Below are 121,204 nucleotides of genomic sequence, written 5' to 3'. Positions count from 1 at the left end.
GGGATCAAATATTTAGGTGCTTTAGGACTGGGGTCACTTACTATATAACTGAAGTAGTATTAGAGAGGAGCAGCATTAGAGAAGCCAATTTGTTAAATATAATCTTGAATTTATAATTTCAGAGGATTCGATGTTTGTGGATAAGCAGTAACATCTTTGTTCTCACATAAATTAAAATTGCAACAATTTAGAAATGAACTATTTTAACAACACAGCTAAGCTAGTAGCATGGGGAAATTATGCAAGCCCAGAATCGTTATGAAGGCCAGAAAAGCACCACAAATGCTACTGGCGTAAATCATCCTTGAACATCCACTATAGAAACTTATAATCCAGCCCTGCAACACATAGGATTTTTTTTCTAATTATTTGAAATGTGAACAGTATTTATAGAACAAGGGAAACATTTATTAAAAATATTTAACTGTCTAGTACATTATACTTTAACCCATATTTATAGTAAAGGATTCTTACAAGGAAGAATAAACGGCTTTATGATACAATTAGTATAAGAAATATCCACATGGGGGACTTCTTTGTAGTGTAAAAACACCATACATCTGAAATGACCATTTGCATATAAAAGCTACCAATGATGCTTCTGTGCACAATGATTAAAAAATTCAACACAAACAGAATCCAAAATATACAATTAATGCAAGCTATCCACAGCTAGCCCAATAATCAATGATGAGGAAACACTGGAGCAGGCTTAGTTCCACTTTGTCTGAAGTTACATATAGTAAGATTGACTTGTATCAATGGCTCTGAGATGGCTTTTATGAAGTCAGTACATAAAAGCTATTCTCTCCTTATCCAGTAAGCTTCACAGACTGTAAAACTCCACCAGTAATGCACTTTGATACTATAGCTGTTGCCAAAGCAACATGTAGTGTTTACAGCGGCCATGGCAAGTCACTAAAGTCAACAGGGCCACCCAGTCCAGCATCTGCTTCCAAGAGGCTCATGATGACAGCCATTGCTGCCTCATCATTACTGGGACTACTTGATCCTTGGTCGTTGTCAATCATGTCTATACCTATGTGGGGGTTCTCACCTGTGGGAGGAGATAAAGACTGGTCAGTGATTTCTTTTTTAAAGCATCTTCAGATTAAGTAAGCAATTCCTAAGCACATTTTTAATAAAGTTACATTTAATGGTAGGGTGAGATGCTGCTTTTTGGGCTGCATGGCTATCTTTTTTTATATTGCTGTTTTTCAGAGGAAATAACCCATTTTTTAAAAATACGTAAGAAATAAGTGGGGTTACGTTGTGAAGAGACACAGCTCTAAGGAATCAAATGATCATTTTAGAAATAAGTACAAAGTGCTTAAAATTTAGTAAATGTTAAAAATATTTGAGTCGAGCTTATTTTAATAATCTGATGTAACCAGTTAAGAGGAGTTACAAAAAGAAAGGCAAATAGGAAGGGAGAGTTTAGGAAAAAAACAGATCTAGAAAGCCAAGTGGAGAAAAAGATGGATGTGATGGGAAAAGCAAACTCTTCACTTAATGACTTTTAATACCTTCTGATATGCTTACTAATCACCCTTCTAGGCATTATCTCTGAACCTTCATTAGCCTTCTCTCTGAAGAGATTATGCCCCACATGGGAGAAAGCCTATGTCTAGGTAGCTGTAGCCTCCTCTTGAGTTCCAGGCACAAACTTGGACCTCCACCAAAACTCAAATACTGGTCAACTTTTTAGAGATTTAAACAAATTTTAAACTTTTATTCTGTTCCTATCAAATTTATCTAGGATTAGCTTGTTTCACACAGTTCAGTTCTTAAAATTGACTTTATGTAAGATGTTTTGCAAGCTCATTGCAATGGAAACGAATAATGATGCCACTTACCAAGAATAGAAGAACTATCAGAATATGGATAACCTGGGTTCTCCTGAGCCTGGCCTGATAGTAGGCCACTGGAAGGAATGTCTGGAGTCCCTCCATTTAAAATCTACAAACAAAAGGAGGGAAGTGTGAAGTTTGAATCAGTATTATGAGCAATGCCAAAAGGAAAATGAAGCGTGGGGTGGGGAGAAGCTTCAAATGGCTTCAGTTTTCTATTGGATGATTTCAAACAAGGAACTGTTAAACAGACATGGTCAGAGTAAGAAAAAACCTCTCCCCCAAACTATTCTTTTCTCTTCATTTTAGTGAGCCCACAGAGGCAACTTAAAGGCTGAATAAAATCCCAAGAGCATTCAACTGCCTGGAATCATGATGCCCACATATTTCTTTAGGACCAATGCCTAAACTTCAATGAGCCCAGCTAGACATTTCCCCTATAAGGGAATAAAACATCTTATAGTGACAGATATTTCTGAAGAAGAAAAAGTGGAGTTAACAAGCTGTGAAGAGACACAGCTCTAAGGAGTCAAATGAAGAAAACAGTTAGAAGTAAATCTCTTATACTACAGGTGCCAACTTCAGTAACCTGTGGTTCAAGTTAAGACAGGCTACTGGGGAGGATTATTACTACTACTCAGTAAGAGAACTCTGTCTCAAAATCTCCCCCACTCACCCCAGCTGCCTTCCCCTGGCTGAGTCTCAAAGAAGAGCATTCTTTGAGACCTATCTGGATATACGTGAGGAAACAGTTTGGTAGCTGCTGCTTTCAGGAGCAGCAGTGATTTCAGGCCTTGCCAGCAGGTGGCATTATAACTTACTTTATTTCCACAGCAACGTTTTGGTCTAGGGACCCTTTTACGCTCTTAAAAAAATCATTGAGGACTCCAAAGAACTTTTGCTTATGTAGGCTGTATTTATCAATATTTACTGTATTTGAAATTAATAGATTTCTTAAATGTAATAAACCCGCTACATGTTAACATAAATAATGAATAGTATTTTAATGAAAAATAACTATTTTCTAAAACAGTAACAAAAAATTACCAGGCAGAGTATTATCTTACATTTTTGCAAATCTAATGTCTGGCTTAATAATTTTCAACTGGATTCTCATATATGTTTTTCCATTCAGTCTATTTAGATACGTCTTGTGATTCAAGTATATGAAGGAAATCCAACCTCCCACAGATAAGTAGTTGGAAAAGGGAGGCATATTTTAATAGACTTTTCAAATAATTGTATTTTTTGATACCACTTCAAAACTTGACACGTAAAAGTTTCTTAAAGGAGAGTTGCAATGTGGAATCTGAAACTATATCAATGAATGTTTTGTACTCTTTATATCTTGGCACTTAGGATGGATCTTTTACCCTTACATGATTTTGAAATACCTTGCATTGTTTAGTTACAAAATACTGGTTCACTGAGTTACGCAGATCTTCTATATATTGACACATTTCATTATAGAGCATCAAAATATCACTATTATTAATACTCCCTATCTCATCAACAACATTTTTTAAGTTTTAGGAAGATCTCAAGGTCAAAGTAGCAGAGACAAGTTTTCTAAAAATTCCAATTTTTGCTTGAAAGCTCAGATTTTATCATTGGCAACAAATGTCAGTCATTTTCCTTAAAGTGACAGGTTCACTTCATTCATTTCCAAAAAAAAAGTATTCTAAATACCCAAAACCAAATGACCATACACAATAAAAATGGTGTCCAATGAAAATAGTAGCTAGTTCAACTCACAACTTAATCACACAAGTAGTTTTTGAGACAAACATCATACTTTGGTATGCAGCACAAGTTCTGTGTACTTCTCATTTTGTCACAGAGCATTAAAAAGATGTGTGCTTGAGAATTTTATAAAAGTAATGATGGACATTTTCCCTCCCTCCCTCCCTTCCTTCCTTTCCTCCTTCCCTCCTTGATAGGGTCTCACTCTGGTTGCCCAGGCTGGAGTACAGTGGCACAATCTCACCTCACTGCAGCCTCAACCTCCTGGGCTCAGGTGATTCTCCCACCTCAGTCCCCGGAGTAGCTGGGATTACAGGTACACCACCACACCTGGATAATTTTTTTTTGTATTTTTCAGTAGAGATGGGATTTCTCTATGTTGCCCAGACTTGCCTGGAACTGCTGGACTCAAGCAGTTTGCCTGCCTCAGCTTCCCAGAGTGCTGAGATTACAGGGGTGAGCCACTGCACCTAGCCATGATGGACAATCTTAAATGAAACTGGCTTTAAACTATTTTTTTACTGTGAGTGTGTGGTGGTGAAGAATACAATCACTACTAGTATAGTTTGGTGCCACTTGTCTGATTTTTGTAAAATGCCAGCAATTTTACCCAACGGTGCTTTTAGTATGAATAGTGCACATTATCAATACAGGGAAAAAATTAACGTTTTAATGTTTTTAAGAAAATAGCTTTAACCTTGCAGACCCTTAAAAGGATCTTGTGCCCCCTCTCTTTCTGGAAAAAGACTGCAGATGACATTTGTAGAACTGCTGCTTTATCTGAATTTTCCTTAATGCTTCTGGATGTCTGTACTCTCCTGCGACCTATGGAGGCTCACTTAGGCTTCCTTTTTAGCTTGATCCTGACAAACAACTGCAGGCTAAATGGTTCATTTTTGGACCTTCCAAATTTGAAAGTGACTGGAAAGGGCTGGGTATGGTGCACCATTTAATACTGCTGTCAGTTTTAACTATCTTGTTTAAGCTGCTTTTCTTATAAGTCCTGCTGCCCAGGACTCATCTCGTGAGAACACATCCAAATTTCTTCTCACAGATCCATTTTATAATCCATTCTTCTCAAAGAAAAGGGAGAATTTTCATAAGTGCCTCAAAAATAGCTGGGGCTTTATGATGCAGAGCACAGCTTTTGATTTCTGGTAGTTGTTGATGTGAAAAGAATTGGAAGCCATGAGCCCAGGATCGTAGCCTGGGGGCCATACTTATAAAACGAACGCTGAGGAGCCTGGATCTTGTCACTATAATGTTGTGAAGGTGAGATGAGACAATGTATATGAAAGTTCTTTGAATAATATTTAAGCCTATACTGGACTGATAACCTTTCAAAACCAAGAAGTGGAATCCTTGGTAATACCAGGAGTCAAGTCAAGTGCCTAAAAGTTAACTTAAGAAGCAGAGACTGGAAGACCACCCTAAGAAGATGGTGGATCCAATATGCAGGAAGGACCTGGAGGTATAACAGAAGAACAGCTAAGAAGACAGCTGGCAAGCAGTGTGTGTGTTGTGGGCAGGGGGGCAGGGGCACAGGACACCAAGCTCAGACTTCATCTGTCAGTGGTATTTTGGGCCAAGCACTTTCACATATATTATCTCACAGTAGGACCTCATGTGCAAAGATGCTGGCTACCCTAACCAGTATTAGCTCCATTATAAAGAAAACTAGGGCTTGAAAGTTGTACAAGTTCACATAACTAGCACATGGCAAGGCCAAGCTTCGAACCCAGGTCTTTCTTACTTTGTAGTCTTACCCATTAATTTGTTAACTTTCAACCTTTTTTTGGGGGAGCAAAACGCTTTTTCAAATAGAAATGTTTGCAGAAGATTCCTATATAAAAAAGAAGTATTGCTGCCCTTGTAGAAGCAGGATTTCTGCTCTTACCCTCTTCTCCTTAGCAACTATCCCCACGCCCATCCCACCTGGTAACACCACAGCTCTTGGTAACCTGAACAAACCTCCGAGGAGCTCAGTTTTGAAAATCCTTGCCCTGCTTTTGATGGTTTGTGCCCTAGGAGTCCTGCCTGTGGAAATTCCTAATATTCTCTCTCTCTGTTTTAGGAGATGGGGAAAGGAAGCCATTGTGTCCAAAATCATGGCCTTTAAACTGTCCTAAGCTCTACTGGCATCAGGCAATATAAACAGATTTATAATTTACGATTAAGATGGGCCTAGGCTTATAAGTTCTCCGGCAAAGATGAAAACAAATGACTGGTTCCTAAACCTATTTAAAGTGTAGTCTTATAGCAAGCTCTTCATGAGGGCTGGTGATTGATCCACTGCTTGGATCCAATGCTGTCACACCAAAGGAACCCCCAGGCAGCAGATCCCCAAGTATCCTGCAGCTATAAAGCATGGCTTGATTTCCAAAGCACTGCTGGTGGCATTGCTGTTTCCATTGCCTGCCCTAGACAATATTTTCTCCCTTGAAAACTCCTGGCAGAGAATGAGAAACTTTTCTATGTGAGGTACTCAATAATCTTTCCCTCATGGGAACTCTTGAATTGCTCCCTCAATTAAATGAACTGACAGTTCCCCATTCCTTATTCTTTCTCCCTTCTTCCACTCACATGGAAGAAAGCCTCTGAGGATGTCAGCAAGCCTCCCTAGCCCTACCAGTATGCTTTGTATCCAGCCTCACACAGATGCATTTACTTCAAGGAGGAAGTAGTCCAAATTGTTTCAGCAATCGCAGTTGCAATTCCATACTCCCACCCCCAACATTTCAGATCTTGGGCAAGAGGTTCTCTAGCTTAGGCTAAGAATCATCAGTCTTACCTTCTTGCCTCCTGGAGAAGAGGCATCAGGGGGAGGCGTACTCGTGATGTTCAATGGGCTGGAGCCACAGCTAGAAGGCGATGACCCTCTTATCCTGTCAGAAAAGAGAATTACACTGCCTTTTCTTTTTTCAGTGGAGTGTATGTGCTTTGTTAAGGGGTAAAGGTGAGAAAGGGGATGAAGATCTAGATTAGGGTTTGGCAAGCTTTTTCTGTAAGGGCCAGATAGTAGGCTCTCTAGGCCATATGGTGTCTGTCACAAATGCTCAACTCTGCCTCCGCAGCTTGAAAGCAGCCACAGATACGAATCAGTGTGGCTGTGTTCCAATAAAACTTTATTTACAAAAACAGATGACAAGCTGGATTTGTTCTACAGGCACCTGATCTAGAATGCAGTCCCTAGAGTCAAGCATCTCACTGACAAAGCCCTTGGATTGGAGTTTGCATTCAGTTGGTGAATTTCAAGTAAGTGGCCAGTTTTATTTCCTCACAGAATCCAGGTGAATTGGAGGAGAACTTCTAAGATCAACCTCCATCTTTGATCCACAGAAAACAATTTGTCCCCTTCTCCACAAACACTGTTTAGCTAGTGAATACTCTTAGGACATGGAGGGCACCAGGGTCTAAAAGGTAGCCTAGTAGTAGTGACAGTAAAAGCAGCCTTCGAAGGCAGTGGTTGATGAAAAATGGGTCCAGGCCTTTCTTATCTAGCATCTCTCTCAGAAGATTTATAGAAGGGAAGACTTAGAACTGTAAATCCACCTAAATACTTGTCAGGCTGAAGGACCTCAGGAAAGAATCCATCACTTGGCATTGCAGCTACAGTTTAGGGAGAGTGTGATGGCAGTTGTGTAACCACAGGACTCTCAGCTCCTACATGGATGAATGTAGCTTTTGGGTGACCCAGAGACCACTCCTCCACCACCCAGAAGTCTTTTGGTTCTTGTACTGCCTAGTTCTCTAGATTTGTGAGTGAACAAGTTTTCTTTCTGGATTATAAGCTTCTTAACGGCAGTTTACAACTACATATCATGTATTCTCAGCATGCACAAACGGCTGCTAATTGCTTACGGAAAAATTGCTGAGTGTCCCCCACCTTTCTCTACTTATGTCTATGAAACCACTATTTTCCCAGGTTTCTCATCTTGGAATTGATGTTTCATCATTCCTGATTTCATCTTCAAACGCTAGACCTTAGATGATTGATTTCTCTTTTGGCAGTGTCATCTCTGTAGGTTAAGGCCTCATTCCTGAGCTGTCAAACATGCCCACCTTCATCTCTCCCTATTCCAATGCAACTTCCACAAAGCGTAACACAAGACTTTGGATGCTTGTTCAGCATCCTACAACAAATGGGGTCTTACAGGTTTCTTCCAAACTGCACAATATCATTTCTTGTGTTTCTTACTCGCCTATCATAGCTCTGTGTCTCCTTCCTACACAAAGCCTGCCCAGTTAGGTAGCTTGTTTCTTGACCCTGAATTTGCCACTCACATGCCCACTCAAGAATAGCCCTGGCTTTTCTAGAGGGAACATCCACTCTCATTGCAAACCCTGGCTAAGGCCAAGTTCAAATCTTTCCTCCTTTGCTTGCTTTGGCCCATGCACCCTCCCTTTTTCCTGTTATCATAAAGAAAATAGACTTATAAAAGATTTTAAAATTCTTGAGGTCAAGGACTGTTTGATACTGTTCTTGGATGGTCTCAAGCAAAATACAGGGTATGCAAATGCAAAGTATAGGGTTTGAACCTGATTACACTGCACACTACCCTCATGTCTCCTTCCTGATGCAGAAGTCACACCCACTAATCCTGTGGGGTTGGAAAGAGCTGTGTTACCTATAGGGGGATAACAGCCCCTTTATGGCCAATTGGAAAACAGGCCAGCCTCTAATTCTCCTGAGAGAATCCAGTGGCAGCAGTGTTTTCTTCCTTTTCTTATGTTACATTAAGTTTCGTTCTGAAGAATCTGGTTACCACCTTCTCTATTCCCCAAATTTGGACAGACTTATGATAACTGCTTCCCTCTCAACTGCTCTTAAAGACAGATTTAATTAATTTTTAAGCACTCACTATATGTCAGGCTGTGTTCCTGGAACTTTCCTGAGTGCCCTCACAATCCTAACACAATTCTTGGGAAATAGTGCTTTCTTTTTATGGTTTAAATCAACAGAGAGCAAGAGGTTAAGTAAGTCTCAGCATAGCCAGGTAGAGAGGCCCAGGACTCAGACCCAGGTGGACTGCTTCTAAGCTCCTCTTTCATATGGAAAGGAAGTCTCTCCCAAGACAGCTAGTAATAACTAGCTGATCTACCTGGTTTCTAGTACTAATCCTGGGCAGCTCTTTGATTGAAAAAAAGTGAATGTTTTGTTAAGGTCCAGATCACTCTGATAGTTCACATCTCTACTCCTGCATTCCTGTAAAGTAAAGGTACATCTATCCGCACTGAGAAGCTCCTTGAGCCATAAGAAAGTTAAGTCTTCTCAAGAATTCTCTTTAGCTCTGGGCTATTTTGGTTTAGCTTCTTTATTTAAGGCAGGATTTCTTAATCTAGGCACTACTGACATTTTGGATTGGATAATTCTTTGTTGGGTGGGGAGGGGGGAACTGTCCTGTTTACTGTAGGATGTTTAACAAGCAGCATCCCTGGTCTCTATCCACAGGATGTTTAAGTAGCAACCTCCCACCCAGTTGTGAAGACCAAAAATGTCTCCTGACATTGCAAAATATTGCCTGGGGGAAAAAATTTCCCTGGGTTGAGAACCACTGGTTTAACAGAGGAACTAGAAGGTGTTACTTGCCTGTGGATTTCCATGATTTCCTCAGCAATCATTCGGCCTATTTTTCCTGCCCCAGCCCGGGTTCCCCCTGGAATCCCTGGAACAGTGGGATGGGTCCTCTTTGGGCCACCTACAACAAAGGAATCTGAGAGTAGGAAAGGGGAAAACTGAGGAAGAAATACTATTATGTATTAAAGTAAAACCAGTTTATCCCATGATCCACTTGCAGTTCAACATCAGAGTTGTGCCTTGAGGGACTTTAGGGCTACAGCTTGTCAGGAAAAGGCATTCCAGCAGGGAAAGGCTCAAGTTTCCTTCTAGGATCTGAGGCCAGTTTTTCCCCTTCATACAGCATCTAATTCTTTCCCTTCATGCACTGAAAAAAAACGTTTATTGAAGACCACTGTATGTGCCAGGGTTACAGAGACAAGTCCCTGCCCTCAAGGAGCTCACAGTTTAACAGGAAAACCAACAAGATGAACAATGGCTAAAGCAAAATGTTGTAAGTTTGACAGGCAAGCACGAGGCAACCAACTCATCTGGGGCCAGGTGCAGCTTCTGGAGCAAGTTAACCCCGAGCTGAGTCTTGAGAGATGAATATGAATTAGCTTGGCAGAGAGGTAAGGAGGAGAAAGCATTCCAGGCACAGCAACCAACACGTGCAGGAGCACTGAGGCAGGTTAAAACTTGGGAGACTCCTCCAAGGAATTCATCATAAATGATGATGAGAGCATGATAGATGAAACTGGGGCAGCAGGTACCAATCCGATCATGAGGGGCCTCTTGGATGCCGTACTAACGAATTTGGACAGTTTCCACAAGGGAATGAGGAGTACCAAAGGACGATACACAGAAAAGGCACAAATGAGAACTGGGTTATTAGAAAGTCCATGGCAGGGAGAATGAACTACAATGGAGGATGGGGTAGGGAGAGGGGGACTAGAGTTGCGAAGTGATTTGCAATAATCCAGGCAGCAGATGAGGAGGGTGAAATAGCAATAGTGGTGACGAAGTTTAAGAGATAGAAGGTTCAGGACTCCGTGTTTAGATATAATGGGGGAGAGACAACAGCCAGGTTTCTGGCTTAAACAACCAATCAGGTAGGGGAGTGCAGAAAATCAGCTTAGGATATTCTGAATTTCAGGTGCCTCTGAGACTCCAGGTGGTTCTGTCTATGAGGCATTTGGAGAGACAGATCTGGAGCTCGGGAGAGAGACTGGGCCAGGAGATGTGGATGTGGGAGTCATCGATGGGGGCTGCAGCCATGCATGTGGGGATGGTCCCAGGAAGGATGAGTCCAGCGTGGACAGCAGGGGCAGGGCCAAGGCTGAGCCTGAGAAGGGAGCCCAGTGGGTATGGTACACACCCTGGTGCCGAAAGACACCTTCCTGCCAACCACAGGAGTCAGTGACAGTCACGAAAGAGCACTTCACATCATGGCCACTAGCCAACACAGGAGGAAAGCACAAGGGGAGTAGGGAGTTTGCGAGCTCAAGGGCTTCCAGGGGCCAGCAGCTTTGGGAAGTGCAGCAGTGAGCTCCTAGTATTCCGGCTCAACAGAGAAAGTGACATGACAGTGTCCTCTGCATTCATGGGGAAATCCGCACATCATCCCCTCGAGGCCTCCCTTGTTCCACAGAATATGAATGGAGGGGACCCTGAATACTTTAGGGGAGGATATTTGACCACAAGCACCTTCCCACGGGCAAGCCCCAGGGCCCCAGCAGCACATAGTTACCTTCTCCAGAGGGCAGCATGCTGTCCATGCTGTGGGGGGATGCTGTGAGCTGTGGGAAGGTTGGGTCCCCGCCTTCCAGGACGTTGGCTCTGTGAACATCCCAGCAATAAGGAAACGTGAGTCAGGCCTGCTCAGAACTGTGCACCTTTCAACTTGGCCAAGGTGTCCGGTGTCCACTCTGGACCTGGACAGGCCAGAAAATGAAGTGTCTGTCTGAGTGGGTAAACAGGTCTCACTGTTTGATAATATAATGGATAGCATCCTGGCCTTTGGCCCCACTGCCTGCTTAGGCCTTCCTAATATGTGTGGGACACAGTTCAGCAGAGGTGGTGGCTGCAGTAACCTACTGCCATCACTACAGCACCTCCTCCTGTCAGCCTGCAGTGCACCTAGCCCCGGCCCCTCACACAGCTCTTACCATAGGTGGGGTTTTGGACACTATGGGGAAGGAAAAGTGGGGAGCAGGCCTGGCCAAAGAGAGGCTCCTTCACCTCCCTCTGCTCATCTAGCAGGTAGCAGCCTTTTGAGATGGCATTCCAGCTGCCAGTGCTTGGGCCCCCTGCCTGACAGGTATGGAGACCTCCCCATCCTCAGCCAAGGCCAGTGTGAGCTAGTGCCTGAATAAGCCTTTCATAGATTGCCAACCCCTTCCTCCACAGCAGCACAAGTGGATGCCTAGGGTGCAGGGCCTGTGGAATTCAAAGGTTAGCTGCTTTATCTGGAAGGAAATGTTGCTATTTCCTGGAGCAGTTTCATAAACCAGGGCCTGCATGGTACAAGTCCTGAAGCTTGTCCTTTGTTAACAATCCTTTCTAGCTTCTGCCAGTCCTGAGGCTTCACAGGTATTAGCAAGATGGCATTAAAGGATGTGATACTGGATGTTGCCTGCACCCCATTTCCCAGATGAGGAACCCTAGGCATCTCTTTGAAGCAAGGGGAGCTTCAGATATAGGAAAAGTACTTACAAAACAACAGTGTTAGTTGAGACAATATATTCTACTTCCTTGGTCCAAGGGTTCATGAAACTGAACCATCGACTCCGTAGTGTGATAAAAGAACCATCTTTGATTTTAAATTTATAGCAATTAGTTGTAATTTTTTCTCTTGTCTGTAAAACTGAAAATGTAAAGAAAACATGGACATTGTTGTTTTCTCAGACCAGAGTATTAAACAGGACATCCAATACAAAATATTAAAGGTACTTGAGCTCCAACGACATCGCTCTTTAGTAAGCCAAGGAAACTGCAGTGGTCAACACTCAGGAAATAGGTTGTTTCTGAGGGTCTAACTCAGAGCCTTTCAATTCATTTGTGAAGCTGTCACAATTTTCCATAGTCTGTAAAATTGAGGCTCTAGGGAATTACTGACTGCATGTTATACATCTAACTGGAATCAGCTCTAACATGACCACCAGCAAATGAGAAGGCACTGTCCAAAATGTCATGCTTTATCTCAATCACAAAGCCCAAGGGCAATATAGAACTTATTTCATTTCTAAGAACATCCAAATCAACGGAGGCTACTCACCTATTCAACCTCATTCTTTCATGTAACATGTAATGAGCCCTTCTCATGTGCCAGGCACTGGAGATACAAGAGGAGACAGGCTCTTGTATCCTGCCCTCAAGAAGAGTAGTGAGGGAAGGCTATACAGGGAGAAGAGATCAGAGCCTTGAGGGATGAACACGAGTTTGCCAAGAGAAGGAGGGAGGGAAGAACCCAGCAGTGCCTGAGGAGCAGCAGGGTCTGGTTGGGGAGGGGCCAGTGAGGTCAGTGTGCCTGGAGCACAGGCCTCTGCAGGCAGGGATGGGGACTGAAACTGAGGAGGTGGGCTGGGGCCAGAAGGTGGAAGGTCTCACATTTGATTGCCTGTCAAAAGCATTTGGGCTTGAGTCTAAAGCAGGAGGTTTTTAAGCAGGCTGATGTTATCAGGCTCAATCTATCTGGGGATAAATGGGATAACTATGGAAGATGAACTGGGGGTGAGAGGGATCAGAGAAACCCTGAGAAGTCTATCACAGGTCTCTAAGTAGGCACGAGGGCCTGAACCAGGGTGATGGCAGAGGTGGTAAAAAGTAGACTTTTGGAAATGCATGTCTGAGGTGAATGAACAGGATCTGGTGGAGACACAGTGAAAGAAGGGGTCAGTGTTGGTCTCTCTCAGGAGGCTGCACATGAAGCCACAGCATTAGTCAAGACAGAAAACACAGGAGGTAGTGCAGGCTTGAATGGAAAAGAGAATCAGATCAGTCTGGGCCATACTAAATCTTTACAGGGTCTGGGAAAACCCTCTGAACAAGAGATGTCTTTCAGAAACTGCCATGCAGTCAGCACAGGGCAACTACAAGGGGGATAAACAGTGCCTGCAGGTATCAGCTTCCTCTTCACACAGATGTTCTGACCTGAAGAGTCCTAGGCTGGCTAACTCTACATCCTCAGTGGACAGATTTCCCTGGAAGGTCATGTTGACTAGTCTAGAAGCAAGGAGACACTTTAAACTTAAGATCTTTCATACATCCTAGCTTACCTTGCCTATGACATTCTGCAAGATGTCCTATGTCATCTTGGTGAAAATATTCATAACACGATGTGCCTAGAAGTTCTTGTGGTAAATATGCCAAAATAGCTGTTGCCCTAAAAGGGAATAAAGGAATATTTAAAGAAGAAAAAGCCATTCAGATGATTAATTGCAACTTTGCAATGGATAAACCCTGCTACAGCCTATGAGAGCAAGGTCAAAGCTGCAGGCAAAAGAGCTGGATGGATTTTCAGAGGGCTCACTGTGTGGATCTTTCTCTCTTTTTTTCAGGCATCTGAATTTAATCAAGGCTATAAAAATAGAGGGAAACAGAGCAAAGCCTTTGTAAAGGGACTATTATCACAAGAAATCAAATCTGAGGGGGCTTTAAAAATTGCAACCAGTCGGGCATGGTGGTTCATGCCTGTCATCCCAGCACTTTGGGAGGCCGAGTTGGGCAGATTGTCTGAGCTCAGGAGTTCAAGATTAGCTTGGGCAACATGGTGAAACCCTGTCTTTACCATGCCTGTCATCCCAGCACTTTGGGAGGCCGAGTTGGGCAGATTGTCTGAGTTCAGGAGTTCAAGATTAGCTTGGGCAACATGGTGAAACCCTGTCTTTACCAAAAACACAGAAAAATGAGCTGGGTATGGTGGCACACGCCTATGGTCACAGCTACCTGGGAGGCTGAGGTGGGAGGACTGCTTGAGCCCGGGAGGTCAAGGCTGCAGTAAGCCAAGATCTCGCCACTGCACTCTAGCCTAGGTGACAGACTGAGATCTGTCTTTAAAAAAGGAACCACATTAATTAGATTAAAATGTGGTATAAATCTAAACCTCAGTGCAAGGCTTCTAGTTTTTGCTGCCTCCTTTTTATCAGGACAACCAAATGCCAGAAGCTGCAGCAGCTGAGGCCACAAGACAGCTGAGGCTCTTTTTCCAGCATGTTGTGGCTGTCTCTAGTAGCCAGAAAAATTATTAGCCTGTGCATATTCTGACGGAAAGCAGTAGGCAGCAGTAAATTTGGGACACCTGGGTCCTTGGTCCAGGTCTATTACCAATTAGTTGTGAATCCTACAGGAGACCAGTCCCCAGGCTAGCCTCTGTTCTTCATCCATAAAATAAGGAGGTTGGATTAGATCAACACTGTCCAACAAGACTTTCTGTGATGATGGAAATGTTCTGTCTGTGCCGTTAGCCACATGGGAGGCTACCATGGCCAACGAGTATTTTATTGGACAGCTCAGGACTAAATAATTGCTTCCAAGTCCTAGATTCAAAAGAATTTCAATCACAATAATGGTTCTGGAACATTCCATAGATTCAGACAGCATGCTATCCCTACTGTTTTTCTTTTAGCCATGGACATCAAGGCACCCCACTTAATTGTCTCTATATGCCAAAGAATGACAGAAAAATCTCTGTATTTATGATGATATCCTATTGAATCTCATTTTTTAACAGAGACTCTCATCACTTGTCTCTTTTTTTTTTTTTTGAAACAGGGTCTCACTCTGTTGCCCAGGCGGAAGTGCAGTGGTGCAATCACAGCTCACTGCAGCCTTGACCTCCCGAGGCTCAGCTGATCCTCCTGCCTCAGCCTCCAGAGTAGATGGGACTACAGGTATGTGTCACCATGCCTGGCTAATTTTTGTATTTTTAGTTGAGACAGGGTTTTGCCACGTTGCCCAGGCTAGTCTCAAACTCCTGGGCTCAAGTGATCCACCCACCTTGGCCTCAAAAAGTGCTGGGATTTGAGGTGTGAGCCACTGCACCCAGCTTTTTCTTTCTTTCTTCATTCTTAGAAAAGCCAGCTGATGGCCCAGTCTTCTCTGCTTTTTAGATCAGGGTTGAAAATCCTCTACCATCATTGCTCAAGGGTAGTATGTAGACTCTTACCTCTGGTCTACAAAAACAAACTTTCCATCTATCGCGTGCCGAGAAACATATTCCATAGATTTCACCCTGATTTCCCCGTTCACTGGTTGTGGAACTACATGAGAATGCAGTCGTCCAATTGCGACGAGGCAGCTGAGGTTACACCCCTCATTGTCTGGTTCGTTGTCTTCATCCAGCCCCATCTTTGTGGGTGGCCAGCTTTTCAAATAGCCTGTGCTGTGGATTGTGCAGAAGCTTTTTCGATCTGCTAGAAAGCAAAGTTCGTGGTTAGTGTCAGCACTAGGTTTGGGCCATGGAGGTGTACACAGCCGATGGTGGGGTGGGATGTAGGTAGGGAGTCAAAAAATAAAAAAAAATCAAGGCTTCACTCTCCAGAAGTGAGCATCTAATGAAAGGGGCAGACGGAAAGAGAAACAAACTGTCATCCAGTGTCAGAATGCTTAAGTAGGGCCAGTTATACCATGGACATTCATTACATACACCAAGGAAGGAATATCTAACTCTTCCTAGGGAGAGGAAGGCTCCCCCAAAAAACCAGTAGAGGAGGTGGATCAAGAAGGATGAGCAGTGGCTGAGGGACTAGAATGTATAAAGGCTGACGACGTACAAAGGCACAGAGGCACAGCCTATATAGGAACTGGCCAAGAGCTCTGTGTGGTTGAAGTGAAATCGGAGGTACTGGGAGTGAGGGGCAAATTGGAAAGGCAGGTTGGAGGAAGATTAAAAGGGCCTTGGATTACTTTCTAACCAATGTTGGTCTGTCTTTTTAAGGCAGGAAATGGAGAGCATCTACAGGTATTTAAGTGCAGAAACAGCAAAATCAAATTGTGGTTTGGATGCTGTAGGAGCAGAGTGACGTATGAACTGGAAGACAGTAGAAAACAGAAGTAGGAAGGCTGATTCAGGGGCCAGTGGCTATAATACAGCAAGAGATTAGGAGGACTGAACTATGGCAGTGCAGTGAAGATGAGAGGGAGCAGAGAAAGGAAGCAGGAGAAATTTCTGAGATCAAACTGTTGGGATTTGCTATGAATATCAGGCTTAAGGGAAAGAAACAAATGAAGATGACTCCAACTTTTCTGGATTGGGTGGTTGCTGGTGTCATTCACTGACTCAGAGAAGAAAGAAAACAGACTAGAAGAGAGAGAGAGAGAAAAAATAGTTCGATTTGGGACACATTAAATGTGGAGCACCTATAGACCTCACCAACAAGCAAACCACTATGGAGTGTCTGCCAAGCGTGGAGTCTGTGCTGGTTACTGGAATAGAGTGAAACACAAATCAGACATGCCCTTGTGGAGTTTACAGCCTAGTGGGGGAGACAGACTTTAAGCAAATAATCGCACAAATAACTATATAACAGCAAGTATAAGAAAGCACTAGAAAGCAAACCAGCAGGGTGCTATAAGACATAAGGCAGTCTGAAGTTGGAGAGAGCCATGTGAAGGGAGTTCATGGGGAGAGGGAAGAAATTCCAACCAGGAAGCGACAGCATGTGCAGAAGCATTGCCCAGAAGGGGCTTGAGGCATATCAAAGGAAGTCGACATGGCTCACATGTGCTTAGTGGCAGGGTCGGGGGCTGCATGGTCACGTTAAATATTTTGAGCTTTTCTTCAAGAACAATAGGGAACACTGAAGGGTTTTTAAAAGGGGACTGATAAAAAGATCATCCTGGCTGCTGTGTTGGGGGTGGGGAGCATGTGGGTCTACACTTGATGAGACCTGGTGAGAGTTGGGGGCAGCCTGGAGCTGAGTGAAAGTAGGCAGCATGGAAAGGGACAAACATTTCAGAGAACTTTTGCAGATGGGACTCATTGTGGCAGGACTTCATAACTAACGGGATTGAAGAGTGGGGTGGTGAAGCAGAAGTGAGGGCACTTCCCCGGCTTCTAGCATGAGCAGCCAGCTGGATGGCAGTGCCATTTATGCTGGAGGAGAGGCTCAGGTGATTACTTCGGCACGTATCCTGTTGGAGACTCCCCTGAGATATCCAAGCAGGTTGATTTAGTAAGCAGTATATTTATGAATCTGGAGTTCAAAAGACAAGTCTAGGCTGGAAATATGAATGTGGAAGTTGTTGGCATTTAAAGCTGAGGGAGTAGATGACATGACCAACAGAGAGAGACTGCAGACAGAGATGCAGCCCAGGACAGAGAGGGGCAGCCAGCAAAGGGGCCAGCAAGAGAGCCTGTAGCAGCAGGGGGTCGGGGAGGAGGAAGAAGAATGTGGTTTCATGGAATCCAGGAGAAGAGAACACTTCAAGAAGGAAGACAAAGGAAAAATGTTCATCGCATTTAACAACATGAAGGTCACTGGTGAGCTCAGAGTAATTTTGGTGGACTGGTGGGTGTTCATAAGGCAGTTAGGATTGTGGCTGACAGTATTCTTCCTCAATCATGTTAAAAGAAACACAATTTAAACAGAGGAGGCCTCTCCACAAATCTCTGCCATCAGGCTTTTCAGCTCTCTCCTCTGCTCCCAACTGCCCTACACATAGGGAGGACTGCAGGGTCCTGTCTGCAGTCCTGGGACCTGCCACTCTGGCCAGCCAGAAACCATGGAACCAATGCCCAGCCGAGAGCTCCGCTGCAGAAAGCACGCTTCACCTGTCACAGGGTTTTAATGGACTGTTAAATTGTTACCTTTTTTCTTTGAGCAGGTAGAGGGGAAGTCCTTGTCTTCAACCTTTACTGAAGGCCTGTTACACTTCATCCTACAGAAGAAAGAACGTCGTGCTCCAGAACATAATCGAGATGGCCCAGGGGTTATATCTGTTTTAACTGGAAGTCCAGCTGCAAATCAATACACAAAATGTGATAAACTGAGAGCAGTGTTGTCTGTCAGGAGGGGGAGTGTGACCTTGAGCCTTTTCTTGCCTGCCTCACTGTTTTATAATGATGACATGAGATAAATATCTCCCAAGTTTAGGCTTTAACAGATGCAGCATGGACAGGTGTGTTGTCAGTCTGGAAATGTTTATAAATCACATAGAGTGTGCTACTAAATAAATGGATTAGGTACTCTGGGGATGAAAAGAAATATAGTATGGGGTTCTTGCCCAATAGACGCTTATGGCTAACAAAGGGCAAATGGAGGTGCACCAAGAAAAGATTAATAATAGGACAGGGTGATGTATGATTAGTGCCAAATAAATGGCAAAGACAACCTGTGCTTCCCAGAGAAGGAACTTGGGCTGGCACTGAAGGATGGGTAGGATATGGATATTGGGAAGGCAAGGTGGGAGCCGAACTGCCTTAAGTTCTCAACCTGGCTTGTAGGCCAGAATCCCCTGGATGCATGATCAACCTACAGATTCCTGGACCCCATTCTAGATCTGTGCTGTCCAATGCATTAGCCACTAGCTGCATGCAGCTACTGAGCACTTGAAATGTGGCTTTTCTGAATTGAAATGTGCTGTAAGTGTGAAATACACACAGGATTTCAAAGACAGTACAGAAAAATAAAAGAATGTGAACGAACTTATTAGTTGTTTATAATTATTACATGCTGAAATATTTTGGAGTTAATTTTACATTTATTTTTATTTTTTAAAGTCTGGCTACCAGAAAACATGAAATTATATATGTGGCTCATGTTTGTGGTTTGCATTATGTTTTTATTGGACTGTGCTGTCTGGAAAAACCAAAATAGAATCTCTGGGGGTGGAGCATGACTATGTTGAAAAGCTCTCAGGTGATTCTGAGGTGCACAGCTCCTTACCAAACACTGGCTAGCTGTCAGTACAGAAGCCGAGGGAAAACACACCCACGGCCATCACGCGAGCAAGTGTGCCGAGGAATGGCCACTGCCCAGGGCTCCTTCTGGGCTTCCTCCCATCCCATCTACCTCCCACATTGCCAGCTCTGCGACCTCCCCTAGAATGCCAATCCGAGCCTGCCCCACCCAACTCAGAGCTCTTCACTGTGTCCCCACAGAACAAATGGTCTTCATGGTTCAGCCCTTCCCCTCCGTGCACATTTGGTCCAATAGCACCAAGCAAGCCATGTGGCTCCACACCCCTGCACCTGCGCACAGATTGTTTCCCCTTCTCTCTTCCTCCCTTCATTACCTGGCAAACATTAATTCATCTTTTCAAACCCACCTCGGTTGTCATCTACTCAGTGATGCCTGTCCTTGCGCCCACATGGGAATTAATCATCCGTTCTCTATGCCTGGCACTATTTCTATGGCTGTACCTATTACTATGCAGGGTGCTGTCTGTCTCATTTCTCTGACTATATGCTAAGAGCCTCAAAGGCAAGGCCCAAATGCCATTCGTATTTTTCTCCTAAGGTCACTAAAAAAAAGCCAAGGCTAGACTATAAAGAACAACAGATACCAAAGTCTGCATTTTACTTTTAGGAACAAGCGGTGTGCTGTAATGAAAGAGATGACTTGAAGGAGATTACTCTGGTGGTGTTTTTTTCCAGGGATTAACGTGGACAGCTTGGGAGCAAGACATTAGTTAGGCCACACTGATACTGTTCTTACTATGTGCTAGGAACTGTTCTGCCTGCTTTATATACATTAACACTTTCAATCCTCACAACAACCCAAAGAAATAGGTACTCTTCCATAAATGAGAAAACTGAGACAGAGAGAGGTTAAGTAACTTGCTCAAGGTCACACAGCTAGTGAATGGTGGAGCCGGAATGAGCCCAGTAATCTCCCTTGTGTTCTCATTCCTTTTTTTTTTTTTTTTTTTTTTTTTTTCTGAGACAGAGTCTTGCTCTGTTACCCAGGCTGGAGTGCAGTCAGTGGTACAATCTCAGCTTACTGCAACCCCCACCTCCTGGATTCAAGAAACTCTCCTGCCTCAGCCTCCCAAGTAGCTGGGATTACAGGCACGCACCACCACACCTGTCTAATTTTTGTATTATTAGTAGAGACGGGGTTTTGCCATGTTGGCCAGGTTGGTTGCAAACCCCCGACCTCAAGAGATCCACCTGCCTCAGCCTCCCAAAGTGCTGGGATTACAGATGTGAGCCACTGCGCCCAGCCAGAGTCCTCATTCTCTCATTCTTAACTGTAGGAGTGCACAGCCTCCCACAGGACTAAAGTAGATGACAGCTACTGGGGCCTTGCACAGAAGTGTGTGCAGTAGCAGGAAGCTGGGGGCAGAGGGGGCGATGTGAATGGTGGTTCCACTACTGCAAGAAGAAAGCCAGGTGGGGGAGCCAACCTAAGGAGGAACACTTTGGTTGAAGAAACACCATATTTATAGTTGACGTTTTCTTACTTTTATGAGGCTGCCTGTGTGCAACTCAGGTAAATAGAGCCCATTTGTTCTGGGAGAACAAATCAAACTTAGCCCTTTAAACTCAGGAGCATACAACTGGGATTTTCTAGATTCTGAAAGAAAAAAGAAAAGTCTAAAAATCAGAAAGAATCCAGTCTAAATAGCTCTTTTCAATAAATTTGGACATTGAGATTTTTTTCTTCTTTTTATGTAAAAGAAACCCAAAAGAACATAAATAATTCCATTTAGCCAAAGATAGCTCTGGTGCCCCAGAAAGAGGACAGAGAAGTAGGACTGGAAAGGCTGAGCCCATCACACACACCCGCCCTCTGCTCACTCAGGGTTGGCTGCCTGTGAGTGGGCTGCTGAGGAAATGCGAGGCCTCTCTGGTACTCACTCTTTGCATCTATGAGCCGCTCCCGGGGTGCGGTGTCAGAGGAGGAGAGCTGCTCCTTGACTTTGGCGATATCTTTAGGATGCAGGTAGTCAAACAAACTCTGACCGATCAGATCATTCTGGGGAGATGAAATGTTAAACATGACAAGTCAATTGCATGCAGAAAATCAATTATGCAACAAGTAAGCATGCACAGTCTGCATGTTGCCTTTGTGTTTTTGTGCATGAGACCTCAAACTTTTCCTATGTGAACCTGTACATATGTCCAACCACTTTGCCTAGACACCAGGAAGGAGGCATCTGGAGGTTGGTTTTGATAACATGACGGGAAAACCCTCAATTATATAAATAGTTTATGCTCTTCTAAGGCAATAATCTTGGAATTCCCCTGTAAGACCTCAGAAGGCAGAAGATAGGGGTGGGCTCTGATTCCAGCTCTGCTGTTCAGCCTCTCTGTTCTCAAGCAAGTCACGCGTATCATATGCTTCAGTCACCTTGTCTATTAACAGAGATAACAGCAACTTCCTCCATAACTTTGCTCTGAGACTAAAAAGAGCAGAAATCTTTGGAAAAATTAAATTTACATTAATTCTAATTTACATAAATGTCATTTTGATTCTTCAAGTCTTCTGCCTACCAAGCTTCCATGCAAATACCAGTGTGTGAGTGAATGAATAAATGAATAAAAACTCTGGGGGACATAATAGGTGAAAAGTTCTGTTCTAGAAGCGTTTATAAATGTTACTCTTATTTGATCCTATAAGTTATCATCAATTTTTAGAGTAAACTGAGGTTCAATAGAGCTAAGAAGTGACACAGCACTGCAAACACAGTATGGAGTGGATTTCCAAGTGACGTATTCTCTGGTATTGTGTTAACCTGCCTACCTTTCTCCCTTGTCAGATAGCCTCTTACCCTCTGTCCTTGCCACATATTGTGGGATATTTATTTTGCAGCAATCGAAGAAAGCCATAATGCTATTGATCAGATCAGAGTCAGATCTTTTAATGGGGGGAATACGGAACATATTACAAGATTGTTCTAAGTCTAAATTAATTTATCTGTTAAGAAGTTAAGAATTTTCTGGAAGAAGTTCACATGTGACTTGTATACTATAATTATTCTGACAAAATTGAGTGACACTTCTGACTTCTGACTGCTGTGAGGCTGCCCACCATCAACAGGAGCATGAACAATACCTGGCTGTAGTTGAGGATCTTGAAGACAGACTCTGAGACAAAGAGTATCTTCCCTCGGTCACATCCTACGACAAACAAAAATCCATCTGCTGCCTAATCAGGAGAAATGGATAATCAATTTCTCATACTGTAGGAAACATAATTTGTAATCACCCTGATAACAAATAGAGGATGTGCTTTCTAAGCATCCAAAGCACAGGAACACTAACAGTTTCAGTGATATCCTGAGTGCAGGATGCTGAAAACAAACGTCTCTGAAGAACTGTAAGATTGTGTGTGTGTGTGTGTGTGTGTGTGTGTGTGTGTTTCTGCATATCATCTAATTATTATAGGAAGAAAGTCCAATTAAAGTAAGTTATATTTCAAAGCAGAATTCAGCTTGCACATGTTCTTTTGAAGGTATCATGGTCCAGAGAATCATATTTCATTGCTCTAATTATAACAACTCTATGGAGAGTCAGAGAATCTGAGATTTGGAAGGACTCTTCAAGAATCCCCTCTCCAACATCTCAGCCATCATCTGCCTTCAACTTGAAAACCTCCATGTACAGGGAGCTCTCTAAAACAGTGGTTCTCAACATTCGGAGCAGTGTTTTCTGTTTTTGTTTTTATGCTGATGGTCTGGCATGGGGCTGATCACTGGGGTATTTTTAAACCCATCCCACTTCCACGTTAATGTGATTCTAATGTACACAGGGCTGAGAACTACTACTCTCAAATGTTATCCCTCCATCCAGGGCCGGACTATTTGCATTCCAAGTGAGACAAGAAAAGCAAAACTCCCCGCTTAGATTCTTCTTACCCCTTCTTCAGTTTAAATACAGGAAAAAATCTAAATGTTCCAATAAAGCCAGCCATTAAGACAGGACAACATTTGGTAAAGAGACTGAAGCAGGTAAATACCCAAGCTATAGTGCCTGAGAGCTTGGGCTGTGTGAATCCCACCCACTGCCTTCCAGACATACAACCACTCAACTCCTGCTGGGGTCTTCCGGTGACAAGGAGGGTGTGCCCCACTCTGTCATGCCCTTGCTCTTATGACTCAGCCCTCCCTCGTTCTAATACACAGTGGACTAGTTTCTCACCTTATTCACTGGTCCTTAATCTGCTCTTTGGAAAAATACAGAGAAACTGTTCTCTTTTTCCACAAAAGGGCCTTCATGATGTGGTTTAATTCAAAGAACTAGGAAATGAATTAATGTGCCAGAAGGTAAAAGAATGGTGCATGTACTTGTGCTGGGACAGAAGAAATGAGTGAGAGGGGAACAGAATCACTGTTGCTTAAGACCCTGGCAGGCTACTCAGCCAGAAGGAAGCTGGGATCCTTTCCTAAGTTAGGTCCCTAAGCTGGCCCAGGGGCAAGGGATGACAGTGAGGGGGAAGTAACTTTCCAAGCACCATCTGCTGGAAGTCTCATTCTGTCAACAAATAGGGTATTAAAAACTTCCTCGTTTGCCTTGCAGATAATCTTGTATCTCATAGAAGTGTTTTTGAGGCTTTTCATTGATGTGGCAATGTGGCTTGAAAGGTACCTGGACAGAAGGGAACTGTGACACCTGGAGGTAATGCTGGGCAGGGTCAGGCCTGAACCGACAACACAGGTAAAGCTATTTCAGTACTCCAGAGGAAAGCCAGCAGGTTCCAAAGCAGTGAATGCATCAGCGAGGGGAGGCTCTGGACATTCCAACTCCATAGCACCCTGGCCAGCAGACCATCTGTGAAGGAGCCGGGCCCGAAGGACAGCTAAGGAGCAGAAGCTGTGAGAACACTACCAGCACCGCAGAGCCACAGGGCCAGCCAGTGGCAGGGTCACTCTTGGGAAGACGGTGCTGGTTAATAAATGACACAGAGGCCTTGGTACGGTCTGCCTAGTTTTCAAAACATGGGGAAGTAGACTAACGTAGACATTGTAAACTGATACAGTTGACTGATCCCTGACATACACTTTATTAAAGATATTTTGAAAGCACTTAGTAAAGAAAGCAGTTTGTCCATTTTGCATTGCTGAGGAAAAGCAGAAGTCCAGCTCCTGCAGCCAAACTGTCTGAACATCATCTGAGTAGACCTGGCTTTCTGTTGAAACAAGTCCCTGGAACTGGGACCCTGGAAGTGATAAGGGATTGGACAGTATTTCACAGCCACTGACACATGCTAGAGAGGTGACAAAACCTTCATCAGGCAAGAGAGATCACTCTTGAGTGCTGCATAAAACAAGGGAGTAGAAAAGACAAGCCCAACATGAAGTATTTAGCTGAGATAGCATGATAATCCTTGTTCCATACCCTGGTAAGTATGGGTATCTGATAGAAAATTATTAAGAAAAGCAGCAACAAGAAAACGATCAAGCATGTGCCATTGCAAAAGGAGCTTGTTTTATTTATTTTTAAATTTGTCCATCCACAGGACTCTGCTTGATAATTATTTTACATATATATATATATATATATATATATATATATGAAATAAAGACATAGATTCTTTTTCTTAAAATAATCAAGCCTGTACCCCAGCCTAAAATGTCATTGATTTGGATGTTCCTAGAACAATGCCAAGCCTCTAGTAAGTACACAAAAGGGTTTGTTGAATTCATGAATACGCAAGAATGAAAGACATAGAGGCAGGCCTATCACATCTACAGCTGCAGATCTGTTACCAGTATGGGAATCAGGACCAGTTACATAATTTGTGGGGCCCAGTACAAAATGAAAATGCAGGGATCCTTGTTCAAAAATTACGTTTTCAAGATGGTGACAGGGCATTAAACCAAGCATGGGGCCTTGTGAAACTGCAGAGGTCACATGCCCATGAAGCTGGCACCGACGGCAGCTCTCGAGATGCTACAGGCATCGGTCATATTTTAACCTCAGCAAATCCTCTCTGAGAACACGGACATCTTTATGAAAAGGATGGAGAGGTGGGCAAAGTTGGGTGTTTGAATAACTGTGTCCTGAGAGTGGTAGCCAAAAGACTATCACTCACTTGATCGGGAGCCTGGTCCCACCCTAAAGTGTTTATCATTGATTTGGATGTTCCTAGAACAATGCCATGCATCTAGTAAGTAAACAAAAATGTTTGTTGAATTTATGAATAAACAAGGATGAAAGGCACAGAGGCATGTATTGGATCTACAAGTCACACAAAGATTCCAAGGGTCACTAATGACAAGCTGGACTGTGGGGCCATTCAACAAACAGGTTTTGACAGAAATGAAAGAGAAGTCCTATCTTAAGTTCAAAAAAGCACCTATACAAGATGTAAAAAACCTGACCTAACAATAATTCATATTCAGGAGAGAAGGGGGAGGAGGCAGTACTGCAGCTGCTCCAAATGATACAGTACTAATCAGATGGCTTTTTTGGCAAGGAAGGCACTAGTCCCATTCAACCTCAGGCCAATCAGACCACAGTTGAAGCACTATATTGGGTTGTGGGAGTCACTTCTGGAAGGAATCGAGCAAATGCATGTGGCTCTGGAAAGTGTGTGTGGCAAACACTGTTGGGGAAGCCAATTCCCAACACCATTCCCAGGCCCCTTCTCTCTTGCCTGTCTCCACCAGGGACGCTGGAAAATCTATAAACACTTGTTTCTGCACCCTGCCCTGCAGCTAGGCATGACCAAGTGACACACTTTTGAATAAGCTGAAGTCCACTATTGAGTTTTCAGGAAGGTGTATCCTTTCTTGATAAAAAGGACAGCCAGACTAGAGCTTCATTTACCCCTGTTTTTACAGTGGGTCTGGCTACTTAGACCTGGCAGAGGTACCTGGCTACATTAAGGAAACAAGCTAGCATGCTAGCTTGGTGTGGCTGAGTGCAAAGACAAAGAACCTGGTTCCTATTGACCTCACTGAACCACTGCAGCAACCCAACATAACCTACTCCAGACCAGTTATACTTGAGAAATTAAACTCTATTTATTCATCAGGTCTTCTGGTCCTTGCAGGTGAATGCTTTCCAATTTGAGATAGCACGTCATGAGGAGATAAATAGAGAATGCTGGAGTGAGCAGACAGGCCAGGCTTATAGAGAGCTGAAAATGGATAGTGATGATGCAAAATTCCAGATGGACTACCCTCTACTCTAGAGCTTTGCAAACTTCTGCTCAAAGATGGGTAGGAAGATTCTGTTGGCTGTGCAGGTAAGGTCAGCCCTGACTTTGTGGGAGGTGGAAGCGGGTATCCTTCCTTTTAGTTACGTTTTTCTATTCATCTGTTTACAATCTACAAGAACACGTTTCTGAATCCAGTTTCTTTCCCTTCAATTCCCAAGTTAATCTCACTTTACCTAGTAACACAACTTAGAGCTTTGTGCCGACCTAATTCTTCATGGAAGACAACAGGTTCCCATAGTGCCACCTGAACCATCTCCCAGCAGAGATTTAGCAAGACAGAGAGAGCACTCAAGTCAAGCAGGTGAAAGCATATATCTCTTGCATTTATTTTTCTTTTTTGGACCACTAGTCTTTGTAAGTTTGTTTGTTTTTTGAGACAGAGTCTCACTCTGTTGCCCAAGCTGGAGTGCAGTGGAGTGATCTCAGCTTACTGCAACCTCCACCTCCCAGGTTCAAGCAATTCTCATGTCTCAGCCTCCCAAGAAGGCATCTGCCACCACACCCAGCTAATTTTTATATATTTAGTAGAGACAGGGTTTCAACATGTTGGCCATGCTGGTCTCAAACTCGACCTCAGGTGATCTGCCTGTCTTAGCCTCTCAAAGTGCTGGGATTATAGGCGTGAGCCACAGTTTTGTTATTTTGATGAGATTTTGGTGTAAAGATTTAGGTGGACTTTTTTGTGCTAGTGGTTAAATCAGGTGAAGAGAAATTCTCAATTGTTGTTGGTTTCAGTCCCTTCCTAAAATCTTCATGCAGAAATGTGATTCTTAAATCCCTCTTATTTTTAACAAATCCTTACTCTTCTGATTTTAAATTGCGGTGGCATAGACCTTCCATTTTTGTCTAGACGAGGTTAAAAGAGGAGGAGAATGGTTTTGTGGAAGAAATGTGAAGCCTGTCCAAACAATAAGATAAAGGGAGGGACCTGAGAGAGGCAGCAGGCCTAAAAAAAAAGCTCAGTGTTGAAACATCAAATCCCCACATGCTGGTACTTACTTGAAAATTTATAAAAACAAACGTTGTAAAACAATCCCATAATTGAACATACCCTGAGAATGAGGTGTTTCAATTCATCGTCTGATAGAAAAGTTGGTTTGTAGTTTGCTTCTGTGTATGGATTGGTGGCACCTTAGGGGCAAAAAGAGAAAGAATTGGTATACTTGATATTCAGAAAATGTCTCATTCTAACTTGCTGCCTCAAACCTTCTGTAAGTGGCCTAGTCTCTATGACCTGGTATTTAAATTTTATTGTTTAGGCCTTAACTGAGATGAGCCTAGATCTGGCTTTGGACAGAATCCTGTAAGCCAAAGAGAATTCCATGGAAAAGAGAACACTGTTACCCACAGGAGACCTAACAAGCCTGTTTTTCTCATTACAGGGAAAACCAAGAGATAATAGAAGGAAGTTTAACAACCTGCTTCTAAGAAAGAAGGCAGCTCTGGAAGTAAACTGGTAGAGGCTCCTCAGAGAGTTCCCTCCTCCTAAGATCTATATTAAATGGGTTGTCTGGTAGTCCTTCAAATTACCACTCTAAATGTTCTTGGGAAACCATTCAGTCTTCCAGGCCCTGAGTAAATATATTGTGGAAGGCATTTAATGTGAGTTCCTCTTCATCAGGGGTGAGTTAAACGAGCGTGGCAATGTGGAGGAATGCATTGCTTCAGTCAATGCAGCTCTCACTCCCAGGACTGAAAGGGGACAAGACTTAGGTTTAAAAGGCTGTCAATCTGGCATTTTTCAGGAGAACAATCACTTAACAGAGAAAAATGCCAGCAGTAAATGATTTGGAGTCTGTAGAATAGCGAGTAGAATAGTGAAGGAATAAAAGGAAATGGATCTGTAACAATTCAAAGTACCATGGGGAGGGAAGGAGACAGGATGTGTTGCAACCATCCTATTGATCCCTATCCCTGCTCTTTACTGTAACTTGAGATTTGCCACTTTTTTCCAATTTAATAGAAATTAATTTATAATAATTTAACCCATGTTATCTTTGCTAGTATGAATTTTTAAATGCCATTCTTCCAGCACAGGATACAACATTTATATTTTTGGGTAATGATCTAAAGTCAGACAAAACCAGCTACTTCCTATTTCTGGTGGCCTTGTGCAAATATAAAAAGACGCAATTCTTCTACCACGCAGGTCAGAGATCTGACTGAGCGCCCACTTTCCAATTTCCTCCAAAAGTCCAAGACTAGCTATGGAAAATTCCAGGAACAGCATTCACTAAAATGCCTGATATATTTCAGATTTCTCTTGTGGTTTGGATAAGTCACTTCCACTTTTCTGCCTATGTTTTCTCACCCTCCCCACACTCAGAAAAGAAGGAAAATACTGCCTCCCTCACAAAGAGTGGATCTGGTTCGGGAAAATTCCAGGAAGATGAAAATATCTTCAGTGTTCATTCCTGACAACAAAATGTCGCGAGAACCCGCAACCCATGACTCACTTTTCAAAGGAACCATGATGAATTTTCATCTTTGAACTGACTTTTCTGTGTCACTGTGTGCACCTACATTTCTGCGTGTTATAATTGTAAGGATGGGATCCAGGCACAAACATAGGCAAGATGTGAGACATCAGAGCAGTATCATCTCTGATAGGCACATAGCCTGATTACATGCATATACAGAGACGTGCAAAGCACAGTTTCTATGCTCTGAGAATGTGTGACTGCAAAATTGCATGTCAAAACCCACATAAGCTCAATAATCACTTCATTTGGCATCACGGCTGTTGCTGAAGAGTAAAGGCATACTACTGAAGGCTACATAATTGCAAGTAATAAACATCTGCCTTAGGGATAGGAACATTCTAAGCAAGGGTGGTAACATTTGTGGGCAAGGACATAAAGGACAGTAGAGCCCAGGGTCTCACCTCTTAACGTTTTCATGTGCTGAACAGCCATCCTTAGCACAGTAAGTTTATCTAATTTCCTGGACATTGCGTTGCATGTTGGTACCAAAGAAGCCAATTCATCTATAAAACTGTTCATTTTATCCCGACGCCGCTTTTCAATCTGACTGTGAGCTTCCCTGAACAACAATATGAAAAACGATTTCTTATAAAATGTAACCAAGCATCAAGAAAAGATGACAAAAATAAATGAGTTGTAACTGTTTTCAATGTTCATCTGACAAGGCAAATTTAGAATTTGCAAAATGTTTAAAATTAGACTTTTCTACTAAAGTCTCCAAGAAAATGGTCTCACTGCCAGGTCAGTATTAGTTTTTTTATGTTTACCTCATCTTTAGAATTCAGGAGAAAAGCTACAAAAATTGTCTCTTCAGAGTAAACTGAATTGTTCATTTCTCCTCGTTTCTTTTCCTCTCAGCCTTTGTCAAATTGGATTTTGAAATGGGGGTGAAAGGAAAGAGAAGGGAGGTGGTGGCTTCATAGCACAGAGCATCCAGAGCCCCGTGGGCTGTCCCTGAGGTCTGTGAGGAGCCCGCTGTGTGGCCGTGTGACCTGGGCAGGGCACCAATTCTTTCCAGTCATAGCCTCACTGACTAGGGCACCCAGTAACCAACGCCGTCATCTTTGGATCAAAACCAGGTCCCCACCTAGGTGCAGCAGATGCTACATCTGTCCCCAGGAGCCTCCTCTGAGGAATGTCACACTCCTCCCGCTGAGGCAGGGTGACACTGACTGATGTGCACCTGCCATTGGTGATGGTCCTCCTAAGGAGGTGCAGCAACGATGGAAATGTAGTTTGCTGCAGCTGCCGCAGATACAGAGCCATGGGAGCTCCTGCTAAGGCTGGCTTCCGAGGGAAGAGCTTGAAGCCTTAGGGCAGCCAATTTCTGCAGCCCCCTGTATCAGTCTGTCATGACGCAGCCTCAGAACACAGCCTGGTACTAACGGCAAAGAACTGAGGACGCAATGGGAAGAGGTCAGCAAGTGTGGCTGGAGGCAGGACGGACCCAGGCAGAGAATCTACTCGAGACACCGAGCATGCCCCATGTGGTGCATTCAGTTGCAACTCGCAGTGCAATAGGGGCCCCTGACAGAGGCAAGTCCCAGCCCAGGAACCAAATCACTGAGCCATGTCTCCTGCGGAGGGCGCTCCAGTCAGGAAGACGTTCTCTGCTGAAGACTGGGGAAAAACTTGAGCCTTGATTGATTTCTGCTACCTTCAAATCCACTTCAGGTTAAAGGGGCTTAGACAGCAAAGAGTAAAGGCCAGCCAGTATGGAGAGCATGGAGGGCAGAAGGCCACCTTGGCCAAGGCCCACTACCTGCCTATTCCCTAAGGAGGTGACAGTGCCCAACAGAACTCTTAGACAGACAGGACCAAACATGCAGAGCCTCCTCAGCTGCTCTCTAAGCAACCAGAACTAGGATGCTTTGTAGACAAAATAAGGTCCAAGCTTACCTTGCATTTTTTATCCTTCCTTGGTGTTCTGTATATTCTAACCTGGGGGGAGGAAAAAGCAAAAGATAAAAACATAATTCTCTGGAGATGAATGGCAAAGTTACACATTGCTGTTTTCTTCTGCCTGATCCTGTCATCTCTCTGCAGACACACAAAGGGACTGGGGGTTGGAGGGACACAGTGAGCGCCCACAGGCTCACGGCCTCCTTGCTCATCTCCAGTTGAGGACATGGGTGCTGCCCCAAGTAATAGAATGTGTAACAGTGCAAAGAAAATGGCTATAAGGATGCTGAAGTTCAAATTACTAGGTTCATGGTACCTTCCATGAGGGTCATCTTTGTCTGTGTCCATGCTTTCTCTGAAAAAACAAGAGAGAATGTGACTGCATGTTAATAAAGACATACAGAAGAGCTTCTTATCATAAGACAGAAGGCTCTCATTTATCCAGAAACCAAACAATCATAAAGCTCGAACAGCCACAGTGTCAATTAATGATGTATAATAAGGGTAAAACAAACGAAAATTAACTTGAACTTACTATAAAACCTGGACCAGCTTCTCAGGTTATCAAACAAAAGTTATCATCTCAAAAGAGTTTGTGTGTTAACATATATTTTACCATATTCTGATTGTTTGAAAATTGGGAATATGTAGTGTTTATAAAAATGCTTAGTTAACCATAGGATTGAAATATCTATATAACCTCTCATTCTCCCCCCATCATTCTGGATAAATGAAGCTTATTCTGTTTGCAAAACATATTGAGTATCAAAGATAAATGTGCATACATATCTATTTGGCAGGGAAGGGATGAAGTGAGGAGGGTGGAATTAAAGTACCAACAAAGTACTGAGCAGAGCCCCAGGCAGCTTTTCAAAGGCACTACTGCCAAATATTCTGCTTCTCAGGTAGGTGGGAACCCCTAGATTTTAGGAATTGGGATGGAGGGGCGTAGTGGGGCTGAGGGCCACAGAGGTCCTGGGGTCACAGCAAGGATCTCCCTCCCTTTCACAGACTTCAGAAAACCAAGTTTCGTTGCATCCTGTGGTTCAGTAGAAGAAAACAGACTGAAATCCCCAGAGGAAGGAGTTCCAAATCCCCCTCACCGCCTTCTCCAATCCATACATTTATCAGGAGGGCATGGACTGCCAGCTGGGCCTCTCTCCTTTTTCCTTTATCCCACAGGAAAGGAGAGAGCATGGCCCTTCAAACAATGTAATCCCAAGGGCAAAAATAGCTGTTTCTAGGAGCACTGGATCATATCGTGGGCATTCTAGAACAGTGTTCCCAATTAGACGCCCTGGGGTTCCTCACAGGCAGAGAGTTTCCCCAGCTAGTTCTAAAGTTCAGAGATCACACAGGCCGCACGGAAGGACAAAAACTCCCCTCTCCCTTTTGTCTAGAATTCTATCTGTTCCTTGAGGCCAGGTGATAATCTCAGGTGAGAAAAAGCTCTGCCTGACAGTCACAGATGACTTCAGTTACATTAAAATGATAGTGAAAGGGATTAAGGTTGCTTAATTAATTGAGTCTCCATGAATTACAGAAGATTAGCAAACCAGAGTCCACAAGGGAAATCTTGGGTGGTGACCAGGCTGGAACCCACAGGTCCAGATGACAGAGGCCTTAGAACACATCAGTGGCTCCCTTAGCGCTTGCTCAAGACAAAGGGTTTGTGGCCAACATCTCGCAGTCTTTCTGCTGGGGAGTTACTGCTATGGAAGAACGCCCTTACAGCCCTCATACCCACTCTCCAGCCCCTGGGTGTTGGCTGTCTTAATCATCTGGGATAACTTACATATTAATCATAGCATCTCCTAGTGGGCATCTGACCTCCAGCCATTGTGCTCCCCAAATTCGACCTGTGAACTTCAGCAGAAAGGACATCTGCTGTAGGGGGTATACCTCCTTGGAGATTTTCCCTCATTAAACAAAAGAAAACCTCTTAAATGGACATTTGGGTAAGATTCCACGCAGGTGCTTCGGCAAAACAAAATGTGCCTTTGAATATTCTACACTGCCTTATTCCCTAGGTGTTTGTACATATATAGAAGGGATGACTGTAAGTGTGAAAATTTACTTACTCAAACGAAAAGTCATCAAGTCTAAAAATAAACAAAAATACTATTTAATATAACAAGTTCATACTAATTTAAATAATGTTTAAGGACAACATCAATGTTCCTAAATTGTTTTCAGAGAGGACCTCCACTCATTCCTTCCATAAACATTCATTAAGCACCTGACACTTGCTGTCTTCCTCAGTGAGGCCCTCAGGCAAAGCTCTCTTTGAACCCCCTGAGATGACACCCATAGACTTAACCCTCTTGCTCAAAGGAGCAAAGAAAGAAGAGGAAGAAAGGGGTAAAAGACAGAACTTGGCCTTAAGGCTGTTCTTTTTCTCTGGGTGTAGAACATTTTGGGGACAGGAAGTGGAAGTTAAATGCCTCAGCACTGCTGAAGGCTCCTTCTTGCTTACAAACTAGGGGAAGGTTAAAGCCAAAAACCAACTGTGTCGCCACCTAGAGTTGGGTTTTTTATTCCCATCCCCTTTTCCAGGATGAAACAGTAGCTGGCTGCTAGATGTTCCATGCCCGAGAACTGACACCAAGTTTAACAAGAGGAAGACATGCCCCAAAGGCCTTACTGGTAGTCAGTGGAGCTGCCTTTCCGTTTGCGGTTGCAATCCACACCACTGGTACCAAGAGAGCTGGAAAGCAGGTCGGTGGGGCCCGGGGACATGAAATCACTGATGGTTGAAGAAATGTCCATTCTCTGGTCTGCCATTGGATGATCTGGAATTGTTACAAGAGGCACAAAGGCGTGTTTATTTCAATGAGCTCTCAAAAGTGGTGGAGAACCCAGGTTGGTGCTTGGGGGTTTGGCGGTGGGGGGCGGAGGGGGAGACCCGGGGCTGGTTTACAGCAGCACTAATGCATCTCTCACACCCCCGGACCCAGAACAGGCATGTGATAGAATGGAAAGAGCATCATATTTATTTTAAGAATTTTTGTAGGAAATTTAAGCCCACCCGCTCATTTTTCTGGTGAAGACATAAAAGCCTAGAGAAGCTGAGCAGCTTCTCGGTCCCTGTGCTGTGGCGTGGAAAAACTAAACCAGAACCAGAAACTCTAGGAGTGAAAACCCAGGGCAGTTCCCACGGAGGGGACCAAATAACCCAGATGTTCTCTGACAATGCTAATTATTTTTCCTCCCTTTTCTCCACACACAAAGCTAATTTTATTTTATTTTTATTTTTTATTTGTTTTGAGACAAAGTCTCACTCTGTCACCCAGGCTGGAGTGCAGTGGTGCAATCTCAGCTCACTACCACCTCCACCTCCCAGGTTCAAGTGACTCTCGTGCCTCAGCCATCCAAAACGCTGGGAAGCTGGGACTAAAGGCATACACCACCACGGCTGGCTAATATTTGTATTTTTAGTAGAGATGGAGTTTCACCATGTTGGCCAGGCTGGTCTTGAACTCTGGACCTCAAGAGATCTGCCCGTCTCAGCCTCCCAAAGTGCTGAGATTACAAGTGTGAGCCACCACGGCTGGCTGCTAATTTTATTGTCTTCTAATCAATAAACATATGATCAAGGAAACAAATAAATGCAAGTTCCTTATTATCTTTGTACTCCTGTTATGACTTTTGAGAGCTTGTTTGGGGGTCCCTAGCAGAAGATTGCAGCTACTCATATACCCTTGACCAAAGACCGGTCCTCCTCTATCGGGGATGGTCATCCTTTCTGAGCATACAGCTTTGGGAGGGACGCACATGGAGTGGTGAGGGAGGAATGGGACACCCGCCTAACCAGCCAGATCAGCCCAATCAACTCTGGCGACCAATGGGGTGACAGATGTTGCAGCCAGATAGTCCTCACATCCTGTTATGACTTTTGTAAACACTGTAAGAAAGCAGAAAATATCCTTTCTTCCACTGTAAGTCTTACTTGGGAATCAGGAAAATATGGTCCCCTCTATCACGGCCAGGCAGTCGGCCTGTTTTCCCGCACTGTCAGCATCCTTTGCAAGGAAAGCCATGAGATGAAATGAAGACATTGTAAACAAATTTGCAAAACATTTTGAGAACTCGTATTTTAAAAGCATTAAGCAAACCGGCCCTTGAAAAGAGCTTGACAAGTGCCTTGCAAGGGACTCTGACTCCAAGCCCAGTTGAAGAGGTTGGGCAGGGTGCCTGCCTACAGCCAGGAGGTCTGAGCTCCGTGGAGTAGGACTGGAGCTGTCACTACCCCTCTCTGGACCCAACTTCCCTCATCTGCAAAACAGGAGGGTGAGTGTGAGCTACTGTTTCCCACTATCACTGTTAGGCCGACAGAGAAGTGAACCAGTTGCCTCCTGTTTAGATGACTGCCATTTTTTCACTTTGATAAGCACTGCTGGGGTGAACATCTTTGTGCATATATTTCCTTGCAATTGAGCGATTATTTCTTAGAATAAATTTCTAAAGGTGGGACTGACAGGTCAAAACGGGACACACGTTGTATTCTGGAACATACTGTAACACTGTGCTCCAGAAAAGCGACAATAATTTCTATCCCCAACAAGAGCTCTTGCCAGTCTAAAGAGGAAAAAAAGAAAACCTCATTGTTTTTCCTTGTATTCTTCAGCTATTACTGATGTTGCTTTTCTCTTTACAGGCGTTTCTCTGTCTTACCTTGTGTCTGCTCATGTCCTGTTTTTCTACCACAATGGCCTCCTACCCCGTGTTCACCTGTGTAACAGGACATGGCTGGAGAAACATACCCCTTAGAGGCCTGCATGCCGCCCAGCAATCCTTCATTCCCCTGGCCATTTATTTTCTCATTCTGCTATGAAGGACTTCATACTTTGCCCTCTCTCCTCAAACTTCCATCATCTCCTTAGTCTCCATTCTCCGCTGAGGACTCTGCTTCTTAGTGAACTGAGAAAAGAGGCAGGTGCACACCTACCACCTCCTTAGATGCTCCTACTTAGGATCCCTTCCCCAGCTCATGCCTGGATTCTACCTCTCCCACCTCCTCGAGACCACCATTTCAGAACCCTCACCCCAGCCCAATCCTGCACCATCCACTCTCCCCACGCTACTGAATCATTTCCACTTGGGTGAAAACAAGAGTTATGTAACTCCCATCTTGGGAAAAATAAACTTACTTGAATACCATCCTCCTCCAGCTATTGTCCCATTTCTCTGTCTCCAGTTTTTTTCCTCTTATTCTCAATAATCCAACTCCAAACAGATTCTCTCCCCATCATTCCCATAAAACAGCCCTTGTTGGGTTGACCAGTGACCTCCTCACTGCTAGATCCAATGGCCAGTTCTCTCCTTGACCATCAGCACATCCAGAGGAGAGCTGACCTCGCCCTTCTCACTGTCTCTTGGCTTGGGAGATCCCCCTTCTCACGGGACTCCTTCCATTTCAATGGTCACTCCTTTTTGCTCTCTTTAGCTGGCTCCATCTCCCTCAACTCTAAGGGAGGGTCCCATGGATGTCCTGGGCCCTCTTCTGTATCTACACACACTCTCCAGGGGCTCTAGCTAGTGTCATTCTTTCAAATACTATCAACACTGCAACAATTCCCAAATTTATATCTCCAGCCTAGATGTCACCCTGAATTACAGATTTTTATGGCCGACCACCTCCCTGACATCCTCACTTGAATATACAAGAGAGATGTTAAACTGAAACATCCATAACCAAAACTCTAATTATCTCCAAGCCAAGCCTCTCAGTCATTCCTATGTCAATCCTTCCGGTTGCCAGGCCCCAAACCTAGAAGCCACCCTGACTCCTTTCTTTCACAACCCGCATTCAATCCATCAGCAAATCCTATGAGCTCGACATTCCAAAAACAGCAAATGTGCTATCAGCTCGACATTCAATGACTTTCCCTTTTTCTTCACATGTCATTCCATCAGTGAAGCCCCCTTGAATATCCACATAATGCAAACCCTGCCAAGCCTCCCTAGCCCAGCCACCTACGTAATGTTTTGTCCTTAGCCCTTATCAAAATGTGACCTACAATAATCTACCATAGTCACTGGCAGTCCTCTCCATCAGGGTCTAAGTACCAGGAGAACAGGAACATTATTTACTGCTTGTGCCCTTAGTGCCCAGAATACTTTCTAGTACATACTAAGTGCTCAATAAATATTGAATGAACGAATAAATTTGTATACTAAGAATATTAATTCTTTGTTCATCATTGATGTTGTAAACACTTTTTCCACTCTTTTGCTTTTTAACTTTGTTTACGATATTTGTATGTGGCACCAAAAGTGACATGTTTTAAGTCTTTTCTTACCCAAAATAATATAAATATTCTTTTTTCTAAGATTTTAATGATTTTTTTAATTTAATGCTATTTGGAAATTATTTTGATATACTACCTAAGCTTAGGAATTTCTTATTTCCCTCTAATGGATAGGAGATTTTTTCTAACACCGTTTGCTAGCCCATGCATCCCATTGCCACTAACTTGAAATACACCTTTATTGATTTATCACCTATTTCTGGACTCTCTACTCTGTTCCTCTGATCTAGTTATTTCCATCACAGTACTATACTGTTTTTATGACTGTGCTTTAGAATACATTTTAATAGCTAGCAGAACAAATACTCTCTTACTGCTCTTTATTTTTGGAAATTTCCTAGCTATTCTCTCTGATTTATCCTTCAAGAAGTATTTCATGATTATTTAATCATATTAAAGACCCTGTTGGGTGGGTGACATTGTTATTTTGTCATTAACATTTACAGAAGCAGGGCCAGGAATGAGTACAGAGCCCTGCCCTCAGGGTCTTGGTGATTTATGGAGCCCTGGCCCCCTTGGGCCATGCAGCAGACATGAAGTACCTCCAGAATCCCCCACTCCCTTTTTTGACCAGCCAAACAACCGCATGAGGTGGAATACCCCAAGTTTCAGAGTTCCTGGAAGAAACTACACTTCCTAAAGGAAGAACTGCCATGCAAGCTACCAAGAATCATGAGTTCACAGAGGGGCAGGGAGGGGATACTACTTTGTTACCTGAAGTTACAGTTCTTACACCCCAGATCCAGCTTGGGAGGAGTTAGGGGCCTCTGGACTTGGTCACCTCAAAGCGATTTTCATGTTTTATAATTTCTTTTCAGGCGGTCAGCTTCTTCCAAAAACCTACAGTGGGGGCCACAAGAAAAGAAAACCCAGACAGGTCACTTTGAGGTAAGTAAATGTAAAAATCTCTTATTAGCTAAGGGAGATGGTTCATGACTCCTAATTACAGGGAGGAAGGCTGGGCGAGCTCGTCACACTCTACCGGCACTCACCACCCCTTGCTGCCTGGCCGTCCTTCAGCTCCTTGTTAAAGCTAAGCTGCAAACACATGAAAAAATCTGGCAGGAGATATTTTCGGTGAAAAACAATGCCTTCAAAGTTACTAAAACTGGATTCTTGGGCATGTCCTTAGAAGGAAGTTAGTTGTGTTTTTTATTTCTCCTACTGGGTCAAGTAATCATAATTGTGAAAACTTGTTGAGTGTGATTTTGTGTCAGGCTCTATCCTTATTGTTTTATGTAGATTAACTCATTGAAATCTGAAAGTAACTCCATGAGGGAGATACTCCTGTGTTCTCCGTTTTACAGAAGAGACTGAGGCACAGAGAGGTGGAGAAACTAGCCAAAGTCACACAGCAAGAGAGTGGTGGCCTTCAGAAGCTACCTCACTGCTGAAGGCACCACTCAGCTCTTGCTAGGTTGAAGGTAGTGGCCTGAAGCCAGACAACAAGAACAATGAAAAACAACAGAAAACAAGTCTTCAGAAAACATTAAGCCGAAGCATAATGCCAGCAGAGCCAACACCTGAAACTAACTTCTGAAGCGAGCTCCTCAGTCTAAAGAAAACATCAGTGAATCTCAAGTGCACCTGGGCACACACGAAGTTAAGAAAGAAATTCTGAAACAGGGTTCATGGTAGCCACCTGGCGGTACTGCCCTCCCACCTTACTGAAAGGACTGAGGGGTCTCCTCTCCACCCTATGACTCATGTGGAGGATTCCTGTGTCTGGCAGAAACTGGCTCTGAAAGGAAGAAAAGGGTCACCCCATATCCTCCTAATCCATCCCTGCACTGCCTTGAGATGGCAAAATTTAGATTTTAAACGGGGCTTTCCTGACCTTTCTGAAGCAAAAATTTTGGCATTTCAAATTCCACTGGCTAATTCTTGCAGTCTTTGGGGTATCTTTGCCTCGATCACTATAGAGATCTCCAAATGAATATCTGTGAATACAACTGCTTCCAACCTCCCAAGGCATTCATTCCCCATTGCAGTCTGATTCAGGAACGCTCACTGTCCGATTCTGTTAACCCCAGTCTGGGCACATGCAAATAATGTGACCAGAAATTTTGTGCTTCTCATTCTTGAGCCTCAACTGGTAAAGCAGCAGCAAATGGATGTGAAATCCCCAGGCTTAATAAATAGGTAATTCCATCTAAATCTGATTCTCTGTTTAGGTCACACGCTATCCTCCCAGCCCCCAAATTAGCAACCCAGAACCTACCCTGGGCTTCCTTCCTCTCTTCCTCCCACACCCCACAGCCCCCACACAGTCCTCTAAGAGATGGGCCCAGCCACTTCCCTCCAGATCCTTGTCACTGCCTCTGTTCAGTCTGCTGTCGTCTCCAGCCCCATGCCCTCTCCACTGTGGTCAGAGGCGGGATACCCCCTTGCTCAGACCACTGCAATAGCTTCACTGTTCCCCCTAAGTCTTCCAAACAAAGTTCAAACCCACCCAGCAGGAAACACTGCTTAGTCTTCAGCCCAACCCTCCCATCTGCTACCCAAAGCCCCCCGACAGACTAAAAGACAAGAGTTCCCAAAACCACCCTGCCTCTGCTGGGCCCACGTTTCTTGCAGGTGTGGTTCCTTTCAACCACCCAGTCACCTGATAAACTCCTGCTTTCCTTTCCTGTGCCCGTGGGCACACCTCCTGGAGAAGCCTTCAGAGCTGTATCCTCTCTCCCTGGCTCTCCTGCAGCAGCTCCTGCCCAGGCTCCTTCACGCCCTGTGGCCATTCTCTGCTTGTAGGCGTGTCTCCTCCACCTCCCATAAGCTTCAGGCAGGTAGGGCCTTATTTATAGGCGTCTCCTGTGCCTGAGCTCGTGCCTCACTCCAGGTGGTACTCAACAAATGCTAAATAAATGAACAATTTCATGTCCTTTCTCGTTCTCTGAGTTCCCTGAAATTTTCTTACTTATTTAATTATTTTTTGAGACAGTCTTGCTCTGTCACCCAGGCTGGAGTGCAATGGCATTATCTCGGCTCACTGCAATCTCCATCTCCTGGGCTCAAACTATCCTCCTGCCTCAGTTCGTCCTGTAGCTGGGACTACAGGTATGCACCACTACCATGTCTGGCTAGTTTTTATATTTTTTGTAGAGAGGAGGCTTTGCATTGTTGCCCAGGCTGGTCTCAAAGTCCTGGGCTCAAGCAATCCGCCCATCTCGGCCTCTCAAAATGCTGAGATTACAGGTGTGAGCCACCCTGCCCAGCCCTGACTTCCCTGAAATTTAGATGATGGATCCAAATTTCAAGTACTAAACTCCATATGAAATTTCTCATTTTGATCAATTTTCCCAATACTCAAATTTACTTTATAGAAATAAAAATAACAAATGCTAATATAGATTTTGGTACTTCTGCAAAACAAAAATCAAAAAGCCTTTTTTATTTTTTTTGAGACAGGGTCTCACTCTGTTGCCCAGGTTAGGGTGCAGTGGTGTGATCATAGCTCACTGCAACCTAGAACTCCTGGCCTCAAGTGATCTTCCCACCTCAGCCTCCCAAGTAGCTGGGACTACAGGCATGTGCCACCATACGTAGCTAATTTTTTATTTTTAGAAGAGACAAGGTCTCACTATGCTGCCCAGACTCCTGGACTCAAGCAATCCCTCCATCTCGGCCTCCCAAAGTATTGGGATTATGGGCATGAGCCACCACGCCCAGCCTCAAAAGCCTCTCTTATATGCTTAGACAAGGTAAGGGAGCTAAACCAGTTGTGACACTTACTTAACATTATTTCTGGAAAACTGTTTTCTGACCAAGAAGGTGTTCTTAGATGCAAGAATAATAAATAAAACAACAAAAGATAAGAAAAAAGAAAGCCTCTTTCTGGGCTACTTCCAAAAGGGATTTGAGCCAACAGAGGTGCCTTTGAGAGGGTATCCTTGCCGAGGGTGGGCTCTGATGGCCATCCTGACCTGGCCATCCACATGGTGTGTGGTGAGGATGCTTTGGGGAGAGCCTAGCCTGTGGTCCTGGAGTCAGGGGCTGCAGGTGTGCCCACTTCCAAGCTAGAGAGTCCCAAAGGTGAGATGGAGGCATGCTGGACCGCCAGAGAAAGCAGGGCATGGAAGGACTTGCGCAAGATGCCTTGGAAGAATGTGAGGGCACCCTCCATTCCACCCAGGAGCATGGGGAAAGGATCTCAGGGGCTCCACAGGAAGGAGCAAGGAGGGTGGAAGAGAAGTCACAGCCCAGCCTGCCCTGTCAAGAGAGGCCTTGGCAGCTGAGAAAGGCGAGGGCATCAACCACTGTAAGGCGTCCAAAGGAGACACAGCTGCTCCTCTGAGCAGAGCAGGGTGAAGCTGAACACTGCCCCTTCAGAAACCCATACCGACCATCTACAGGAAGATGATCACATCCAAGACCCCCAATTCAGACCAAGTGACTCTCTCCTTTCCCTGGTCCCTGCTCCATCACCCTAAAATGCAAAAGAAGAGAAAGGTGAGCCTGGCAGAGTGGATCAGTGTTCCAGGCTGAGCTGTCCCACCCAGTGGGAAGGTTCTGCACAGCCTGGTGGCAGGCCTGGCCATGTGACTGACCCCGACCAGTGAATGAGGGCAGAAGTGACAGCCACAACTTTCTAAAGGACCTTTAACATGTGTTCCTCTGTCTGTGCCCATGACTGTCAATTTCCTGGGATAGAGGCTCCTCCTTTAGCCAAGGCCCTGGATGGACAGTAGCACAACGAAGAAATAAACCTTTGCTACAGTAAGCCACTGAGATGTTGAGGTTGTTTATTACCAGGGTGACCAACTCATCCATTTGCCTGGGACCTTCCCATTCAGCACTGAAAGTCCTGCATCCCAGGAAACCCCTCCGTCCCAGACAAACCAGGATGGTTGGTCCCCTAGTCACTACTATTGTACAACTCATCATATGCTGACAGACACAGGCAGGAAGAAGGAAATTAAGACTAGGATTCTACAGCCACAGATCAAGCCTGATCCAAGAGCAGGAACAGGAAACAATGCATTTACAATAAACAAGTTTAATTTTCACAATAACCTATCCATTCATTATGATCATTATCCCAATTTTCAAGGTGAGGAACCGAGTACTGAAGAGGCAACTTATCTTACTTAAAATGACACAGCTAGCAAGTGGGGATGAAACCCAGGTGTGTCCAGCTTTACTGCTGGTGCTTCTAACTACCATGCTGCTGCCAATCCTGCCTCCAAAAACCACCCCCCAAAGTATAATACAGAGACAAAAGCAACATAAACAAACAAAACATAAAAAGCAAGCATTCCTGGAAAAGGAACAAGGAGAATTTATAAGAAAAAGAAATCCTGGGTCAGGAAAGCTACAGGAACTGAGCAAACAAGTTATCTCTGAGCTTCCTGGCAGCCAGGGCAGAGAGGGAAATGCTCAGCTCTCACTCTTTTAAGACCTGGAAGAATATCAGGGAGTTCATCAGGACAGGCCTGAGCAAGGAGAGCTATCTGTTGGAAGGTTCTCTCTATGGGACCTAAGTAATACTATGCTGAATGGCTTGGGGTAAACAAGTGTTGTAAAAGAACAGAGGACTTCCCCCTTTTTAAAATGGGACCCCAGGGAAGGCCTGCCTCTCCTTCTGGCCCACTGTGTTACCCCTAGTGTGACAGCTGGGTGGAGCTCTGTTAAAACACTTGGTGAAGCCCAAGAATGTCACTTGGGTAGCAGCCTTCCATGATGTGGCAAGCTTAGGAAAATAGGGACAATAGTGAATCAACATCCTTGACGACCCTATCTGGTATCCATGTGCTTACTGATCTACTTCTCCACAAAACTCTGAATCCCCAGCAGGGGTGCTTGAGTTGCCACCTCTGCATTCCCACAACCTACCTACAGGGAGCTGGCCCTGAGCACAGCACATGCTCCAGGAAGTACTGCTCTCCTTCCCCAGCCCAAACAGCCATGGCAGATGGCCCCTGGCCCCACTCTCCACTACATGGTGCCTGTCCTGATGTCTGTAGAGGGAATGAATGCTGAATTGCTCTGACCTGTTTATGCTCTGATCTGTTCAGAGGGTGGTGCCTCTGAGCAGAGGTGAGAGGCTGATGGGGCTCTGTCCCCACTGCAAGTCCTGTCCGACCTCCATGGTTACTCTGACAGCCTGTGGCGAGCCTTGCTTTGCAACAGACAGATTTAGAAAACCTTCACTGAATGACAGCAGATGCCCTGAACCTAAGGTAACAGGTGTTTGCACAAGGATCATTCAATAAGCATTTCTCTAGCCCCTAGCAGAAGCCACAATGGGGATGAAGACAGAAATCAGCAGTCCTTACGTTCAAGATGTCCTCAGTCCAGCTAGAAAGACAAGTGTTTTAATAAGTACATGACAGCATGACCAATTCAACAGGCAGGCCATGTTTACAGCTGTACAAGCAATGCACTGCCCTACTCCAGAGGTGCCTGGGGATTTAGAAGTGGCAGATATTTGTTGAGCCATGATGACAACTCTCCAGCAGGTGGCAGTCAAGTGTCTTGAGGAAGGCGTGCTTTTTTTGTATCAGTGGGGCATAGGTAAGGTACAAGAGCAAAACAGATGAAAAAATGATTTGCTTGTGGGCTTGGGTGTGTGTGGAGGGGTGCTGAGGAGGTGTTAATAAAAGGAGATGAGACCAGCGAAGAGGTCTTATGAGGTGTTGCAGGGGTCTGCCGGGTGGCCTGGCTGGTAGCGAGAATGCCCTGAGCAGAGGACAGCACTATATGCAGTGGCACTTCAGTCTCAAAGGTGCTGGTTGTCAGGGGTCAGGGTGTGAGGGGGGCCCATTTGTGGCCCTTGGGTACCCAAATTCAACTGGTAGCTCTAGATGCTTGTGGATCCCCAAATTAAACATCAATCAAGGAGACGGCATTTGGAGCTATGGGGCTTGATCAGTTGAGAGGATCCTGCAAGGGGTAAGATTTGTAAATCTGAGGCACTTTGTCAATCAAAACCAGGCTGGTCTTTGTGGAAAAGACCCCCAATATCGTTGATAGAGGAGAGTCCACAGAATCCCAGTCTCCCAGACAGCTACTTAGGGTTGGTAGAGGGATTCAGAGGTCTAACTAAGTCACCAAACAGTGCTAGTTCCCCCAGGGCATGCATCTAGCTCAGTAAAGGCACTCAGTTTGCTGCATGATAAAAGGGATGTCTTCTTAACCCTTTGTCAAGTCCATCACTGAGGTGTAGAAAGAGAACAAGCTACCAACTCACTGGGCATCCTGGGGGGACTCTTGGTCCTGGAAGTGGAGGCACAGGCCACAGATGAGATGGCTGTGGAAAGTGGCCCGACTCCACCTGAACGCTGAGCAGCCGCCCAAATTGAAGTGGACCAGGATGAGGCAGCAGAGCAAACAAAATGGTCACAATGGGAGCATCTGAGTGGGCAAGCAGATCAAGGAGATTACTCTTTCAACAGGGCTGATTTTAATGACTGCAGAATGACTTGGAGTCCCAGGAACCATCAATCCCCCTAACATATCCACGAACCATCTGAAAAGGGAACTGATACCAATTAGTGCTTTTACTGCTCTAGACCCTTTAGAACATACTGATTCAGAGCATGTTCTCTGATGGGAGATGACGGTCAAGTTTCAAATCCTGACCCCATCATGTATGAGTGCCTAGGGTTCAAATCTTAGGTCCCACATTTACCAGCCGTGTGACGTTGGGCACAACATTTAGCCTGTATGTGTCATTGGTCTCCTGACCTGACCTGTAGGATAAGGATAACATTACCTGCCTCACAGTTGTGGTGAAAAGTAAGTGAGATATATAAAGTGCTCAGAATGGTGTCTGGAGCATAACAAGCCCTCTGTAAGTGTCATTATTATCTTCCCATTAACCATCACAACAGCCTCATAAGACAACTAGCTAATGTTTCATCCCCCGTCTCACAGATAAGGAAACTAAGTTTGAGAGACTAAGTAACTTGATCGAGATCAGAGATTTTGTATAATGGGAAAGCAGATTTAAACACAGGCCAGTCCCATCTAAAGCCCATACTCCTTCCACTGTACAGCACAGCCTCCACGCAATCTAAGAAATGGGCACAGTCCAGAGGGTGCAGGGATTTACAAATTCTTCAGAAAACACTTCCCAAAGTTCTGCCATGGAACACTAATCCCATAGGATTGTAATGATGTTATCTGGGGGAAAAAATCAGGGGCCAAATACGTATAGGGAATGCTGGTTCAATAGTTAGGTTTTTCTTCTGCAGGGCTTCTTGGACCTTTAAACGCAGCCCTGTGGAGGGTGAAAGTCTAAGGGCAGCGGAGTCTGAGTCCCAAGTGTATGCATCCACACACCATTTATCACCTCACATCTAACAGCCAAGGGTTCCATGGGGCACACTAGGGGAACCATGCTCTGCAAGGCCATTCAGGATTAAAAGTCCCCTCCTGTATGACCCTCCCCTCCCCCTGCTGATTTCCTCACCAGAAGATGCTTATTTCCCAGCCTCTTGGCTCCTCTGAAAGCAGCCCAGGCTCTGAGGTTCATGTCCCACTTTTTCTTATGAGTGGTCTCTGGCCACTTCCTTTGCCCAGTGCGTGCTCACTGGCCTGGCACTGTCCTCTGCCCCTCATGCAGACCCCATGCATTCTGTCCCAGAACCAGGAATTTTTTGCAAGAGTTTTCCCCCAGCCTAGACCCCAGAGATGCTCTGCTTTACCTGGAGGACCACATGGGATCTGAAGCCACAAAGATCTCCCAGGTGCTGCCTCTCCCCAGGCAGGGTCCAGGCCTTGTTCCCCTCTGCACTCCGGCACCCAGCACTCAACATCTGGGGGCAAGGCTGGGGGCGATATGTGCTCTGTCTGCCACACCCCTCCTGCCCTGCCACTTCCACTCTGGGGACCAGGCTGGCGAGGCCAAAGCTCTCTTCCTGACCCTTGGCCTTGACATGCCCCTGCATTCAAAGAGGGCACAGGGTGCAATCCCTGATGGAAGCAAGAAGGATCAACGGGTCATGCTCAAGGACCAGCTAAATGAAGGTGCATCAGCCTGGCTCCTGTTTCTTTTCATTGTTTTCTTGCCTGTCTTTGTCTTTAATTGCTACAGAATAAGAGGAGAGAGCCTGGTTCTACAGACTCAGGGAGTAACACTCCTTTCACCAAAAAACTTACTGCCTGAAGTTGAAGAAAATTCTGGAAAACATCTGCATCTTGTTCTAAAGGAAACAAAAGAATGCACTGCTATTATCTGGTGGCAAAGGGAGAGAGGCCAGTGTGAGGGAGGGTGGAGTTAGGATGGAGCACCTGAAAGGTGCTTGTGTTTCTGGCTAGGGCTTAGGGGATGCCAACAAGACAGGCTGGGCCAGGCAGCAGGGGCTGGACTCAGGGCAGGCCGAGACGCAGTGAAGAAAGCCACATGCCTTCTTTGAGAATGTGGGGGGAATGGGAAGAACATTCAACAGCAGAGAAAAGGAATATTATAGGATCTTGGATGGAATGGCCTGCACCTTTCACCACAGTAAAGAGCAAGGCCAACTACAAAGTGGGGTGGTGGGACCCCAGGACAGGCAGGAAGGTATCCGTGGGACAGGAAGCCTGCAGAGCATCAGAACCTCCTGGCAAGGCCAGGCAGTGGGCATGTCTCCAGAGCAGGCTGGCCAGGCGTGGGACCTTCCTGGCAGAAGACGAAGCAAGTGGCAGCAGAAGAAGAGGCTGAGGGTTCTCCCCCAGGTACCAGACAGGCAGGACAAGGTGGGTTTTGACAATAGAGTGAGGGGATTCTGGGTGCCTGAGGAGAGGCAGGGCAGGATGGTGGTCAGGGCGGGGCCTCTTGGGTTCCAATCCCAGCCCTGCCACTTACTAGCTGCATGTCCTAGGCAAGTTAGGTGACTTCCAGGAGCTAGAGATGCCTCATCTGTGAAAGGGGTGGATTCCCCGCACTGGGTTGTTGTGCAGACCACATGAGTTAAATAGAAGAAAACACCTAGCATGCTCAGTGGCGTCCACTATGGCCATGGAAGTGGATGGCCTCGTGCTGGCTGAAAAGGGAGAAGGCTGGGAAAAGTGATGTCAGGAGATGCAAACTCAGGTTGAAATCCTGGGGATGCAAGAACTCAGAGATGGTGAGAGCAGGGGTGGCAAGAGGACAGGAAGGAACTTAAAGCTGGAGAGATCCAGGACAGTGACCCCTGGGAACGAGGAGGGAGTTGAGGAGAGTGGCTGCAGGGAAGGCTACAGGTATCCTGGGGGTGGGTCTGGAAGGCATTCCAGAGCGCAGCATTTCATAGCAGGAAGCATTGAGGACTCCAAAGAATCTGAAAAGTGAATAGAGTTTTAAGAGTCCAACCGCTTTGTTTTAATATAAAACAGAGAGACAACTCCTCCTGTGAGAAGCTTGGACTAGGACAATGAGAAAGGTCAGTGGGATATGAATAACAGAATTTTGGAGCTGCTCAGGGAGATAAGATGTAGAAAGCAAGGACAATGATTTCCTTAGGGAGACGAAGCCCACAGGAGGAAAAGCGGAACCCAGCAGGGTGACAGCTGCTGCTGAGGGGTGGGCTGCCCCAGGGATGCTGGGGTGACATAATAGCATCAGCTAAGGATGCTGGGGGCATCTCTGATGTCCCACCCAGCACAGGGTTTGGCTGACTGGCAAGGAGGCCTCAGACGGCTACCACTGCCCCAAAGCCTTGAGGCAATCCAACACAGTTTATTGAGAACCCACATAAGCCAGGTAATTTCTTCAGTGAAAGAATTGGTAATTTGAGTAAATTTCCACCACAAACTGCTTGTAGTAGCCAAGTTTCAATTCGGGACAATTTTGTAATAACGAAGACACTGTTGGCATGCTGGCCCACGATCACTTATTAATCTCTCAACAAATATTTACTGAGGGCATCCAAGTGCCAGGCACTGTTCTCCATGGCAGTGTTGCAGATGGGGGTAGGGATATAAAAATCCTTGTCCTCATCTGGTACACCTCCTGGTGAGGAAGGCAAGCAAACGAAACAAGTAAGTTATGTTGGGTGCTGGATGGCAGTAAGTGCTCGGGAGGAAAGTCAGAGATGGGGAGGAGGCAGACCACAGGAGGGAGGCAGTTAGAAAGGCCCCAAGGAGGCTGGACAGGAGGAGGTGAGAGGTGACAGATGTGTTCCAGGCAGAGGACAGCTAGTGAACAGGGCGGCAGGGAGCTGCCCAGTGCTAGGGGACCAGCGACCTGGGGCATGCTAGGGAGAGGAGACAGCTAAGGAAGGTAGGGGTGCAGTCAGAGGGCCAGGTGTGGGGGCCTGCAGACCCCAGGAAGGATCTTGGCCTTGACTCTGAGTAAAATGGGGAACGACATGATCCCTCTTAGGTTTTAAGTCTGGCTGCAGTGGTGAGAAGATACCGTGTGTGTGTGTGTGTGTGTGTGTGTGTGTGTGTGTAAAAGCAGGGCAGGAAGCTGAGTTAGGAGACAGCTACAACAGTCCGGGGAAGAGATGCTATGACTCAGCCCTCGGTATTAGGTGTGGGGGTGATGAGAAGCAGCTGGATTCTAGACATATTTCCAGGGGCTGTGCTGATCAATGGGATGTGAGGTGTAAGAGGAGTCAGTCTGAGTGGCCATGGCGGGGTAACAAAAAGTCAACTCTTGCTATGTTCTGAGAAGTTGATTCTTGGTATGCTCTAAAGGAACAGCCAATGGGTTTCCTGACGGTCTAGACATGGGGGTGACTCCCAGTCCATGAACTGCACAAAGGCCCCCAGCCAAGGGGGCAACTAGGGCTTCAAAGCCACTTGCCAGGTACATGCCCCGTGTGACAGCTGGAGGAAGAGGTCCCTGTACACCATCCACCCATCCAGGGAGGAGCTGCTGGTTTGGGACATGTTCAGTGTGGGATGCCTATGAGATGTCTAGGTGACACCACAGGCCCTGTTGCTGTGAATGGAGGTGAAACAGAGCAGTCACCTGCCTGCCACCCCCACAACTCTGAACACTGACCACGTCCCGTTTACTGAGCATCAAACACGTGCCTAGGATGGTTCCTGCCCTGACGTGTCTCCTTTGGTCCTCATAACGACCTTTTGGGGGAGGCATCGACATCACATAGAAGATGACACTGAGGCTCAGAGAGGTAAGGCAACTTGTCCAAGATCACACGGCTGAGAAGGGCTAGAGCAGGGACTGGAACCCAGATATGCCCACCTCCAGGCTGGGACTCTGCACATGCTCTATTGCTTCAGTGACTCAGCAAATAAAAGCAACAGCTCTGTCCCAAGTAGGAGAAAGAGGGCAGGGCAGGCTCATACCCATCCCTCCTCCCACCTACGGGGCAAGGATGTCAAAAACCAGTAACAAGGACATGAATAACCAATGGGCTGGGGGAATGGCACATCTGTTCAATGGGTTAACTAAAAGTTAGCCAGGTGATCCTTTCTGTTTAAACGTGAACAACTGAAAACCTTTCTAAAATGCACTTGTCCATTTGCCTGGCAAGCGCACTTGGAGGAAGATGATGTAATCTATAACGAGTCTCGGGATCTTCCCAGCCCTAGATCTAAAATGTTCGTCTGAATGTATCCTGCCTGACCCCAGAAATAACTCTACAAATTCCTCTTAATGAAAATGAAATCGGCTTGTTTTTTTTCCTTCATTTATCTCCTTCTGGCAAGAAGAATTTTAAAAAAACCCCACAAACTTCAGTGATTTCAGTTTCATTTTTCTGAGCTTTGGATATAGTGAGTATCATGTGTCTGTGGGTCTGAATAGGCATGAGTCGTACAGCTCAAGGTCATTTTTCTGAGAAAATACTCAGTGCAGGAATCACAACAAAAATAACAACACAAAAACTATTGGCAGAAACCACACACCAGGCTTTTTTTTCATGCTAGTCAGTGTTGTTTCGTTTAGTTCTCAAAGAAGAACTAATTAATTCCGAGAGGGGTCAGATAAATTGCCTGAAATCCCTCAGCTCACAAGTAGGAAAGCCAGGGTTCAAACCCAGCTCTGTCTGACTCCAAAGCTCTGTGACAACTGAAGCAATACTACCTTTTCTGAGTTAAAACAAAACAAAATCTCCTATAAATCAATAAAAAGGCAAATACCTCAGTGGAAAACTAAGCAGAGAATATGAATAGGAAACCCCAAAAGATGAAACACAAAGACCAGTAAGTATACAAAAACATGCTCAATCTCATAACCGTCAAAATTTAATAGATAATATGCCACTTTCACTGCTCATATTAGCAAAGATTCTATTTAAAGATAATACCAGTATTAGTGAAGATGTGGTAAATGGGCAGGTCAGTACACTGTATATCTGAATATAAACTGATATATCTTTTGACAAAGTAATTTCATGCCTAAATTAAATTTTATGTTTAAGAACATCATCTCTTACATAGTACTCTTTTAATAGATATGCACTGGTATCTGTTAATATATCAATAGATATAAATAGATATACATTTAATAAATTTTCATTTAATTAGTATTCATTAGTGAACTGATATACATTGATATACATTGGTGAAAAAGGATACAAACGTATATACACAATATTTCCCAATCTTCTTATGTGTCTATAGAAAAAAGACAAGAAAAAAATTCACCAGAATATTAAGACATCTCCAACTGGTGAGATGGGTCATTTTTGTTTTAACATTATAATTTCTCAATTTTCCATCTTTTTCTATATTGGACATGAATTATTTATATAATAAAATTTCATAAACACAGAAAGGACTGAAAGGAAATAAACCAAAATGCTGATAGTAGCTGTCTTTGTGGGCTGAGATAATGGGTAGTGATTTTCATCTTTCAATTTCTCTACCTGTTTCAAACTTTCTCTTATGAGGTTGTGTTACTTTGAACTAAGCAGAACTATAAAACTTAGTAGTAAGTATTCAGATTTTCTGTAACTATATCAATATCATAGAAAAGACTTCAACTAGTTTCCAGATAGGAGTAACAAAGGACAGGGAAATCACACACCAGCTACCCTAGATGAAAGCCTTGGGAAATTCCAACACAGCGAGTGTTAAGGGACCAAAAGCTTACTGTCAGCCCACACATGACCACCAAGGCAGCATCTGACACTGGCACATTCACAGTTCGTGTTTGCCTTTTAGGTGTCGTGTTCAGTTCTGAACGCCTGGCTATCCATGGCATCAACCCAACAGGCACACAACACTGCTGCTCAGTACAGTCAGTGCTGGGCAGCATATTCCCTAGTGACGGTTGCTCTCTCCTGGGGATCCTCCTGGATGTCAGACCCTCGTGGTCCAACTGGAGAGCCCTCAGGTTTCAGGACAGGTAGAGGCCCAGGCTCGAGGCAGGAAGCTTCTGGTAGACTGACTTCACCCACCCAACTTGGCCTACAAGTTGCCCCCACGAGAAGCCTCATTACCTCCTTGACTTTCCCTTGGACCTGCCCACAGCTCCCAGAGTCAGTCTGACTCAGGCCGAGGTGCAGGCAGAGGCCACAAAACAATCAAAACAAACTTAGTAAAGAGTGGGGAGCCTGGCTGGCTTTTCTTTCTTTAAAAGTCTATATGGGGACGCTTTTAAATATATATATGCACAGGTGGGAGGAGTGAAAAAAACAGAGATTGCAAAAATGAAAAAATATGACAATGGAAACTGTTTCAGGCTCTTTTAGGATCATATACTTTCTAAAAGGGACGGGGAAACATCAAAACACCTCATTTCTCTGACAATGAATGCAGTTAAAAATTTGGACTTCTACTACATATCCTTATGTAAAAGGACATTTCTAGGAGATATGAAACCACTTCTTTTCATTTAAAGTCTGTCTTAGGATTTTTCTAGCTAATTTGTAAGCATGTGCATGCATGCACGCACACTCTCTCTTGCTCTTTCATATTGTCAAAAATGCAATAAAAATATTTTAAATATGTCTTTAGCTCTCTTGAAATCTGTAAATAATACAACCTTACAACACTTATAATTCCAAAAATAATCAATATAATGCCCTAACTGTAATACAAAGAAGAAAGGAAATATAGTTAAAAATAAGACAACATGTAAATCAATATGTAAGTATTGGGGCACCGCTACACCAGAAAACATCATGAAAGATATATGAAATGCTTGCACCTATTCATAACAAATAGGTAAATATTATATACTTGGTAGCTGTGTTCGCAGAAAATTCAGTATATATTAAAAACATGCAAAAATTATTTGTGTTTATGTGTTAATTGGAGTCAGATTCTAGGCCCAGATAATTTTAAGCAGGGTTTTGCCCACAAGAATGCACTGAGCATTAGGCAGCTATGCAGATGTTGGGCAATCTTTTGTTCCCCAAGCATTATATCTAGCACCCCTGCCTTCCCCTCTTCCCCCAGTAAAAGCCTCGTCTGGGTCACTGTGACATCCAGATCACCCACACACATTCCCACGATGTCCTATAGGGGGCGCGAAGTACCCATTCAGAACCAGTAGCATTTCTACAGACAAAAAGAGGCAGAGAGGTTAGCTATTTACCCAAAACAACAGATAAAACCCAACAGCAGACAGGACTAGAATAAGAGAAGGAATAGACAGCGGAGGAAGAAGGAAGTTATTATTTTCATATTTATGTTTCTTCACTGCTAGACATCATGCCAAGGACTGTTATGTCCATGCAGAATCTCATCTAATCCTCCTGTCAATCTTCCAGGTTAGTAGTATTATCATCCCCATTTTTCAGATAAAGATATTACCTTTCAGGGAGGTGAGGTAACTCTCATAGCCCTATTTTTGGTGGAACCAGATTTTATCCAGTGCTTTTTACATTGCTTCAAGCTGCTCCCCTCCAGGTCTCTGAGTCGATGCCCGAGGGTCCCTCACTTTGCTGCTTAAATCTCTGGAAAATAGTGACCAGAATGTATGCTATCTGGAAAGCAACTCACAAAGAGAAAGATGGTTCAATCCCAGCATCTCAGCCCTTCTGGCCCTGTCAGTGTATGGCTGTGGCCAGAAAAGCCCAGGCATCCCAGAGCACAGGAAGCAAAGACTCTGGATGAAGTCATGGGCCATCTTTCTCTAGACTCCTGGAAGAGCCTGGCTAGAGGCACCAGGGATCATTTCAGGAGAATGTGTATTTGGCACCTACATCCCAGTTTGGGATGGTAGGTGGTCATCACATCCTTCCACCCCCGTAACTGCTGGAGTTGTTCTCTGAGACTGAATATTGGATTAGGCACTTGAAGAGATGACCCAGTTTTGCAATTCTTAGGTACCTCTCTCCTTCTACTTTCTGGCCATAAAACCATGACTAAGCACTTTAAACAAGAAACCTATTGCTCAGGCACCATGTTCAGGAAAAAAAAAAAAAAACATCAAGAGCCCTGTATTTGTCACCTTGATCTAAAGCTACCATTTCATGAACCCTGTGGGGCCTGGCAGAGCTACAGGATGAACCCATTTGTTGGGGACAGTGCAGATGCCTCTGCCCTGCAGTCTGTTCTGTCAAAACAAACTCTGAAGGTTTCATAGAAAATGGTTCAACTAAGGCTCCTGTCTAATGATTTCTTGCAAAATAAGTTAAAGCAGGGCCAGCCCAAGTCTAGTGCACCATGGGCTTATTTTTGGCACTATGCAGGAAAGGCTGTAAGATAGTCTTGCACCACAACTAAGAGCACGGGCTCTGGAGTCACACTGCCTAGCCCCAAATCTCTGCTCTGCTGCTTGACTGCATGGCTCGGGACAAGATGTGAGCCCTTGTTCCTTAGTTGCCTCGTTGGTAAAATGAGGATGATGACAGGGCTCACCTCATATGGTGATTTTGAGTCATAAATAAGACAATTCACGTATGGAGCTTAGAACAGTGCCTGGCCCATGGCAAGCACTCTCTGGATACATGTTACCTTTACTGGGGTTAATACTGACTGCCATGCCACAGAAAGAATGGCTGAAGGCACTGGAGAACATAAGCCTTGTGGAGGGAGATAGAGTGGGTGGAGAGGGAAAGGATGTGGGTCCATGAGCACTACCTTCAAACTTCTAAGCTGGAATTGTGCCATGCCTACCGACCTTTGTTCTGTGTTGCTACAAAAAGCAGAACTAGGTCACTAAGGAAACACTGCCAAAAGGCAGATCTGGGGTCAGAATAAAAGAGGATTTTTAAGAGCCAAAGATGTCCATAAAGCAGGAGCAGGATGCCTGGTGCGGAGATGTCCGACTGGGGCTAGGGAACTGCCTGTCATGGGCAGCCACTGCGCAGATGGGATCCTCCTGCACTGGTGGGTGGTTAGAGGAAGTGACCCCTTATGCCCCTGCCCACTGGACCATTCTGTCACTTTGAAAATGAGTAAATAAGTGCTGATAGCCAGGGTGTGGCTGATCAGCCTGAAGGAAGGAGGATGGACTTTGCACCAGTCTTAACATACACAACCTTCAAAACTTTTACTTAATGCTCTCAGAACCACATCTGGTGGTGGCAGTGGTGACAGGAATGACCAGTAATGGCTCAAAGAACCAAAAGTGTTTCTGGAACACCTGCTGGTGCCAGACAATAATTCAGGGAATGTGTAAAATGACACGGCTGTGACAACAAGCTATCAACATTTTCTTACTTTGGACGATTTAAAGACAGTATTGGCTGGGCGCAGTGGATCACGCCTGTAATCCCAGCACTTTGGGAGGCCGAGGTGAGCAGATCACCCGAGGTCAGGAGGTCGAGACCAGCCAGGCCAACACGGCAAAACCCCGTCTCTACTAAAAATCCAAAAATTAGCTGGGTGTGGTGGCATGTACCTGTAATCCCCAGCTACTTGGGAGACTGAGGCAGGAGAATCACTTGAACCCAGCAGGCAGAGGTTGCAATAAGCTGAGATCACGCCACTGCACTCCAGCCTGGGCGACAGACTGAGACTCTCTCTCTCAAAGAAAAAAAAAAAAAAAAGACAGTATCGATGACTAATGCCATTATCTGGGGGCACACAATATAGAGTGATCAAGTCTGCCAACTCCATGGGCTATGACCGTGACAGGAAGCCTGGGGTCATTCCAGTTCACAGGCTACTTCCCAGCCTCCTCTCAGGCAAAGGTTTTAGTGTTCTTCAGCACCTCCTTACCACCGACCCACCCACACAACCCCTTGACCTGGATCTTACTCAAGTCAGTCTCCTGGCCGAGTCACACACAGGAAAAGTTGCTAGAACACAGTGAAATGTTCAAGAGCAAGAAGTAAGAGAGAGAAAGAGGAGAATCTGCCTTTTGAAAATTGGTTCAGAGCTGGGGCAGCCTCCATCATGAAATAGTGTTACCTTTATTAACTATAGAAATAATTTTAAAACTAGAAACTATTTTACCAACAAGAAAAATTGCTAGCTTGTACTGAAATTATAATCCAGATCCAAGAAAAAAATGAAATTTCCAAACTAAAGCTCATCAGCCATTTTCCAAGTATTTCCTGTGCACTTGTTACTGCAAATTTATATGTTCTCAACTCTGAGAACTCGAAAGCAGGTAAGTGGCTGTAGGTATCAAAGATTAGGAAAAACAAATATGTGTAGGTGACCTTGGGGACATTCTGTGTACACATTAATTGTTTGCTATCTGACAACACCTGGCACCATGTTTGAGAACCACTGTCCAGTCTGGCTAGGAACTCCCTGGGCAGGAAGATCAACCATCTCTTCTCAGAAAGAATGGATTCAATAACCCAAGGGCTTCAGCTTTGGATCCCAGCTGCTGGATCTGCCCACAGCCCTGATTCCTCCCTCCCCACCTCTGACCTTCTCTGTAGTAGGTGGTTCACATCCTAGCATGTCACTGTCTTTTACTCTCTGGTTGGTTGTCTGTCTGTAGCCAAATCCTAGTACGTCTTCCTCATCTGTAATCACTCCCCGTCGCTTGTTCCTCTCCATGCTAGCTGCTACAACCTTAGTTTAGGCCCAGACCAACCCCGCCTGGCCTCTTCGCATCCTCTAAAACCCCTGGCCTTTGGTATCCCAACAGGTGACTTCTCCAGAGGCTTTCACAGTTTGCCCTCCCTAGCAAAGTTTTCCCTACGTCCCTCTGCCCCTTCCAGCCTCAGAAAGAGAAGTAACTCCCCAAAGCCCACTCTGGCTTAGGCACTGTGCCTGACATGCAGCCCAGGGCAAGAAAGAGATAGAGGTTCACCACACAGGCTGGCACCAGTCCACTGATATTGGCTACCAGAATGCTACTCAAAGATACAGAGGCTCAGAAAAAACCCAGAATAATGATCAGTTATTATTCTTCTACCAGGGGTGGGGCCAGAGCATTGGGAACATAGCACTCATGCCACCCACTTGCTTTCCCAGAAAAGGGCAGGGTACTCCAGGGAACTTGGGATTGCCTGTCTCTGGCCTGTGCCCTGGTCCTATGCTCCCTTTGGTATTCCTATGAAATCACCTCAACAATCCATTCCCAGGGCTCCTCCAAAGTTGCAATACTTATCTTCACTGCCTCCTACCACCCACCACTGCATCGTACTTACCTTCCCACTAACACATGGCAAATGTACTGCACCTTTTTCCATTAGAAAACTTTATAGCGTCTCTATAAGCTTTTCCCAAGTGGGTCAGAGAGCAACTGACGTTACCCTTACTTTGCTATCCAAATAGATTCCAAAATTCCCCACTCTCATTTTCTCTACCACTCAACAAATCTGTTATATACACATATCTTGGTCTGCTTATGCATGGGCTAATTGTTTGGCCATCTTCATGCCTGTGTCTTCTAAGACTGTGAACCCCTGAAGGGTATCTGTTTAATACAGTAGCTCCAGTGAGCACAGCAGGGCACTGTCAAGAGAAGCACAGAGACTGCCGCCCCAGCCCACCTCTGCCATGACTCTTAATGGGACCCTAGGCAAGTCACTCCCTTGCCTAGGCCTCTGCTTCCCCACCTACAATGAGATATACTTAAAACTAGTGTCTCTCTGAAGGCCTATCTTGTAGCTCTAGTACACTACAACGACACAGGCAAAAAAGCACTGGGTTTATGTCTCTTCATGACTACGTGAGCAATAATCACTCAGGGTTAGGCTCAGCAAGATATCACAATACTGTGCCTTTGAGTGGCACAGAACTGCCATTGCAATGTGTGAAAACTCTAAAGTGGCTATTTAGTGCAATGGGATGGATGTTTGTGCAGCTAAGTATAATGGACAATGAAGAATGATTTTATCTCCTTTTGAGAACATAAGTATACTATTCTATATTTATCCCTCCCATCTCCTAATTTAGACAGGGAAGAACTTTTTCTGATCAGCACCCACTTGCCAATAATTTCGCTCTACATCTAAATGGAGAACAGGAGTCATATAAGTTCACAGATTGAATGGATGGTTGATTTACGAAGCCCTTGAAATGTGGCTGCAGGCCGATGCTGGCAACCCCATAATTAGATATGGCATGCTCTGCAATGATGTATTTTTTAACTGTTTTTTAATAACTCAGTTCTCCTTCTGGGATGAGGAGAAAAATGGAATTTGTTAAAAATAAATCGAGATTTTAGTGGCTTTTCAGCCTTCTGCTGCTTGTTGCTCAAAATATTCTATAAATAAGAGAAGCCCTGCCCTATAGTGCACTGTAAACACCCACAGACACTCACAGCCAAATTCTTCCAATTATGACCCTGTGCCTGTTGCCAAGCTACTGCAAGGACCTACTTGAAAGGCGGCCATCTAGGCCATTTCCTGATTAAGCTGCCCTGTAGCAAGGAATCAAGGCCTGCTGCTTTGGCATTGTATCTAGTCTCAAATAATTACTCCGTGTTCCTGAAATTAAGCCCTTTCCTTGTGATAGAATTACAATTCAGAGGTAAGTGAAAGGCTAACCACTCACCCATCTGTCCGTCTGCCTAAGTCGTGTGTGCATTTAAGACCCTGAGCTGTCACATGTTAGACTTTATTTAAATCAGGTAGCAGAAGTGCACTCACAACAGCATCTTTAATTGCACTGAGCAAATCAAGGTCAAACAAAAGGAGGTCAACTATCGACATGACAGGTGAGTCAGATGCAGCCTGCCTTTCTGTTCAGTGGCTTCCTGACTCATCAGTTTGGATCACCGTTGCCCAGCCCAGCAGGCTGAAATGGTCATTTAAAAATCCATACCGTACCCCAAGAAGGCAATGCAGTTATGTCAGGTGTAGGGCTTACTGCTCTGCCGTTCAAATGCCAGTGTGTGAGTTGGAACTGCCCCGACCTCTGGGCTTCCACGCAGCCTCAACAAGCCATTGAAGAACTGCATGCAGAGAATCAGGAGATGACAGTGTGCCACATTCTCGCTGAGAGAAACTACTTCCAGCTCCTTAGAAACCAGAATGTTCAAAGCAGCAATGGAGCAAAATGGGCTCTGGCTGGAAACTAATCACCCCCCACCTCCCACCATGAGGTTTTCATGTCAGCCCAACTGGGTGAGTGTTCAAGAGAAGTGTCGTCCATATTGGCCCTGAGACCTTCAAAAGGTCCTGTGACATGGCTCCTGTCCCAGGAACTCACTCTCTAAATGGGAAGCCCATTAATGAACAAGAGAACTAATATGTGGTCAGATTTTCCAAACTCAAAATTGAGACCTATATACTTGGAGGGGCAGTGTTTTTAAAAGTAGGAGTCCTGGAAAACTTGGGACCGGGGGCGTCACAAAGCATTGAGCTCTTCAGGGAGGGTTCTGCTGGCCATCCGACGTGAAGGGGTCCTTCCTGTGACTCTCATGCTACCCCTGGGTTCTAATTTCTTAATAACTGAAGTGATCTTGTGTTCTTGTGCCTCCTCTGATTAGAATGTGAGCACCATGAGAGCGGAGACCCTCTCTGTCTTGCTCTTGACTGGTTCCATATCAACTAGAACAGTGACCGGCTCTTAGTAGGTGCTCAATTCATATTAACTGAAAAAAAGCAAATACACACCAGACTCTCAGAAAACCATTATTTATACCAATCTCCTTCAATCCCTACAGCAGTATTATGAGGTAAAATAATTAGATCTCCCATTCAATGAGAAAAATCAAGGCTCAGAGAGGGCGTGTGTTTTGCCCAGGGCTGCATCTAATAAGTGACAGAAGTGGAATTCAAAACCAGGTATGGAGCATTATGATCCTCCCTTTGTAATGAGTGTCTATTATTTTGTATAATTTAGAAAAAGCAAAAATGAAAACTCTGGAGGAAAAACTGCTCATCAGAAACAGCTTTATATCAACTAATCTTATCTGTGATGAATTCAGTTCTGGCACCCAAAATCCAAGTTCCATTTCCATCTACAGAGGACACTGGCAGCATAGCTACAGCAGGAGAAAGGATTCTGGGGCCTTCCTTATGAAAGGATTCTGTTCCTTTCTTTCTGCGGGGCCTCAAAAGCCAGGCAGGGAGTGGAGGGGCCATCGGCACCAGTGATCATCATGCCTACGGCTGCTGGATATGGCAGGCTTGCTCCACGGTTCACTGGAAATGTTCCAAAGAGAGGCTCATAAGCAAGTCTGAGGTCGAAGAGTTAAAGTGTTTGGAATCTGCCTTCTCCCAAACCCATACCTTAAAACTTGGAAGGAAAAAAAAAAAAGCATTTTTTTAAAGACTGAAATTTCAAAAATGTTTAAAATGAAAAGTAGAGATTTACACTTACCTGAATTGAGAATATTAAACCCTGCTGAAGCTAAGTTTATCCCCCTTTTTAGTCTATAACTCATAATAAAATTCCTACTAGTCTGATGTTTTGGGCCAAAAAAAGCCTCTCCAGTCGATCCTCTAGATGCAGGCCATGGCTTGAGTTTATGTGCAAATCAGCAGGTACATCTCATCAAAATGGCCAGGCCAGTTCTCATGTGTGAATACATATCTCGAATATGGGAAATAAATGCAAATAGCACATAGTATCAATGAAACAGGTATAGTGTTGCCAAATTGCCCAACAACCCTTAAATACGAACATCCTGCAGAAACATTACACCCTTCATGGCTGTGAATGAGGAGCAGCACAATGACAAAAGAGCACATAGCCTGCCAGATCAGAAATTGTTAACTGGGATCCCTGGGTGGACTTCAGGGAAAACGTCTCATGAAAAATGCTGGGCTTGTATTTGTCTTGTCATTTATTTTTTTGAGAGAGTCTATAAATTTCTTCAGACTCACAAAGTGATCTGTGACCCCAAAAGACTAGGACTGCTCACCAACCCTTTCTGTTGCCACTCTTGTTTCATTTAGACAATGCTGCTAACACAAACAACTATACAGGAAGCCCTTTCACAGTAAACACAATGATGGTAACAATCAGAAAAAATTGTCCAAGCTCTTACACAGACGATCCAGCCACCGGAAACTGTTCAGTCAATGACAGAAAAGAGGTCAGTAGCTCAAAGGGACTGGAAAACTGCTGTGCCTTAGCTTGAGCCCACTGCCCAGACAGGGACAAATGGCACAACCAGAAAAGCGCAAGGAAGCAAACTTAGGGGCTAGAAAGTTTGGGACAGGTGAACTTGGGAGCAACAGGAGAAAAAAACACAATCTTTAGAGCCAGGCAGGGCCTCACCTACAGACTCAATCTGTGGCTTTGGGATGATGATGATGATAACAGCATCTGCGATGAGCTATTATCTGCTGACAGCACAATGTCCGGCGCATAGTAGGCACGTACTTAATGTACTTAGGAAATTACATGTTATTTCATTTAATTTTTATTTTTCTTAATTTTTTTTCATAAAAGAGAAGTGGTCTTGCTATGTTGCCCAGGCTGGCCTTGAATTCCTGGCCTCAAGTGACCTCCCACCTCAGCCTCTCAAAGTGCTGGGATTACATGAGTGAACCGCTATGGGCTGGGCGCAGTGGCTCACACCTGTAATCCCTGCATTTTGGGAGGCTGAGGCGGGTGGATCACGAGGTCAGGAGATTGAGACCATCCTGGCTAACACGGTGAAACCCCGTCTCTACTAAAAATACAACAAAATTAGCCGGGCGTGGTGGCGGGCGCCTGTAGTCCCAGCTACTCGGGAGGCTGAGGCAGGAGACTGGCGTGAACCCGGGAAGCAGAGCTTGCAGTGAGCCGAGATTGCACCACTGCACTCCAGCCTGGGCGACAGAGCGAGACTCTGTCTCAAAAAAACAAAACAAAACAAAACAACAGTGAGCCACTATGTCTGGTCATTTCATTTAATTTTTATCACAACTCTGTATTATCTTCATAATATAGAAGATATATATATATATAATACCTATATAATCTTCTATATTATCTCTCTCTATATTATCTTTATCTTCTAAATGTGGAAAAAGGTTAAAAAATTAAGTAGCAGGCCCAAGGTCCCCAGCTAGTTGAGAATCAATCCAGGGTCTGTTTGGCTGTAAGCCCATACTCTTAACTACTAAGCAGTGGCAAGCTTCAGCTTCCTCATCTGTAAAAGAAGATTATAATCCTTACATCCCCGAAGTGGTAAGGATTAGAGAGAATGCATGTGAAGTGCTTACCACAGTGCCCGGCACACAGGAAGCCCTCTAGCGTAGATTCCTATGACATCGGAACCTTTGGAAGGGAGAGGAGAGGTAGGAGGTGAGCATCCAGCTATACAGATGGTACAGCATTTCACTTTGAAGGGCCTGACAAGCAGGATTAGGGATTAGGAATTCTGGACCAGGCTTAAAAGACTGGGATGAGGCTGGTCCGAAGGTAGTGAGTTATCTCCATTGATAGTTCAGTCTGTAACAGATCAAACTCCTTGTTCTACTCTTTTTTTTTTTTTTAGACAGAGTCTTGCTCTGTTGCCAGGCTGGAGTGCTGTGGCATGATATCGGCTCAACTGCAACCTCTGCCTCCCGGGTTCAAACAATTCTCCTGCCTCAGCCTCCCGAGTGGCTGGGACTACAGGCGTGTGCCACCATGCCCAGCTAATTTTTGTATTTTTAGTAGACACAGGGTTTCACCATGTTGGCCAGGATGGTATCAATCTCCTGACCTCATGATCCACCCACCTCAGCCTCCCACAGTGCTGGGATTACAGACGTGACCCACCACGCCCGGCCCCTTGTTCTACTCTTTCCCCGCTTCTCACTACTGCACTTGACTAGTATGAAAAAATAAAAAATAAAAAAATACAATAAAATTTAAAAGGCTGGGATGACATACTCTCAGGGACACAGAGGGGACACACCTCATCAAGATGGGAAATAATGTGCTTACTCAGAGATGAAAAGGTTTTCATCAAAATTTGGAGAGGGTTGAATTTTTGAAAGAAGGAATCATTCAGGCCCACACACACACACACACACACACACACACACACACACACAAAAGGTCTCAAAAGGCAGCACCAGACAGCATGGCTACGCCTGGGCCAGGAATGTGTGCCTGCTGCCGGTCTGCCTCCCTGAGACCCAAGGACGGCAAAGCCTCCTGTTCGTGTTTGTAAGAAGGGAGATGCTGGAACCCCAGTTATCTGTAAACCCCACCTGGAACTTGAGCACAGTCTAGGTATTCTTTAAACAAACAAAAAAAAAAAAAAAAAGAAAAGAAAAAAAAGCAGCATTTGTCAGATCAGAATCAAATAAGGTGAAATGTACCCACTGCGAGAAAAGAACCAATGACTTAGTGTGGCTTGGAGTATGCAAAGATCAATGGATCCATCTGCATGAAGAAGACTCCCACTCACTGACACCACCATCTTGACTATTCTCTTATTAAAAAATGGAACAGGGGAGGCTGCGGAGCAGCAGAGTCACTCCCCAGAGAGCCAATGCCACTACAGAGAACATGCATCCCAGGGCTTAGGTTTGCTTGGTGAGAAAAACACCACAGAGTGTCAACAGTCTCTCCCTGGACCAGCTCGTCCCCTCCTGCTTTTCTTATAAAGGAATCACTATACCAAGTTATCCCAATAGAAATCAAAGACACTCAAAGATCTTCAGGTCCTGTCATCTGTCCCCTCTTCTCCATCCCCACAGCTCTAGCACAACACTCAGCATCAATTTCCTGGACGATTTTAACAGCCGCTAAAGTAATTCTGCTGCCTCCCTCCTACAGTCCAGCCCCCACACTGCCACCAGCTGGCTTTCTAAAATAAAAGTGCTGACCACGTCACTCACCTCCTGAAAGATGTCTACTAGATTTGCACTGCCTAAGAAATAAACTCCAAAGTCTTCGCTTGCATTCAGGCATGCATTAACTCAGTCATTTGTCCATCCACCCACCTCGTGTTTCAGGATCACCCACTGTGTGCCAGGCTCTGTTTTAGGCCCTAGAGTGCTGAATGCAATAGATAAGACCAGGTCCCATCTTCATGGATTTATATTCTTGTGGGGTAAGACAGACACTAAATAAGAAGACAAACAAACATATCATATAAAGTCAGGGAGTGATGAGTGCTAATGAGAGAAACCACAGCAAGGTAGGACAGAATGGTTGAAGCAGCGGGGAGCGGGGGCGGAACGGTGCTCTTTCAGACAGGTGGGAGAACACTTGAATAGAGGCCAGCGTGGAGTGAAGGTGAGACAGGCGGTGTCTGGGGAAGAGCAGCTCAGGCTGAGGACAGCAAGTGCAAAGCCCATGAGGCAACAAGGGGAACAGTAAGAAAGATGCAGCAGCTAAAATGGAGTGAGCAGAGAGTGCCAAGTGATGAGACCAGAGAAGATGAGCAGGAGGGGCTGGCAGGCCAAGGCGAGATGTTTAGATTCCATTCCAAAGACGCCAGAAAGCCGCTGGAGAGTTTAGAGCAAGGAAATGACACAAATTTGCTTTTTAAAAGATCTCTTTGCCTATGTAGCAAACTGACAGAGACCTGCTGAAAGACAGTGGAGGTTTGAACGAGGGTAGAGCAGTGGTCTGGCCTGCTTGGTTGATAAAGAAACAAACTAATAATAATAAGGAGCAGTGGTGGCTTCCAGGACATACAGTAAGAGTTGTCAAGAATTGCAATGTTTGAAATGACAGATATGTTAATTATTCTGATCTGGTTACTACAGATTATATGTATTGAAACATCACTATGTACCCCATAAATATGTACAATTATTATGTGTTAATTAAAAAGAAATAAATTGGCCAGGTGCAGTGGCTCATGCCTATAATCCCAGCACTTTGGGAGGCCAAGGCGGGTGGATCACTTGAGGTCAGGAGTTCGAGACCAGCCTGGCCAACATGGTGATACCCCATCTCTACTGAAAATACAAAAATTAGCCAGGAGTGGTAGCGCACGACTGTAATCCCAGCTACTCGGGAGGCTGAGGCACGAGAATTTCTCAAACCCGGGAGGCGGAGATTGCAGTGAGCCGAGATCATACCATTGCACTCCAGCCTGGATGACAAAGCAAGACTCAGTCTCAATAAATAAATAATTTTTAAAACCAGTAAAACAAACGAAAAAAGAATTGCAAACAGATGATGTGAAGAACACAGGAGGAAGCAGAATCAAAGATGATGCCCACATTTTAGGCCTGGGTAGCCAGGTAAAAATGATGGGACCTCATAACATGGGGAAGACTGAGGAGGAGCAAGGCTAGTTTTTTGTTTGTTTTTGTAGGAACAAATCAAGACTTCTATTTAGTTATGTTGGGTCTGGGAAGACCACTACACTTCAACATGCAGCTAGCTGCTGAATGGGCAGTGGGTATGGGAGTTGGGGGCTCAGGAAGACAATCTGGGCTGGTTACAAAGATTTGGGGCTTGCCAATATATGGGTGACTGCCAAGATGTAGCCACTTAGGTCCTCCACCTCTTGGCTCCAGCTCCAGACATGCACCCAGTGTGTCACCTCCTACCAGGGCTCTAGCCTCTGCCCTGTGCTCCTTCTGCCTGGGACCTTCCTACTTCTATAGCTGACAGACTCCTTCCTACTCATCTTTTAAGACTTGCTCACAACGGCTGGGTGCAGTGGCTCATGTCTATAATCCCAGCACTTTAGGAGGCCAAGGTGGGAGGATCACTGGAGGCCAGGAGTTCAAGATCAGCCTGGGCAACATGGCTAGACGCTGTCTCTACAAAAAATTAAAAAAAAAAAAATCAGACAGGCAAGTGGCACATACCTGTAGTTCCAGCTACTTGGGAGGCGGAAGCAGGAAGATCCCTTGAAGCCCAAGATTTCAAAGTTGCAGTGAGCTAGGAGATCATGCCACTACACTCCAGCCTGGGTGACAGAGCAAGACCCTCTCTCAAAAAAAAAAAAAAAAAAAAAAAAAAAGACTTGCTCACAAGTCACCTCTTCTCTATGAGGTCTTCCAAGAGAGAACCTGTGTCATCCTCTCTTCTCCCACAGCATCTACTGCATACCTTGGTGACAGGACAAACCCATGTGTCACTTTATGTATTTACACCTTTCCTCCCTGTAAGCTTCTTGAGGTCAGTGACTCTATTTCTCTCCAAATCCCTTCACCTAACATAAGGCCTGGGCATGACGGACATTTGCTAAATGAATGGAGTTTTCCTCTTTGCAAAGAAATGCAAAAGAAATTATATAAATGCAAACTGATTCACACTGCAGCTTCTGTCTGCAAGGGGGAAAAAAGTGAAAAAATAAGGTGCTGTCATTGAAGCACTAATAAAGCTCAATGGGGTAGAAGAGTATCTTCCTTTGAGGAGTTTCTTAACAAAAAAGAGCTTCAAGAAATCTAAGAGTTGAGTATCTCAGGGTGTTGCGAGGTATAATGAACATTGTACCTAATGAAGGTGTTTTGGTTTCAACTGCAGAAACACCCAGTTAGTCTAAAACCAGTGCACTCAGGAGTTGGAGACAGAAGGAAGGAAGCCGACGTTCCTTCTCATTCAATCTGGACAGTGATCCTGGGAAGCAGGTCCTCTTAGCCCTCCTTCGTAGACAAGGACAAGCATCAGGGAGTCAGGTGATTAGCCCGAGGTCACAGAGCTGGGAAGTACAGGAGCCAGGATGCTCACTCAGGCCTGCCCAACACCAACGCTGAGATCCTTCCAGCCTCACATGGTGATAACAGGTTCATGCAGTAGGCAGGGTCCCTAGGACCACCCGAACCCCAGACTGCACCAAGGACACAATCTAGTAGTTCTGGAGAGGGAATATTATTTACCCATAATGACTGAGGAGTTACCAGCAGAACCGAAGCTGGAATCTAAGTTTCTGATTCCCAGGCCAGGCTCTCAGGGCACTGTGTATTCTTTCACATAGTCTTTAAAGGAGAGAGACAAAGCAAAAAATGAAAAGTTAACAATCTAATCTATCTGCTTACAAGTACCTTAGAAATAAAAGTTGAGAGGAAAGGGAAATTGTGTTTTTTGTCAATTATGACTGATGTGTGACCCTGGGGCCCCACTAATAGGTAGGAAAGTAACTGAGCAGCTGTCATTGCCCCATGTGGGTTACAAAACCAGTAGCACAAATCAAACTGACCGGCACGTGGCAGGCAGTGTTCTCATATGTTCAGACAAACATCTGCTGTCCACCTACTATGAGCAGGACCCCAAGCAAGGCAGCAAAGAGGGAGAAAAAGACCCTGGAGGTGAACTGTGGCTTTCCCACTCACTACATGTATAATATTCAGTATATTAACCTACCTAAGCCTCAGTTTCTTCATCCATAAGAAAGAACGGGCAGCCCATTTCACAAAGCTGCTCTGACATTCTGGGGACTAAGTGAAATGGCACATGTGCTTGGTATACAGGAGTCACGCAGTAAACATCAAATGGTTGGTAGTTTGTTCATTGATGGGCAACCCAAAAGAACTTATATCTATCATAGAAAAAGGAATGCAAAAAAAACCCCAGCTACACCAAAGTTCTTGTAAAATCTCAGTAGGGTGAACTGGTATCCTCTGAGGACTTACTAAAGTACAAAGAAATTCTTTAAGAAATTTTCAGTGGCTGAGTATTTCAAGGCAGGGCTGGAGGAAAGGCAGAGTGAAGGGAAAAGGGAAGAGAAAAAGAGAGGAGCTGAATTTGAATATATCAGTGCATTGGCAAGGCCAAAAGAAGTCAACATGTACATAAAAAACAATGTAACTTTATCTCTAGTGGATACAGCCGTATATTTATTATTTATGGTCTATCTTCTCTGTCGAACTCCCGTTGAACCTTCAATACCCCACCTACTTTTCCACCCCACCCACCTAGAAGGTTAATTAATCTTTCCTCTATTAATCAGTTCCTATTACTGGACACACTATTTGCTTGTTAGGCTCCCATATCAAATACTAAGCTCCTGAGAATACACATTGTTCATGATTCATCTCTGGGTTTACATGGTAGCCTTCCTCTTACTCCAGGATCCTCAGCCAGTAGCCACCAACTTGGAGCATCCCCAATGAACTTTCTCTCTACAGCAGGAAGATAAGAGAGGACTCATATTTATACACTGTTTATTTTGTGCTGAACATCTGAGAGGCACCTGACAAATATTAATTCGTATGTCCTTCAAAATACCCCTGGGAAAGAATTTCTGTCCCTACTTTGTAGAAGGAGACACTGATGCTCAAAGAGGTGAGGTCATCAGCCAAAGGGTCACACTGTTAGTAAATGTGATGATGTCAGGATTTGAACCCAGGTCTGTCTGGCTCCAAGTGCCTCTTTCCACTATGCCAGACTGCCCAGCATGGGTCTGATGAAGCTGAGGGCACCCTCAAAGGATAAATGGCCTGGGTATCAAGTCTACTCAGACTCATAAAAGTGAGGTTAGTGCTAAGAAGTCAACAAAGGGTAAACTGTTTGCAAATGCCAGACACCAGCTCAGAGCCAGAGAGGAGAGCTAGAGAAGGTAGAATTCAAAATTTCACATGCAGTTAGCAGGTGGTAAGCTGACCTGTCCTTCTAAGAAGAAGTCTTGAGATACAGCCTGGACCAAGAGTTCACAACTACCTGTCATCAGTTAAGGCCCCTGGCTGAGAATTTGCAGATCCTTCCCAAATGCTAAGGTTTCAAACCTTCGTAAACATGAGCCTAAATGTTAGCACTCCTGTGAGAAATCTATGAACAAAAGTGACCACCAGAAGTCTGGGACCATCACTTCCCTTTGCTTTCCTCATCTAGCTCAGTAAAGGAAACAGCCATGGGGTGTTGTAGGCAAAAACTTTGTCTCAGCCTCACAGCAGTCACTTGCCATCTCCCACTCCCCAGGTCTCTGGGGCCCAAGGCCTGGCACTCCCTGGCAGGGCCCCTTCAAATGCTGACCCAGCCTCAGTATTAATGGCTCAGCCCTTGGTGGGAAAGACAAGCCAGCCTGGCAGAGCTGTGGAAAAGGAAGCTGTGATTTGGCTGTAATTCTTCCAAAGGCTACCTGGCACAACTGATATCCTTAATAATTATTTAATAATTGTGTACAGTATTTAGGGAACTTTTTGTCACCTTGCAGGATGATAACCATCATCAAAGTCAAGATATAAAAATCATATAATTAAATCTACAGACATATATTCTGAATGCTTTTCTAAGATAAACATGTAATTTTGATGGCATTATTTGTGAGGCTTTTAAGATTTACTTTCTTACACATGTGTAAGCAAAAACTAGACTAGCAAAGCCATAATGGGATGCTCCTAGGAAGAGCATGAATTGGTACAGCCTTTTTGGAGGGTAATTTGGCATTATGGATTCAAATTTTAAACAGCAAACCATTTAAACCAAAAGTCCTACTTCTATGTATCTATACCAAAGAAAATCTCAGGCAAAAGTTCACAGGTGTGCACAAAAATTTCCACAGCAGCAATGACTGCAATGGCAAAAGATCAGAAACAACCTGAGTGTCTATCAATACAAAATGAAATGTACTTAACATACAACCATAACATGGAGTACAACTTTTAAAAGTGACAAGTACATTTATCTGTACATATGGACTTGGAAAAATAACCATAATAATTGACAGCTGTAAAAAGAAACTTGCAGAACACCATGCACAGGGAGAGTCTATCTTTAGAAAACAAAAGGGAAAGTATCTATGTCGTGGTTGAGGGCAAAGGGTAGGGGTGGAGAGAAACAAGCAAATGCAAAAGTCCAGGAGTATAAGAAGCAAACTCTCAAAAGTGCTTATGTTTGGGGAATGGTTGGAAAAGGTTGGGGGAGGTCACAGAAGATTTTGTTGCTTATGTTAAAGCACTTCAGTGTTGTCTGAATTTATCACAAGTGTTTATTACTTTTGTGATGACAAAAACAAAAAAGTTTTTAAAAGCACATAAAATAATAATTTAAAAAAATTTTGGTATTTGCAAGGGCCCCCCCCTCCCCCAGAGTGACCACCATTGGAAGCCAAGTCTCCTCTCCACCCTCCAGATGTGGCCACAGTGCTCAGAGTACACTAGCTAGAAGGAGGCACAGACTCATCTGAGGAAAGACTCCAGAAGGCAATGGTCTCAAGTTCTGAGAAGCTCAAAACCCTTGCCTATTTCAACAAAGACTCTGCCAAAGGTCAACTATTTAATTATTTTATTCTGAAAAAAAAAAAAAAAAAACTAAGTGTCTTTTATTTTTCAAATTTACAACACCATAAATTGTTGAATTAAAGCAGTTCACTTGTTTGCAACCCCCCTTCAATAGCAGCTATCGAAATTTATATCCTGCATTATTTAAAATTTTATGTTGCTATATAAGCCTTGCTGAACACTTTTTAAAAATTGTTAATGAGGAAATCCCACAGAGAGGAGAGAAGGTAATTCTACTAAATCCAAAAGAGCCTAAAATACTATTATAGCCATTTGGGCTATCATAAGAACGACAACTTAGCAAGTAAAATATCCTTCCTACCTATGGTCACAGTTGCTAGTGGAAATAATTCTAAACTGCTACACAGTATCTAAGGGGTATTAGTTATATTAAGCAGAGACTACAAACTCTATTCCTACAGGGGCCAAGCAGGCCATGGAAAGGTACAGGGAGGCTGGGCCAGCCGGAGGCAGGCTGGAGAAACAAGCTCCCAGGGGAGGGACCACCACTCTTCCGCACTGCCACAAGGAAGACGGGCCCAGGCCCGCTAGACCTTTGATTTTTTATGAAGAGCTGGAAATCTGGATTTTGATTCAAAAATCTACCCATTTTTAAATGTTGGCCACTAATTTAAACATCTTAAAACACTATGAGTGCTGAACAAAACACATCTGCAAGCCAGATGCAGCCAGGGGGTAGACAGTTTTCAACCTCTGCCTGAAAGTATCTACGTGTTTTTTAAATGGCTAATTTGGCTCACTTTTATTTCAGAAAGATGGGAAGAGGCAGAGTAATGGTAGGGAATGGAGATAAAAAACAAAACAGTCAAGTAGTTGCTATTAAGAAAGTATTTCTAACATACTTGTGAAGACAACGGTAGCTGTTTATATCAAATTCTAAGGAAATTGTTTATATTTATTTAGCTATACAAGACACAAAACTTGGAGAGGGAGAATTTCTCAGGTCTAGAGTAAATAATAACTCAGTGCATTGCCCACAATTTACTGTCAATGAACCTCTAAGAACTTCTGTCAGGTATTGTTTACCATAACGATTTTAAACAATAGTGATCATTGAAATAATGGCTCTTCTTTGCCAGGTGCTGTCCAGGCATTTGGCACCCAGGGTCACCAATGTGGGTCATACATCCACTGGACAAGATTCCAATAAAGGCCAATGTGACAAACCTTTTTCCAAAACAAAAAACAAAACGACAAAGGACATAGACTCAACATCATAAAATTGTGCTCCAGCATTTTTTTCAAAGACAAAACAATAATAGACATACTTGTGCTAATAATAATATCTGGACATAATGTGCAATTCAAAAAGCACTTTTCTTATATACCATCTCCCTTTCATCACAGCCTGCATTTTAGACTTTATATCTGTTCCAAAGTCTTCTTATAATTATTATTAACAATAATACTTTGACAAACAACAACAATGTTAACAGATAATAAATATTTGGTGCTTTCTACACGCCAGTCACGGTGCTAAGCACATCTTCATTCCACTCTCACAAGAACCTTATAAAGGTTATTCTAATGATTACAATCCCATTTTACAGATGAGAAAATGGAGGCTAAGGGAGCTTGGTGGGTTTGTCTTAAGTCACAACGCTAGACAGACATGGAGCTGATGTTCTGAAGCAGGTGGGCCTCCAAAGCCTGAGACCAGTGTGCCGAATGCCCTTTGAAGCAGGCGTCTTAGAGGCCAGCCACACTTTAAGCCCATCTCAGTTTGCTGCTGGCAAATGTACCTAGGGTGTGGCTAACGTCCCCCTTCTCCTCCTCCCACATCCACTTTCCCCATTTGGTCAGAAGCCATTTTAAAATTTTTATTTTTCCCAGTCAAAAACAGTATGAGTCAGTTGAAGCTCAGCCAGCCTGGCCCTAGAGAGCCCTGGAGGCCTGGTGAGTTGCCCTAGGGAACTGGGCTTCCCCTGCTGCCAAGGCCCCTGCCCAGCTGGCTGGAATCTAGGTAGGGTTTTCACATCACTGCAATCTCAATGAGGTCTGGGAAGTCATAACAACCCTGTGAAGTCACCGAGGTACCAAAGTGAGGGGTAGGGGAAAAGGGAGGTGCCTTCAGATCAGCGGGGGAGAAAATATGTATTTAGCCAAGAGCTATGATGTATCTACTATTCAAAGCTCCATGTTAGACCCCTGAGAGAGGGAGATATAGCAGGGGGATAAATAACACAAATAAAAACATCATGCATGAAAAAAGCACACATCCACACATACATGCACACATACCAACTGCACCATGAAGCAGCTTCTCTTAAGGTAATGACCTCAGGCTCTCCCTCAGCCTTCCGTAGGGCCATGAGCCCTGACTGTACAAAGTATTGCTCTGCCACAGAAACCAAAGTCCAGGGCAGACGGACCATCATGACCTGCCATGGGCAGTCATCCTCAGAGTGTGTGCAGATCAAGAGGACCAGGAGAAGGGCAGCTGGCTCTGCCCTGAGAGACAAAGGGGGCCCCTTTCCTTGAAGAAGGACAACAAAGGGGTTGTAAGGTAGAGAAAAGGGCAAAGGGAGTGGGCAGAAGGAACAGACCTTAACAAGGCACAGATGTTTCCTCAGCACAGCTGGTTCTGATGCAGAACCATGGAAGCGAGGGTGACGGCCAAACCCCATGCATGCACTCAGTGAGCTCCAGAAAGGGGGAGGCCTGGGCTGGCTCTTTTATGGTCCTAGCCCACCCTCCTGTGATGCAAAAGGCAAGAAGCAGCTGTGGGCAAGTGGGCAGTCCCACATGCTCTCGGTCAACTCCAGGCTGCGCACCTGCCTAGAGTCCTAGGTACTCCTGCCATCCTGGGGCTCAAAAGGGCTGCCCAGTGAGGGAACAAACATTCATTAATCAAATAACCACACAAACCGAGGTCATGACCTCTGTGACAAGTGCTGGAAAAGGACAGACTGCAAGGACTTGGAGCAGAGGGAACGGTGGCGTATAGAAGAAAGGGTCAGAGCGTAAACCCACAGTCCAGCATCTGGGATAAACTCCTGCTCTGTCACCTACTCAATGGGTGGAGGCCTCAGTTTCCTCACACAGTGTCTTTGGGACAATGATGACACTTACCTCAGCCAACATCTACCAAGCCCCTAATACAAAGTAGCTACCCATGAAGCATTCTAACAGTACTTGACACAAGGTGAGCAGTCCATAAGCGCTAGATGCTGGTATGGGAATGGTGAGGACAAGATCTAGCCTTCTTATCAGGGAGGTTGGGGAGGCTTCTGAGGAGGAGGCAGGCCAATCAGCTGAGTTCCAAAGGGTGAACAGGCATGAGCTAGGCAAACCAGGAGAAAAATGCATTCCAGGCTGAGGGAACAGCATATGGAAAGTCCCTACAAGGGGAGGCAGCATCACAAGCATTTCCATCCAAGGTAAGCAGTTCCAAGAGCCTGCTGGAATGTCCTGGTCTGCAGGACACCTCGGTGCTGAGAATGGCTCTCTTCTGAAAAGCTTTCCTAGATTACTGTGAGGCCCCAAATAAAAGCTGCACTCTTGGCACAACTTCTCAGGTCTCTGGCAGAGATAGGAAGTGAAGAAGACACAACAAGCAACAAGTTTAAGGGACTGAATGAAAACATGAGAGTTTATATGCTATTGGCTAGGTGCATTGTGCTAGCTCCCAAGCAAAGTACAGATGCTGACTTGGGACCCCTGGGGTCAGAGCTTCTTCCTATTTGTTAGACTCCTCAGTATTCACTGGGGACTTTACAAGGTTTAAAATGAAGACAAAGAGGCCCTCAGGCACCCCCATGAAGGGCCACTAGGTATCCTTACCCTTCAAGAAAAGCATTCTCAGCTGGATTAAGGGGGAAAAAGGCTGTCAGACAGTAGTTCGCAAGAATAGATATTCTGGCTAATTTAGGAAATTTGGGATTCATCCAGGACCAAGGTGGGTGGACCTCATTCCTGAGAATTCCTTGATGGATTATTTTTCATTTTGAATTGCTATTATCAGTCCATCAAAAACAAGAGCTAAAAAAATAAAAAGTCAGGGGCAAAGAATATAGAGAAGAGACAGTCCTGAGGTCTCAGCATGCTGGGAGACACAACAGGCGTCACAAACTCAAGCCCAACACAACCTGTCCTGCACTCAAAGCTGAAAAGAAGAGCACCCCAATAAACCCAATGGCCAATGAACCTCCCATTTCAGGTACATTTTATCACATTATAAATCTGTTGCTTGGCTGCACAAACAGACCACTCCTCACTCTTACAACAAAAACTTCCTGAGCCAGGTAAACTATGCTGGCACTTGGAACAGAGAGAGAGAGACAGAGTGTGTGTGTGTGTGTGTGTGTGTGCGTGTCTGTGTGGTCTCCACCCTTAAGGAGCTCAGGTTGCTGAGCATAACAGGTAAGTATATCAACAGTAACACCGATAAGTGCTTTGCAAGAGAGACATGAGGGTGTTCTGGGAGCCAGGAGGAAGGTCATTTCCAGGTCATGGAGAGGTGCTGGGTAGGGAAGGATGGTGTCCTGAAGATTTGGGGGAAACTGGAGTTGAGTTCCCAAGAGGGTGAACAGAGACCACGCCATTCCCAGGAGAGGGCCCAGCATTGCAAAGGCACTAGGAGGTGATGGCTGTTGGTAGCTAGGCTGAGGTTAGAAATGTGAGTTAGGGAAAAAGGAAAACCCAAAGTGGGGTGGGGGTGGGGGAGCAAAAGCTGCAGGGGGCCAAGGGCCAGATGATGAGAAGACTGCAGGCCCCGCCGAAGGGGGTTAGCTTTTATTTTCTAAGCAATGAGGAGCTCTTGGAGAGCTTTAAGCAAAAGAAAGCTCTGATCAGACATGTGTTAGAAAGATCATGTTGATAGGAATGTGGGCAGTGGAATGAGGGAGGAAAAAGATGAACACAGGATGACCAATTAAGAGGCTGTCATAGAACAAAATGATGAATCCTAAACACAGGAGTGGAGAGACAGAGAAGAACTGAGTTGACAAATTAGAAGATGAGCTCTTCAGGATGTGGTAACCAAGGGAATATGAGGGAAAAGACAAGGCCAGGACGACTCATGAAGCAGAAGCAACTGAGGGGCGTGGACCAAGCAGGCAGCACAGGGAGAAAGACGCATGTGGCACTCAGGAGGGGACAGACAGGTTGAGGTGCCCTCGGGGCAGACCACTAGGAGTGTGGACTGGGAGGAGGTTCAGACCGGATATGGAGATCCGGGTGTCTTCAAGACAGAGGTGAGTGGTGGATGAGCTCACCCAGGGAGGACGTCAAGGATGACGTGAAAGGGACCAAGCCAAACCAGAAGCTAAGGACAAAGAACAGAGAACCAGCAGAGCAGGCTGTGGAGGCTGGAATCTCAGCAGCTGGAGGAGAACCGGGAGCCGACCCAGGAGAGGCACGCTCAGCAGAGCTGAAGAAAGCGAGGCCTGAGGTGGGAGTTCTCGCTGCAGGGAGCAGTCAGCTGGGCACTGGCAATGGCAGCCAAGCAAAACAATTAAAACAAGGTGCTGACAGTGCAGCTGACAATCTGTAGTTACCCCAAGAGGAATTTTATGGATTTTACCCCCAACGAGCTCACTGTCTCACTTCTTGGACAGGCCTTTCCCTCTCCACCCCGGTCTCACTGCCTTTTATTTCAGAGCATGATCATACCTGACGTCACATTCTACATCTCACACATGTAGACGTCTGCTTCACGACAGCAGAGACCTTGTCCTGTTTCACCTCTATAACCATGATGCCAAGAGCAGTGCCTGAGAGGCTAAGCGCCTTGTACCAAGTCCCTTGGTGCATTCGAAGCAATAAATAATTAGTGAGTACATAACATACTACATGCCAGATTCTGTGCTACGATGCTGGGGATACAGTGAAAAACAAGACAAAATAGGAGCCTGCCTTTGGAGCTCAAAGCTGGAGGTAATTGGAGAGAAATGCCAAGAGTTTAAACAAAAATGACATTATAATTGTCATAATGCTAGGACTGGAATCTGACTCTCATGCCTTCTAGAGCTATTTTCTTTCCAAGCCCAAGGCTGCTGCCTTCAACTAAATTTTATCTGGGGAAACAGTTAAAGTAAGTGTTTGAGGTTTGGCCTTAGTCTCTTCCAGACTTCCCACACTTCTTCTGCCCTTTCAATAGACTCCTAAGAAGTGGAAACACCCACTACAGCCTCTGAATATTTAACCTGAGGGACTCGATCTATCTCTAGTCCTTCTACATTAGTAGGAGGAAAAATTCCAGACACAGGCAAGATAAAGTAGGAAGCAGCATAAGCCAGGGATTATACAGACCCGGGTTCAAATCCCTTGTAACCTTGCATAGTTACTCATCTATGACTTATTTCTGGCTGAAATAAGAATACTATTAATAATTCCCCCCACATAGGTCATTGCAAAGATGAAATGGGATGATACACAATAGCACTTAGCACTGGACTTAGTACATAATGAGTGTTCAATAAATCATGGCTCTAAACCAGTTACAACTGTTGCTTTTGTTACCAGCTCTCTAACTGCTATATTCACACAAACCAAGTCAAAAACTACTTAGAATTCAAACCAAAGAAGGTACACTCAAAATACTCAGAGCACAAATTGATACATAATTAAATCATGACTGGAGGAATTATCCTCAAGTCCCCATACTTGGATAGACTCTGTAGTAAGAAGGTTTATTTCAATTTTTGGTCCACTCTATTTTCTCCTCCAACTTATACAAATGCAACTACTTCCCCAACAGATCACATCTTGTCTCATGGCAAGGGTCCAAACATGGGCTGGATTCCGTGGTGCAAGTTGTGGCAGAGTTATGAACACCACACCTCAAAAGGGAGCATAAGAACACAATCACAAGCCCAAGGTACACACAAACTCCCAAACACAGCTTGGCTCCAAAGAAGGAAATGAAAACTGGTCACAGCATGCTTTGCCTGCCTCAAAGCTAAAGCAAAGGTTATTCTGACAAGCAAGTATCTAAATCTTATGTGTCTCCCTTCTTTTACTACCCAAACCTTCTATGAGCGGTCTATTTTTGTAACATCTCAATTCTTTATCCTTCATTTATGTCCAACTCCATGTAACCTGGCTTCCTCTTCCCTTCCCCTCTTGTGACATTACATTTCTCAAGGCCATCTGCAAAGACCTTGTCACAAATTCAGCAGCCTCCCTTCAGGTCCCTTCTCCCTGGTCTCTGCTGCCCCATTCTCTTCCCTTCCTGGGACTCTCCTCCATGGCCTCTGGGTCTCTTCCATCGTCTTCCCATCCCATAGTTACACATATTCCCCACAGCTCAGCCCACTGCTCATCTTGGGGAGACCATGTTTAATCCTATGGCTTCCATTCCACATCTCTAGACTTAATCTTCTCAGGCCAGGCTTCAGCCCTGCATTTCCAATTCTCTGCTGGACATTTCTTATGGATGAACCACTGTTATCTTGAATTCAACATATCTAAAACCAGATGCATCAGCTATCCTTTCCACCCCCAACATCTACATTTCTGTCAAAGATACCACTGTAAACAAGCAAGCTTAAACTTTCATCCTCTTTGACTCCTGCCTCTAAAGTCTAAGAAGACTGAAAACGCTATTGGTTCTCCCTTTGCAGTATCTCCTCCATTGATCCTTTGCTTCCATTTTCACTACTGTTCACCGCAAGACCTCATGCCTGGATGACTGCTGCTGCCTTCCAAAAGGGGCCCATGCCTCTTGTCCAGCTATCAGATGAATGTTCCTAAAATGTAAACATCACTTCTGCCACTTCACTTCTTTATCCAAAATAACTTCAATGGCTTCCCACTGCCTTCAGGATAAAGTCTATGTGCCTTAGCCGGGCATTTAGGGTCTAGAAAAGGAGTTGGCAAACTACATCCCGCAGGCCAAATCCAGCCCACCACCTGCTTCTGTAAATAAAGTTTTACTGGAACACTGCCACACCCATTCATTTCCATATTATCTATGGCTGCTTGCATGTTACCACAGCAGAGTGGAGTAGCTGTGACAGAGACCACATGGCCTACGAAGCCAAAAATATTTAGCATCTGGTCCTCTACAGAAAAAGTTTGCTGATGGACTAGAATCATCAGACGCCAGCAGATCCCACCACAGTTCTTGCCCATGACTCCTTTCGATGAAGATTTTGCTCCTATGGGACTGCTGCCAAGCCCACTTTGTTTACACCTCACCTCTATGTTCTCAAGTCCCGAAAATCTTCTTTCACTCCTCCCTGGACTTTTTTCAATCTAGCTTGCCCTTCAAAACAGAGCCAAAGCTCCACCTCTCCATAAGGCCCGCTGCATCCATCCCCCGCACCCCTTGGTTCCCCTCCTCTGGCCTCCCTCTCTGCATCTACCACAGAAACCTACAGTGAGATTTCACTTTTCCTATGTACCCCTTCAGCCTGTGCTACAGGCTTCTCCAGGTCCCGGGCTGGTAACCTCCACAGAGAACTTGCCAATGATAACTACCTTGCCTTTCATTCCAAATACCAATCGTCGATAGCATAATTTGGTAAGAAGGCATCAAACAAACTTACCAATGAAGGCCCAGGATTCCACATTGGAAAAGTTAAGCTTGGGTCCAAACGTATACACTCTAGCCAGCACCACCTAAAAGCCAATGAAATAAAAGTTTAGCTTTAAATTCATAGCACCCAATAAGTTTTGATTTACCATACTCCTGGGATGCCCATTCTGCTTCTTTGCCTAGAAAATCCCTGCTTGTCCTTTAAATCCATTGGACAGTTTTTCCCTGTAAGCCTCCCCAGTGTTCCAGGCAGGCCAGGCACCCCCTCCTCTCAGTACCCATGGAACTGTGGTGGCATGCCTATGGTAACACATGGCACGTTGTGGCATAACTTCTTGTTTAGGAAGGAGAGGGGGTTTCTCTAGACTGTAGGCTTTTTAAGAGAAGAGACCTGTTAAATTCACCCCATCCCATACCCCCAACTGCCTAGAACACTACGGGCACTTAGATGATCCTCAATAAATACTTGTAAAATGGATGGAAAAATAACCTACTCAATTCATTGACACATGCTTGGATATCTAAAATTCTGCTAGGCCAGAATTTTCACCATAAAAATGAATGCCTCAACCCCACTGCTTTTAATAGGCAATGGTTTAACAGGAAGGACTAATGAAATTAATCTAAATACACACCTTTGGAATGACACTCCCCTGGGCAGAAACCATCAGAGGCTCCCAGAATCTAAGAAGGCAGGCCCAACTCCACAGCCAGGATGCTGGGCCTGCACCAACTGGCCCGGCTGCAGTCTCAGCTTGCATGGTTTCCCCCGATAGACCCTACCATCCAGACAAACAGGACTGATAGTTCCCAAAACCCTCTCAGCTGGACGTCTTCCTCCACTCTTCTCCACATTACCTCCATCTACTGAGATGGCGCATCCATTTCAAACATCATATCCCAGACCAAGTTCATGATGGGGCCCCAAAAAGTGCTCTGTTTTTTATTTAATCTCTCTCCATTTTTAATTGTGAGAAAATACATGTCACATAAAATTTACAGTCTTAACCATTTTTAAGTGTACAGTTCAATGGTATTAAGTACATTCATATTCTTATTCAACCATTACCACAAGCCATCTCCAGAACTCTTTTCATCTGCAAAAATGAAACTCTATACCCACTAGATAACAACTCTCTCTTCCCTCCTCCCCGCAACCCCTGGCACCCAATAAGTTTTTGCCAAATGAATGAACACACAAATGAATGAAGGTATGAATGAATCTGACTCAATCCTCCCCACAAAAGCCAGAAGCACTGTTTCCTTCTGCTGGATTCCTACGGTACTATCTTCACATCTTTCTCAGATTTATTTCAATAAATCTTAAATGATCCCTTTTTGCAAAATTATATTCTCCTTCTGGGAAGGAACTATGACTTATTTGCAAAGTTAAGCTTAGGTCCAACAGCATATGCATTTGGCCTGTCTTGCATTTTGCTACATCCATTGGTAAAGTCTCAGTCCTTACCTTGCAGCTTTGACACCAGTTAATCATGCCCTCTAGCTCTCCTGGTTTTCCGCCCACCTCACTGGCTTATCTTTGCTTATTCTCCCTCATCTCCCCACCTCTTATGTCAGAGTGTTCAGTCCTTGTTTTCATCTCTTCTCTGTCACTCCCTTGGTGATCTCAACTAGTCTCCTGGATTCACACATATCACCTCCATGCTAACGATGCTCAGATTTCTCTCCAAGCCTGGACCCCTGCTCTGAACTCCTGACCAGTACATCCAACTGTTTGTGTCAAGTAAGAAGTAGATGGGAGCTTTGTGTAAGACATGGTGGGTGTCTCAAACTTAAACATGTCCAACACAGACCCCTGACGTGCTCCTCCCAGCGTTGTGTCCGCCTCAGTTTAAGACAATGTTCTTCCAGCTGCCCAGACCAAAAATTTGGAGTCGTTTTCATCTCCTTTCTCTCCCACTCCGTATCTAATCCTCACTAAAACTGGTTCTTACCTTCAAAATGTATTCAGAATGTGACCATTTCTCACCACCTCCACCGTCCCCATCCTAGATTGCTGCGACAGTCTCCTAATTGGTGCCCTGCTTCCCTGCTGCTACTCTTGGAGTCACTCTACCTCCACCCATAGTCTATTCTGAACAGAGGAGGAAATCTGGTGCAACATGAATCAGATTGTGTCATTTCTTTCCTTAAATCCCTTAAAAGCCTTCCCAGCAAGGATGATGCCAAAAGGACGAATGTGCCTAAAGCAGACTCGCGGGCCTCGGGGCAGGCTGGGGGCAGGAGAGTCTCCAAGCCAGTGTCTCCCTCTCCCCAACCTATTTCTCCACTGGCAGTCCTGACTGTATCACCTATCATCTGATTTCTCAAAAAAGGAAGCTCTTTAAAGGGAGGGAAATGCAATCAATCAGCTTCCTTTTCCAGCTGGATACCACAAGAAGCCAACAACACTAACGCTTCTGAAGAAGCAATAAGGTACATCGAGTCTGCCAACACTTAATAGTGTTTCCAAAGATAAGGCTAGCCCTCCAGAGACTCATTCTTTATGCCCTTGGTGGCAGTGGGGAATCCTCCATAAGACCCCCTTCTCCTTGCCTCCATCTGGCCACCAAGTCTTGCCTGTCTAACATCTCTAGGACTCTATCCCTGTTCTCCACCTCACTGATGCTGTCGCTAGAGGTGAAGTGCAAATAAAGTAAGTCAGGATTCCAAGCTAGCTTAGGCCTCATCAGTGCTCCTTGGAGCTACAGCAGTGGCCTCCGAACCCGCCTTGACACCTCTTGTCATTCACTTCCAATCACAACCCCATACAGTGTCCAGAATGATTTTAATAAAACCTAACTTTGATCAAGTCCCCTGCTTTAATCTCCATGAAGAGTTCCTGCACTGCCAGACTACATATTCTTCAAAATCTATTACAGTAAGCCATGGTAAACAGTCTTTTTTATCTTCCCCAGATGCATTTTGTCTGCCTTCTCCTTTAAAAGACTCTGGTTGCCCCAGCAGGGGTAGGCAGACGATCCGGCCTAGATTAGAACTCTCCACTCCCTTGCAACAGTGATGGGTCCAAAGGCAGGCACATCACCAACCTGGGCCAATCAGAGCCTTTCCCTTAAACTGATACCTAGATGTAGAGAAAGGCTCTCCCCCTTCGCTGGGATTGTAAAACTGAGGCTGCTGGTGGCTGTGCCCCGTCAGGCAGGGCAGCCTGTCTGCAGTAGAGAGGTCTGATGCCAACACACAAAGAACAGAAGGCAAGGAGCCAACTGGACCGCTGGCAGCATCAACTCGCATTCCAGAACTTCTTCCTTTTGTGCACTCCTACAGCATCCTTCCCAGTCATGGAACCAGTAACTACCCACTTATGCCTCAGCTAGCTGGAGTCCCAACAGGCCCATCACGCCGTTTTCTGTATCTGTGCCTTTTCCCACGTTGTTTCCTCTGCCCAGAATGCACACTCCCTGGATTTTTACCCAGCAGCCAGAATTCCTCTGCCCAGAATGCACACTCCCTGGATTTTTACCCAGCAGCCAGACTTCCTCTGTGAAGCCTCCCCTGAGGGGAAGCACAGTAAGTCCAGTCTTCCAGATCTGCTCTACAATGCCTAGAATACACCCCTCTGCCACGCTTAGACCCCTCCCTCTGTCTCTGTTATCTCAGAACCAGCTAGCTGCTCTAGCTAGAAACCTCAGACCAACCTGGTCTCCTTGCACTTCCTCACTGTCCTCATGGAACTTCCTGTCCTTCTTTCTGCTGCAGTTCTACTGTCACGGCCAGGACCTCAGGACTTCAGGACCTCCTGCCTGGACACAGGCAGCAGCCACCTAGGCTCTCTCCACTCCCCCTCTTCCCATCCCCCTCCCACTGCTGTCAGGGCTGAGCCTCCACAGCCCTCCTGCACCTACAGAACGGAGCCCTTGCATCTAAACTAGCCCCGACCTATATGCTCCAATTTCCCCCAACCATTTCCACTCCCAGCAGGATGGAGCAGGTGCACTTTCCCTGATTCCACCTGCTAAGAACAATGAAAACCCCTGGGCATTCTATGCTAGATGACTATAAGAAGACTCCAAACGGCAGTCTGAAGAAGGCAGACCAGCTGGGACCTCAGGATCCAAGGAACAACACAGTGGTGAGCTTCCTGCATTTCCTTTTCTGCGTATAGCTCAGACTTGGAACTGAGGAGACCAGCAACTCAGAAATGCCAAGGAGCACAAAGAGAAAATGCCCCAACAAATCTCCCTGTTTCAAGACAGAAAACTTGTAGATAATAACCACTGTATTTCAGCCAAACACCACACACACACACACACACACACACACACACAAAACCCACAGTCCTACTCACAACCATGCCAGCAAAGTGCAAGTGGCATCTACAACAAATCCACAGCTGACCTTACACTTAATGGTGACAGGCTGATGCTTTCCCCAAGACTAGGAACAAGGCAAGGATGTGCACTCCCAGCACTCTTGTTCAACATAGGACTAGAAGTCCTGGCCACACAATCAGGCAACAAAAAGAAATAAAAAACATACAGATTGGAAAAGATGAAATGAAACAATCCCTATTTGCAAGTGATACAATTGTCTATGCAGAAAATCCTGGGGAATAAACAAAAAAAAATTTCTATGACTAATTAGTGAGTTTAGCAAACATGCAAGATACAACATAAAAACAAAAAAAATCAATTGGATTTCTATATACTAGCAATGAACACATAGATACCAAAATTAAAAATACAACCCCATTCGCAATCAGTAAAGAAAAAAAGAAAGAACTATCATTTCTCTCAGCTAGCCATGCTATGGTTTAGCCACTTGAGGCCATCTGTGCCATGAGGGCAGGGATGATATATTGTTTTGCTCTCCAGTGAAATAAAATACCTAGCGGGGGCCCAGCATCTAGTAGGTGTGCACTATCTGTTTTCACAGCTCACGCCCTGCCATCTCTAAGATGAACTTTCTTCCCCATATGCTCCCAGTGAGATCATGGTCTATTAAAAAGTCCCATCTCCAGTTTCAGCCTTGGCAGGTCATGACTGCCAAGGAAGTACGTGGGAAACAGTTTCCGCTCCCACTCTCAAACACAGAGCCTTTTCCCTTAAACTGATACCTAGATGTAGAGAAAGGCTCTCCTCCTTTGTTAGGATTGTAAACTGAGGCTGCTGGCAGCTGTACCCCCTCAGGTAGGGCAGCCTGTCTGCAGTAGAGAGGTCTGATGTCAACGCACAAAGAACAGAAGGCAAGGAGCCAACCGGACCGCTGGCAGCATCAACTCGCATTCCAGAACTTCTTCCTTTTGTGCACTTTTGTGGGTTGTTACCCTTCAGCCAGGGCGTCACCAGTGTTTGCAGATGGCAGGCATTGGAAGTGGACTCCAGTAGGCATATCTCACCCCCCTAGAGGGCACACTCAGTCCCTGCCATGTCACTCTAAAGGGGTTCCAAGGTTTGACCCAAAGACCCCAAAGTGAGAAAATTCCCAGTGCTGCCTCACCTCTGCTGTGTGCCAGGAGGGACTCCAAGTGCCCTCTCCGTGTCTGAAAGCCTAGTCATGAATGGGAATTGCCCATCTGTGCTGAAAAAAGTATCACAGAGTGAAAGAGGTTATGGAGGACAGGTCAGGGCCCAGAGAACACTCAGATATCCTTTTCCAAAAAATTTCCCCTCTTGCTTCTGAGGGTAGGAAGTGAGACTAATACTCATTAGGCAAAGCCAAAACCTCAGAATAATCTTGACTCCTTTCTTTCTCTCATGCCCCACTACCAATCCCACAGCAAAAGTTGCTGGCCCACCTTCAGAACTGATCTCAAATCTAACGGCTTCTCCCCACCTCTACCACCCCGGCTCAGGGCCAGCCCTTCTGGTCACACACCCGGATAACACCCGCAAACGCCCACTTCTCCCCTGCATCCCCCTTGCTCCCTCAGTCCACTCTCAACACAGCAGCCAGAGTGAGCCCTGTGAGACGTGCCTCAGATCCTGTCGTTCCTCCTTCAAAACTCTATGTTCTGGCTCTGCTTGTCATTCCCAAGGCAACCAAATCCTTACAGTGACCCCAGTGGCCTGGCCCCCACAACTCCATGCCCTCATCTGCTCCCACTCTCCTTCTCTCCTCCCCACTCCATTCCAGCAGCCTGTCTTGCTGCTCCTTTTGTGTAAAATGCTCTTCCTCCAGCTAAACACATAGCTCACTTCTTCACCTCAGTCACTGCAACACACCATGCCATGAGTTCACCAGAACCCACTTCCTTTTTTTAGGCGGCACATGGCCAGACTTCCTTTCCCAGCCTCCCTTGCAGTCAGGAGTGAACATGTGACTGAATTCTGGCCAGTGGGTGGGAGGGAGGTATGCTTCCTCCAGACTGGTCCATAAAGCCTTCCTCACAAACTACCCTCTCCTCTTCTTCCTCACGCTCCAGCATTTGAATGCAAAGGAAACTAAGGCCCTTGAAGAAGGCAGAGACACAGGATAAAAGGAGTCTAGGTCCCTGGATGACTGCAAGGAAGGCTGCCTGCTAACCAGGAGCAGCCACTTTGGAATTTTTTCTGCAGAGAAGTGCAGTTTTGTTGTGTTGCTACACTGAGATTTGGGGGTTTGTTTGTTAACCTAACAATTTGTTGTACTCTCAATGAGGCCTTCTTTGACCACTCCTCAAAATCCTCCCACTTCCCATCTGACCTCCTTGCTTCATTTTTCTCCATAGTTCTCATTACCACATAGCATAATGTATATGTCATTTATTATATGATCTCTACCTCCCCAAGTTAGAATATAAGCTGAAGGTGGGAGTTTTGCCTTTTTTCCCTTTGCTGTACACCCTGGGTCTACAACAGTTCTCAGCCTGTTGCAGACAATCATTTGTTGCCAATGAATGAATGAATGGAGCACATGGAGTCTAAGGTTAGAAAGGCCCGCTTAAGCCCAGCTCTGCCATGTACTAGTTATGTAACCTGGGGTAACTTACTCTATCCCTTTAAGGCTCATTTTCTTTATCTGTAAAATGGGGGAAGTAATAGTACCTACCTCAAAGAAATTGGGAATAATTAAGATCACGAACATAAATCCCTTAGCTTAGTGCCTGGTAACCACTCAGGCTCTGTACATGATGACTGCTATTGTTAATCAGCTTGAGGCCAGAGGACAAGACTGGGTTTCAGCCCCAAGCACGGTCAGTGGCAGGGCAACATCTCGGAGAGGAAGAGGCTGAATGGATATTTACATGCACAAACTCTTCCGGAAGAAATCAAGACAAACACATAGGTAGTGAGATTCAAGAGCTGCCTAAAAGTTCTCAGTAAATTGCCAACAATCAGAGGAACCTGCCAAGTGGGGGCAGGGGCAATGACAAGTGTGTGCGGAGTCTGCAGAAAAGTGCTGCTTGTGGAGCGAGCACCACCCAGATGACGAGAGATCACTTTGTGCCTTTTAAGAAACAATTTTCACAGCAAAGCTCAAGAAAAGAGAGAGGCCTCTTGCATCATGGGGACAAGGTAATAAGGCTATAAAAATGGAACTCAAATAAACCACACACAGAGCCCACATGGGCCCAATTTTCCAGGGAAAATAGCGATTGCACAGCATTTAGATGGGGGAAGTCACACTTGTGCCTCAGCATAGCAAACAGCTTTCAAAAATCATTAGGCTGCAGAAAAGTCACCAGGTTTGCCAAATTAGCAGTGCCAGCTCTCACCTGCCGCCTCTGTCACACTCACCTCTTTCTACAGATAAGAGGACAGGGACAGTGATACTCATCAACAGCTATGATCCCCCAGGAACACGCAGCACTCTGCAGCCAGGATAGGACACCACAGCAGCTCCAGCCTGGGTCACCCTGCTGCCCCTCTCCCGAGGCCCTCACAGCTTTCTCCTCGGCCCACACCTATTCCTCAGGTCTCACCTCCTGGGATTGTCTGCAGCTCTGGGCCTCACTGACAAACTTCTCCTTAAAGCTCTGTCTTCCTGTGGCCCTTCACAGCTCTCACCAAACCCTCCTCCCATCCCCACCTCTCCAATCCCCCTCATCTCCATCTCTGGTCTCTTTTCCACCTCTGCATTCCTGAATGTTGATAATCCCAGCCTCTAAACATACGGCATCTGTCCATCTTTCTAATTCTAGTGACTGTTCTTTACCCAAATCAGAGGCAGGACAGCTTCATGGTCAGAAGCACAGAGCCTGGAGCCAGATGAACTTGGTCTGATCTTGGCTCCACAGCAGTGTGATCCTGGGCAATTAATTCCTTGCTATTTATCTTAGCTTCCTCATCTGTAAAATGGGGATAATAACAGTACCTCATTTGGTTCATTGCATGGATTAAGTGAGTTACTACATATAAAGCTCTTAGAACCATGCCTGGCACCTGATACTCTCCATAAAGTGCTACTATGACCATTACTACAGGCATGCAATTCTTCAGCCAAATCCCAAACATTGCCCCATGTCCTTCCATCTCCATCTCCTCTACTCAGGCCTTTTACCTTTGCTGAGAATGTCCAGCCTCCATTTCAGCCTGTCCTTCAAGATGTTGACAAATGCAACTAGTTCCATAAAACCTTTCTTGATTCTCCTGCCCCTTAGCCCCACCCTGCCCAGCAGTGAGGTAGAACTCCTCCCTTCTCTAAAAGGATGGAGCTGACTCTCCCAGGGCCCCCTTCTTAATCTCCCTTGAATAACCATTGGTTTTAACATTGCTTTATTCTTCCCACTCCCTGGTCATGAGCTTCTCAGAAACAGGGCTGCATTGGGTTCTTTCTCCCTAAAGTTTTAGCCCTTGCAACCTTATATAGTGTAAACATTTGCTGGTTTAAACTGAAATGCAAAGCTTACAGCCCAAGTCTACATAATAAGCCACCAGAGACTGAAACAATAAAAACAACAACAGACCAGGCGCAGTGGCTCATGCCTGTAATCCCAACACTTTGGGAGGCCGAGGCAGGTAGATCATGAGGTCAGGAGATTGAGACCATCCTGGCCAACATGGTGAAACCCCATCTCTACTGAAAATACAAAAATTAGCTGGGTGTGGTGGCACGTGCCTATAATCCCACCTCTCGGGAGGCTGAGGCAGGAGAATCGCTTGAACCAGGTAGTCAGAAGTTGCAGTGAGCCAAGATCATGCCACTGCACTCCAGCCTGGTGACAGAACAAGACTCCATCTCAAAACAATAACAACAACAACAACAAATCAGCAAGTCAGAGGAAGCCTTCCCCATCATTCCAAAGCCAACACATACCTCAGGCTCAAAGCAGTACTGGGGACCAAGTCAGTGTTGTCTGTTTGTCAATTTCATTCTAGTTATTTCCTAATGACCAAAAAACCAAATCCTTTCAGCAAGTCTACAACCTGCTTCCACTATTAAATGGCATTTCCAGAGAGGCTCATTTGGAATTAAGGAGACATGTTTTTTCTCGGAAATCTTATTTACTTTTTCTTGTTTTAGGGCATTTCTAAAAATATCCTTAAGAAGAGATCACTGTTTGTTATGTTTTCATCAGATGCAGGAATACAGATCTCTTTGATTTTCACAGGTAGATTGCTCCTTCCAAGGATTTATTGGCTCCCCTCCACACTCAGGAACAAACAAGTCACGAGTTACTTGTATACACACAGTCTTTCACTTACAACTAATTTCATGTTACTGTTTCCCTGCTTCCTCATTCATGAAAACCCCAACATAGATGATTCCTAGCATTTTAAGTAAATTTTTTATATATCCTCACGACATTCTTCTTGAAAAAAGAAATTCTGATTCTCTATTAAATCTTGGGCCATTGCCATTAGCTAGACAAATGCCAACTAATGAAATGATTCCATAATACACAGAGATGGCTTAATGTAGCATTAGCTGAAAGAGCAAAAATTAGAAGAAATCTAAATGCTCCATAACAAGCTCATGGCTTACTGAAAACATTCCCTTGATAGAATATTATATGGCCATTTTAGATGGCCATAGGGAAGACGAGGGGCCCATGGAAAAGGGCTGGGGTGTAATGTTAAGAGTAGAGAGGCCATAGTGCAGGGGAAAGGCCAAGATTAGGGAAAGGCCAAGGTCAATGCAGGAATTCCATCCTCAAACAGCCATGAGGAATGGGAAGGGAACTTTCCCTATGTTTGCAGAACGAATCCATCTCTGGATGAGCGAACAACTTTCAGCCCCTCGGACACTCAATGTCAAGCTTGGTCCTCTCCAGTGTGGCCACCAGGCTCCCACCTGAAGGCCCAGCTCTCCTCAAGTCTCTGAGGCTAATGCTGAGCAAAGGCAGGAGGGATTTGCTCACTTGCTGCTAACCTGGCAGGTAAAGAAAGTGAACCAAGAAACTGGGCACCTCAGCCAAGGCCTCCGACTTCTCAGCTCCTTGTCCTCTGTTGGTTCAGTTGAAACTCTGCCACCCCAAAGGTGCCTGAGAGCATGGGCTCTGCGTGCCACGTGCAGGTCCCCAAGACAACTCCACCTCTGGAAAAGAAAATGACTCTAGAGCTTCTCTCCCAGGGCCCTCTCCCTCACCCCACCACAATCCCCAGTGTGGACCCCTCCTGCCAAATACAAGAGGCCAAAGTCATTGCCCTGGCATTACAGTTTCCCCCCCATGGCCCCAAACCACCTACCTAACCATGCCTCCCAAGGCACCTACCTAACCACCCCTCCCCAGGTATGGCAGAGGCAGTTCTCCTATTCCTTCTGCCACCCCCAGAAGCTATGCTCCCTTCACCAACTCAGATCGCTTACAGGCCAGCTCAAGCCTTTTCTCCTGCACCCTCTCGTCCCAGCCACCTCTGAACACATGGGTATTACACTGCCTCCCTTGAATGACCCCAACCTCTCAAAGCCTGAGTAGCCAAAAAGCCAAACTCTTATATGTGAAACAATCAGGTCACCCAGATGCTGTCATCCAAGAGACTCCTCTCTCCAAAATTTGCTCTAAATATACCACTGGAGACTCTCATTTAAGTGGTTGCCAAGCTCTCCCTTGACACCCCTTGGGAGGGGGCACAAACATCAGACGGCAGTGATGCTGGAGCCAGGCCCCCTTGTAAGGGTCCTGATGGATTAAAAAGCTCTTTCCACCTCCCACAGCCACCAGCAGCAAGCACTTCCTAAGCTCCTACCACATGCCAGCTGGGGGCGCAGACCGCCTGAGACACAAATCTGAACAGGCCAGTCTTTGCCCCACAGGAATTCCAATTGGAACAGGAAAAAGTGTGAGATAAGCCCCACTACTGCAGTGTGATAAATGCCGAGCAGACAGAGAAGGCAAAGTGAAGGGGAACACAGAGCACAGGTGGTGGTGACTTAATTCAGCCTGAGAAGGGACTGCAGAAAGGCTCAGAGAAAGCCACATTTGAGCCAGGGCCTGGACAGTTAACAGAGACAATGAAAATACTGGCATCCATGTATTAGGTGCTGCCTGTGTGCTGAGCACTGTACCCAATACTTTACCTTTGTGCATCCAAACTCATTCACTCATGCATCACTGAACCCCTACTGCCAGGCACCAATCCAGGCACTGGGGAGACAGCAGTGAACAAAATTAACACTGGTGCCTGCCTGCATCAAGCTTATGTTCTGTTGAGAAATAAATAAATAAATAAAAATAAACCAAATAAATAAGGAAAACGTATAATATATTAGATGGTGATAAGTGCTAGGAGAAAAAATAAAGAGCAAGGGAAAAAGGGAACATTTGGGGGGCAGTGACCCAGATGGAACAATTTTAAATAGGGTGACATTTGAAAAAAGACCTGAAGAAGGTGAGCTAACTAGCCATACACACCTCTGGGGGAAGAATGGTCCAGGCCGAGGGAGCAGGCAGTAGGGAGAGCTTAAACAGGAAGCATGCCTGGTGTGTTTGAAGAACAACACGGATTCCACTGTGGCTGGAGCGGAGCTAGAGAGGCGCAGGTAGGAGCAGCATGTACAGCTGCACAAGTTGTGCAATGCATAAGTTGGGGAGGAAGTGAGTGCCACTTACATGTACCACAATGAGTTGTGCAGAACCCAGCATGATCAACCATACACCATGGCCTTGGGGTGGGAGATGAGGTCAGAAGTACCAGGAAGCTCTGAGGGCCATGCTAAGATTTGGCTTTTCCTCTGACTGGGACAGGAAGCTACTGTGGAGAGGATTCTGAGCAGAGGCCTGCCCTGATCTGACCCTTGGTCACAGGATCACTGTGTAAAGAATGCACAGTAGCAGGATGAAACTGGAAGCAGGAGACAGCTTTGGAGGCTACTGTAATCACCACACTCAACTATAGTCTTATCCTCATGGTCCCATGCAGTAGGTTCCATGAGCACTCTTTCACAGAATAAGAGATTGAGGCTCAAGAGAGATCTGGTCACTTGCCCAATGTCACTCAGCTAGGATGGAAAGCAGGGGGAAGAGAGCATTCCAGGTGGAATGAACAGCATAGGCCATGAAGCAGGAGCTTGGCAGGGCCTAGCACACTTGGGAAAGGGCAGGCTCACAGTTTGGGATGCCCAGAGCCTCCCCTGGGGACACATGGGGACACACGGCAAGGGCAATGGGCGAAGGCCTATCTGCAGCCTGCCCACCCTCACACCAATACCCACCAGCAGCCCTCAAGCTGGCACTGCTCCCTGGACCAGAGCAACTGCCTCCTAACCCATCTCCCTGCTGCGCTCTTGTCCTCCTCACTGCCGGCCCACAGGCAGCGAGAAGAACCCTTAAAAACATAAATCAAGTATTATTTTCTTGCTCACAGCACTCCAGAGGCTTCCTATGATGCCAGGCACACAGTAGACTCTCAACTGATGCTGGACAAATGGGCAACTCCTTCATCCCTACAGCCTTCTCCAGGCTTGTCTTGTCTCAAAACCAAGGTTAAGAATAACTTCTTCCTTTCCTCCTTAGCACAGGGAGGTGACTCCATGCTGAGGGGAGCAGCGGGGCTCCAGCTAGGTGTAGCTCATTCAGACCAAAGCCAGAGAGGGGAGCCATTCAAACGAACTAAGGGACCACTTACATATTAAACTTATTTTTTTAATAAAATTGCTTACTACAGCGCAAACTTGATGTACTTTACCACGCTGTGGCTATGTAAGAGGAGGGCTGCAGAGACACCTGGGCTGTAGAGACTGCAGCAGGCACACTCCACATGGGAGCCCTGGCACCCTGAGGCCAAGCAGCACCCAGGTACCAAGAACTCCTGACAACACTGTCACAGGCAGGAGGACGGTGCAGGAGCTGCCTGAGGCTGACAGAGCCACAAGCGCAAGATGGGACAGGAACGGCTTCCCCACTGAGTCTGACTATGAATTTAAGGGGCAGAGCTGATGGCCATATTCTCCTTTACATGCTGATTACAGTGAGCCCCAAACTTATCTTGGAAACTGGGAAAAACTATGAAACCAAGGCTGAAACAAAACTTCACAAATTTAAGCCAGAGAAGATTTGGAACAAAAAGTATACATTTCCCAAAGGGTCACTACCACTCCCAGGGTTTAAATCCAGGCCCTCTGAGGGCCACATTCACAAGGGAAATATAGAAACATGTAGGTACACACATGCGTGTATGTAGATACATTTTTAAAGGAGGGTAATAACAACCAACAAAATGAGATAGTAATAAGCTCCCCCTTCCCAAGAAAACAGAATTTAGTAACAAAGAGTCTTCCTAGTGGGACTGGAAGGAGTATTCAACCACAGCATGAATGACTTACTCTCTGGTTAAAATCGGTCTGTGGGTGGGAGAGGAGCGAGGAAAGCTCTGAAAGCCAAGTGATTCCCCAGACCCCTTCAGGAGGCAAAGAACTTACAGATTCCCATACTGCATCAGACAGGTATGAGACAAGCTTCAAAGGCTTTGTTCTTTGAAAACGAAGATGGGGGAAAGGGCTGGGAAAGCCCTATCACTGATGTTTGCAGGAGGAAGGGTGCTGAGTCTCCATGGAGTGAGGGTCCTGAGGGTTCCCAGAAGGAGGGGACAAAAGAGCAGGACAAACGGCCAAGCCTCTAGACCTGACAAAGAAGTACAAAGGCAGACTCAACAAGGATGCTCAGGGAAATCGCCTAAGTTTGCCTGACACCAAGCTCCTCTGGGTAGTCCACAGCCAAGCAGACAGTGCTGCAGAAAGGTCCTGTGAGCACTGGTAATCAAGAGTTTCAGAAAGGCTAACATCAAGGCAAAAATATTCTTATTGCATGCCAAAGCCAGACTCTGAGCCACCAGGAAGGGGACTGGGGGTGGCTGGGTGAGAGGGAGGCAAGGAGGAGTTAATTAAAATTGTTCCCTGAAAACACCAGCCCAATATCCTTGCTGGAGGGGCACTGAGATGCTGGTATCTCATTAAAAGTTGAAAATAATAGGAGAGAAAATATAAGCTTGCCTTCAGACAAAGCTGCAGCATGCATAAATCTGGACTCTTGAATGCAAATTTGCTCCGTGTTCTTTAAAAAACATGGCTATTCACCTGGGGCAGTACAGAGATGGGCAACTGGAGTCACCAAGAGAGCCAGTCCCTAGCTTATGCCCTCAACTTTTGCTATCTCCATCTGAAGGCCCCAGGCTGGTCCAGACTGGCTGAATGGGAGACGCTCAGCCCTCCCAGGGGGTCTCCTCCACCTCCTCCCTTCCCACCAGAAAGCCCAGAGGACACAGAAGGAGCCAGACCTTGCAATCAGGGACATAGGTTCCTATCCCAACTCTGGCCCTCCCACTTCTCGACAAACAGGCACCTGTAACCTCCTCTGGGGCTGTTCTTACAACCTGTAATTATCTTCTTCATTGATTCCCCTGCTAATCGTCTCTCTCTCTCTCCCTCTACCACTAAAATGAAACTCCCATGACAGCCAAAGCCATGTCAGCCTTGGTCATCAGCCAGCATCTAGAACAGAGGCTGCCACATTGAAGGTGCTCAACAGATGAATGCATGCCCTGGGAACTGTCTTCAAACACCAAGCAGCCATCTTCAAGAGCCACTCCTGAGCCTGCCCTGCCAGCTGTGGGCCAACTGCTGCTGGACAGATGGCCCAGTGCCTTCCCCCAGGGAAGCTCGGCCAGCTCAGCACCCCTAGCCCTTCCCTGCAGTCTTGACTGCTTCTCTTCACCTCATCCCAGGAGCACTGCTCAGGCCACTCACCTGAGCAATGATAAAGAGGAAGAGGAAGCTGCACAGGGACAAGGACAGCAATGTGCTCTCTTCAGTCTACAAGAACACTGGGGGAAGAAGCCACAGCCAAATCAACAACATCGTGAACATGAACAGAGAACACTGGAAACGGCAGGGGCCCGAGAGAGCCAAGGACAAGGTCATGCAATCCCAGGATAAGAAAATCTGGGGACCCTGAGGTACATAGGAGTACAGGATAAAGAAAAAAAAAATGGTGACACAGTGAACAGGGAACCCACAAAACTCATTTCCTTAAGTAGCTGTAATAAAGGCTAGTCAGATTCCAGGAGGAAAGTTACTCAGGACATCTTTCCTAACACATTATAAGCCCTTGGCTTGTTTCTTGATTTCCAGAAGGAAAGCATCATCTTTATAACAAGTTCCTCAATGCCTCACTCAGAAAAGAATCTGCATAGGTCTGAGATAGTGTGACAGTTTATAGTCCAAGCCAGGTTGTGAAAAATAAAAATTCGTGGTTTGGCTTGAGAGTGTTAATTTGTGAGATTAATTTTTAACTGGTCTTTCATGATGATAAAAGTAATTCACACTCATTGTTGAAAAATAGGAAACCACAGAGAAGGAGATGAGAATAAAAGTCACCTCTAATTCCATGAGGTGAGAACCACTATTGATATTTCAGTGCATTTTCCTCCATCCATGCATGAGGTTTTAAAAGAGTTTAGAGAGCACTGTGAATATAATTTCAATTCCTGTTTTTTTCCAGTAAAGTCCATCTAAAAACACTCCGCAGAGTTCCAAGAAAGAAGTTCTTTCCTTAGCAAATGAACAAATTAAATAACAAAATGAACAATACAAACCCTTCATGAAGTTAAAAGAAAAAGAAATAAAACTGATTATTCCACTGAGCCCCCATTTTCCTACCAAAAGGAAAAAAAAATCACTATTGCTAGGCCCACAAGATAGAAACATTAAGCTCTTTTTTGTTTCCTCTTATTTATGTTACATTTTCTATTAATACGTATTGTTTTGAACAAGTCACACATTTTTTCCAAATCAACAGAAGCATTTTATAACTGCATCTTATCATTTTCAAGCAAGAAATCAAGTTTTGGTGGCCTTGGGAAGGTTTCATCTTCTAACCTGCCCATGGACCAAATCATTTAAAAATGATTAGTTCACATTCATGGGCCATACCTCCACTTCTGTTGCACTTGGTTACCTACACAGAGGAATGAGCAAATGGCCTTGCCAAGGACATACTATGTGTCATGTGCTACCCAGTAAGGAGCTGCAGGCGTCTGCCCATGTGTTTGTTAGGTACCAGGTTTTACACATAGGCCCAAGGCCTTGACCAGTGGAGAGCAGAACCTTTCTGCCTGGTAGAGAAGACTGTCCAGGATTAAGATCTCCTTAGTATAATGCATTTTTCCCAACTCTTTTAATAGTTCACACTTCATTCAACAAATACACCCACGGCAGGCCCTGGGCTGGGCAGACACTGTGCACATCTCCATGGGGCTGCAGTCTACACAGTACTTCCTCACCCTCTGGTCTCACACTAAGCCTGGGAGGCAGGAAAGGCCATCACTGTTATTGCCATTATCTAAATAATAAAGCAAATATTTATGGGAGTTTTTTGCCCCAGGTTATGAAGTAAAAGGGCTGGACTCAAACCTAGGTCTTCTGACTCCTAGTCTAAGTGCTCTTTCTACTGATTTAGTCACACTAGTGAATTTCCTTTTACTGACAACCTAATGTCTTCTGGGTAATTCACATTCCCTTCCATGCCTGGGTGCCCCCCACTGCTTAGTTTCAGAGCCAAGAGCTTCCCCGACCTCTAGATGGCTGCACATGCCCTGGTTTCTGTGTGCCTGCTTAGATTCTCACGCTTGACTCAGGCATCTTCCCAACTCTACTGACAACAGCTTCAAACTCTACTTATCCCTTCCATCGCCACCACAACACAGCAGACCGCTAGCTTTCCTCATTCAGTCCCCTTGTCACCCTTAAAAACAGAGATTTTGCTAGACTCATTGCTTCCCAACTAAAGATATCTCCCAGTCTTCTTTGCAACTATATGTAGTTGCAAATTCTGGCTACTGGAAAAAGAGAATGTGCTGCTTCCGGGTCTTTCCCTTAAAAATGACTGGATGTGTGCCCCCTTGGGTGTTTCCTCTGGGAGATGGTAAGTTTTTACCTTCAACCATCAAATGGAAGCCATATGTTAAAAATACTAGGCCTGGACCACTATCTACTAGGGACTAGTACATGAGAGAGAAAACTTCTACCTGGTTTCAGCCATTGTGCCTGTGGGTCTCTTTAACAGAGGGACTTACCTGGTATCCCAACTAATACAAGAAGCTTGAGTGAGACCAGGTGTCCATTCTTCTAGCAAAGCCCCTTGCCACCAATTAAATACTTTATTTTTCATTTTATTTTATTTTTTTTTTGAGATGGGAGTCTCGCTCTGTCGCCCAGGCTGGAGTGCAGTGGCGTGATCTCGGCTCACCGCAAGCTCCGCCCCCCAGGTTCATGCCATTCTCCTGCCTCAGCCTCCCGAGGAGCTGGGATTACAGGCGCCCGCCACTACGCCCAGGTAATTTTTTTTTGTATTTTTAGTAGAGACGGGGTTTTACCGTGCTAGCAGGATGGTCTCGATCTCCTGACCTCGTGATGTGCCCGCCTCGACCTCCCAAAGTGCTGGGATTACAGGCGTGAGCCACCGTTGATGGCCAATTAAATACTTTAAAGGGGTGAAAAAAAAAGTGTTCCATTCAGTTGTCTTTTGTGGAAAACTTTTAAAATATGAGATTACCAGGATCTCAAAGACAATTTATGCTTAGGTCACAGAAAAAACTGAGAAGACCCAGAAAAGCAAATCAGCCTCCAGCAGAAACAGTAGGGGAGAGAGCTCTAAGTGACAACCACAACCAGTGCTCTTCTTTTAGCAGTTCACTCCATTCCTAGGAAAGGCACTGAAAGCTGAAATGATGCAAGCCAAGGCTAATGTCTCCATGGAAACTGTTACAATTGAAGCTTGTGTTCCTGACCAAGAACTCGATGGCCAACTTTTTCAAGAAATTACACAAACTCCGTGTTTTATTATCTATTAAAGCCTTGGGATTTTTAAAGCTGTTGGACCAATGATATCCCACAAAAGATATGTGTGTATTCTGTATCATACAGAGTATTCTGTATCATACAGAGTACACGTCAATTAAACTTAACACAACAACCAATCATGTGACCTTTTATTTACTCTGATTCAGTAACAGTGTATACCACAAAGAAGTTCACTTTAATAATTCCCGCCGACTTCTAAATACAGTGAATCAGAACATTTAAGAACTTCAACAGAGAAAGCAAAGATGAAACTTGAATAGAGAGTGAATTAAGTCACAAAAGCAATACTTAAGTGCTGCCTCTGCCGCTGACCAGTTGTAGAACCCTGGACAGTTGCTTAAATTCTAAGCAATTTCCCAGTCCACAAGAGGAGATGTCATAACACTAGGAGATGTCATAGACTAGGAGACATCTACCCAACTCTACTGACAACAGCTTCAAACTCTACTTATCCCTTCCATCACCACCACAACACAGCAGACTGCTAGCTCCCCTCATTCATTCCCCTCGCCACCCTTAAAAACAGAGATTTTGCTAGACTCATGGCTTCCCAACTAAAGATATCTCCCAGTCTTCTTTGCAACTATATGTAGTTGCAAACCCTCATAGGGTTGTGATGATAACTAAACAAGACATTGTATGTAAAAACTACTTGTCAATTACACAGGAATGTTCTATGGTATTGTTATCAGAATCACAGCATTTGGAAAGGTTTTTACGGGGTGACTTTGATGAACATCAAACTTGGCCTTTAAGTAGACTACAAGCTACCAGTTACTCTTTGAAAAACTGACCTAGAGAAATTTCTTTTGCTGTCTTTAAAATTCACCCACATGCACTAGCTGGCAAGAGTTAGTCTTTCTGCTGCATTCACCACTGGCACCCATTTGCTCACCAGCCAGAGTATCCAGGAGGATGTCCGTCATAAGCTATGAAGAAAAAAGAGCTGTGCTGAGCTGAGCCTCTGTGTGGCAACCCATCCATCAACCAATTACACAGTCAGAAACCTCAAAACCAGAGACAAGAAGTACCTTCAGGTACCAGGAAAAGAGAGAAAGAAGAACATAGCAGTTATGCAGCCGGGCACTGGACTGAGACTGTTCTGAGTTTGAATCATGGCTTTTACACTTAGCATGTATCAGCTGAAGCTCCTCTGAGTTTCAGTCTCTCTAACTAGAAAACAGGACTGACATTACCCACCTTATATGAATACTGTAAAGACTGAATGAGAAAAAGTATGTAAGCACTTAGCACAGTTGCTGGCATATGGTAAGTAGTCAAGGTTAGATACTGCTATTAATAATAATAATAATAATATATACACTTGTAATGCTGGCAAAAATTTAGATTTGGCAGATCTCCAGTCAGGCTTTGCAGCCAGGTATTACCTGGACAGCATGCTGGCTCAGCCATGAATCCCCCAGGCTAATCAAGGTTCCTCTGGATCACTGCCTAATGCCCCAGGACAGATGAAACATCCAAGAATGCCAGACTGGCCAGCTGGCTAGATTCTGACACTTGTTTTTCTGGTTCACAGCTGCCTGTCACTATCCTGAAAGGTGTCTACAGATAATAGATTCACATGGCTATCCATGCCTAACTTTTCCATCCATGCCCAGGCTTACGGGGGTGAAATGTAATCATCTTTAAAACATGGCCCTATCCCAAAGGATATGAACAGACATTTCTCAAAAGAAGACATTTATGCAGCCAACAGACACATGAAAAAAATGCTCATCATCATTGGTCATCAGAGAAATGCAAATCAAAACCAAAATGAGACACCATCTCACACCAGTTAGAATGGCGATCATTAAAAAGTCAGGAAACAACAGATGCTGGAGAGGATGTGGAGAAATAGGAATGCTTTTACAGTGTTGGTGGGAGTGTAAACTAGTTCAATCATTGTGGAATACAGTGTGGAGATTCCTCAAGGATCTAGAACTAGAAATATCATTTGACCCAGTGATCCCATTACTGGGTATATACCCAAAGGATTATAAATCATGCTACTATAAAGACACACGCATATGTATGTTTATTGCGGCACTATTCACAATAGCAAAGACTTGGAACCAACCCAAATGTCCATCAATGACAGACTGGATTAAGAAAATGTGGCACACATGTACCATGGAATACTATGCAGCCATAAAAAAGGATGAGTTCACGTTCTTTGCAGGGACATGGATGAAGCTAGAAACCATCATTCTGAGCAAACTATCACAAGGACAGAAAACCAAACACCGCATGTTCTCACTTATAGGTAGGAACTGAACAATGAGAACACTTGGACACGGGGCGGGGAACATCACACCCCGGGGCCTGTCAGGGGCTGGGGGGCTGGGAGAGGGATAGCATTAGGAGATATACCTAATGTAAATGATGAGTTAATAGGTGCAGCAAACCAACATGGCACATGTATACCTATGTAACAAACCTGCGTGTTGTGCACATGTACCCTAGAACTTAAAGTATAATAAAAACAAACAAATAAACAAAAAACATGGCCCTATCCAATAAAGTAGTACACATCAGCACCCACCTGGTGGACAGCGCCAGATCCCTAAACATGCCCTGGAGGTAGGGGAACTTTCTTCTGGTTCTCCTAGGCTATTCCTGTAAGGGCCAGTACATCTTCACTATTAAAACTGCACTGCTGCTCCCAGCAGCCAGGAAGCAACTTTACAGCTTCAAAATGCCTATTCTTTCCTTAGCTCACACAAGCATCACACATACACTGAAAAGGGCTCAACAGGAATTGTTATACCTGTTCCACAGATAAGGAGTCAGGCTCAGTTTGAGACATTAAGTGATTTGCTTTGGCTATATGGTGACTAAGCAGCAGAAGCAGCCTAAAATGCAGGTCATCTGACTCCTAATCTGGTGCTCTTTCCAGAAAATGTGGGCATTTGTTTTAAAACATTCGACTTCCATAATGGCACTTTCTGTCTGGAGAATTCATTAAGGTATCTTGGTCACAGTACAGTGCAGATTCACACACTTGAAAGCCACTCACACAGGCAGATGTTCACCGCACTCTAGAAATCTAAAGGGTGACTGATAACACCATGCTGATTAACATAATTGACAATTAATTCTCAGTTCTGGCTTCTCTCTCTCCTTCCTGGATTCATCTAGCAGCCTCCTGTCAGGTCTCTGCTGCGTTTAGTCCTTCATTGCTCCAATCCAACTGGAACACTAACACTGGATTGATGCTTTAGGGAGAAATATTTCATGTCACTAAAATCATAATCATAATAAAACAACTCCAGTGGTTATCCCTTGCCTAGCAGTCTCTGACTCACTAGGTAAACTCCGACTTGCCACTTAACCTCACTGAGTTTCCCCAACTGCAAAATGAAAGAGTGGGCTAAATAGAGCCTTGCCTATTTCCAGCTCATGACTCTAAAACCCCCAATCTCAGTGTCCATCACAAAAAAAAAAAAAAAGAAAAGAAAAGAAAGAAAGAAAGAAAAAAGAAAATCCCCAATCAAACCCAAATCCTGCATCTAGAGATTGCTGGGAAACAGCCAAGTCCAGTGCCAGTGGTCCAGAGCTCCCATGGCCTTATTTTAAGCCTGGATCTACCACTTATCAGCTGTCACTTTAGGCAAGTCACTAGATGTCTAAAATGGCTTCAGGTTTGGGCCTTCAGTGATCTTCCATACTTAAATTCCCACCATTATTTAAGAACCTTCCATTTTAGGCAAGTCTGTGTCCATGAATGCAAACTGGTCCATTCCTACTTCTGTGCTTTTAATTATGCTGTTTCCACTCAGCCACTTCCAGGAAATACCTGTCCTCACCTTGCCTGTGAATCGAAATCCTACCATCCTTAAAGGTGAAAACCTGACCAGTTCTATGAAGCCTCCTCCCTTCTACAATGCTCATAAAGATGTTCCACAAGGCAATCAAACTGCAGGCTCCTTGGTCACAACAATTTCTACTCTTCCTTTGGGTCTAGTAACATTCTTGGCATATAGACTCACAGATATGTGTTGACTGAATAAATACATGTGTAGTACTATGCCTAAATAAATATGCAACAAGTTTTCTTTTAGTTAATGTGCCTCAGCTATAGATTTGCTGCAGTTTGGAGCCAATTAAAGATAACAGAAGATGAACATCAGCAGGGCAGGGACAACCATCATCAGTAAAAGACACTGATATCTGACCAACCTGAAGAATAAGAAAAACACAGATGTCAAAAAGAAATGGCAACCTAAACTCCAAAGTACCTTGCAAGACCAACCTCATAAGCCTATACTGTTAGACAGTGGAGGAAATTAAAAATTTATCCAAAGCTGAATTCACTTTTTGAAGGAATAAACAAGTATTTATTGAGAGACTTTTCTGTACAGACACTGTTTTCATTGCTAGGGGTATAGCAGAGAACAAGAGATGACATTGCCACTGGTATTCCAGCATCCAAGAAGGCAGGCTAGGTCTAATGCTACCCTCTAGCTCCAAAGTGAAGTCCACGAAGCAATAACTTCTTGTACCAACTCCTTGCTATGCCTTCAAGTAAGGAAAAAAAGGAACACACCATTCACAACTGACCAAATAGAGGCAGAGCTAAAAGTGCTCTGTCACTCTCTATGAGGCATCCCTTACCCTAGAATGCACTGGGGAAGTTTGCAGCACAGCACTCTGCACCTAAGTCATTTGAACACTGCCAGTTGAGCTCTGCCACTAACGTCACTTAAATATCAAACCTCTCAAATGGCAAATGTGGCTCATGATGTCGAAAACAAAACTCAGAGGTGGGAAGGGAGGGTGGTAGTTGGTTAAAGGATCAGGTACTTTTCACCACTGCAAAACCTTAGGTTCCTTTCTTCTTTGGAGCAAAAACCTCTTCTATCCTCTAAAACCTTGAAAAAAATTTTTTCTTCCAGCAGGGTACTGAAAATAGCTTTGCATTTAACATTTAAAGTTGTTTTTGATCCCACACTCTTTCAGCTCTGCTCTCTCCTGCAAACTCATTCCATTCCCTAAGGGCACTTATAACTATATTTTATAAGCAGGCAAGCCAGAGTCACCATTTTTATCCCTAAGAGTTAAAAAGAAAAAACAATTTACATAATTATATGGAAGATAAGTTGGCCAAGAACACAGAAATCTTATCTGGACCAAAAGTTCTGGGACAAAATTTCTTTCAACTCATCAAGAAAGATAGCAGATCGAAATCAAGGTTCCTACTGAGAATGTCACTGCAGAGCTCTACACATGGGGAACTGCTTGAGTTCCTCATTGCTGAGTGTCATATACTTCTTCAAGAAGAAATCAGAGGCAGCCATTTGAGGGCAGGTTTGAACAATGAAGTATATCTATGTTTCCCTGCTATGGTGAGAAAACAATAGGATTTTACAGTCAAGAAGAACCTGAGAAATCAAAGTTCAAAGGGGATAACTTACTCAAAGTTACTCAGCCAGTCAGTGGCTGGGCCCAGTCTGGAGCCCAGGCCTCTCCCAGCTCCCAGTCCGGAGTTTTCCCCACTCTCTGCACTACTGTCTCATTTATAACACATGAAACCAAATCTTAAAGGTATAAAGGTAAAAACTCCCTTCTATAAAAGTTTAACAGACTGAAAATACAGTAGGAGAAATGACTGAGGTAAATGGGTCTTATGATTGCTAACAGCAAATGAGGTACAATGCTACTGAGAGGAGGGTCTACCAGCAGAAGGCTTGACGACTGCTGATACCAACCAGTATGTTTTCAGCTACAGTCACGACTAAATAGCTTTTGAGGGCTCGCCTAGAAACTACATCACTATTTAGTTCATTGTTTCCTATAGAAAAATTTATCCCAAGTTTCCATCTAGTGCCTTACAAATAAACTTTTGGAACAAAACCTGTTTTTAAGATGGTTGTGCACATGAAGCAGAATTATGAGGTCTAAAGTTCTGCACTAAACACAATTAAAACAGTAATATTTGGTGAAACATGCTAGGCGTGCATTTATAAGAAAACCCTTCAAACCCTTAATTTGTTTATATGCAATATAATGTTTTATTAAAAGCCTTCTAAGCAGGGTATGATAAATTACTATTTTATAAAATTACTATTTTATAATATATAACCAACGACAAATGCCATAATTCTGTATGTAAGTATTTACAAGGCCTTCCTAACACTGGGCTCAGGGTTAAAGGGAGTATAAAAGAGGCAGAAAACATCTGTACACAAGCAGCTCATAATCGAGTCACACACTAGCCTTTACTTTCCTCAAAAATATCAAGCACCTTTCAACCCCAGGGCCTTTACACGTGCTGTTCTCTCTTCCTGGGATACTTTCCCCCAGATCTTTCTGAAGCTAAGCTCAAATGTCACCTCCTCAGAGAGGTCTCCCCTGTGATCTAGATAAGGTACCCTCCCTCCCACCATACCTCATCGCTACTGCTTTACTCTATTTGCTTGCTATCCTAGCACTCCTAGCACTTCTCACAACAAGGCATGAACGTGTTTCACTATTCATCATCTGTCCCCTCCTGCTGGCCCCTTGTTTTGTTCACTGCTGTATCCTCAGTGCCCACAACAGTGCTAGGCATCCAATAAACGTCACTGACGGAGTAACTGAGTGAAACTGGAGAGTGGGAAGTCAGCGTAGATAATTAACCATGAAACAATTAAAAAATGAGACAACTGGCCATCCTGATTCAGTATGATATGGTAATTTGCTCATTATGACATACCCCTGCTTCTGAACGAATGAATGGTTGGCAATCAAGAGCAAAAAGGAGAGCACACACAAAGGGAACAAATGTCATCAGAGGTACCTCACAGAGAAGTGAGATCCAAGGCAGGCACGGGCAAGGAAGAGAGGCCTCAAGGGAACAATTTAAGCAAAGACCCCGCTAGGCAGAGGGAGAGTGTGAAGTGAGGTGGCCTAGGGAGGACAGCGGAGAGGCAAGGAGGACTGAACCTCGGGCACAGGGCTGTGGCTGGGAATGGAGGTTGAGCGGGGAAGCAGGGCTGGGGAGGAGGAACAGGACCAGACCCTGGAGAGCCTGGAAGACCGGACACAGGGGTGCCAAATGCACGCCACTGGCACCAGGGCTGTTCTTAGCAGGCAAAGCTGGCCTGTCATCTGGGAAGATTGAAAGGAGTTGAGCAGAGCAGAAAACTGGTCAAAAGATGACCTGGGTGGTCTAAGTACGAGGGGGCAAAAAGAGCTTCTTCCCTCTGCTTAGGTACGAGAAAGATACAGGTGAGCAAGATGCGAAGGCATCCCCCACCCCCCGCCAAAAAAAAAGACAATTTCCAGAGCATCTCACAGTACCACACCACGGCAGATTCAGGCCAACTTCCCATCCATCCTGCTCCCGGTGCACTCAAGAAAGGCAGAGCTCAGGACGAGAGCTCTGAGGGCAGGGCACGTCCTTCCATGCCTCCCAAATCTGAGGTTAATTATATTCAGGACGGCCTGTGTTTATTATCTTTTTATTCTTTGAAAAAAAAAAAAAAAGTGGTATCTAATTTCACTGTGCAGTATATATTTGAACATTATATAACACATTTTTATGTAACAGGTTCTTGACATAAAACAATGTGTCCCTTACTATCTAAATGTATTTGGGGAACAACTGGCATTAAAAAAAAAAAATATATATATATATATATATATACATATATATATATACACACACACACACACACCCCAACACTGTGGATACACCAAGGTTGTGGACGTTGGTCTTCAGGGAGAAAAGGACGAAGGTGAGGGACCTTTGAAAAGGTCCCCTCCCCAGTGAGGAGCTCTGCAGATGGGGGTGGGAGGTGGGGTTAGTGAGTTATGTTAAAAGGTTCATCTCACACAAGGAGCTGCCTGGGGAGGAGCTGGCTGAGCCACAGGGGGCCTGGGTCAGAGCAATGCTGCAGAGAAAGCAGGAGGAGGCCAGAGAGACAGCCATGCATAACAGGATGTGAGGAGAATGTTCACAAGCCCCTGGAGCTGCTGCTCAGGTAGCATCCAGGTCCGCATCCCTTATGCGGAGGGTTTCAGGCAGCTCCGCTCTAAAAGAGGCTCATGCCATGTTTGCCAACAATAAGACTGGTTCCCAATTGCTGTCGGCCTACTAGGCTCCTGGCATGGTGCGGCTGAGTGACGTAAGGGATATAACGGGGTGTTTCCTCCCAGTAGGAATCTACTAGGGTGTTACAGGGCAGACTCTGGAGTTCACCAGCACAAATTCTGCCCCAAGCCACAACAGCTGAGTGACCTTGGGCAGTTTATAAAACCACCTCATTTGTGAAGTAAGGATAATAGTACCTGCCTCATGTAGTTGTTATGGGGTTTAAATGAGTTAATAAGCAAAGGTGACTCACATATGTGCTGGCACATAGAAAGTGTTCAATAAATGTTAGCTGCTATTATCGTAATAATTATTATTCCTATTTTGCACTCAGAGAAGCTAATTAACTTGCCCAGGTCACACATTTCAAACAGTGATTGAAGGAATAAATACAAGCCAGTGCTTCACTCAGTATATGCACAAAACCCAGTGGGTAGAGCATTAGCCAAATATTAAATTAGGCAGACCAGCCATCCCCTTCTTTAACCAGGCTAGATAAAGAATTCGTTTACACTATTTAAAAGGACAGCACATACTAAGGTAAAAACCACTCTCCATTACATGCCAGTACTCAATGTTCCCCTGCAGCAAAGATGACTAAACCTTATCCAATCTTATCTCCCCCTGAGGTTAAGTCCCCAATTCAAACCCTCCTTCCATGCAGACCTAAGTACTTACGGCCATGTCCACTTATGGCCCTGTTGCACCCCCACCTCTATGCAGTGTGCATCCTGTTCCCTCCACCTGCTCTGTCCCTGAGTGCCCACCCCATCCCATCTCCTCCTCCACAAGATCAATGTGCATTGGACAACCATGGCCTAAAGGCTCCCTGTGCCTGTCATTTTGGAAAAAGCAAGATAAACTTCTCCCAGAATGCTCAGGCTGAGCGAGCAGGTGAGATATTTTCAGAGACAGCCCAACACAATATGGAATGCAGCAGAACCTAAGAGAATTGGAGAAAAATCAATGTGGACATTGCTGCCAGGTGTGGGGAGGAAGGAAAACAAAATGAAGAAATAGTGCTGCAGGACCAAGGCCCTGGGTCCTAAAAGCAGAGGAGGATTTGGACACGTGAAAATTGAGGGATGGACTGGGCCAAGGGCTGGTACAGGGAATGGACAGCCCCTCAGCTTGACTACAGTGTCCAGGCACATGGCAAGGTCTGGCAGACAGGCAGGCTGAATGTGGAGACCACTACAAACCAGGCCAAGGCACCCCGGCAAGGCAACGAAGAGCAGCAAGACTGACAGCAACATTCACTGAGTGTTTGCGATGTGCCATGAATAGATTGGCACACTTTTTCCAGTGCTTTAACTCATTTAATCCACACCTCAACTCTCTGATGTAGGGGCTACTATGATCCCAGTTTTATAGATGAGGACACCAAGGCATAGAGAGCAAAAGAAACTTGACCACAAGTCATGAAGCCAGTAGGGAATACTTAGGATGTGAAATCTGGCTCCAGAGTCTGTATGCTAAACTACCCAACCAAACTGCCTTTTAGGACAGCCCAGGGAATGAAGGGATGTAGGCTCCAGTGTGTCATGAGGACTCAATGTGACAGTGCTTGCAAGCAGTCTGCAAACCTGTAACTCCGAGACCACAAATGCAGATTACAGGCTGCCATTCATGTCCACAACGGACCTGCTAGCAGAACACAGGAGAGACAGGTCAGGGCTAGAGAGGGGACCCCAGGCCACGGACAGTGTGAATAGCAGCAGCTAGGACAGACATTTATCCTTACAAGGGTGCAGGAAGAGAATCAAGAAACCAGCATGACCCAAAGGCTGAGAGAGGAAAGGATTTCAAAGGACAAAAAACAAGTGAGGTAAAACTTCAAAGGGGCTGAGCACAGTGACTCATGCCTGTAATCCCAGCACTTTGGGAGGCCAGTGCAGGTGGGTCACTTGAGCCCAGGAGTTTGAGACCAGCCTGGGCAACACGGCAAAACTCCATCTCTAATAAAAATACAAAAATGAGCCAGGTGTGATGGCACGTACCTGTAGGCTCAGCTACTCTGGAGGCTGAGGCAGGAGGATCAACTGAGTCTTGGGAGGCTGCAGTGAGCCATGATTGCACCACTGCACTCCAACCAGGCAAGACTGCAACCATGTCTAAAAAAATAAAAAAAAATACTGCAAAGGGGCCAAGAACAACCACTCAGGAATAAGGATGGGCAGATGGGCCCCAGGAACTCAAGACAAAGTTTTGGAGAAAACTTTGAGAAGAAATATAAAGAAAGGTGGTAGAGAGAGAAGCCAGAGGGCAGGTACTAAGAATGGAGCAGGAGATGGGAGAGTGGGGGAGGCTGGCAGGAGGGAGGAAAGAGAGGCATACGAACCCAGGGTACCAAGTAAAGACACATGTAAATTGCCTGGCACACAGCAGGCTCACCACAAGTCTGTCTCTGCCTCTTCCATCCTTCCTCTCCTAAGTCAAGCCTAAGGTTTTCAGGGTGGGGCAGGGGAGACTAAGGACAAACAGCATAAATAATATTCTAGTAATAGGACCCGGGTAGAGGTGAGAAGGAATGGCAGCTGGCACAAAGGAAAGGCTTCCTGTGTGCCAGGCCTTTTACATGCACCATCTCCCTTAATCCTCACACAGACTCCACGAGGCAGGCACTGCCATTACACCAAGAGGAGAAACCTGAAGTCAGAGGAGTCAAGCACACATCCAAGGCCACACAGTCCAAACCTGAGCCATGGATTCTTCTGCCACCAGAGCCCAGGCACTTGCCCATGGTGAGAGGCCAAGAAAAGGAACGGAGGAGAGGTCCACTTGCTTTCTCTGAATTGGGAGGAGAGGAGGGGACGTGGGAATAGAGACAGGACATTTTGGGCAGGAAGTAAGAGATGCTGAGGGGGTTGAGTCAGAGCAGGTCTTATTTCATGAGAGGGAGAAGAAAAGACAAGGTGGGTATTTGGGATAAATCTGAGTCTTGTGATAAGGTGACAATGAAAAAAGACTGTGGAGAAGGATAACATGCCTGTGTCCCCAGCTCCCAACGAAACCTCAAGGTCTAGAAAGGATATTTTACTTCCCTGCAAGTACCTACTTTAGTTATCATGATGCTTCCTAAAATCACTGCATGTAATCACGGGGCTGAAACTGTTTATTTAATATTGATTTTCCTACCACAGTGAGAGTTGATGATGAAATCACAAAGAAAGCTCAGATACATTATAACCCTTACACCAAAGAGAGATATTAACTATCTAGTTTTTACCTTTTCATATGCAGTTTTGTTAATACAGCCAAATCTTTCTATGGTGCGCTTGTCCATCTTTTAGCATATAAATTCCACAGAGATCGTTGGTGTGAAGGGATAAATCTGAAAACACGGCCACTTCCTTTTCCTGCCCTGTGGCATGCAAACCTCTTCTGCAAATAGCAGACAAACTCGTAAGTAGTCATCATTTTATAAATCATTTGAAATGGATTCTTTAAAACACCATCTGTTGATCTGCTTAACTTTCTTATGAAAATAGGGCTTCAGCTCAGATATTCTGGAGGTGCCAGGAGGTAAATACCAACCTGAATTCAAATGTATTAAATATTTAGAGACTTACAGAACTTCAAAAGAGAGGAACCTTTGAGATCACTTAGTTCAACAGTCTTACTTTCCATCAGAGGCAAACACAACCTAGAAAACTTTAATAACTTGCCCCAACTGGAACGGCCATGAGAGCCCAAGCCTAAACTAGAACCAGGATGTCCAGCTCCTAACTCCCAGGTTAGTGCTTTTCTACCAGATCTGTTCGTTCTTCAGAGGGTTGAATAAAGAACAAATTTAACTACAGTTTTAACTTATTGTTCTCATTCACTGGCTGCATCTACAATCAAAACCAAAATGCTTCTACAGACCCAGCTTCAGATGATACAGGCAATTTCAAATCCTGTCCAGGAAATTTCCAAACCTTCTAAATATGTTCTATAAGCTGCATTAAAGACTTATCAGTAAAATGATCTGAGTAACAAAACATGGACTGAAAGACTGAATTTTGTATTTTCAAAAATATTTGGGAATTCCATTGATATGGAAATCAAATATAACACCAGCGAATTTTTTTAAGTCTTGCAAGCACAGAGAGCATGATATTATTCAAAACTGCTCAGGAGCAGCAATGATTATTTTAAGCTCATGATTCAACGGGTACATTAATTAAAAACTCCACCAACCCAAATTGACAGATCTGGATATCAATGAGACCAGAAGAATTAAAATAATAGTTGTCATTTAAAAATAGATTAAAGGGGTGAACAACAGCAGATGTCAGAAGGACAAATGACAAGCAAGCAGGTGTCGTGGGAAATGAATGCATCTAAGGGGCAGCTTTTATGGATGTTTAATAAAACGACGATGCTGGAAATACGGGTATACGGGTAGTGTCAAGAAAAGCTTGTTCACAAATGCGGAATCTGATTTTTGGAAGCTGGGTGAGAAAACTTGGCTAATAATTCCTCGCTGAGGAGTAGCGGCGGAAGAAGGAAGAGACCGCAAGCGCCAAAGCGCCAGAACAACGCTAGGTGACCGGGAAGGGGCCGAGGCGGAGAGGGGAGAGGGGTCAGGAGGTGCGGGGTGCGCGGCGGCAGCGGGTCTCTCACCGGCCGGCGAGAACTTGACAGCAGGCGCCGGTGTCCAGCACACCCCTTCCCTCCCCAGCTCCTGCCGGCGGGCACCTGCGCTCACCCCGCTGCCGGCTCTCGCGACCCCTCGGGGAAGCTAACATGCGCCCCACAAGGTCGACGTTCACCTCTACCTTCCTCGTCTTCTTCCAAGCAAACGGGAAGCTCTCTGGGATGTCAACGCCCGGCAATAGCCGAGCGGGAATCTTTTCTTCCCTGACATCTGTCAAACCCGGAGCTGGAGCCAGGCTCGCTGCGCCCTCCGCGGAGCTCTGGGACTCCAAGGCCGGCCCGCACCCGGGCTCCGGGCGACATCCCCACGCCGACGCGCACCTGCCCGCAGACCCACGGGGCATCCTTGAGGGCCGCCCAGGACCTGGACGGCACAGGCCCCACGAAAGTTCGCAGGCTGGGGTCGGCCCCGTGCCGGCCGGGGATTCCCGGGTGCAGCGCCAGCCCTGACTACAGGGCCGAAGGGGCGGGCGGACTTGGACTCCCCAAGCCCGACGGAGACGCCCTCCCCGCCCCCACCCAGCCTCGCGGGCTCCCGAAAGGGAAGTGAAGCGGGGAGGAAGGGCAGACGCGGCACCGTTCGCCCAACGCCCTTGGGGGGCAGCCGCCAGGCATGGTCCCCTCGGGGATCCCCGAAGCTCCCGGGGATACATCTAGGAGTCCTCCTCGGCCGCGTCACTGCCCCCAAGGGCAGAGCTATCCCTTTAAGAGGCAGCTAGCTGCCCCCTCCCCCCGCCAGGTAGCGATGCCCGCGGAAGGGCTGTGGGTACTCCAGCGAACACTTTCCCGGCCCCTTTAAGGGCTCCTGCAGCACCTCTGCCTGCCCTAGCCCGCAGCGGCAGCCCCCGCGAGGAGGATGGGGGCGGACGGGCGCGGCGCCTTTAAGGGGCGCAGCCTCCCCACGGCCCGGGTGGGGGCAGGGAGCGGTCACGGGCCCTTTAAGGCCGGCAGCGGGCACGTCGGGCAGGGTTCTTCGGCGCCCGGGTTGCCCCCGGGGCGGCGGCAGGGGCGCAGCGCCCGCGAGGGTGCTAACGGCCCCCGACGGGGTGCGCGGGATCGCGCCGCTGGCCGCCGCCGGCCTGACACTCACCGTGGCTCGCCGGGAGCGCCCGCGCCCGCGCCCGCACTCGGATCCCGCGGCGGCGGCGGCGGTGAGTCCGGCGCGGGTAAACAGGCACCTCCGTCCCTGACCTACTTTCTGCCTTCCCTAAATGTCGCACCACTAACCTACTTTCCGACCAATCCGCTCCCCGCCGGCCCAGGCCCGGCCCCCCGCCCACCAATCGCTGTGCCCAACCCCCCTTCCCCGCCCACCAATGGAGGAGCCGCGGCGCCCGGATACCTGCCTCTTCCCGCCAGCCAATCCGAACGCCCGAAGGGAGCCGGTCCCGGCGGCCGCCCCCAGCCAATCCGCGCGCGGCTCGGCAGCCCGCTGGCCAGTTGTGTGGCGGCTAGAGAGGCCGCTGACCAATGGCGAGGCGGCGGGGGCCGGTTTACCTGCTACTTTCCTGCCACCAATCATTTGGCGCACAGGAGCGCACGCCCCGAGGAGAGGACCAATCCGCGCGCGCTCCCTGCTTTCCTCGCCCCTGCTCTCTCCCTTTCCCCTCAGGTCTCCCACTAGCCGCGGCCACTGCGGTGCCCGAGCCGCGCTCCTCGGGGTCGCCCGGGATGTCCCTCTTCTCTGGGTCCCCTGCCGGCTGGCGTCTGGCCGCCCGCCCTCACCCCTCCTCCTCCTTCTTCTCCACTCCGGGCATTCCGACGAAAAGCAGCAGTTCTTTACTCCCTCTCTCCCTCTGGCTCCATCTAGGAAACAAATTTTAGGAACGTTGAGTGCCAGACCCTTCCGAAAATCCCTGGTTTGCCAAAGTCTAAACGAGAGAACGGATACTTAGTATTTCTAGAAGGCATTTCCACCCCGAGGACTGCAAGTGTTCTCACGTTCTTTGCGTTCATCATGACCTCCAAGTGTCCCACTGGAGCTGTCATTCCCGTAGTTCCAAAGAGAATACTCGAGCGCGGAGCGATTCCATTGCATTTCCTTCCAGTAGCCAGCTTTTGACCACTTACTGAGGGGTAGACACCAGCCCCGCGGCAGCGCTCTCTGCAGCAAAAAGCTGTCTACGGAGCAAGACGGAAGGAAACAGTTACAGAAAATAAAAATTTGATAACGACATGCGACTCGGTTGCTGAGAGGACAGAGAAAGTGACTTATTTTTGCATCTCAGGCACTTTGTAGAGGGCCTTTAGCACAAAGAACTCCCGGCTCTTCCAGATGTTAAACTCCCTGAATAGAAGGACAGCGTCTTCTTTTTCGTTATCCATCATGCCAGCTCTCCTTTAGCGCCTGCTGGGGTAGGGTGGAGTGGTGGGGGCGGGGCTGGCACCCAACAAGTGCACCATAAATATCTGTTGGCTGGATACATGAACAAATGGAATTAAATAAATTGGCCTAATTCTGTTACCCAGACTGGCCCCCGTGACTCTAGACTTCTAGCCTGGTAAGTTCCTTGAACACAGACACTGCGTTTTTTAATCTCTGTAACACCATTGCCCATCCCCAGCTCATTGACAGGCACGGAGTGCCCAATATGTGCTTGTGGTCTGAATGCTGACTGTTTTCGAGGTCAAGCAACTCCGTCGGTAGCTTGCTATTTTTCCGAAGTTTACACGCAGGTGGAATCTTATTGCTTCTTTGTCTCTGCCCCCATTTCATGAGGAGATCACTCTAGGTAAGTGGGACTTAAGCGAAGCACTTGACAAGATATCATGGACAAGATGAAGAAATATGGGCTGGATGCTAGTATCATTAATTGGACTAATAACTGGTTAAGTAACCATAACCTAAAGATGCTGATTGATGAGTCGACGTTGACCGAAAAGAAGATTGCAGGGAGTCAGCATTCCAGCAGCACCTACTACGTACCAGACACTGTGCTAAGTACTTTCCCCTCATGTTCTCCCTTAATCTTTATAACCACACTGTGAGGAAGCTTTTATTGCCCCATTTTACAGATGGGGAAACTGAAACTCAGAATTTAAGCTAGCTGGCCAAAGGTCACACAGTAGGTGGCAGAGCCGTGATTCAAACCAGACTTTTTATTTCAAAGCCTCTATACCACACCAGTTACCCTCAGAATGACAGAAGCCTCTCTCCCAGGTCCAGACATCAGAACTTTTATCAGTGTCCTGAAGGAAAATCCAGAAGATTCGCATCACATGTTCAGATGACACAAAGCCAGGAGGGGAAGAGACGCTGTTACACAAACCACATAAAATATTGGAGCAGTGGGCTGACTCTAACAGGGGTAAATGTGGAGTCCCACCCTGTGTGAAGCCAGCCGGAGGCAGAGGTGTCTTAGATGCTTATAGGAGCAAGATAAACGGTCTTAGGTGACAAATAATCTGAGTCCACAGTGAATTGTGGCTGCCAAAATAAATAAACGCTCTTAGGCTGCATCAGTGGAAGTCTGACATGTAAAGCAAGATAGGTGTTATTGTGCTGCCCAGTGTTGGTCAGTACCCACATGAAGTATTGTCTGCAATTAAGACTTGGCAGAAAGAAATTATCTACATGCACAAGTAGAGGGACCAGGATGTAAAGAGGCTAGAAACTATGTCATATGAGGAAATAATAAAGGAAGCAGAAGGTTTTGCCCCAGGGGTACAAGGTAACTGTCTTGATATATGTGAAGAACTGTCAAATAGAAGAGAAATTAAACTTATACTTCAGGGCCTTAAGGGGTTGAAGGAGAACCTGTGGGTAGAAACTCTAGAATGAATCAATATGAACAATTTTCTAACAGCTAGAGCATCCTCTGCCTTGATTAATTGAGTTTCTTGTCACAAAAAATGTCCAAGTGAGAATTGGATTACCATGCAGTGGGAGGCGGGCTGAAATAGGTGTCTTTTTGGACTCCCTTCCTGTGAGATTCTCATCTTGTACCCTGGCTTTCCTCTTTTAAAGGTTATCACCCTGCCTTATCCTACCCTCAGTGGCCAAGCAACTGTCTTCCCTCATGTGCACCTGTTTTTCCCTGTGTAATTACACCTTTCTTTGTGGTTCTCTCTGTTGGAGATCCCAAACACCTCCTTCCACTACTACCTAACTTCCCTTTTCTTTTCTACTTTCCAGGATACTGAACTTTCAATTCTTAGGGCACTGCTAAGGTCAAAATATTGTCCTCAATGTAAATTTTACTGGGCATGAGTAGAATCATGTGGATAAAAGGAAGATAAGAGAGAGCATTTATTTGCACCTACTGTGTACCAGATGCTTTAAATACATTATTTAATATAATCCTCACGTTAACCCTAGCAGTTGATATGCTTGCCCTCCACACTTGCTAGCTGGATGACTTTTATCAAATTGCTTAACCTCTTTGTACCTCAGTTTCCTCATCTGTAAAAGGGGGATAATCTAGTATCTACTTCATAGGGCTGTTATAAGAGTTCAATGTGATGATAGATGGAAAGCCCTTAACACAGTGCCTGGCATACAGTCAAGATGTGATACTTATTAGGTATCACTCTTAACAATTCTATGAAATAGATATTTCTTGCTCCCGTTTTACAGATGAAGTTAGTGAGGATAAAGTAGTATAATCTACAGTGGTTTCCCTGACTCTGATCCAATGATTGGATCCATTAGAATTACCTGGGGAGTTTTAAAAAATACAGACTTCAGAGTCCTGTTCTGGAAGATTCTGATTGCGTTTCTTTGGGATTTGACATTTGTGAATGGTTTGATCTGTTAACCAAGGTTGACATCTGGGTGTACAAAAAATGGGAATTAAAAAAAAATCAGGCATTAATGAGTTAACCAGTGTTTATAGCTTTTTCAGCTGCTTTTGAAAAGACCTTCCTTGGCTCTTTTTTTAATGGGATGGCCATAGCAGCTCAGAATGGGAGAGCAGTAATACCTCATTTGGAATGTGTCCTAGACTGTGTAATTAGGCTTTAGACTAGATCTTGCTTGCAGACATGGCCAAGATTCCAAAGATCTTGGTGCTCAGATGTGAAAGGGGCTTTTCCATTTGGCTAGAGGAAGCTAAAGCACCAGTGGCCACATGGCTTCTCAACAGAAGCTCTGAAGAACAGATAGACACTGTCTTCAAAAAACTGGCATCAATTTTGCCCTGCTTCACTGGGATGAGCAGACTAGAGTTCACTTTCTGGAGAATATAAAAGAAAGGAAGAATCCATTCTAGTTAGTATAGCAAAGTGAAGTGTTCAGGCAAGCCATTTCAGAAATGCATTAGCTCAAAAAAATTTACAATATGCTTTTGAAAAAGAAAAGAAGGGATAGACTGGGGAATTTGATCTCATACATTATCAAAGTGTACTATTAAACTGTGGTAATAAAATAGTCTGGTATTGGTATAGAAACAGACCAATAGACGAATTAAAAGGCATAGCATCCAGAAATAGACCCAAAGTATAGGAAAATTGAATTATACAGTGAATTTTAAAGGATTGGGAAGAAGATGGATTTTTCAATAAATGCTATTGAAACAACTAGCTAGCCATAGGGAAACACATAAAATTTGCCCCCTACCCTGTACTTACATTAAAACATTAACCATAGGAAAAGAGAATTTAAGTGCATGTAATCAAACCTATAAAAACACTAGAAAAAAATATGAGTAGAAGTTCTATAATCTTAAAAGGCCCATCTAAGCATAACACAAAATCCAGAGGCCATGAAAATAAAGGTGGATTTCATACATGCACACACACACACTCCATATAAACGAAATAAAGGAACAACTAGCATGCAGGCCCCACACCACATTATTAATGCACCATATACACATTCCAGTTAATAAGTCAGCAGCTGGCGTGGTGAGATGTAAGCAGTGATGTCATTTAACCTGTCATTGATAGAATTACTCCTTATAAAGAGCTACTCCTTGTAACATTGTCTTACTTCATTGGCCCTCTCTTTCTCATTTGGTATTTTAAAAATAAAAGTTTATAATCACCAAGCACGATCTCCAGCATCAAACGTTGTTTAGATCCTCTGCAGTGAACTCTGGGTCCTTTGCTCCACTCATATAAAAGCTACAGACTCAGAATTTACCTAAGGAAAACTCTCATCCTGCATACAGATGTGTGTGCATTGTAAGAATGACTGCTACTCAAATCTCTCCTTTCTCTTTGGAAGAACAAGAACATCTATTGCTTTTTTTTAGATTATGAAACCAGTTTACATTTGTGATCAAAAATTTGGAAAGCACACACATAAAGAAGAAAATAAAAATAATCTATAATTCCATTAAGCGGATATAACCCACATTAAAATATCAATGTATTTTTTCTGTAACTATATCCTATTTTGACCTAATTTTTTTCTTTTTCAGAGACAGAGTCTTGCTATGCTGCCCAGGCTGGACTCGAACTTCTAGACTCGAGCAATTCTCATGCCTCAGCCTCCCAAGTGGCTGAGACTATAGGCATGCCACCACACCCAGCTCTTTTGATGTAATTTTTATCCCATCAAAGTTTTGTCATCTTGCTTTTAAAAAATTATCACATGCATTCTCTCTTGTTATTGAGCCTCCTTCTACAACAGGCTGTCTAATGGCTGCAGCATTTTTATTTTATGGAGAAACTATACCTCATGCAAAACTCTCTCATTGAAAGCGTTCACATAGTTCCTAATGTTTCTTTATTATACAGATGGCCCTGGGCTCACAGTGGTTTGAGTTACGATTTTTCTAGTTTATGATTGGCATATTGGGATATTAAATGTATTTTCAACTTTCAATATTTTTGACTTGCCATGGGTTTTTCGGGACATAACCCCATCGTAAGTTGAGGCTCATCTGTAAACAGTTTTGAAAAGAACATCCTTTGGGATTTTTAAACCTCAGGGCCCTCTGGAAGCTGTAGGCTAATGGGACTGGCCCACAGCTTTCCTACTCTACTTCATTACCACACTGGGTTTCAAAGAATCAGCTGGTATAGACAGGAAATACAACTTACATATTTTTTTCTTATAAGGTTTCAATGTTATCTCCTCCTGCTGCTGCTTCTCTCTCTGCCATAAAACTTTTTTAAAGACATGGAAAATTATATGCACTTGAGTTAAATACAAAACCACAAGTGACTATAGCTTGATAAGTGGTCTTTGGGAAATTTATGAGCCAAAATCTGTGTCATAAATTGATAGCACTCCAGCTAACAAAAGATTGACAATAAAACTTACTGTAAATAAAACTATCTAAATCTTGAGTATGAATAAAGTCCATTAGTTTGGGTTGTATTTTTATTATTGTTGTTTTTGACTCCTGTGCTGCATGTACATTTTCTTTTATTCATCTACTGCAAAATCATACATGTGCACATTTACCAGAGAAGGGCAAGAAAATATAATCAAGTGATATTACTTCTTAGACCTTGGAAGATTTGGATCGGTGAGAAAGGTGAAAGTCAACAGCCAAAAAAGAAAGAAAGAGAGAGAAAGAAAGGGAAAGAAAGAAGAGAGAGAGAGAAAGAAAGAAAAAGAAAGAAAGAAAGAAAGAAAAGAAGGAAAAGAAGGAAGGAAGGAGAAAGAAAGAGAAAGAAAGAAAGAAATGAAAGAAAAAGAAAGATTGCACACTGATCCCCTCTGCCTGTAAATTTCCCTTACTTCCATTGCCTTTGACCCGTGAATCTGGCTCACACTTGCTTCACTGCTTAAAGGTCACTTCCTCAGGGAAACCTTCCCTGACCTCCCAGCTATAAAAATCTACCACAACAGCACCTTGTACTTCCTTTTTCAAAGCACTGTCACACTTGTAATTTCTTGTCTTCTCATAAACTCTGTGAGGCAGGTGCCACACCTGCATAGTTCACTTCTATATCTCCCATAGCTATCAAAGCAGTAGCACATTCATGAGAACAAATATTGTCTGAACAAATTAATAAAAAATGATAAAGACATGCGAAAGTGAGCTGTACTTCTTGCATGGACACACGCAAGACATCACCTTCCAGAGATACACATAGGATTTAAGCACTGGCTTCAATTACCCCCTCATCAGAGAAAACCTCCCATCCCTTCTGAAATATTACAGCAGCCTCTGCATTTCACATTTTACCCTTCTTGAATTTTCTTTTCAACACATATCACTATCTGACATTTTGTTGTGTATTCATTTATTTATTGTATGCTTCCCCCCGTAAGGTCTGTGAGAGGAGGGTTATTTTTACTGCCATATCTCTCACATCTAGAATAGAATCCAGCAGGTAGTAGGTGTGCAATAAAAGTTCAATGAATGAATGAATGAATGAATCAATCAATCAATCAATCAATGAGATTCCAGAGTGCAGCACATCGAGCCATTTTGGCTTTCCAAATAGTCATACCAACTTCCAGCAAAAAGCACCACATTCCATAATATAGGGAGACAAAAGAATAAATAATTTTTAAAATTGTTTCCTTTAGTTGAGTTGTTTCTATCATTTGTCAGCCAATTTTTAAAGTTGCAACTATCAAAATTTTTTGTTTTTCTGCCTCACAGTGAGTTGACAATATGTTCAAATCAAGTATCTCATTGGGTATGAAAAGAAACAAACTTTTTCATAAGTTACAGTGTGAATGTTGATTTTGTTGTTGTTGCTCTCATTGTTCAGGAAGTCCAATAATAAGGACTAGAAAGTTTATTCACTTTTGAGAAAATAAGTAGTTATATCAGCTGGATAAAATACAACGCCATCCTTTAAAATGTTAAATATGAAGTTAAGCCATAAATATATAGAAAAAAGCCAAATAATGTAATATGAAAAGTAAGACTCCCATCATATACAGAGTGACTGAAATTTTGTAAATAAGATGTGTACATATGGACAAAGTTATAAGTATTCTAGCAGTAGCTCACTGATTACATTTTATTGAAGAGGTTATGGGCTAAACTTTCTGCAAAGTTGTTTATAAAAATAAAAATAATTTTAAAAGGAAACCAGGAGAGCCAAGTGTCCCAGAACACTTCATGTGTTTTCTGGCACCACTTCATGTTATTCTGGTTTTTTCTTCTTAGTTAGTCACCAGTTATCCACCTTCAAATTGAACAGCCTTTGAGATGACTTGCCCTGGTTGGGCTGGGATCCCTGGAAAATTCCAGGGTGATCTGCTTTTATGCCTTGGAGTTCCTTTTAATCTCAATACACTGATAGAGAAATACGAAGAGTTGTATTGTGAATTTCCAGTTTCAAGATGGAATTCAATATAACTTACAGTTTTAGTGGTGCTTGGTATTATTTTTATTTTTTGGACATTCTCCAGCTTGAAGTTCTGCTTCTGGGGAAGACACTCTGCTGCCCAGGAACATTCATAGCTAAAGGACCTCTGCACTAAAACACCACAACCCCACACACTACGCCAGGTCAATGCCTTAACCAAGAGCTCTGGTCTGGGCCCAAAGGGGGAAAACATAATATTTTTCCTGAGGCCATGGTCTTGGTGATTTCATGCTTCCCAGGGACAGTAGGCTTTGGAAATTAGAGTGAACCAGCTCTTCTCACGTAATCCCCACCTTATCTACTCCACTCTCTTCCCCTAATGCAGAGTGCAATATTGGCACCTTGGAAGGTTGGCCATGATTCATGGTCCATTATAAGGTTTAGGAGTTAACCTTTCCAAGTAGATGAAACCAAAATAGTTGGTAACCTCCCTATTAAAATCAAACCTTTTCCCTCACTCTTTCCTAATCTTAGAACTTGAGAGTATGAAAGACAAACAGCAATTTCATTGTACCAGGGGAAAATAATACAGTAAGACTCTCTAATTCTTCAGACTGGGTTTTAAGCATCCAGCTGTCTTCATTTGCAAGGCATTAAATATTTTCATATTCCACAAATGGGGCTATTGAACAATGATAAATGAAGTCTAATGCAACTATTTTTAGTATGGAAATTGCAATTAAAATGCAGTAGAATAATAATCTTGCCCAAGCATGTCTGAGATCTTCTTTCCAGTTTTTTCAAAACAATGCTTTCTATGTCTGGCTGCAGAGACTTGTTGCTTGTTTTCCTTTTGCTGAAGAATAGGTAACACTTGACATTCTTTCTAAACCAGGTGAATGTGCAGCTGAGATTGTGGTTTTGGCTGGACACAATCCTTCCTTCTTTCTCCATGTTTTCATTTACACAATCTAGGGGATGAAATCTGTTTCCTATATATAGTGGTAAATTACCATGAACCAAATCAGTTTCCTAGGTAACTATTATCTATTTATTTATCTTTCCATCGATCTATCTATTTTTAAACTTAGGATAGTTCATTATTGTTGTTTGAGACAGAAAACATACCTAACAAAATAATAATAATAAAAACAAACACTTTTATGGTGCTTACCACATGCCAAGTATTATTTGAAACACTTTATACATATTGACTCAACCCAACACAATTGACACAACTCCAGAGGTAAGTTTCTATGTTATTCTTATTTTATAGATGAAGAAACTGATGTGTGGAGAAGTTAAATAACCTGCCTATGGCTCCCAGCAAGTAAATGGCAGAGCCATAATCCAAACCCAGACATCTGACTCCAGAAGCAGCTCTCAGCCCATGTGCTGGCCTCACAGCAGCAATTTTGGGATGTAGGTATTACCCCCATTTTATGGGTGAAGCCACTGAGGTTCAGAGAGGTAAAGCTATTCATTCAATATCACAAATCTGGTAAGCAGCTAACCTAGAATTCAACTCAGATTTCAGGTGGCTTTGGCTGTAATGTTTGTGTTTTCTCTAACCTAAAATAGTGCTATTTATTTAATATAATACCTTTTATTAGTAGAAATAAAAAGTTCTATTTTTTACTCCTACTAATAAAAGGTAGGATAGTCCTACTAATAAAAGGTATTATATGTCCTGGGCCAGGCACAGTGGCTCACTCCTGTAATGCCAGCACGTTGGGAGGCCAAGGCCGGCGGATCACCTGAGGTCGGAAGTTCAAGCCCAGCCTGGCCAACATGGTGAAACCCCGTCACTACTAAAAATAAATTTAAAAATAGCCAGGTGTTGTGGCACATGTCTGTAATCCTAGCTACTTGGAGGCTGAAGCAGGAGAATCGCTTGAACCCAGGAGGCAGAGTTTCCAGTGAGCTGAGATCACACCATTGCACCTCAGCCTGGGTGACAAGAGTGAAACTCCATCTCAAAGGAAAAAAAAGGGGGGTATTATATGTCCTTTTAAACACATTCATGGGTTAGCGAGACTTGTGTTAATATGAAAACACAATGAAAAGAACACTTTTTCCCCATTAGAAAGTATTTTCAAACTTCCAAGGGATCACCTTATAAATGATGGTCTGTAACTCACTACATTTGAAAGTTGTAGATTAGTCAAGTTTAGAAAATAAAATCTGATTTTCAAATATTAAGTACCATAGTCCTTTGAAAACACATTGTTTCTTATTCTGCAAGGAGGGAAAAGGTCTATTAAGTTGATTGAACTAGAAAAATGCATTTTCTCTTTTAAAAAAACCACACACACACCAAAGAACAAAAAAATCATAATTAATTTTTTTGGGTTTGTTACTAACCATGCTTCTAAACTGTGTTTAGAAGTTTCTCTGCAAGCCTCTGTAAGAGGCCATTAGCTGCAATGCAGAAGCCTTATTTATTTATTTATTTTAAGGCTGAAAAGCTTTCCTCTTCAAGTTTCTGTGTGTAGGATAGTCCTTGGTGCATGCTTGAACACACTGGGGAGAATGCACTAGATGAGCTCACCTTGAGAACGAATCTGAAGATAAAAGCTCCCTGAAAAACAAGCAGTCAAAACTGATTGTCATCGAATCCTAAAGAATAATCCATCACTCATTTTTTTTTGTACACAAGAAGACCCAAAGGGCCTCATGTTTGTTTTCTATTTCTGTTTCAGCAAATTTTAAGCTGAAGTGTGATTTCCATGTTCAGCAATAATGAGGATTTTGCTGTGCTTTGAAATTTGCTGTCATCCCATTTCCTGTGCTTTACTGTTTTTGAGGCCAATTCAGCAATGACAGGGTCCTGCTTGCTCTGCCCTGCCAGGGTCATTAAAATCAAATTTATTAACAGTACTCTTCCTCTCACTAGGGTGTTGCCCATTTTTAAATAGCTATCCTGTAAAAAAGCTTCATTTTTAAAGTAGAAACATTTTAAGCGCTCTTTGAAAAAATACACTTGCGAATCCATTGGTAAAGAAACCACCCTTGGAATGAAACATTAAAATGAGCTACATGTGAATTTGAACATTTACTTCATAGAATATAGAGAAAAGAATTGCAGGGCTTCAGATTCAAGAATACCTGGTACATTGCATTAAAACCATTTCAACTCTGGTATATGTTGCTAATGCCAATGGAAACATTTAGTTCCTATAGATAAGTTGTTCAACAAAGAGTTGCTATTATCTCTCTCTCTTTTTGAGACGGAGTTTCGCTCTTGTTGCCCAGGCTGCAGTGCGATGGCACTATCTCGACTCACCACAACCCTGCCTCCCGGGTTCAAGCGATTCTCCTGTCTCAGCCTCCCGAGTAGCTGGGGTTATAGGCGCATGCCACCACACCCGGCTAATTTTTGTATTTTTAGTAGAGATTGGGTTTCATCATATTGGTCAGGCTGGTCTCTAACGCCTGACC

At 44.8% G+C, this 121,204-nt stretch overlaps 1 protein-coding gene across 16 annotated transcripts; it reads right to left on the bottom strand.

Annotated features, from left to right (window-relative positions):
- Positions 1–386: 386 nt before the first annotated feature.
- Positions 387–109,826, bottom strand: BMAL1 (basic helix-loop-helix ARNT like 1). Of its 16 annotated transcripts, none has more exons than XM_034932170.3 (19): positions 109,689–109,825; positions 77,711–77,783; positions 37,672–37,797; positions 33,291–33,438; positions 30,963–31,001; positions 30,644–30,685; positions 29,146–29,303; positions 27,313–27,392; positions 22,152–22,244; positions 20,954–21,071; positions 17,960–18,109; positions 15,317–15,563; positions 13,428–13,534; positions 11,866–12,016; positions 10,901–10,989; positions 9,184–9,307; positions 6,385–6,478; positions 1,857–1,959; positions 387–1,057 (listed from the first exon to the last, which is right to left on the bottom strand). In XM_034932170.3, exons 4-19 carry the CDS (start codon positions 33,428–33,430, stop codon positions 897–899), a joined length of 1,896 nt encoding a protein of 631 aa, XP_034788061.1. In that variant the 5' UTR covers positions 33,431–33,438; positions 37,672–37,797; positions 77,711–77,783; positions 109,689–109,825; the 3' UTR covers positions 387–896. The 16 variants fall into 16 exon arrangements, with proteins under 16 accessions (XP_034788061.1, XP_034788063.1, XP_034788069.1 ...); XM_034932172.3 differs by lacking the exon at positions 109,689–109,825 and adding an exon at positions 79,656–79,789; XM_034932178.3 differs by lacking the exon at positions 37,672–37,797 and having other exon boundaries at positions 109,689–109,826.
- Positions 109,827–121,204: the final 11,378 nt, after the last annotated feature.

This window comes from Pan paniscus, chromosome 9, assembly GCF_029289425.2.
Source record: "Pan paniscus chromosome 9, NHGRI_mPanPan1-v2.0_pri, whole genome shotgun sequence".
In the NCBI taxonomy this organism is placed as follows: domain Eukaryota; kingdom Metazoa; phylum Chordata; class Mammalia; order Primates; family Hominidae; genus Pan; species Pan paniscus.
This window is presented reverse-complemented; position numbering and strand designations above follow the sequence as displayed.

Excerpts from the sequence above, each read along its gene's own strand:
- BMAL1 (XM_034932179.3), bottom strand. The coding sequence starts at position 109,251 with ATGTATCCCCGGGAGCTTCGGGGATCCCCGAGGGGACCATGCCTGGCG. Across the intron at positions 29,304-30,643 it reads GGAAGGATAAAAAATGCAAG|GGAAGCTCACAGTCAGATTG; the intron begins GTAAGCTTGGAC and ends ATTGTTGTTCAG. Across the intron at positions 15,564-17,959 it reads TACCTGCTCAAAGAAAAAAG|CAGATCGAAAAAGCTTCTGC; the intron begins GTAACAATTTAA and ends TTTGCTTTCTAG.